Source organism: Corvus cornix, chromosome 1 (assembly GCF_000738735.6).
Source record: "Corvus cornix cornix isolate S_Up_H32 chromosome 1, ASM73873v5, whole genome shotgun sequence".
NCBI classification, from domain to species: Eukaryota; Metazoa; Chordata; class Aves; order Passeriformes; family Corvidae; genus Corvus; species Corvus cornix.
This window is the reverse complement of record NC_046332.1, coordinates 44675255-44819433: the sequence shown is the minus strand read 5'-3', so window position 1 is coordinate 44819433 and position 144179 is coordinate 44675255. Positions and strand designations below refer to the sequence as shown.

Genomic DNA, 144179 nt, shown 5'->3' with positions numbered 1-144179 from the left:
ATTAGTGCACCAAGTGTGTACCAGAAACTGAAAGAACAGGATGGTGAAGATTTTTCTGTGTGTGTACTGGAGTATGACAGAAGGTTTTCTGTGTATGGAGAAGAATTTATCTTCTATGATTACAATCGCCCTTTGGACTTACCTGAAAATCTCCTGCCACACAGTTTTGACATTGTAATAGCAGATCCACCCTATCTGTCTGAGGAATGTCTTCAAAAGACTGCAGAGACCATCAAATATCTAACAAAAGGAAAGATTCTGCTTTGCACAGGTATAACTAATAAAAATATTAGGTCCCCTTAAGTGCCTTTTTATCTCTTTCTAATGACAAACTTACATGAGAAAAATACTAACTCAATAATGCTGAATTATCATTAATTGAAGGAGGAATTTGTATCCTAAGCTTTTTATTTGAGTACTTGAGCTCAACCTTTATTTTAAACAGAAGGCACGTGGGTTTTAATAGTTCAAGTCAGTACTTTTTTCCTATGGCATTATGAATTCTACTAAATTTTTGAAGAATTATAAGATCATCCAGAAAAATTCCAGAAATGTATTTTTTCTTGTAAAAGGGCCACTCTCTATAATTGCAATGATTGAAGTTTGGGAATGGCAAACATAGGTGCAAGTTATTGTTTATGTCTTAGGCACTGAAATACAGCAGGAGGAACTAAAAAGCAGTGATAAAAGCAGTGAAAACATATAACTAGGTATCTGTACTTGTGGGTCCTTCTTTAGGAAGGTGCAGTTGCTGGTTTGAGAAGTGATGGGTGTCTACCCAGGTCATGGCTTTTCTTAAACTGTATTGTTATTACAAGACATCTGAAGACATCCAGGAAAGCTTTCCAAAAAAGCAAAGGACAAAACCCCTCTGTACGTACAGTCTGAGGGAAGGCAACCAAGCAGGCAAAACAAAGAAAAATTAAAATAATGTGGCCATTGAAAGCCTGCTCCTTGGTTTAAGTGCATGTGGTAGTCACACACAAGGGTGGTTCTCAGAAGTTTTTTCCCTAGAATGGATAGGTGGTTCTTCAGTTTACTGCTCAAGGCAGTAATTTCTCAGTGTGTAGCTGCAAATATCACACTGTGGTTTATTTAAGTGAAAGAGTGGATGTAATCTGTTTGCATTTCCCATGGCTCCCTACCATTTAACTTCCTTGGAATGCAGCAAGAAGACTGAATTCAAGTTTGTTTACCGTAAAAAGGGCACTGATACCCTCTACTTAGTTTTATGAAATTTCTTGGACATTCATTTCCTTGGGACGTCTTCTGTTCTTCTAGGTTTATTTTAAATTTCCCAACAGATTCTGTTGTTAAGGAAGGCTGAGAGTGTAGCTGCTTTAAGCCTTCCTTCCTTAAAAAAAACAGGCTCTCTATATATGCATTTAGGAGGAGCTATTGAAAAAGTTCAAACATTCTGTTACTGTTTTTTCTTATTGAATACCAGTTATTTTTGCTGCAGGTGCAGTCATGGAGGAACAGGCAGCAAAGCTTCTTGGTGTGAAGATGTGCAAGTTTATTCCAAAACACTCACGAAATTTAGCCAATGAATTTCGATGTTACGTGAACTATGCTTCTGGACTGGACTGATTCTCCTAAGATCATCTGCAAATCTACAACTTCTTCAGTCAAGCTTCCTTCTGTTTTTTATCAGTTACTCCACATTTTTCAGTGCTGAAATATTTGGCTCCAAGGACTGTTTTCTGGGATAACTGGAATCAACACAGTGTGATGGCCACTCTCTTTCAAAGGAGTAAGCATTTGCAGTTACTGTGTTTCCTATTAGGTAAATGCAGACCAAGCAGTGCAGGTGCTGGATAATGGGAACTTCTCTGTTAGAGTTTCTTTTTAACTGGTAGCTTTTACCATTTGAGGACACATCAGTGACCTCTTTGAAAGGATTTTAGCTTATAACAACACATAGGTGTTTGCCTTGCAGGCATCAGAATCATCATTGCCGAAGAACTTGATAGTTCTGCAGTAATGTAACCCATACATGTCCCTTAAATCTTGAATCATAATGGCTCTGATTAAATATAGTGCCTACTTTTTAATAATTTCAATATCAAACTAAAGATGATCTACAGATATGTCAAGTTTATAGTTACAAGAATGGTTATGATTTTTTTTCCAGTTGCCTGGTTTTATCTTTTTCTCCTGTTCCACATAGCAGTAGAATAGAAGCATCTTAAAAATCATTGAACCTTACAAGGCCACTGAGGAATAACATATTGATAAACTCCCACTGTTTCAAATAGAAAAATGTTAGATTTTATATTTAAGGTTTGGACTATATTTCAGTCAAAGTAGATGATGCACTGGAAAAACTTCACTTTGGGTAAGTAGAGATTTTTGATAACTGGTATTTTTAAAGCCAGTTTTGACTAACCTTTTGACTACACTAGTGAATTCTTGGGTGGAAGTTAGTTCATAAATTTCAAGGCACTCAACAGTTTTATAATCTCTAAATACACTCTACAAAACACAAGTACTTGTCTTTGTATGTCGTACTGTATAAAGGCTAATAGAAATGCTGCATCTACAAAATGAATCATGTAAAATGAAGTATTAAATTTATTTTGTGGTGGGAATAAGCCTAACAAGACTTTTTATAACACAGTGATAATACTCATATATCTGCTGTTTGAATGCAGATTTTCCCATCTGGTGGAGTAAACAGCTGAGCAGGAATAAAACAGATGGATTACTATCCTCTCTCAATGTTCAGAGAATGGTGCTGTCTGAGCTGGACACAACAGTGCTTCATAAATACCCACCCAAGCCACTATATCTCTCCTCCCCATTTTTCAAGAGATCTCTTTGTTTCCTAAGGCTTTTCCTTCCTCACATTTTACGCCTGCTGGTTCCTCCCTGCATGTAGTGTCTCTGGGTTCCATGGCAACAATTTTCTTCCTCTTCTACACGCCGGCCTCTCCTGACAAGCTCTGTGAGCCCAGGACCCATACAGTCTTGCCTTTCAAACCAGATGCCATCCTTGCTGCTGAGCCAGAATTCCCCTAAAAATGACTGTCCACAGGTGAAATACAGCTGGGTTTCGTTGTTTTCCAGGAGGCTACACCATCACTTTTATGTGGCCAGTGTAAAAATAAAGCAAACCAGAACGTTAACTGCATAGCTGTTGGCACAAACTTGTACTTCAAACTGGTTTATTACCTCAGTGTCTTGCACACCAAGCAGATGGAGACAATGAAGTAACTCATGAAACTTCGTTTTTAACTACATAGAGGCTTCAAGTGGGACAGGTATCATTGCCAGAAGGGATGATACTATTCCCCTGCCACCCACCTACATTAGAATGTGCTGTTCAAATTGAAGCCTCACCTGTGTTGCTGCTTTGCTTGCTTATTTTGGTAAATGTGTGTTATTGGTCTCTCCATAGTGGAATTAAAAGACAGCTTTGCTAACTTCATCAGAAATATTTCTTAAAAAGATAAAAATGCACCATTCAGTTGTACCAAGAAGTTCACTTCCAAGAAAGTCACTGCTGCTTCTCACATGTAGGTCAGAAAAGGGGCACTGTGAAGACATATAGTTATGAAACTGAGAGTACATGAAAATCTGCGCAGATGCACTCAACAGAGCAGCCCGTTGTCCACCAGCTTCCCTCTTAAAAGCCTGGGGAGTGCAGGCAGCTGCCCAAGCAGAGCTTGACTAGTGGCATTTACAGCCTTCATCAGTGATGGGAGGTAAACTATTTTTGTCATACTTGATTCCAAGGAAGTAGCTGTTTCAGAGAAGGGTACAAGTCACAAAAATTCGTAGTGAATTTGTGTTTTGTGCCAGCGTGGTAACTTTAAGAAATACTATGTGACAGCAAAATCCCTCTTTTCTTCTGTAACAGGATTATGAATAAAAATACCAGCGTCAAGTAATGATTGACTTTACTGGGCATGTCTGATGGGTGGACCTTCTGTTGGAACAGACTGTGGTAAAGTGTTAGCACCATGGTACTCTTCCATTGGCATTTATGACTGCACAGTCATATGTGCTACAGCCTCTTTAACTACCCTAGTCCAGGTAGTTATGGCTGATCCCTAGTCCCAGCAAGATTAATAGATGTTTATACCTTCTGAGCACATCCCAGCCTTTTTCCCTTTTCCTCCTGCTGCTTTCGTGTTCATGTTCCCCCATGCAATTCCATGTTTACTTGTAGCTGTAGATCTTCACCTAGTCAGACAGACACCTTCAGGTGACTGGCAAGTAAACCCAAACTAGCATCTCAGGCTTTCCTCAGCCTTCCTGGTTGATAGGAATTTTCCAACCTACCTTGAGCGATACTACAGACCAGAAAATAATCTCTTTACTGAGGATATTGTTCTGTGTTTTGTGGCTCCTAATGTATTCCAGGGACAACCTTGTTGAAGGAAGAGATTTTCCTGGCACAGAAAAAATTTTCTCAAGTCAACTGCAGCTGCCAGATAGTTTTAGCTTTGAATTGTTTGCACTTATTGGGCCTGGAGTTGGTTCAGTGAGGCATTTCATGTCTGCCTTCTATCAACAGTTTGTGAAGCCTTGAAGCAACTCCAATGAACACTCCCTCCCCCATTCAAATTAAAGGCAAGGCTGCGGCAGCTGTAACCAGAGGGCTGGAAGCTGGAAAATGTCACACCACATTTGAAGTGAAACTGATATAAATCCATGATGTGATGACCTTGTTAAAAAAAAACAATTCCAAACAAATGCAAACTACATTTAACACTCAACCTTTCCCACATGAGTAATGTGGAGAGAAAGGATGTATGGAAGGATATTTGGAAGGCCAGCAAGTGTTTGTGTAGCTAGTAGCTCTTGATGTTAACAAACAGATGCTAAAACATAAACAGCTTTTAAGAGACACCTAACTGGAAAGCTGGATCAGGAAGCAAACCGGCTCAGCTAAAAAGTCTGTCACAGAGGAAAAGGAGGATTAAAAAGGGAAAATGGGCTTCTGAACAGGGTAACATAAAGGTGCTTGAACCATGGGAAGCTTTCTGCACTTGTTGCAGTGTGAGAATGAGTTTGCCAACACACGCACTCTATTGATCTGTGGAGGTTTTGCAGTTCTCTAATACTTTCATTCAGTTTCTGAAGCTTTATATATGCTAAAACATCTGCTTTTCTGGATTGGAGAAACTGATTATGTTCCATTTACCTGATCTTAGCTTGCATTCTCGCACCTGCTAGGAATTCCTTGAACATGGTCTAGTTACTTGAAAATCTCAAAATGACTCCATAACTAATGCCTGCAGTACAGGGGAAGAGAGTTGCAACAAAAAGTGAGATTTTTTTTCTCTACATCACGCAAATATATCCATATGCTCTAACAACCGATCTGTTGCCAGCAGATTTGTGTAACAAAAGTGTGTGGGCAGACAAATGAGCCCTGCTGGAGGGCATCTAGGTATTTACTAAATGTTCAGTACTGCATGGTTGGACATTTTGCTGTTGTTGTTTTGGGTCATTTTACTGCCTTTTAGGGTGAAGACTTTGCTTTCTATGCTGTGGAGTTTGAAGGGTCAACTTCATGTTGCCTTAAGTGTACATGTGGAGAAAAACCCCACAATGTAATGGTGAAATGCCTTACAGTTGTAAGGCATCAAGCTACTGAAACATCACCTAGTGCAATGTTTCTCCAATTTTGTGGGTCAGCCTCCCTTTTGAGCCCCTTTGATTACCACTTCCCTGTGCCCTGAGGGTGAGAAGTTCCTCCACATTAGGAGGAAGGAAAAGAGCTGCAAGTATTTACATTCTCTGGGGAACAGGTAACTACCTATAATTGCTGGCAGCAGCCAGGCAATTAGCTGTTCTCTGAGTAGTATAAACATTTTATGACCGTCCTTGAACTCACTTTTGCAGATCCCCTTGAGACAGAAGCATCACAATCTGAGGAAACACAAATCTAAAGACAAGGAGAATTGAAGAAAAGCATCTGCACAAAAAACACAGCTACAAACTTCAATCTGACATTGTGATGAGAATCTTTTATTCGTTTCTGGAGTTCTTAAAGTTATTTTAGGCTTTGTAAGAAGTTACAGATTGCAGTGTAAAAATACTGTTATGCTAGACTGAGGCAGAGAGAGCAAAGTCAATAATTATGCACCAAGAGATGGAGTTGTCATACAACTTTCATTCTCTCTTTAACTTGTTGTGATTAGCTCACAGTCTTTCCATTCTTCATCCAACACTCCAAAGAAGAGTGTGTTTGTGTAGCATAGGGGCTTTCTCTGCTGTGAATTAAGGCCAATTTTGAGATTCATGATGCTGCATATGATGTTTATTCTGTAAAGATATTGCAGTCACAATCTTTCAGCTGTAAAAGAGATTCTCTGCTAGGCATTCAGATGTTTATCCATTTTGGCGAGTGTGGCCCTTTGAGGAATTATGCTTAGCAAGGCATGCCTGGTCATTCCTGATTCTCATTCACTAAGCTGAGTCAACTCTAGTCACGTGTTCTGGAAATGCAAGTTTTTGTGTATCCAGGGTTTCTGGTGAGGGCCTGCCATCAAGTTCCATCAGCAGTAGGCTGCACAGATGGAAGGCTGCACATCCACAGACCAGCAGCTTTTGCAGGTGATTGTCTGTTACATGTAGCATAAGGAGAAATGAGTAACAGTAATGGTAAAAATCAGTTGGATTTAACAAGTTTGGATTAGCTGGGACTCAATTCAATGACCTCTTGTAGCATGAGGAAGTTAAGACCTAGCCTGCTTACTCACCTGCAGCACACCTGAGGTGAAGCCTATCCTTGGTACTTACTTTTTAATGGGGAATCTCCTCTCCTAAAATGAAAAAGGTTTTTTTTCACCTTTCAGCTGCATGGAACACAGTTTTATCACAAGAAAGTTAAGCAGTCAGTGATGGATGAAATCAAATACAGAATTCTTGGGACCCAAACTGTATTTTTTTTCAAATTGATATTTTCTGTATAATTAGACTTAGTCCACATCAAGAAAGTCCACTGCATTTTTACAATATTCTAGCATGTTTTTTGTCAACACCTTTGTACCCTTAGCAATTTGGCGAGCTTAAAAATAGCAAGCAAGTAGAATATTGCTTCATGAATGACTAACTCAGCAAAAGTTTCCTTGCTATAGTGTATAAATTAGCAAAAGAGGTAACAGCTCAGAGGTAAAGCTTGGAGTTTATGCAGTATAAAGGGAAGCTCTCCCAGCCTGAGAAATTATCCTTTTAACTGCTCATATGTCACATGTACAGCAGCTATGTGTTTTTTATATAACTGTACTTAAAAGTAGAGTATAAGAGATTCCTTAAAAATACCTACAACCAGTAGCCTGCTATAGTAATAGCTACCATGTCTTACAGTTGCATCATCTTCTAAAATTTACTGTGAATAAGTAAAGATAAAATGTTCTGCTCTAAGGGGGAAAAAAAAGGAGTTTGGAGTAATGAACTAAACAAGTTTACATGAATGAACTAAAGAAGTTGAATGAACTGCCATCTCTAATGATCTAAGTGACTGGACTTTCCATCTTGTATCTGAAATAACTGTAAGCAGAAAAAGAGGGCAAGTGAGTGTGTTTGCTGCTGCAGTGCAGTTTCCTGAGGTGGTGAGATGATGATGTGAGGTCATCATCATCTCATTCTTCATTCTGATGAGGGCTTGTTCTGGCTCACCAGCAGCTTCACTTCTTGTTTATCTATGCTGGAATTTACGCTCTCTGCCTCCTTTTCCTGCTCAGGTACGCAGGTGCAGCCCACAGGGATGGTGATGTAATCCTCAGTGTAGACGTAGCGGCCCCCGGCACAGGTGGGCGTGCGGCGCAGGATGACCGTGGGCATGAACACCGGGGTGCTGCGGAAGTGGAAGCTCTCCTCGCCAAAGATCCCCATCAGGCAGCCTTTGCACAGGCAGTAGGCTTCAGGAATGTATTTAGGGTATCTCATGGGATCATAGGAAATTCTAGAGAGCAGCAAATAAAGATTCATTAGTACCTCTAAAAACAGGGTTATTCATCTGAAATTATATAATCTTATATATTATTATTATATCATTATAATAATTATATCATGTTTTTGTCATCTTTACCAGGAAAAATAGCTGTAGCTCTTGCTGTCTGGCTTCTAATTTGTAAAGTGTAAAGAAAAAAACATGAACTGCTTACAGAACTGATTAAGTCCTACAGTGCACATGGAAGTATGAAGTGTCTGGCTTTCTGAATTGTGAGATTCAAGGGTTTAAACAGAATGAGTTTTGTGTTTTGGACTGAATGGGTAAACAGAGCCTTAAAAAGGACACCTGGGCATTTCTAGACTTTTTATCTGCCTTGAGTTCTTCAAAAATTGGTACAAATCCTTGTTAACATTATTATTGTTAAAGCCATGACATGATGTTTTAAAATTTAGTAATTTAAGTAGAACTGAATTGTACTATTATTTCTGCAATAGGTTTTGCTCCCTAGTATACTTGGGGTCGTAAGAGCACCTTTCCCCTTGAAAGCAGAACTCTGCATTGCTTTTTCTAATTCATGTCTACTGTATCTTCCTCTAACCAGATAATAGCAACATTTTCATCCCCACACTGAGATAAACTCTAACTTCCTGGGATGGCATATCCACAGCTTCTCCAGGCAACCTGTGCCAGTGTCTCACCACCCTCACTTCCTAATACTTCCCAATATCTGCCCTCTTCTAGTTTAAAGCCATTATTCCTTGTCCTATCACTCCATGTCCTTTTGAAGAGTTCTTCTCCAGCTCTCTTGTAGGCCCCCTTTACTGATACTGCAAGGCTCAGCCTGTCTTCTTAGGAGAGGTACTCCATCCCTTTGAACATCTTCATGGCCTCCCCTGGACTCACTCCAGCTGGTCCGTATCCTTCTTGTGTTGGGGTCCCAGAGCTGGATGCAGTCCTCCAGGTGGGAGCTCTTAATAGATCTTAAAGTGATCTTAATAGATTTAAAACAATTTCTAAATTGTGTTTCCCAGGGTTGGCAGCACTTCCTTGGGTATCCAAGTGTTCACCTTTTATCTCTTCAGGCCATCTCTGAGATGAGAGGAGGTTTCAGGTTTGGAAGAGACAGAAGTCTGCCTCAAGCTGTGACTGCTAGTCAACAAAATCTGTCCTCGTGAGAGCAGGCAGCCTGGCTCTCCCTCTCACACCCACCCCTGGGTTGACACTGATGTTTTTCTGGTCACAGGATTGATCCAGGAATTCATTCAACTGAGGAGTAACTCCATCAAAAGCTGGGGTTTGGTGTGTCAGCTGTTTTGCCACACATGTACACAGAGCTCTACACCAGCAAGGCAGAGTGAACAAACAGCTGTAGGTGGGGACAGAAGGGAGCTGCCCTTTTCAGAAGTATCACCAGTTTATCCAGTTAAAGGAAATCTGGAATGACAGCTTTTGCCAAGCACAAACTTGATTATCCTGTCATCAAGGAAAATAGACTTCTTAATATATATATAATGACCATTATATAAAATTTAAAGAATTTGTTTTCCTCATGGGAAAATCTGACCAGTTCTCTTATGGCCAGACATCTGTGATGTTGCAGATATTTTTTTTGCAATGCTCCTCTGTCCCATTTATACTTGCTTACTTTCCCCAGGAAATACCTTCATGTTACAGGATCTCACACCAGTGTGAAATAAAATGTCTGGTAGGCAGCAGAAGGGAAGAAAGCGGAACACAGGCCTTTCTACATGATACATTGCCATTTCAAACTCAAGTGTGAGTAATTTCAGTGGTGGATTGTTAAACACACCATGTGTCAAGTCATTGGTATTTCCTCTACTGTATTATCTCTAGCACCTGGTTTATGATGTTACTAGAAAGCATGAACATGCTTCTGCATGCAAACATGAGAGGTTTCACTCATGACAGGGGAACACTGTTACTGGAATCATGGTCTACAACCATCTCTCCAAATTCCCACGTGGAAAAAGTCAGGTATTAGTGGTGTGGGTTTTTTGAAAGATGGTGTGGTTGTGGCATGGTTTTCTGCTTTCCAAAGGAAAAAATCTCTTATATTACTAAGTTCAATGTCAATACATTATGTGAGGACTGGAAGGAATCAGAGAATCCAGACTTAATGATGGATTCAAAATATAGATGTGGTTTTGCATCCAGACCAGAACTTCAAGGCTGAAGCCTCTAAGTAATACCTCCTGAAATTAATACCTTAACTCAAATGTCACTAAAATTTAGAGCCATATACAAGGATCTGCATCTTCAGCTCCAGCCTGTTCAGAAAAGCCATATAAATAAAACTTCATTTGTGTCTTTCTAGGCAATCCAGACCTGCTTGGGTCTGAACCACTAACAAACAAGAGTAACATCCAGCACTTAGCTGGATAAATGCAGTTGGACCTGCTTCCTTGTGTTCACCTGAACTGAGCATAATCACACTGCACAGAAAATGACCACTGCCTCAACTATATCAATCAAACTATAGTTTGATTCCTCTCCATTACTCCAACCACTACAAGCCACGTTTTAACATCTTCTCCTGGAAGAGAGTAAACATGTTTGATCAGGTTAACTAACCAGGTAAAGACACATGCTCCAAGTTCTCGCTATGTCTTTCCTACATGTAGTGAAAAACACACCCAAGAGTTGGATGGAGCTGGGAAGAGCAGTGGAGAACCAGAGAAGTGCAACTTTTCACTGGTACTCAAGTGTCCCCTGCAGCCTCGTGTCGTTTGCTGTAGCCACTGCTGCAGACCAGACAGCCCAGACACTTTCATGACGATTGCCCTTGTCCGGTGAACTCGGGTCACCACTGTGTAAAGCTAACTCTGCCTCTCCAGCACTCCTGGCTCCCAAGTGACAGGAGCAGTGAGCTGTGCTGGTCTGCTCTATTCCCATCTGCTGGAACAAGAAGCAGGTTTGTGCTGAACTGGAACTGCTAATGAAGTGTGACTCGGCTGCTTTTCCTTATGACCCTACGAGTGCTTAGAGAGCTCCCAGTGAAAAGCAAACTTCCTGCCATTTACGTACTGAGCCTGGAAACTCAAGAGAAAACTTTCTGTCAGAAGTAAAAGTCTTGCAGAGACTTAATTTGCCTTCTCCTGTACTGCTGCTTTTATATGTAGTATTTTTAATAATATTGTCACTTCATAATTTCCAAGCTTCTGATTCCACGGGGTCAGATGCTGTGCTAGGGCAGGCAGCCGACTCGTCAGAAAAATCACTGTTAGCACTGGGCTAACAGCTGGATGTTATCAGGAGTCTAATAAGCAGATCATCATCCCCTTCCTTTGCACTCTGAAATACTTACAGGATTAAGAGCTAACAGCTTTTTTTCTCCCTTGCCAAGACATTTCTTTCCCTATAGCAGGTGTTCTTTTGTTCACATTATGGTTAGTTTATTTTATATACAGGCAGCAACATAGGTATTAGTACTATAGGTAGCACAGTGCATGCACAAAAATAGCCCAGTGCTAACTGATTTTCTGAAGAGTTACACAAACGTGCTCAACTAAAAAGGATGGCAGCTCTGCATCCCCTTGTATTCTTTCTCTTGGCAGCATCTTTGGGACATGCACACCATGCCACATGGTAATGCTAAATCCTGGAAAATGTCTTGGATAAGCTTCTAGAAAATCACTGGAGTATTATTTGAAGGACAGTCCTCTTGTATGACTTCCTTCAAACACATTGCAGGCAGCTTGGCTTTTACCAGTGAAAAAATGACTTGCCTGTATTACCATTATTAAGATTTTATGTAAATGAGCACTAAACCAAGGATGCTTATAAACTGAAACAGATTTTTGAAAAACAGAAAAAACAAGCTGGGCAATGTTTAAGACAGGGACTGGCTAACATCATCAGAGAAACACTGACGATAAAAGTTAAATCTCTGTAAATTAACCCTTAGTAGATGCAGGATTAGGGCCCAGAGGTAGGAACAAATGCGATGGGATTTGGAAGTTCAGAAACATGAAAGACTTCCTGAACGCACACAAAGAAATTTTGCTAAACTGACACAGAAGTGTTTTCAAATTCTCTGATTGTTACTATAGCCTTAGACATCAGAAAATAAAAACAGAGCTGATATATACAGCTGGTTAATGAAAGTCATCTGTGCTCTGCAGCACCATGAATGGAATCATGAATCAGCACTACCTGTAAAAGTGCTGCTGACTTCAGTGGGTGCGGGAACTCACGCCTTCTGATCAACGAATCAACATGATTACGCAGAAGCTTCTTGTTGTTTAAAGTACACTCCACTCACACATCTCACAACTTTGACATCATACCCTACTTATACAGTTCACTTACTTACACATTCTATAACTTCCACATATCACACTACCTATACATCTTTCTTACACCTTTTACAACGTCTACCTAATGCAGTACTTACACATTTTACAACTTACACATTCTACCTACTTTTACATACTACTCTACTTATACATTTTACAACTTTTACATAATACAGTACACACACATTTTGCAACTGCTGTGCATGAGATCTCACATTGCTTGAGATTGGTTCCTCTATTTTGCTCAATGAGCTCTGCACATACTTTTCTGATAATATGATTGGTTTTAATCTAGTGCAGCACAGTCCTTTTTCATCTATTTCTTGGTATTTAGTTTTTCAGCTTCTTCTTTCCCAGTTCAGCACAGTTTACCTCTCAGTCCTTGATGAATTCCTGAGGGCTCTAACAGGTGAGGCTCCTGATCCAGACAAGCAGCATCAAGATGATGACAGCAAAAAAACCCATCCAGTGATCAGCAGCCAAGTTAATCCAGGAAATCCAAACAACAAGACAGCAAAGGACAGGAAACAGATATAAACCTATCCCACTTCTCCCCTCCAACCTTCAGATTGGAGCTTAAAAACCCTCTTGGGGCTGATGGGCTGCAGCTGAAGGTGGAAAGGCCAGGTGAATCCGGTGAGGGTAATTCCAGCCTGGTCCTACTCTGAGGGCTCTGGTAAAAATAACTAAAAATTGTTTGGCTAGGGCATACTATCAAGGTTCAAATACTTTACAACAAGGAGGATCAGATTTTTCCACCATTGCTCTGAGCTTTATGATCAGACCCCACAAATGTTTAGGAAGACATTTAAAATTAATCCTTTTTATAATGGCTCTTGTCCATGAGCAACTTGTCTGTGCCTCTCTGGAGCTGTGCTTGCACTGCTAATGATCACCATGATTGTGGCTTCTGTAAATGTTAACAAGAGCACCCATCCTGTGATGTCGGCAGCGTCTGCAGGTCCACCCATATCATTAATTCTTGCTAAGCAACTCTGAACCATAGCAGTAGCCAAGTGGCCCTTGCCAGAACCTCCTTGTACAAGCAGGCTCTCTGGATTTCATTGATTGCCATGTAATACTGCTAAAAGGATGAGCAACCCCTGGATAGATGTCACAAGCTGGCACACAGTCAGCCTGATGATTTCATGGAAGGACAATTTCACGGCAGAACTTCTGCTGCCAGCTCTATTTTTTAAAAAAGCTGGGTAATTTGTAGCCCAACTTCCTGAAGTGCTGAGCAAATCCAGCATGCTCAGCTGACTTCAGGGAACTCTGCTGTCTCTTTATAGCTCTGCAGAGCAAAGAGTGATTCACGTGATTAAACTCTGTGCCCTGAGTTATATACAGATCTCCTGTGGCCATCAGGATGGAATTTCAGTATCAGATCCACAAACTAGTATTTTTCCCCTAACTTCTGCCTTAAATACCACCTGTTGGTTGCTGCTAGCAGTAGGGTTGGGGACCAAATGGATCTGTGGTGCAATCCATGTACTACTCCTGTATCTCTGGGTTGTAGCAAGCCAAAAGTGATGTAAGTCATGATTTTTGTATAACCAAATTAAAATACCAAGTAATGGAAAATAAACAGTAAGCACAGAATAAAGACAAGCAAAGAAGCCACACAAGGATTATCTGAGCTTTGAGCCAGTCAAACCTAATTCTTCCACACTTAAACAGAATGACAGGTTTGGGATACAGGTGATGCAGTAGGGTCAACGTTATACACAGTTCTCTAAGTAATATATTTGATTCTTTCTCATAAATGCTGATATGAAAAAATTCCAGTTGACTTGCACTGAACAGTCATGTGAACAGAAGAATTACAAGCAGCAGCATTAAACAGCTGGGACCAGGTTCCTGGGGAGATATTCACGGGAAGGTAAGTAGAGCCAGACTTAATATCTTTATTATTAATGACCTGGAATAGGGAGTATAAACAGTATGTTAATGAAATCTGCAGATGGTAACAATGGGAACTGCTGTAACACCAATGAAGACAGAGAAACAGCATGAGGTATCTCAGGCATTAAAGTGTAGGTCAAAAAGAAAAAAGAGTCTTTATGCACAGAGCAGAAATGAATTGCACTGTAAGTCTTTAGGTGCAGAAAATAAGTCAGAGAGCAGGATGTCTGTGAGATGCTGGAACAGGACAGGCAACTTGATGCAAATTTCAAGTTGTCAAGTTCAGCCTTTGAGCAGCGTCCTATCAGCGCATACAAGAGGGGTCTGCCAACAGTAAATTTATTTATGAGCCTTCACCACTAGAACAACTTTGGTGATTCAGAAGGCAGTTCAGGAGACAGCAATGAATCTGTGTAGGGGAGCAATTTATGAGGGAAAAGGATTAAATGCAAGTAGGCTTGTCAAGAAAGTGCTGTAATACGGAAGAGATCCGTGTGCGGCTTTTCAGATTAACACTCCAGCGATGGAGAAGAAATTGGGATTGTATAAGTGAAATTGGTTAACCATTGACAAAGCATAATGGGACATTACTTGCAGTCTTTAAAGGAGAGCTGTGTGCTCTTCTCAAAGATATGGAGTAGATCTAATAGCATTAAGGAGCTTCCTGGGTACCCAGCTGAAGACCACAGAAACGAATCTTCACATCTGGCTTCAAAATCTATGAGATAGCAGGTGGTAATAACTAATGCACGTTAGCAATCTTATACTTTACACTTTAATTACACATTTTGAGATATCTGTTGCTGTCTCATTACACACTAATGATACAGTAAAAATGCAATCACAAAAAAATCTGTAAATGAGAGCTGTTAACTAGATGGTGTACTTAGGCCTCTTTACCCTACAGAAGACATTTTTCCCTCTGAATATAATTTTAGATTTTGCTTTTAATAGTGTAATACTTTTTTCCACTATCTTTTAAAATTCCTAGCTTGGAGATGTCATCAAGTTACTTGTATGTGAATCGTTAGTGGTCTGTCTTGAAAACATTTTGATGAAAAGTACAGTGGATTTACAGCTCCTTAATAAACCTTTTGTAATCCAGCCCCTAAAGAGCAGCTGGTTCTCTGTTAAGAAGTAAGCCTACACAGAGCTCCAACTGAAAATAAATACCTGCCCAACAAGATGTAAGGATGGAGGGCACTGTTTTTAAACCAGAGGAACAATTTTCTGATAGCACTAGTACTTTGCAAAACCACTGCAAAAAATACCTGAGCTGAATAGGAGGTGTTTCGTTCATGGTATTTATTTACTTTGTGCACTCTTAGGTAGCTTAAAAATCCTCAGTGTGCTTAGAGAAAATGTATTGCTAAAAATACTTTGCTTATGAAGGGCTTACTGAGCAAATAAACCGTCTTTCTCTCAGTAGGATTACTTCTTACACTAAAAGCAGGCAAAACCCATGCCATAAAATAAATATTTGTTGGAGAGCACTAACAAGGAGATAACTGTTTGCTGAATACACAGGAAATGCATCAAAGTATATACCAAGGATAATGTATAAAAAGTAGCAAGAAAGTTCCTTTTAAGTTTGCACATTTTAGCTTCCTGTTGTCTGCAGTCCTTTACAGAAAGCTGTCTTATTCAAACCACCAGAAGACTTCACAGTCTTCTGAGAATGTGATCACACACTGGGTTTAGTGTATTAGATCAGTGGTTTCCAAGCTTTTCCAGAGCTTCCTATAGAAATGCAGGCCCTTGTTTTGTGTATTAACCAGCCTCACAACAAATTTACTTTACTTAGTTGTTTTTATGCCCCCTTAAAAATAGTCTGTCAGCCCCTGCTCCCCCTTCCGCCTCAGGGGAAGAAGGTTTGCAAAGCACAGGTTGAAAACACAGGTGCAGAATATTGCTGTACTCATTCCTTGCCTACGCTCCTACAGCAAACTGGACACCAAGCCCTTTGGAGTGTTTGGTAGGTGAAGATACGGCTCGGTTGGTAGGTCACCTGAACACAGACTGTACCCTGATGTATTTTAGAAACCGCGGAGCACCTGGAGTCACATTTTGGCGAAAGCATCTGAGCCCTTCTGTGGCTGCTGCAGAGTCAGGAGGTGCTTCTTTGGTGGCGGTTCTTTGCTGAGGGTCCTCTGAGTGAACTTCACATATGACAATTTGCCCAAGTGACTTTTTGAGGGTGGTCTGTGCTCCCGGGTGGGTGTGGATGTGGGTGTGAGCTCCATCTCACGGCTTGCTCCACCTCATTCATTTCTCTTTTTGCCCATTAAACATATTCCTCACGTAAGCTGTTTTTACACAATTACCTTACATCGCCTACTTAGACGTGTGCTTTAGCACCTTTCCTGCAGGCTGCTGCCCGGTGCCGCGGCCACCCCTTGCCTCCCGAGCCGCCCCGGTCACTGCGCGGGAAAGCCGGCGGAGCCCGGCGCTGCCGGTCCCGCACCGGGACACCGCCTCGGCTCCCTTCAGCCTGCCGGGACCCCCTGAGACGGCCGCACCCCCCTTTCCCCGGCGCCGGAGTCACCTGTATGCCCAGGGCGATGCGCTGCGCAGATTGACGGGGAGCCGGACCTTCTTGTCCGCGGGCGGCCGTGCCCCGGCGGGGCAGCTGGCGTTGTGCTGGCGGCCCGGCGGCTCGGGCTGCAGGGTGTGGTGGAAGGCGCTGAGCATGCCCGCCGCCAGCCGCCCGTACAGCTGCTCCAGCAGCTCCTCGGGCCGCTCGCCGCAGCTCCGGGTCCGCGCCGGCCGCTGCTTGGGCGCCCTGGCGGCCTCCGGGCGGAGCGGGAGCAGCGCCGCGCAGAGCAGCGCCAGCAGCGCCGCCAGCGCCGCCCGCACCTGCAACGACGCCGCCGTCAGCGGGGATGGGGGACACCGGGGACACCGCTCCCGCCCGGCACCGCAGCCCCCGGCCCCCGGTCCGCAGCCTCTTACCCTGCCTCGCTGCATGGCGGCCGGGCTGATTCTCCTCGAGGGAACTGGGGAGAGCGGCGGGCTGCGGCGCCGCGCCGTGCCACTGGCTCTCCCGGCGGAGGAGCTGTTGGAAAAGTGCCCTGCGCCTCACTGCATCTCCCTTGGCCTCGCCTGCCAGGAACATGTTCGCCGGCGCTCACGGAGGCGGCGAGCGCTCGGCGCCGGGCGCGGGCCGGTCCCGCACCCAGCGCTGCCCGCAGCCCCAGGGACACCCCGCGGGCACAGGCGGGCTCCTGCCGCTAGCCCGCCCCGGGGCCCTGCCGCGGGCACCCCCCCGAGCCACCGGCCCAGTGCTCCCCGCAAGCCCGGGGGCCCCGTCGGGAGCCCCGCGCTCCCTCTCACCGAACCGGCGGCACCGGCAGGAGCCGGGCTGTCCTCAACCCCGCCGGGACGCTCGGCACCCTCTGGGCCAGGGCTCGAGATTGAGGCAGAGCCAGGGGGATTTGGCCCGGTCGTAGCCGAAGTGTCAAGGCTGATGTGAAAAAACGTGGGGATTTACAGCTGGGGAAGGGACTACTCTAGCCCGGACTCTCGCAGTCATTTTAGGGCCATTGGCACTGTCCCTCGTAGGGATTTGGGATTTCCCACTTGCCCGACTCCAGGCAGCACCTCTAGCGTGTTTCTCCATCCAGCTGTGTCGTTTCTCCAGCACGAACCGAGGTGGTTGATGTCCAGCATGAAGCCTGGGGCAGGCGACCGTGAGGCCGCTTGGAGCCTGATCCACCCGCTCCTCCGGCGGAGGGGGCCCGGGGTGGACACCCACGGCGGTGTCACTCTGCTGACTGCAAGAGAAGCCTCTTCAGAAGACGAGAAATTTGCATGGTACATACCTAAAGGACGTTGAGGTGAGTCTCACCTCTAATGGCTTCTCCATCTATCCTGTATCTGTATTCTGTATCTCCTAAAAACACATGATGTGTTTCATGGTCTCTGGCACAACCCACAGAAATAAGCATCTGTAGTACTCTGGGTCATAAAAGATGTGATCCACTGAAATGGTGTGCATTACAAACAGACCTCAGAATTCATCACTCGAATCAAGTATTTCATGTGTGCTGATGAAGTCCTGCACATCTCTTGAGGCATTTAGGATAAGGATAGTTAAATATGAAAATACTAATTAGGAATAAGGGAAAATGGGATCATGAATCATACAAGGACTGAGAAACCCCAGCTTGGTACCACAGAAGTACAAGACATCACCAAACAGGCTGGAATTGAAGCAGAGTGGTCTGGCATTCATAATGTGATGAAGGGACTTGACTTTGTGGTTTCTGAAAAGTCATAGAGTTAAGTCTAACTATGATTTTTAGTGATTTTGGTGCCATATGCATCACAGTTATCACTTATTAGCAGTATCCTGACCTTTAACTGTGTGGAATTTGAATCAGATTTCAGCTCTGAGGAAGGAAAGTTTTAAATTGAATTAAAAACCCCTTTGCAGTGGTATCCTCAGGCGACAGACTGGGACAAAGGTTGTCCATTTAGCCCAGTCTAACCCCTGACCATGCACCTGGCCTTGTGTTACTTCACCACCTTGGAGTGGTATATGTGGCAACATGGCAAATGTTTGTCACCATAAACAATTGCCATTTATATTACTGTTCCTAAGACAAAATATTGAGAAATTTCTGATTCCTGAGTAGCATGAGGATGACACACTTGGCTTTGCAAAATAGGAGTTTTATGCACTTCCTTTATATGCATCGATATTTCTGGGAGAGTTCTGCTTCAAAAAATCAAAGCAGATGAAGAAAAAACAATGGCACAGACATTAAACTGCCATTAAATTTAAGGCTTTGTGTCTTATCTAGGCAATATTCTAATTCTGTACATTAGTTGCATTGTATTTTCTTACAAAAAATCACATTGATTCAACTAATAAGAACCACAGAAGGGCAGCAAATGAGATTCCATTACACAGGAAGTAAGTGCTATGCGAGTTCTCGTGGCATAGTCTACCCTAGAGACATCTGAGTCAGAAAATGTTCACTAATACACTTTGGCAACTTAGGTTCTTCCATGACTTAAAGAAATACTAACCAGTATAATTGTCATTGGTATTAATTTATAGTTTTCTTAGAATTTGAGGCAGATTTAAAACATCTATACAAATGAAATATTGAAAAAATATTTAGTAATACGAAATCTGTCCTGAATTTGATGTAATATATGCTATTTCAGTCAATGAATTGAGAAGTATGTCTTTCACTTGTACATAATATTCTAAATGTTCTTTCTGGGGATTGTCATTCAATATTTATATATAACCTCTCTCCTGAGATTACCATCACAGTGTCAGCTAATAAGTTCAGTTCCACAAATCCCTGCTATGAGAAAGTCAGGATGTTCCAAAGAAAACTAAGATGTGCAAGAACAAGACAGACACTTCTAGTGAGTTCATATAAATATGAAACATTTTCTGCACCTGTTTCCACCAGAGAGCATTTCATGTGATGTTAAACACAAACGTGTTTAACGAAAACCACACCAGGTTTGTGTCTTCAACCTTGCGTTGTTACCAACAGCTGGAGAAAAATGTAGTCATAGCAGGAGAAAAAAATCCCATTCAAATACGTTATCATCAGACCATTATGATAATTTGGAAAATTGTTTCAGAACCATTTGAATGATGGTGAAAACCTGACAGTAAATGTACGAATGTTGCCCTTCCCAAACACATTAATCCCCAGTGAGCAGTGTTGTCAGGACATTTTCTGGTTGGGATTGTTCTCTTCCATAGCTGCTCTGGCATGACAGCTGGTTTCAGATACTATGGTTCACACACAAATAAATCACATTATTGTGACAAGCATTAGGAAAGATACCACAATAATGTGCTTGTCACAACAGTGGCAGAATTGCCCTACAGTGGCATATTCCAAATGCTTATTCCCATCCTGCTACAACATTAATGAGATCCTATCTCTATCTGAAATACCAATGTGAAAAAGGTTTTAAAAACCATCATACAGATCTTCAAGATGAACAACTCGTATTGTTGGGTGCAACAAACATTAGCTGGCATCCCCAGCAGGTATAAATCTTCAGAGAGAGAATTAAATTACTCCCTGAAGACGTCCTTCTCCCTCACATTCTGTTTGCAGATAACCTGTCACCCAAATGCTTCTGTTCCTGTTCATCGTCCCTGCAGTCATAAGCCTTGTAATATCACTTTGCAGCTTCCATGACATGGCATCTTCTACAGCAGGATCTCAGCATATTTTACAGTTGTTAGGCAATTTAGCTTTGCAAAAGTGAATTCTTGAGAAGTGGAGACTCTTCAAAGGACTTCATTTTGCAAAGGTGGAAACTGAGGAGCAAGCAGGTTAAAAATAACCTTTTTACCAAAAAGTTGAGCATCTGTGTCCTTGACATCAGGAATAACCAAAGTGTAGCAAATTAGATTAATTTCTTACGATCTCGTATTACTCTTGCAAAGGAACCAAGAGAAACAGCCCTTTATCATAAAACCGTTTATTGGCAATTCCAAGCACAAATACAGGCTGAGTAGAGAATAGATTGAGAGCAACCCTGAGGAGAAAGTCTTGGTGGTATTGCTTGAAATAAATGTAACATGACCCAGCCATGTGCCCTCACAGCCCAGAGAGCCAGAGGTGTCCTGGGCTGCATCCAAAGCAGCGTGGGCAGCAGGGCCAGAGAGGGGATTCTGCCCCTCTGCTCTGCTCTGGTGAGACCCCACCTGCAGTGCTGCATCCAGCTCTGGGGTCCCAGCACAGGGAGGACATGGAGCTGTTGGAGCAAGCCCAGAGATGGCCACAAAGGTGATCAGAGGGATGGTGCACCTCTCCAGTGAGGACAGGTGAGGCAGTTGGGGTTGCCCAGGGAGATTTTGGATGCCCCATCCCTGGAAGGGTTCAAGGTTAGGTTGGATGTGGCTTGAAGCAACCTGGTCTAGTGGAAGGTGTCCCTGCCCACAACAGGGGGCTTGGAACTGGATGATCTTTAAGGTCACTTCCAACCCAAACCATTCTGATTTATGAACTATATCTTTGTACAGTTTTCAATTCCTGTTTTACTCTAGAATACCTTTGTTTCAAAAGTAGTGTCATGTAATCTGTAGTGAAGGATGTTCAGAGAAAAAGATGAAATACATGATTAAGAATGCTTTGATGCTGTACAGCTAGGCTTGTTCAGAAATAAATAAAATACTACTCAAGTAGTCATTTATATTTGGCTACTGTACAAAGAGATGTTTTTCATACATGTAAAGAGAAAGGTAACTTTGTATATAACTAAATCCAGCACATCCTGAGGAAGATCTCAAGTCTAAGAGGTCAACTGAGGATTGTTTAATATTGTATAATACATCTTTTCATGACAATAGAAGCTAAAATACCTCATGAGTCAGTTTCTTGAGGGGATTAGCATTTTCCTAAGTTTAATACTGCTGCTCTTCTAACATTAAAAAAAAACCCAGCAGAAATCTTAAATGATTGATCTACTAATTTCAGAATGATAAACACAAGATCAGGGTTTAAATGCTGCTGGAAGCACATACCTGCAGTGTGTGGTTTCTGGAGATGGAGTCTGTTTTGTGCAACCAAGACTGACAAAAAATTTCTGCTTGAATTTCTTGGATGTAGATAGAATCATTTAGCTCTTTCAGTGTTTCCACTTTTGTGATTTCTAAGACCTATCGCAGGACCAAGGGCATCCTACATGGCAGTAGGGAACACAACTCACTGCACCTGAGCTAAATGCCAGCCAAGGACAGGGTTGGGGACATCACATCAACATAGCACAATAATCCCATATAACCCAGGTAATTATTTTAGACAAGCATTCCACTGGCCTGGCCACACTTCCTTGGAGACCTGAGCTGCCTGAATCGTGCAGGTTTGTTCACTGCCTGACAGCCTGAGGCCTTCCAACAACATGGTGACACAGCACTTTGGACATGCATGCAGCTTCTTTCTCAACAGATTCCAGTTGTATTAATCTCCATCAGGGATCACTCTCCAGTCTTGAGTCCAGTCCTTGAGTCTTGTGTTCCCTCACACGGAATATCTTGCACCAAAGATGGATGATGCCCTGAAGCCCCTTCCAAAGAATGGTTCCTGGCCCAGGCTTACCTTTGGATCCTGCAAGGCAATGGTCTGGGAGATGAATTGTCATGGTACAAAACTGTACTACTGTGCACTACTGTGCTACCGGTCCTACAGAACAGCTGGTTACACATCCCCTCCTCTGCTCTGGGCTTGCCCTGGCAACATTGCAGTTTGAGTAGAGATGCAGCCATAGTGAGTGGTTGTGAAGTGGATGAACCTGGGCTACATCATTTGACTGTAAGCAGGACTCATTACTCCAGTGTTGGAGCTGGATCACATGGCATTCTGTCAGTTCAGAACAAGCTCAACTGTGCTTGCGAAATAACATGCAAATACATCATAACCCAGAGCATTATATAATCAGATCCTCATGCTATAGGAATCAGCATGTTCCAGAAGTCCCTGGGAGTCTGTACATAGGAAACAACATGTTCCAGAAGTGCCTGTGAGTTTGTGCAGGGCTGGAACAAAAGTGCAATTGTTTGTAATTCACAGAATTCTACACAATGTACAGTTCTGCATCTGGGCAAACCAAACCAAGAAACTGCTGCTGATCACAATCTCTCTGATGTCCGCAGGAGTGCTTCTACAGACCAAGTTGTGGACTGTGTCCCAAGTTATTGGTACTTCATACCATTTTATCATGGACATGCCTATCTGGTTGCAGTGTTTGATTAGATGCTGTAATGGGTTTGCATAGCCAAGCTATGGTAGTGGGGGGCTACAGGGGTGGCTTCTGTGCAAAGCTCCCAGAAGCTTCCCCCATGTCCAGCAGAACCAATGCCAGGCGGCTCCATGACAGATGTGCTGATGATTAAGGCTGTGCTTACTAGAAATGATGGTAAAGCCTCTGAGATAACATGTTTAAGAAGAATTTTTAAAAAGTTACTGCACAGATGTAATTGCAACCAGAGAAGAGCAGGGTGAGAACATGTGAGAGGGACAGCCCTGCAGATCCCAAGGTTAATGGAGAAGGAGAGGGAGCAGCTGCCCCAGGCACCGGAGCTGAGATTCCTCTGCAGCCCCTGGTGCAGACTGTGATGAAGCAGCTGTGCCCCTGCAGCCCCAGGAGTTCCACAGGGGTGCAGAAATCTGCGCCAGAGCAGGTGGATGTCTGTGACCCTGTGGGAGGCCCCTGGGGAGAGGAGCCCAGGCTGGAGCAGCCTGTCCTTGAAGGACTGCACCCCATGGAAGAGTGGCCCACACTGCAGCAGTTTGAGGGGGACTGTTGCTAGTGAGATGGACTCACACTGGAGAAGTTCATGGAGAACTGTCTCCCATGGGAGGGACCCCACAGTGCAACAGGGGAACAACTCCTCTCCCTGAACAATGGTAGAAACCACAGGTGATGAATTGACAATAACCCCCATTCCCTGTCTTCCTGAGCTACTGGGGGAGGAAGAAGAGCCGGGCAGAAGGGAGGGGTGGTGGGAAGCTGTTTTGAAGGTTAATTTTACTCCTCATTATCCTGCTCTGATTTTATTAGCAATAAATTCAACTAATATCTCTAATTCGAACCTGCTTTGCCCATGCTGGAATTTGGTGAGTGATCTCTCTCTGTCCTTATCTCAACCCATGAACTCTTTGTTATATTTTCTTTCCCCTGCCCAGCTGCAGAGGGGAATGACAGAGAGGCTTCAGTGGGTGCCAGGCATCCAGTCAGGGTCAACCCACTGCAGTCTAGTCCAATGTCTGTCTTAGAAGACCATGACAGTATCTCGCCTGTCTTCTCTTCTGCACTGTTTCATAGGTTTATCTACACTCCCTGCCATGGTCCCAAATATTTTCTCTTACTGTGATTAACCCAGATACCTCATGCCACTGCAGTCTGTAGCTGAAAATGCTCCCTCCTGCCTGGCACATCACATCCTGGTGGTTTAGGTCTTCCAAGACTAAGCCTGACAGTAGGAACTACCATGACATCCAGGAATATGTCATTCTATGACCAGAGCAGGAGATACAGCAGGACTGAGGAGCAGGCAAGAGAAAGACTTGCAGAAATAAGGCATCTGCCATCCACTTCCTTCTCATGCTCTTTTCCCCACCCCTTAGAAGGATCAGGCCCCAGAGCTTACTGTGTCTTTGGTCCTTGATGAGTCCCTCGGGGTGCTCCATAAACCGCACTGAACGCGCTCTGCTTGTACCATGAGGTGGAAGCGGTGCAGTCCGAGAGGGAGCACTGCTCCAGTGCCATGGGAAGCATGCTACACACAAAGCAGCTCATTAGCCGTGCCATAAAACCCACAGGACGCTTCCAACCACTTGCAGAAGTCCTACGAAACGGGGCAGTGTTTTTAAAACCTAGAAAAACATTTCATGAAGATACGAAGAGACCTCTCCAGTGTCACTGGCTGGGAAACAGTCTGAGCACCACCACTGAGAAGGAGCACTGAAAATTTTAGAAGACTGAATCCTTGCATTTCAAAGTGCAATACCCAAAGTCTAACTATCAAACCAAACTCATGCCTGAGTTTCAAAAACAAGCCACCTCAGTGAATTAGTTTTGCAAGTATTTATTAGGAAATTCTGAACACCTGACTAATATTTTTCATCTCCCCAAAGTGATTCCTGCTACAGGAATTTAATGTCTCAGTAACTTCAGATCAAACTTGTTCAGTTCATAAGCAAAATGGTGATTTCTGTAACTAACTTCTTTGCCCATACTCAGCTTAGGCTGTAGAAAACTACCACTGTGTGGTTGGTGCCACAATCTCCAACATAAGACTCAAAAGCTGCAGCCTAATTAGCGATTCTGAACAAACCAGGCTGAAATCCTGAAAACTCTGACCACTCAAAATAAAAAAAACAAAAATAAGGACATTGCCAAGAGACTGCAAAATGGTCCTAGTTCATCTAAACTTAGACTAAAATTAAGATGCTTTTTTTGGTATCAGTGCGAAGTGATTTGCTGAATTAGGACCTTAAGGAAGACCAAGGTCATACCCAACATTTTCAGAAGGTCAGTTCACAGAACTTAAATAAATTCTGGCTTTGGATGAAGGATGTGGGATTTTCAACCTTACAAGCATTGCTTCAAGGTATTTTGCATTGCAAGATGAAATTTTAGAGGCTTCTCTGTTTCATATTATCATCGCATTTATCTCTGAAAGCAAAAGCTTTACACATTTGATACAGCTTGCAATGTGTTTGAGTAGTGTAGATCTTATGCATCAGTAAAATAACCTCACCATTATTTTTTTTGCAATTACAAATCCATGTTTGTAACATAAGGTACCACATGTTCAAAGTATTTCACAAAGAGTTTATAAAAATCCACTACAAAATTATCATGAATGAAAAGTTTTTCAGCTAAAACTTTTACAAGGATTAAAAAAGTGATGAGCGCCCCACATGCTATTCTGGAAGCAGATCCTCTCCTAGTTCTTCATCAGCAAAGTCATCCTCCTCTGTTCTTTTTCTTGCTGCTGTTTTTGGTCTTTCTGGTTGTGGGCCAAGTGGATCTGCATAGGAGGCATCTAGGGTTTAAATAAATACATGTGAAACAGTTACAAACTATTTTAGCTTTAACATTAGCTTGTTTTAAACATACAAAATCAAACACGAGATTAGGATTTAGCACTACACATCTGTGTCTTTGAAATGCAGACCAGAAAGAGCATATGAACGCTGAAGGAGAACAAAAACACTGCATTCAGGAACTGAGGCAGGGCACAGAAGCAAAGTTCTTGAGTTCTACTGATGGAAGACGTTTTTTTTTAAATAAATTTCTCTTATGATACTACAGTAAGAAAAAAACTTTGGAAAAGTGCAAGAAACAGCAAGACTGATGACTTGTTTAAGATATGGGTTTTTAGGAAGTACCACATTCCACATGGATTTGGGTTTTTAAACCCCTCTGAACATTCAGTCTTATTGAAGAACTTACGACTGCAGAACTGACTTAAAGGATGCAGCAGACAGACATCGAAAGGACTATTAACACGGGCCACATTCCTTAATATTTACAATTACTTTATAGTGAGCTCTGAACAATGAAGCTAAAGCCTCATTTTCATGAGGAAAATGTTTCCCCAATTATCTAATTTTATATACTCTTCCAATAACTTTTTTTTTCCTCTCTCCTTACTTCTCCTTTCTCTGAGGACCATGAAAGTAAAAAAGGGATAAGATGTCCACTTGCCTATTTCTTTACTGTTGCTACTTTCATAGGGTTCACTTGTTGCAGGCAGAGCTTTTAGTTTGGCACTCAGTCTTTCCCCTTTGGTACCACCACTATCTGGGGAACAGGAAAAAAAAAGAAGACAAATAACATAGTGTTATGTTCTGTGAAACCATGATACAAGAACAACATCAATTCAGCTACTACTATCTGTCAAACTAGACTTGGATGAAACCATCCTTTCATGACAGATACAGTACTCATTTGTAATAGTGGTCTTTAAAACACAGTGGACACTGTGTCCAAGCATGTGTGTGTTAATGTTTTTTAAAAAATGCACACAGCCGTGTTACTTTGGAGTAAACACATTAAAATATTTCTGCTTCGAATGCTGACATTTCAGTTGCTTATAAATTACAGTCACATTTTGGAGTTAAAATAAGCATGATAAATATAAACACTGTCACAATGTACACAGGACATTTCCTATGTTTGTGTGCTTACCAATACACGAGTGTGATCCACCTGCTCAATACTGTCAAGGTTAAATTCAACACTAGGTTTGCTTTTAATTAGAAGAGCATATTTGCCATGTGCTGTCTGCGTGGCAGGCAGGCACAGCTCATGTGTACAGACCATCCTGGTCCTGCACCTCGCTGTAAACACTGCGCTGGCAGCTCAGTTTGCAGCAGGGCCCCAAGGAATGTGTCAGCTCCAAGGGCTGCCTCCTGCACAGACAACATCAGATTAACATTCTCTTGCCACAGCAGTATTCCAGACACTTTAAATGTTCTGTTCACCTCTGAATCTCTTTTTCATGTTCATGGCAAGCTTTCAGTCTCATCTGCTACAACAAATTTTTATGCAATATTTCTTCTCCTAGGAGAAAACATTTTGAGTTTGACTTGGTCTATTTACAAGGTGGGACGTACAGCCAAATAGAGACATGTTCATTTACAACAACAAACAATGTGGGTATTAAAAGTCTTCCATCTGTAAGGAGGAAAGATGGGTTTCATTCAGCAAACATTATTTATAAAGTGTGGACTTGGCAACACATTTCCATTGTCTTATTTACTATAAGTGTTATTTTAACAGATATTGTTGTAATTAAAAGAAAAAAAAAACCCAAACAAAAAAAGCCCCCAAACTTCTACAAAGATGACAAACCTTTATTTCTCTATAAATACTACTGCAGACTTCTGTTTGCTCAGCCCTAAACTGGAAGACAATGTCTCTGCTCCAAGAAAGATCTAATACATACAGTCACATAACAAACAGTCACATAACAAACTTATTATTAAAATAATAACTTCACAAGACACAGATTACAGTTGAAATTTCAAAGCAAGGAAACTGTATTTTAATGTACATCCACTTCCCTAGGGAACTCCCACTTCTCACTGACAGGCTTCATGAAAGAAGTGAATACTTAACAGATTTGAAGAAATGGGGAAAAAACAATGGGTTTTCCTGGAGAGGAACTCAACCAAAGGGCTGTGAAACTACAGAAGGGCCTCCCCTTGATTTCAGTGGGCTCTGGAGAGGCCTGTGCAACAAGGAGGTGAGAGCTGGGCTTCAAAGATGGTGTGGATGAAAATGTTTTGAGGAAAATACAAAATAATCAACAAGAAAAAGAGCAGGATAGAAGTAGGCACAGTCTTGCATAATGGAAAACAAGTCATTTTTAAGATGATAAATAAAGTTGTAAGGAGCAGTAAAGAGATGCAAAGACAGGAACAATACAGCCAACTACACTAGGGGAAGACTGAACTAGTCAAAGAAACTCCACAGGTTTAATTGGTTGGTCCCAGAAAGGAAGAACTGGATGTAATGAAAATAAAAGAGGAGGAAGATGGCATACCAAATGTTTTCAGTTGTGAAGGAGGAAAATACATGGGTGTCAGCACTACTACCAAAGGAAGGTGAAAGACTTTATATTAACTGAAGGAAGGAAGAAAAGGATGTTAGACAAACCAAACTGAGTGGGATCAACATGATACCCACCAGTTACCTGCACCTCTTCCTGCCCTAAAAAAATACAGTTGAAAACAAAGGCTTCCTTGGACATTCTAGGACCCTGAAGTTTTATTAGGGCTACATCCAAGAAGGGAATGAGGCAGTAAGTCCAAAATGTGAAGCCCTTTCATTTACTCTGAACTTGTCAATCTAGACCCACCCTACCACAGGAAGGAGCACCCTGCCCTTTCTGCTCCGTGTCGTATCCCCCTCCACATGCTGTCCAGTTGTAGCAGGCTGTGCTGGAGCAGGTTCCTAGTACATTTAAAACTAACCTGATGAAACCCTTTTCTCAGGTAGATCAGCAAAGTAACACAGCTCACCTTACTTCTGTATGACCATTATATCTAGCAAGAGTGAAGGGAAGGTTAACAACTCTTCTGGTTAGTTCTTCACATTCAGTTTAAATTAGGCTAATGTGCAAAACCACATCAAGTCTCTATGGACTGCAGTATGCTCTAAGCATACCTAAAAATGTGGAAGAGGAGCACCTTTTATTTTAAAGTGCATCCAGAAGAAAGTAAGAGCTGCTCGACACCATCTGCATTACATGGAGTTGTCAGACAGCAGCTCAGGAAGTGAGAGGTCTGGCTTCAATGCCTTCCTTCACCTGAGGGAGTTCAAATCCACACTTCCAGCTTTTCAGAATGTCCTAGCTGTTGAGCCATTTGGGGTAAGCTGTTCTTGACACTCTGCCATGGGATACAGAACTTGGCTGCCAATATGGCAGCTATTACAAATTCTGTTGACCATATAACACGATCTGCCAGAAGTCTAAATCTCATCTCAAAATTACTTTTTGTAGTTCTGTTTGCAGACGAATCATTGGCATGTTTTTATTCAGTATACATTCACACATAATTTGGCAATGTTAAGGAATATAAGCCTTTTGGTATCCTACAGTGAAGAGAATTCTACAGTGGTAGAATTTTGGTATCCTACAGTGACGAGAACTTCAGGGAAGGAGTTGTTTTTAAAGCATTTTATCACAGACATGCATACTTTTGGGACGCAAGTTTTACTATTTCTGCTCACCGTTCCCTGCTGCTCTCACCCCATCTAGGAGAAAGATTTTATATACATTTATATACCTTTTGAATTATGGGAATGAAACTAACTTTCACTAAAATAATACACAGAAGAAAACAAAGCTAACATTGGGACAAAGGACAATAATAAAAACTCTGGATGAAAAGCTTTATTTGTAGTTTTTCTCTACTAAGAGCACAGCTTTGAGTATTAACATCTGATTGTACCTACAATCAGAGGACTACAGGTAGATATTTCTGAAACTGCAAATTAATTCTCTCTGTATTAAACTGTACACAAACACCTGCCCCTGATTCAAGGCAGCTTTTGAATAATGGAAGACCCCTGCTAAACTAAATTGCTCTCTGCATCTAAGGAAAGCTTCACTGCAACGAATAGTCAGTCACTCCTTATTTATTAATTTATTGGGCTTTTATTAAATAAGTTATTACTGTAGTTCATGTGGAGGCCAGCCCCACTGTACTCACTTTGGGGTGACAATAGGGACACATCCACATGAACTGACTGCAGGAACATGGCTCCAGATTTCAGTTGAAAAAGCAACAAGAACTGATTAAGAAGAGCTGGTCAATATATTTTTAAAATCTAATTTATAAATATATCTACTCTGTAAAATTATTATATTTGAGAGTTGGATTATCATGCTGACTTTACATTCCCCTCACAGTCTGTGTTCAACAGCCTTAACTAAGGACTATGCATGGAAAGACATAAATAATACAGTCTGCATGCTGATATCATTTACAGTGCATTCCTTCCTCTCATCTGTTTAAAAGTCATGGACATAGTATTATATTTAGGATATTTAAATTATTCTATTAGAATTGTTTCATTCATTTAGATTTGTTCAGTGTCTTACAAAAACTAATTTGAACTAATTCCTTCACATAGAACTTGGACAGGAATAAAAAAGAATCAAAATATAAAACCTAATTTTAAAAAATGGCTAATTTTATATGGCAGAACAATGACTAATGCAACATACTGCAAAAGTTAGCCTATTTGGTAATAGTCCTATTTTAAGTAGTGATTTCTAGCAAACAAGATTCTCAATCTTTTTATCTTTCTGTACTTCCTGTGTCACACGATAGCTGGGTGTACTTCAACACATAAAATCCATGGTATTTGTATGTATTTTTTAAAGGAATCTAACTAGTTGCAATTACAGTGATGAGACTACTGCACTGGAAATTCCTCCAGGAATCACAAGGGACATAAATTAGAATTTTTAGTACCGTTTCACTCATAAAGAAAAGACAACGAAGGGTAAGATTGTTTGGTAATCTGCCTCTTCGGTCAAATGTTTCTGTAACAAAGAGCACAGTTGGCTAATGCTCCACCAAATCCAGAATGTGTTTTAAGTGCACCTCTGCGTATCTTTCATATTTGGGATGAAGACACCATCTTTGGAGCAGAATGGGCATTGGTTTGACCAAAGAGAAGAGTAAGTTCAGTGTAGAAGGCAGAATGTTATATTAAAACTGTGAAAGAGCGTAAGAAGTAGATGCAATTTATAACTTCACTGCTGTTCATTTTGATTTGAAATTCTGTTAAATGAAAATTGTTTGTGGTGTGTCAGTTCAGCTAATTCCTTAGGTGGGTTCAGAGCAGAAAACAGATTAAGATATTCTCTTCATTTCAAAAGATTTTCCCTTCTCCATTAATTAAGAAAACTTTTTTCCTATTTTGCACACACAGACAATGGAACCATTCCACAATGACTTATAATTAATGAGGCATCAACAGGCACACAAAGCCTAGAAAATATAAATTATTGTCATGTCCTGGCTGCAGGGTAACAAGAAAATCTCTTATCTCTGTCACAGTCAGGATTATTTGGCATGCCCATGGCTCTAACATGTAAGACATACTTCCATAATATATGAGGATATCCCTATGGGATGGTAAAGGGTGTTTGAATATGGGAAATTTTTGGGGATGGACAAACTGACACAGTCACCAGTGAAATGAAAAAGGAAAAAGGCACCTAAATTATTCCCATGTGGTTTATTTTCCAAATTCATCCTGACAGGCTTAGGTAACAAGAAGAATGCAAAGTAGGCAGCCTTTCATCTTCTGAATTCAACACTGCTTCTTTGGGCTCCTGTCCGAGACTGCACGGCTCCTCTCATCCAGCACAAAACTCCCCATTCAGAGAGCTGGGCAAATGCAGAGACCAAGTAAACACTGCCATGGGAATGGAATCCTTAACGTCATACTTTGCCTTATCTACCTATATAAAGGCATTATGCTATTAAACAGGAAAAATCTCTTATGGTAGTAAAAACCACAGTGCACCAACTTCTAAATTCTGGATGTTACAATCATATATCTACAAAACACAGAAAAGTGAGTATGAAAACAAGAGAAGATTATTGGAAAGAAAATCTTTGACAACTGCCTAAACTCAAATGCACTGTTAGCTCCCTTCAAGGCTTTGTGGTTTTGGTTTTTTCTTTCTCCTTTCTTAAATTAAAAAGAGTAATTTTAATAGGACTGTATCAATGTAATTTGCTTCCAACATAAGTAAGATTGAAAACCATAAATCTGATAATTTTGGGGAGAAGAAAATTTCACTTTTTATAGTGAGTGACAAATGTGTTCAATTTTGGGTAGGCATTTTAGATTTAATGCTTATTTTTCTCACAAGACAAGAGCAGACTTTAACTGACATTGACATACACGTCAGTTTCCTTGGCCTCTCTGTTTCCATTCTGTCTACCATTCATGCACACACCAATCATATTGCTGAAACTGTGCTTTGGTGCATCTCATACACCTTCTGCTTTAATTTATATTGGCAAAGTACTGGATGCCCTATGAAGTACAAGCCTTGCTGGCTTAGTTCTCTTTCTTCTTAGCTTCCTCTTTAAAAGCAATTGCAGATCATATTTCCTAAAACAAGGAAACCTGAATTATTAATACTCTTAATATAAATAGCTATATAGGGACAAAATACTTGGGGGGAAAAATCTGTTAGGAATACTAGCAAGCATAGGGACAGCGAGCTGGTAGCAGAAAAAAAAATAAAACAGACATCATACCTAAAATATTTGGAATGCATACAGACTTCAGTTAGCTAGTGAGTACTTTAATTTACCTAGTAAGTACTAAACTAAGGAGGATTCCATGTTTCACTGGGTTTAGTAATGATGGCAAATCCTTCATACACTGTAGGAAAATGATGCCTTTTGGTCTTGGCAACACCACTGGAAAAGACTAACCTTAAAATGTATACAAATGTTTCTTTTTTTATTTTTCCTCCTTTTGAAGTCATTAGTTTATCAAAAGCATACTAATACTATGAAATAAAATAACCCATGTTTATATTTCGTATGTGTCTTCACACAGGCCATGTACAGAAATTTATTAACCTGCAAATTACAGCTCATAACCCAGGTGAATAACGCCAAGCACTGGACAAAATAAAATGTCTGGGTGTTCAGGTTTCTCTTAGCCATCCTCAGTACAATGTGGACAAACACAGTCCTTAACATCTGATGCTGTGAGTGTCCGGTTCCTTCACTGATAAGTCTCCCCAGAGTCAACATCACCAGTTAAAATGTACCCAGCGCCTTTGACTCATTCTAAAAATACTTCTAAGTAGTACAGCTCACCACAACTTTTAATTAAGAATCCCAGCAGGAAGTTAACTCTAGGCTCACTACAGGACCTTCTTTGTACCTCTGCTTGTTTGCCGAGTAATTTCCAGAAAGGCTGGATCTTTGGCACTGCACTTGTATAATGGAGACTTCTCAAACATGCTCTTACACACGCTTGTTCCCAAACTCTGGATTTTTCCACTCTTTCATACATTTGACATAGTATCTTGAGCAACAATCTAAGAATTACTGATAGGGTAAATTCTAGGTCAATTCTGATCCTGCTTAACCTCTCATCCTCTTTCTTATTTTTTTAAAATTAAAAAAAAAAAAAAAAAGAAGAAGAAAGAAGACAACTGTCCATAGATACTTCTGTCTTTAAAAGAAATACTGACAAACTGGTAGTTTGGGGGATTAATGTTGTTTTAGCATCTTTTCAGTATGAGCCTTATTATATCTTCTTTTGCTTAATTACTGAGTCACTTGCTACTGAAACATACCCCTTTTTCACTAATGAGGGTGGGGATAATTACAAAATAGAGCTGGAAGAGACCTTCTGTGCTATTTGCCTACCCACCTGATGCAAAGTTTTGCCCATCTGTAAACACCCTTGCCTGTTACCAATGCTGCTCTTCATTTCTATTTACTATATACCAAAGTGGTCTCTGCTTTATGACAGAGATCAGGGACCAATCCTGTCTCACACTGCTGTTTTGTTGGCTGCCTGATTGTAGGGGTTTATGTAACAAAGGAGAGCCCAGAAACATTTCTATCCCTCTCTGTTACTTAAATAAAGAATTACTTTGGCCTGAGGCCCAGAACAGGTAAAATTTAATCCTAGGTGAATGGTTGTTTCTTCCACACATCAAGAGATTATTTAAGAGCTTCTCTAGTGAAACTACTGAGCTGAAAAAGGAATGAGATCTCTCTCAAGCACCTAATACTCACTCTTAACCTTTAGAGAATCCAGGAAAGCAGTCTTCATAAATGTAACAGCATTCTAAGGTCATCTTCAGATTATGTTAGCAATTGCCATGACTTTTCGTGACCCTATAGAATTCGATAAGGGTAGGAAAATATCTGCTACGTAGGTGGAGAAATAAAATTACCAAATAAGAAAAAAATATCATAACATATTTCTCTGTAAAAGGAAGGGAAGAGAGGCAAGAATTTATAGGGGATATCTTCTGATGAGACCCATTGATACCAAGATAAACCAAACGCAGAATACAAATAAACCATTTCCTTTTTGGGTCAAAAGATGGATTTTTTTTTTCCAGGTGGCTGAAGTAGCCTGAAATCTGCTAGCTTCCTTAGACCAGCAGTGGGGGACTGTTAGGTTTACATTACTAATTTCATGGATTTAATAATGGGAGGGAAAAATCATTAGTTCTGCAATATGCAGGCTGCCTAGCACAGGAAAGATGAAACAGGACAGTTTCCTGACTTACACTGCAAGAGTTTTATATTTATGGAAATCAGCACTGTGAATCTGTAGAAGCAGAGAGACTGAGTAGTCAGAGAGAAAGCTTTCTTCTAGGGAAGACTCCAGAACTTCAGTTCTGCTATACAGAGAAAAGGGGAAGGATGAGCTCAAAGATAGTTAAGGATACGTTATCCTCATTAGAGAGCTGGCTGCACAGAACAATCTGCTGAACTTGTAACAAGCACCTAATATAGTAGATTACATGGCAGGCACAGAATTCCCTTTCCTTCATGTTAAATAAAGAAACAATGAATTCCTATTTTCCATGGCTTGTGTGTTCTGTTTTGTTATAATAAATGATTCCTTATAGTAAATATTCTGAAGTTAAAAATGTTCAAATACCAAGTTAATGGGATAAAAACATTCAAGTCCACAGTACTGAAAGCAATCATAAATTTAGCTTTAGGTATACACTAAGATCTGTATATAGAACACAAATGTTAGACCAAATCCATGCTACTGTACCACTTGCGATTTCATACAGCACTGAGAAAATCAAAACGTATGAAACAAAATTTGTGAAGTACTTACATATTACTCAGTGCATATTTGTGTGCTTATCAGAATGACAGGAGCCTTTACAAACACTTTCAGAAAATCTATTTTCTTCAGGATCCTGTCAAAACTGGTATTTATGCAGAGGCATTGACTACTTACCACCACTTCCTTCTTTGCGGCCACGTGCACTGCCATCTCTGCCAGATTTAATGCGCTGCAGAACAGTGGAAAAGGTTTGAAAAGAACAGAACAAAAAAACCCATTTAGTAATATATATTAGAGATAATTACTGAAAATTAAACTCAGCTTATTAATAAAACAGTAGGAGAATGTTAAACTAGACTTACTACACTGTAACTACTAAAGCTTGTTTTTCCACACACAAAATTGTCCTTAAAGTCAGGGTTAAATCCAATGTTTATATGAAACAAGAGTTCTGTGAAATTCAAATAGAATATCTCAATAAATTATTTTTCTTCAGATAAAATTTATACAAGGAATGTGCATAAAAATAGTTCAGATGTTCTTTTGTAAAGTACAGCTGAAAAAACAGGCAACAGAGCCCTCCTTGCATGAGTTCAAAGTAGCCTTTGCCTATTAACATCTTGTAAATCCCACAAGCATTTTATTATTGTAAAGACTCAAAAGGGAGAAGTTGGGGAATCTATAAAAAGAACTATTCACCCTATGGATCTTGGATTTTGAGTTTTTGGCACAGAACTGTATTTCACAGCAAAATTTAATTTGCTGTTGAGTGTTAAATGCAAGATAAAGGAGAAGGTAAATACTTTAAAAGCTATGTTTAAAAAGTCAGCTCTCTTGTGCAGGGGAAGGTATCATAAACATCTTCCAGCTGTGTTTTTTTGAGTGTTATTTGAAAACTTCAACAGTTTATCAAAGCAATACCTTTGTATGACATGGCAGACTTAGCTCTTCTGGCAAAACACCAAATTTCTTATACATACATCTTGTCAATTATAAGAAGGGACACCTCAGCGAGGGACTTTTTGACAGGTAGGTACAAAAACTTGATGTTTAAAGCACTCAGCTATTAATAAAGTATCTCTGCATCTTATTTCAAAATATGAATTCAGGATCTGATTAAAACACAGATCAATTCTTCAGGTCAATTACTGTAACTTCTTCACTCCATTTTTCACCCGAAAAATATCATGAAGTCTGGCAAAGTTGGAATGATACCAAAGAAGTGAAAGAACTTTCAAGATTAATGCCAACAGAAAAAGGAAGAACTCTTAAATCAAAACCCACAGGAGTCAGACAGGAAAGCATTGAGCCTAGTGTGAAACCAGGACTGGTCTTGGAGCAATTCAGTCTGGGACCAGAATTTCTCACACTTTTTTATTTATTTTGGGAAATCCTCAAGTCTAAAATATGTTCTCTGAATTTTGGATTAAACATCCTTTTCACAGCCCAGTGAAGTAGCATATATCAATCCTTCAGGAAGCCTGTCCAGACTCTCCAACTATTGAATGACTGACAGCAAGTCTGACAGCAGAAGCTCAGCTTCTGTCTGCCCAAGGGAAGCGGTCCCTATGTGACAGTGCCCTCTTGGCATTTACATCCTACGATTTTCCTCCCAAAATATTACGTAAGAACTACAGCTTAAACATATGATTAACTCCTGTAAAATTCCAAGTGAGTAGTTTGTAAGTAATCCCACACTAAAAGCAGACATTCAAAATAGGTTTCCACCCTAAAAATGCCTTTTCTCCCATGACTGCAAAAGACATTTAGGATGGTTAGCCCAGATGTGGATGCCTGAAGGTAAAGGCAGTAAGGCTCCTCCAGCATTTGCACCTCTCATCACTGCTTCTCACCACACCCCATCAGCCCCTCGTTCTCAGCCATTAAGCTCACTCAACAGAAATAAACAGTAATCTGTGCACACAGCAGTGCCAAGGAGGCTCTGTGAACTTTTACACTATTACCTGTCTTTTTTAGAGTGAAATATGAAAAAGGAAGACTAATGCAGTAAAAAACAAAACCAAACAAAGCCCCCAGCCCCCTTCCCCCCTCAAACGCTCCAACATATGAAGGTTGCAGTAAAAATTGAATGCTGTGAGAAGCAGGGCGAAAAATTTCTATAGGGAATGAACTCCACAGATGTTCCTACATTCTTGGCTGGAAGTATTTAACAACTTGTCCATATTTGAGAACTGAGGGAAATAAGTACTCCAGAATATTTATTTTGGTATAAAGTCCATGTGGATATACTTATTCTGAAAAAACAATGCCAAAATAGAAAATTTTGATAAATTTCTACAGGAAGACAAAGTCTGCGTGCAGACTGTGAAACGCAGGTATACTACACTAGCATTTTACCTATTTTGTCTTCACTGGGTGCAATTGAGAAGTCAAGGGTTAGTCTAAAACAGGGAGCAGGAATTGAACTGTATCTGGTACTGCTAACTGAAACCAGTATTCCTGTTGGAAACTTAGGTGGTGAAATATTAAAATTTGGTAATTTTAGAACTTGAAAGTATAGTTTATGACTGTATGGTCATGGATGACAGAAGGAACTTCTTAGGAAAAAAAAACCCCTAGTAATTTCCAAAGCCAGATGGTAGAGAGAAGACTAAGAAACCACACACACACATGTCCCCAACCAAGAACAAAACAAAAAAACCCTTCCCAAACACAAAACCAGAGGATGGGAACCCAGATGTAACATCAATAGCAAAAAAAGGAACTGCAGGGCTATTATTTGCAAGACAGCACTGATGTAGAGGTTGTCACAGAAAGATACTCCACTACTAATGCAGGGCAGCCGCATACTAAATCGCAGCATCCCCCATAACATCTTTTCTTAGAGTCTTTGCTCCTTTACCAACTACAACAGTGCTCATTTTAAAGAAAACTGTGTCAGTGGGTTCCTTGGGAGCAGAAGTTGTTCCTTTCCTTTGGGAGGAAGTTGGAAAGTTTTCAGTGTGTGGCGGAGGAGAAAGCCAGAAGAAGGAGATGGGAGCATGTCCCACCAAGACAAGGAGATGCAGGAAGGAGTAGAAAGCAACCCATCAGACTTCATTTGAAGAGAGCATACTAGGAACCACAGGGGCAGAGTTTTGCTGCTATTCAGAGCTTAGTCAGGATGGAAACACTGGTCTGTCTGCAGGAATGAAGTTAACAGAACGGACAAGAAACCTGTTTTATTTTATTATTGACGATTTTGAGGGGGCACAAAGGCAAGAGGAGTGTTTGTCTGGGGTTTGTTTGGGTTTTTTAAACCTACTGCATTTCATTTTTATCTGCTTAAATGAAAATTGCTTTAGTTTAAATTACAGTACAATCAGGCTTATTCAAAAGGCTGAATAAAAACTTTTTTTTCTTTTCTGGGTAACACACTAGAGGAAATATTTAAGCAGATCTACCGTAAAGCTTTAACTAATTAAAAGTGCCCTCACAGACACCTTATGTGGTCTAGACAGATCTGTTCTAAGACCCCTCTACTCTCTTCTCCTGAGACTCTACCTGGAATTGTGTGTCCAGTTTGGGGCATCCAATGTAAGGACATGGACATGTTGGAGAGGACCCAGAGGAGGGCCATGAAGATGAAAAGAGATCTGAAGCACTTCTCCAGTGAAGACAGGCTGAGAGAATTGAAGTTGTTCAGCCTGGAGAGGAGAAGAATCTGGGCAAATATTGTTGTGGCCTTTCAATACTTAAAGGGGTCTTACAAGAAATATGGGGACACACTTTTTACTAAGGCCTGTGGTGACATGACAAGGAATAATGAAAACTGAAACTTTAAACTGAAAAGGGGTAGAGAAGGAGAAAAAATATGACAAGGATGGTGGGACACTGGAACAGGTTACCTGGTGAAGCTGTGGATGCCCATTCCTGGAAAGGTTCAAAGTCAGGTTCGATGGGGCTTTGAGCAACATGATAGTGGCAGGTGACCCTGCCCACAGCAGGAGGGCTGAAACTACATGACCTTTAAATGTTCCTTCCAACCTAAACCATTCCGTGTTCCTGCTTTGCAAGGTCAGTGTTGTGACAGGATAGAGTTGAGAGGCTCTTAAACAGGAATACTGAAATGCAAGACACAGAGCGAGCTTTCTACGTCATGGCTGAATTATGATCACTATTGAAGTCTAGCAGTCTAAACCAACTATGCAATAATTTGGGCTACCACGAGTTTGTGTTGGATCCCACTGACACTTCTGTCATTCAGGTACGACTTAATGAATTCCCTTAATGCAATGAAGTCAGAATGAATAAAACCTGTTACTAAATTCTCTGTCACTAAAATCTGAAGTTACTTAGATGATTCAAATTTAAATACTCTATCAGTAGCTTTTTCCTCACCAGGAAGTACAGAAATCTGTTTGGAAAAGCTCCCACTTCCCATATGTAATAAACAGAAAGAGATATGACAATTTTTTTAAAATTGTATTCCAATACCAACTTTCTTAAAGAAAAAAAGCTATTTTCCTTAAAATCCTTGACATGTGCCCATCTATAATTAACACCTTCAGTGCAAAAAAAAAAAGGCCAGCATTACATGCAAGGAAATAGCCTTTCCATCTCCAGGGACCTCTCTCTCTCTTACTAGCTAAAAATAATTCCGTTTCAACTGGTTTTGTTGGTGAGCTTTCTCAAGTAAAGCACTGAGGTACTGAAAGTTACTGCAGTGGACTATGTATTATCACTGACATTGAACTGATTAGAAGCCAAGCAAAGCCTCTTTAACACATTTCAGTGAATCTCTTAATTATGAATTCTGCAGAATAGGAACATTATACCTGGTCATCTGTTTTGCTTACTGATACAATTATGGGGAGACATGGAGGAATATTAATCCCACTACAGCTGTGGACTGCTTTCTTTCGTCCATTTTCCCAAGCGCTTTAAATTTTACATTTACTGAAAAACCCAATCAGTACACTTCAGCTAGCCCCTCAAAGTGTGGTTGTAGCGTGAAGTTGGAATCCCTCAGTCAGTGTTTCCCCTTGTGAGCTTCATTTTTAAAATGTCCTAGTGTTCATGTGCATACTCAAACTCCCTGGAACTTAAGCATAAGTAGCTAAGGATGCATGTACACATCATCTGGCATCAAAAGGGACCAATAAGTGTTACTAAGAGCAGAGTAAATTAGTTAAGACTTAATGTATCCTAATGTGACTATGCAGCTTTGAGGCAATTCTCTGGATAGACAAAACAAGCTTGAATACTTTTCAGCTCAACAGGATGGATAATGCTTTTTCAAACAAGCAGCTGTTTTTAATTTTAAAATCTCACTTTATCACCAGAATAGCAAGAAAACAATGCACGAGTGCACACACACACACACAAACATGAGCTCACTCTTCTGAACAGAACACAAGTTATGATCTCATACCTTTCACAGCCTGTTACTTTTCCATGGAATTTTTTTCCAGTTTAAAAATTGGCAGTCACATGAATAGTTTACTTCTACCTATATAATATGTCAATGCTGCAGTTCAGTGTATAACAAAAAAGGAGTTCTTCTACATGGACAAATTCTCAGGCTTCCCATCTCTCCCTATAGTTGCATTATTACTTGGCTCATAAATACACTAAAGTATTAAATAAAATCTGGCAAGAAAGTAGGAAAGACGACATTCCAAAGACATTGAATTATGCGAGTGGCTCCGGCATTCCCACCATGTCCACATAGTCTGTCTTTCACTAGTATTTAAAAATCACAGAAAATCTGGTGCTCAGAAACTATTCAGACAGATGTAAGACTGATCTGTAACTTAAAACTAAACCCCCCAGAACCCCAAAACACAGGCCTCTGTAAACCAGGAAGTTAACAACACATTGTATCTTGAAGTATCATAAACACTATTTTAGCTTCATCTATGCCTGCAGCAATTCTGCATAATATACAGAGAAACAAACTTACCTGCTCTCTTATTTCTTTTAATTTTTCTGCTTTCTTAAGCTTTGTTATATATTCCTGGACTTCTTTCAGCCCCATGTCTGTGCAGAGACGAACTAAAAATCGGAGGCCTAATTGGAAAGCAAAGCATTGTTAAAAAAAGACTTACAAGGAGATCAAACTACAAGTGCACCCTGACAGAACTGGACATGCAGAATGCCAAACAGTGCAAATAACTGCAAACAAGGCAACTCCAGTCCAGCACCACTACACGAGTTGTGATATTTTGCAAGTAATTCAACATTTTCTCTGTGTCTGTATCCATGAACAGTACAAATACCACTGGTATATGTGGAAGGCACAAGGCATACTAAGTCATTTGGCCCAGAAGTCTTGGCATTCGCAAAATATTTTGGAAGCTGGAAAGCATAGAAATGATACTAAGATATTTCTGAGGAGCTGGTATCAAGAGAATTCGGTTGAAAACAATTTTGCAAATGCCAAGTGAATCAAAATGGGGTTTTTTTGCTCTGGCTGTGGCTGATTTTTTAAAGAGTAATATTTATAGAATTAAAAAACCCCAACAAAGCTGACATGAAAATCAACTGTAACTGTATGATTGAACCAAAAGAACCCCTAAAAACATTCTCCTGAGACACTCTACCAAACTCTGAAAACATTGTTGGTATTCCTGTGTGTTTGTCAACATTCCTTTCAAAGAATGGAAGCAGAAACAAGCAGGACATGATCCATTCTCTCCGGACTGCTTTCACAAACGTTATTCATTTTGTGCTAAGTTAGTTCTCTGCTGGTTTAGGAAGCCAATGGTCAGGGAGGGATGAGGGAAGAACCATTGTTTCAGCAGTAGAAAACTTAAACCAGTTAAATTGTCTTGCCTAACTCCTGCCTCCATTTGTGAAATTTGTAGAAACTACATTCAGAAACATATTTGCATTCTAAAAGGTTTACTAAATGCCCCTCTGAAATATGTGTGACCAACATGAACATGATATTTTGTTTATAACTTTGAGGAGTAATAGCAATGAATTTCACTTGTACAAGAGAGCTGTGTGATTCCTCTTTAAAAAAGCAATACATTTGTTAAAGGAGAACGATATGATTTTAAAATAAAATACAATGAATGTTCTTCCCACATTGCATCCGAAAGCACAGACTTGTTGGCGACAACCTTGTGTTTTGGAATTTGTGAGGCACAGTGTGGGATGGAAGAGAATGTTTAGACAACCACTGACAACCCTTATTTTCTACAGGGCTTTTTTATTTAGAATACAGGTGTGACTGATTTTGCAAAATGTCCTACTCTTCAAAGTTATGTTTCCCGCAGTTTAGTTTGAAATCCTTTATGGATTTTCCAGAGACTGTTTGACCAACTATAGTTAAAAACTCAGCAACAAAATCTCACCCTCTACATTTTTTTGGAAACCCTGACTTAGGTAAAACTCAGCAATAAGATGTTCTCTTATCTAGAAATTTACAGCAGGAGTTTCAACTAGCAGGAACTACAAGTACAAATAGTTGTATTTTTTCGTAAGATTAAATAAGTAACATAGTTATAACATTTAGGACATATGTACAAGAAAGAACTCATCCACCAATGCAACTCAGTTAGTTTATTTTAATCACTCTTCTTCAGCAGTAACCTCATATTTCTTAAATCACCCTTCAGTGCTGTCATAGAAAACATGCAGCATTAGCATGAATAAAAATGTTAGTTAATGGAAGTATTTTCATACGAAAAATACATCACATGATTACTAACACACCTATTCAATGTAACAAAGTTTCCTTTGATAGTTACACCGCTGAATGAAACAACTTACATTCAACATTCTCTGGGAATTTTCTGTGAATGACTTTGTATTTCTCCAGAGCTTTCTGGTAGTTACCTGCAAACAAAACAAACATCTCCTATCCACACATTCAAACATAAAAAAGAATATCAATTCATCTTTTTAGTTAGAGTAAATGATTTAATATTGTAGGTCCAAATTTGGTAAGACCAAACTGAACATTCTTTATTAAATGATAGTAAAAATTAAGAGCATCTGAAACAGTCCAAATCACTCTGTAAATAACAGAATCAATGAGGAGGAGTTTCCTGATTTTTGCTTTTTTTTGACCTTCCTCTATGACAGCATTGTTCTACAACACAACTACTAGAGGTGCTGTATCAGCCTAACAGGACTTATCAGAGACTGCAAATGTATGGATTGGTCAAACAGAAATATCTAAAAGCTGAGCTCAGCATGTCCTTCCTCCCATCAAAATACAAACTGTGTGGCTCTCCCATCCTGGATCTGGTAGTGAAGCAATTATTCCTGAAGACTTTTGCCCTCAATTTTGACTCAGACTGATTGAAAGGGCTGATTGACCCATGAATTTAAAACATCATATCCATAAAATACTTGACAAAAAAGTTTGTTGAGACATGTGAACATGATAAACTGGGAATTTTACCAATAAATTATAAACAATCTAAAATACAGTCAAACCCACTGTGTTTCTTTGATGGGAAAACAGTTTATGTGTCTGGTTTTGGGTGGTGTTGATTGTTCTTAATTCACTGACTCCCCTAGGTCCTGTTCCTTTTCTCACTGTTGTATTAAATAACTGAGCTGAGTGAGAAAATGCACTTATTTGTTTTGACAGACTGCACTGCAAAGTTCTAAAGAAGCATAAAGAAGAGTGACAAAATGGAACAGCAAGAAAGAAGAGTATCATTTACAGCATCAAGTATTTTGAATGTATTTTAGGTGGTGAAAAAAACCAAGATTAATCTCTTAATTTTGCTTATCAGTGTATTATATTCCCAGTAAGAAAATACAGCACATTAAGACTCTCTTATGTTTGTGTAACACAAATACTACTTCAATATCAAAGAATTATACCTGCTGTTGACAAAGAAAGGGACTTAAGCTACTTGAAAAACTAATTATTTATGTTAGATTAGTTGGTAGTATAATTACATTTCAAAGCCCTTCTATCAGATCATTTATGCTGTACTATTTATTTTATTGAACAGCATAAGGAATATTTCATGCATAAGTCAGTGCAGGGACACTTGCTGGACTTAAAAAGAAATTCCTGTTTTATATACAGAGAAAATTTGTAGCAAACTAACATGTAACTGAATGTTCACACAAACTTTAGAACCAATAGTCACATCAGTCAGAAAAGATCGAAAGAAAAAATCAAAACATCAATCAAAACAAAACAAATCACAGAATCATGGAATGATTTGAGTTGGAAGGGACTTTTGAAGACCAGGTTCCAACACCCCTGCCATGGGCAGGGACATCTTCCACTAGACCAGGCTGTTCCAAGTCCCATCCAACCTGGCCTTGAACACCTCCAGGGATGGGGCATCCACAACTACTCTGGGCAACCTGTTCCAGTGTCTCACCATGCTCACAATAAAGAATTTCTCCCTTATGCCCAGTGTAAATCTACCCTGTTTCAGTTTAAAACCATTTCTCCGTGACCTGGAACTGCAGACCCCAGTCTGTCTCCATCTTTCCTATAAACTGCTCTCATTATTCTCCAGGCTGAAGAACCCCAGTGAATTACAAAAAAATGTTACAAACCTGACAGCAATTACAAAGAAGTCACAGAACTCACCGCTTCTCCTGTAGCAACTGGCAACCATCAGCTGCCACTTCACTTGTGTTGGCCTGCATATAAATAAAAGAAAGTCATGCATGCTGCCAAACAACGAATGAGCAAAATAATCTGCATAGCACTGGTAAAGACCTACTATTTAACTACTAATAAATTTTTCACCTAGCATGTTGCCTTCCTAGAAAGAATACAGCCTGCTCAGCTCACACATAATTTACCACTGGATCATGCACCTGTTTCCAGGACTTGATGTCACTCATTTTCAGTCCCATGTTAGAGTTTTTCTCAGGCTCCTGATTCTGTGCCCAGACACAATTAGTAGACCTGACATGTGAACCATCTTTGTCAGAGATACAGAACCATGCAATGGGGGAGGAACAAAATGCTAAATTGTATTCTGAGGAGGTCCCACCACTAGGGTTCCACACAAACCCAAGGGATTCCTGCCAGAAAGCACGGTCCGTGCCCACTTACAGCTTTGAACTCTGGCTTCTCCTCTTTGCTATCACCTCTGTACCCCAGCTGCTCCCTGTCCTTCTCTTTTTACCACATAATGGTGACAGTATGGTCAGACAAAATACTGAGATCCTTGAGCATGTACAATAAAACTGTTGGACTCTTTCCTCATTTTTACCAAGATAATATGAAAATTAGGAAATTTTCATGTTAACAGTGTAAGGATCCTCTCTGACAGCCAAAGCACTTTCCACATGTGGCTTACAACTGAATAGTAGCATATCCAAAAGGTACTGTATAGTAATATTTTCAGAATAGTTTTGTTCTTATCCTCTTCAGTTTTTCTCTCTAATCACAGCACAGGCCATTTTAAACTCTAAGCAATCTGTTTGCCTGGTAGTTGCCAAGCAAGTTCATGAAATACAGATGTTGCACCTTTTCATTTTCAGCTGAATGTGCCTCCTGCAAACAAAGGCAGCCAAGCACACGCTGTAATAGAATTTATTACGCAGTTCAGTATGAAAATTCTAGAGAGAATAAATTGCCAGCAGCAAGTACTAATTGCACTAACTCCTTTAATTCATGATAGATTTGAGCATTCTAGTAAAAATAAAATAGTGAAAAAATGTTTCCCAATTCATTGTCTAACATGTTATCTTAGAATGCAATTTAAAAAGTAGTTATTGCGATTTAGACACTGAATGCACTAAACAAAAAATGTTAAACTAAAAAATGCTGTTCATAGTTAAAATAAAGATGTAATTTTAAAACGCAACTTTGATTGAAGTTAGTAGCAATTTAAATTTACATTCGTATTTACCAATTACCAGATCTAGTCTCTATTTTTAATACCAAATAAACAACCAAACACTTAATGCTTTGTTATCAACTATTAAAAATATCCTCCCACAGAGAAATAATTTTTCTGTATTACAGATAGATTACAATTACAAGTAATATTGAAGAATTTAATATGCCAATTCTTCGTAAGTACTTTACAATCCACATACTTCGTGCATGGAGTGAGCGCGACATGAAGCACAAAATATTTAAATCTTTGCCAAAACAAGATTATGAAAGAATTCTTTTTAGTCTCAGCTGTTTCTTTCCAAATTTTCTAAGGCCATGAATGCCAGCACATGCGATCTCATAGCTTGACTAAAATGTGATTTCTTATGGTGGCCAGTATTTGTAGGGAAAAGAATACTGGCAAACTAGTGAACTGTGATTTCTGTCAACTCTCTCCTGTGTATTTTTGTCTAATCTACTTCTCTATTTCTTTATAAATATACCACCATTTGGGTGAAGTCTATTTTTATCTTTTTTTTTCATTTTTAATCCTTAATTAAGCCTTAGATTTTCTCATCTGTAATTAATGTCTATTCTAACCCAAGCGTCTCAAAGCCAGAATTAGAATTTTTTACTGAACTTTTTACAATCTATTGGTAGTATTTTTCCTTGAATTATACTGTACAAATTTTTTGTTCACATGCTGTCTTGTACATACATGTCATTCAGATTCACAGAACAAAAAGAATGTCACATTTTAGATCATGACAAGACAAGCAATAACAGAGTTTTCCTAGTCTAATTTTTCATAGGTTTCCTAAAACACAAAATAAAGAAATTCCCACTTGTTGTGAGTGAATTTTAGTTGGTCTACTACGACAAAATTCTTCATGAACCTATAGGCAAATATTTGTTTCCACATAAAAAGATCGTATGCGTGTATTTTTAGAATTACCTTTGAACTCTGGATTACAAATTTAAATTTGACCCAATTTTTATTTATTAACCATTCTCTAGTAAGGTCCTTTTCTGAACTAAAATTAAGTATATGGCCTATATGCTTTCTTAAGTGCATCATATTCTGCTAAAGAAGAGTTTCAGCAATTAAGTTATTGAACTGAACTCAGGATATTTCAAACATCTTTATCAGGATCAGTTTAGCCTGCCTATTTATTTTCACTGACCACTGGTAGTACAGCACTGCACATTTTTGGTTACTTCTATGCTTTATTTGATGGAAGTAGAAGTTATGTGAAAAGATGAAACGCAGCAAGATCAGCTGAAACACACACTTATCTAAACCACCAAATCCTCACCACATAATAAAACAATAGAAAGGAAATATTTCACATAAAGCCATAGAGAAAGAGGTCTTGGTGGCTTTAGAGAACTGTTCCCCACTTCACAGCTGTGTTTAATGGCAGATAATAGAGAAGCATAGGTTCTAATACCTAACACTACCGTGGGCCCAGTGCAGGATCTTACTTAACACTGAAAATGCACAGTTAAGAGCAAAAGCACTCTGTAAATGAACAGAAAGTTGAGAAAATTAAATAATATCACAAATATTCTTAACCCTGTTGTTTGTTTATGGTATTAAAGTTATCCAACTGATTTGTCTCTAGGTATACTTATGGATGTCTAATGAGAAATGTGAGTAGGCATAAAATAATAACTACTTACAGGATAAGTGCTGCTCTTTCAAAGTACTCAATGGCTTTTTCACAGAACTGGGTGTCAATGTAATACGCTCCAAGCCATTCAATGACCTCAATGTTTGAAGGGAAATACCGGTATGACTGACAAAATAGGAAAGGTGAAAAAATGCACAATTTCAGTGATAAACAACATCTTTATGTTGCTTCTGGAATATCTTACTCAAGTGTTTAATTCTCCAGATGCCCAAAACATGCAATATAAATGAATGGAAGTAGTGTGCTACACTAAGTGATCCTGGTGGGGGAGTAAAAAAAAAAAAAAAAAGTATGCCAAGCTTTCTAATTGCAGAATGCTTTTTAGAAGTTACCCAAGATGAGTCTGTCACATTTTCCATCTAGCCTTATTTGAAATATTTTAAATAGCTTGCAACAGCAAAAACATTTACTTAAATCACGTCTATACATGAATAGCTTACCTAAAACGTTAAACAATGCTAACTAGTGAGTGTACAATTCCATGTTCACATCAGTCTGCTGGAAAACTCACCTGAAAGCATTCTTTTCTACAAGTAACTACATGAATAGCATTTTCAGCTTTTTAGAAATTCCCACTGAAATAGGCAGCAAAATTATCATCAAGCACAACTCAGCTGGTAATTCAGATTGCAACACAGCCTTTGGTCAGCCTCACTTTGCATAGAGAGAACTCTCAGACTGCACCAGCCACTTCCTGTCTTACTCTCATTTCTAACACAGAAGAATCTCTACAAGCTATGGACAGTAGTACAGCTGGTTTGAAATGAAAGAAGCTGCCTATCTAGGTAACTGCATACATAATGCATAGCTATAATGTTAAAATACATATATATATAACCTTCCAAACATAAACAAAACACATTAGATATGCATCTCCATGCCTATTATACAGACACGGCTTCCAATCGACTCCGTCACATTACATACCTCTAAAATTACATTTATTCCCCACTTTTATTCTGTCCCAGGCTATATTTTAAATTAAAATTATCACAGGTCAATGTAAACGATGACTATATTAAAATAAAAGAAAGTTTGAGGCCAACATCCACATGGAAACATGGGCTATGTGTTTCCTTAGGATTTGACTACAAAAATCAGATTTTATTAACTCTTCCACAATATCTCCTTTTTTACTTCTTTTGGAATGACATTTTTAAAAGTTTAAATTCATCAATTGTTAATTTGATATAGTAACCTATGGCAAAATTTTCTTTACTTATGACAAAGTGCATTGAGAAATGAATATAAGAGCAAGTACCTCACAGTAATAATGAAAAGCTTGAGATTTATCACCTTCAGTATCATATAAATTCCCTAGCTTTGAAAGTACATGTGGATCAGTTGGTACTACACTAATCAACTGCAGGAGCCACTCTATGGCTTGATTGGGATCTTCCATGATCTGGTATCTGAGTTTTCTTCAGTCAAGGACTGATACCGATGGTAGTTTGATTTACTCAGAATCCCTACTACTTTGCCTAATGCAATCCACATGCTGAACACTAAACCAGTCACTGTAGTGGGCAGATGCAATGACTTTTTTTTTCCACACTGTTTTCATAATTTCATTTGTATCAGAAGGTATTTTTGTTATGCCAGAAAAAGAAAAGTATTCAGAGACTTTGGCTGCTCTTTCACCTTACAACTATGCCGGGCTCAACAAAACTTTGGGCTCAGTTGTCCTCTCTCTCTCTCTCTCTGACACTAATCTTTGACTTCCTCATTTAAAAGAATGAAGTGTGAGAACCAGGCCATCTATTTGCAGCCTTTACAACTTGCCTAGATTTTGTACTAACAGCATTGTGTTCTAAAGTGATTAGATAAAACTGCCATTCCCAAGAACAGACTTTTGCCAGCAGGGGGTTTTCTACTCCATGTCTAAGAAGCACAGCCTAGACAATCCCGGTCCAGAGAACAGAGGCAGCTTTAGCTGTAGCTCACCCTGCAGTGGGCTCTTCCCTCCTCTGCAGCAGTGTCAGCTGGAGCTACTGCCCAACCTGTTTTTTCAGTTTCTGCTGCATCCTACCTGTCACGGCAGCAGCTTCTGAGAATTGGTGGAAAGCAGTTTTACATAGCAGTGGAGCAGAGAAGCTCTTTCCCAGATGGACACTCACAGTTGTTGGGCCATCTATGCTGTTGTAAAGGGGCTATACATGGAACAAAGATCAGAGTCCTTTTGTGTTTTTGGAGGTTACTTATTTTACTGACTAAAAAATATGTTTATTACCTACACTATTCTTAAAAGTGTAGTACATCAACTGGAATCTGTTCTGCCTTGGGGAGGATTTTATTACAGTTTGGACATCCTCAGGAGCATTGTTAAAGAAATTCATAGTTTAGAATATCACTGGTGATGTGCAAAGCTGATCCCTTCCCTCAGCTTTTTAATCTCTCGAGCTTTTGCAGAGCTGGGAGACAATTATTTTCTTACACATACACTAACTAATCTGAAAACAGCTTTCAGAACAGAACTTCCCATTTATTAGCTACAAAATTTTTTCTTAAATATTTTACTTAATTGTGCTTACATCTGCCACAATTACTTTCAATTATATTTTAGTAATAATAAAACCAGCAGCATTTTAAATATTCCATGACACAATTTCATACTGAGTGTAAATCTAATCCCTGCAATGCGAGCAGTCTTAATGTTCCTCACTTGCTTCACTGGAAATATTCAAGAAGGGTTAAGTTCTGGTCTCATTCTCACAAACATCAGATAATAAATCATTCTTACTACAATGGACATCGTAGTAAATTTCTAAATCACCCTGACATGATTGAAACACGTATTTCAGATTAAATGGGTTTACTAAAACCACCACTCCTTATCATAATCCAGAAAAAGATACATGCTTGCTAGCTGGTAAAGCACTTGGGCACTATTTGGAAGGATTGCATGGAGTTTCAGAAAACAATCCAAAGCTTCATCTATCCTGTTTAACTTCTTGTATGCTAAACCTAAAAAATAAAGGTTACAGTATTAATATAATGAGAAACAGAGTGCTTCAGCATATTAACTGAAAGAATAAGCAAGAAAAGCAAAATAGGAACACAATATTTGGAGGCAGCATTAACTGCCTTGACTTTAAAGGACTCTATTCGTGAGAGCCATGCACAGAATTCTTACCAGCCAGCATGATAAACTACCAAACTGATAAACACAAGGAACATGAACCCAGTCAAAGACCAAGAACTTACGCAATCTCACTTTTTGAACAATGAGAGAAAGGCAAGGCTTTTAGAGGAGAATGACTCCGATGGTTTAATAATGCTGAAACTGGTATCCTTTTAGTAGGTAGTATGAATTTCTTAATCTTCACAGTAACTTATTCATCTGCAATTACTAGTTGATGTTGTTAACACTGGGAATTTTTTTTTCCAGAACAGACAGGTAATACCAGTTAATATCTTGTTGTAACATAAATTCATCAATAAAGTAATAATAATTCACACATATTTCTGTAACAAAACTTTCAAAGACAGATTCTCAGAAACACGAGTGTTACCTTCAGTCAAAAGCTAAATCACAAAAGCACCTGTGACTTACCAAGATTATAAAGCGCTTCAGTGCATAAGGAATCATTCCTGAGAGCTTCCTTATAAAATTCAGCTGCTTTTTCACAGTCTCCATTTGCAAAAACAGTATTTCCTTTGTTAGTTAGAGCTGCTGGATTGTACCTATCAGAATTTACAGCTAAATCTGCATAGTTAGTTGCTTGTTCCAATTCATTCCCCTGCATGAACAAAACAAACATTGTATTAGTCATTTGTCAGTCAATATTCTTGCAGCTGTGCCTTCTTACAGGAATTTCAGAAGACTGAGGATGAAAAAAACCCCCATTATTCAGTCCTAAAACATTTCTTATATATTTGCAAAAGGTATATCATCTCTTTCAAGCTTCAGATAATACTTGAGACACATCTTGCCACTCTGCCCCATTCAGTCTGCAAGCTTGCTTTGTTGTAATAAAGTAGCATTTATTACAAAAAAAACCCCAACCCAAATCCATACCCTACAAACTTCATACAAAACCACACCTGCCTAAGCTACGCACTTCACGTGTTCCTGAAGTGCAGTCAGGGTCCCCAGGGCCAGTGTTCTAAATCCAGCCACTGAGCTTCTGCACAAACCCAACTGCAGGCATGCTTCTGTGGCCTGGGGCCCAGAGCCCAATCTCACTCTGCTTCCCACCAACAGGATAAAAAAGGACCCAATCCAAACTCCCACTGGTGTTCCAGAATAACTACTCTAAGGTGCAGCTTCTTCTTGTTTACAGAGATTATTTAGGCAGAGACAAAAATTGGTACAAAAATACACAGGTTGCTACATAAACTGCAGTTCTTAACTAGTTTTGTTGAAGCAAACACTTACCAAATAATAAAGGAATGAAAGGTTTGTTGCAGCTGCACTCTTTACTCTGCTATCTTTTTTTTCAAACATTTTCAAAGTCTCCAGCGCCTAGAAGTAATATGGAAACAACTTACTTCACACTGAAGCAAGCTTATTCCAAAATCCTTTCAGAAAGCATTGATAAACGTCGCAGTAACAAACAGCTGAAATTATCAACTCATATACTCGCACACATGGTAATAACCAGAGCTTGTAACACACACTTGTGAGCATGTACACACAAAACTGTATCTGTATTACATGCAATATTAATTTTCATCACAAAATTTCAATAATATTGGCTATTTATTACCTATCCAAAATTTATATTAGATAAGGCTACTGTGAACTACAGGTATCTGACAATTCCATACGTACAAAACACAATGTTAGATGATTGGCTTTTAATCTAGTCAACTAATTAAAATTCTCATACTTATTTTTCTAGTTCTTTAAGAGACCACAAATGAATTAACATAAAACCTCATATTAAAAAGTCAAAAAAGAACACACTATATAAAAAAATACACACCATAGTGTAGGACCGGATTTCAATGTCTTTGTTTTGTGTACTAAGATGACGACAATTGTCTAAGTTTAGGAAGTACTCAAATGTGAAGCTTGACGCCAGCAGAATTTTCTTAAAAACTTTAATATGAAAACTAAATTTTATAAACTTCAAAATAAAGATGTTTATAGACAAAAAATGACCATATTTACAGCAAATAAACCACAAAAAAACCCTCTGAAATAAAAGGCAGCTTTTTCTTTTCATTGACTGTGGGAAAACATTTGTAACTGCAGACTAAATTATTAAAGAAATCTGTCTTCCTTATTGTCATAGGTTAGCAAGCATAGTCCCGGAAGGGACGTCCTTGCTAAGGGGTGCTTACAGTTTCCTCTGGGAACTGATAGAACCTATCAGCTGGCCAGTTTGGATATGGACAATTCTCTGAGCCACTTAAAGTTGTGATCACCTCTGTGATCCACATTTAAGAATAGGCAAACTCCCCCTCCAAGCTCTCTCTCGTTTCCGGCGCTGGGACAGGTGGCTGCAGGGCCCGAGCGGGGCCCAGTGGGCCCGGCCAGGCCCTGCTTGGGCCAGGCCGGGCCGGGCCACGGCCATCCTGGAGCCGATGGACCTGTTTCCAGCCATGGAACCCCCCCCACTGCCTTGCCGTGGGCAGCTGGAGCGGCTCGGCTCTCCCCCCTCTCCACTGCGATAAGAAAAATTCAACATTCCAGCTGCAAAGCTGCAAGGCCGAGGTGAGATTAACCCTTTTTATTGCTGTGAAGAGCTGAAAACCTGACGAAGAGAGAGAGGAGATGCTTAAAGCTGAAATTCTGTTGTGAAGCTATGATATATCAGAGTATCCCGTTGTAATTTCATGAAGATATGGGGGTGGAGTGTTCAACTCGTGAGCAGAAGCACCTGCGCTGAGATAGGCAGATGCTGACGCAGCTGTAATTTCATGAGAAGTTTGGACAGGGAGAGATGGACCAGATGAGGACTTTTGCTCCAAATGGGAAAGGAGAAAACCTCAGTCCGTAGAGATGAACCAGATGAGGACTTTTGCTCCAAATGGGGAAAGGAGAAAACCTCAGTCCGTAGAGATGAACCAGATGAGGACTTTTGCTCCAAATGGGAAAGGAGAAAACCTCAGTTCCTAGAGATGCTCTCAGAGATAGTCCTAACGATGAAGATGATGAAGACCCTTTGCTCCCAGGGAAGGAGAAGGGCCTCTGTTTTGTTTCTGAACGGCTCAACCTTAAAATTGTACCCCAAAAAACTTCAAGAGTGGACCCTCGAAAGCAGTTGCGGGAAAAGCTGCAAGTCGGGGGAAAGGACCCACACGCAGGCAGAGAGACTCCTCTTCCTAAATGGACTGAACAATATTTGGAAGTGGGCGGCTGTCTCGTTGTGATAATGTTTTCATAGCATGAGCAAGAAGAGACTTCTCTTTCTAAATGGACTGAACAAGGTTATTATGGAAGTGGTAAACAGACTGAACATCTTAAGGGTTGTCTTTTCACATTGTCAGTGGGAGAAGGGGGGAAGGTGGGGGGAGGAGGAGAGTTCTGAAGGTGGTATAATTTTTTTTTCTTCTTTTAGGTCTGTTAATAAACTTCTTTATATTCTTTCAAGTTTGGTGCCTGCTTTGCATTTCTCCTAATTCTTATCTCACAGCAGATAAACAGTAATGAGTATTTTGGACCAAACCACTACACTTATGCTAAATATTTATATGAACACAAACTGTTAGAATATCACAGTGAGCGCAGTTCCACCATCTATTACAACACAGATGTGGCAACCACAATTTAGCCATCGACATTAGCAATTTGAAAGTTTCCTTCCTCCTTTACATGAAATCTTTAAGCTGCTGTTTACATAACAAAGCAAATGCATGATACTGTATGCCAAACACCAAAACAAACATAAAGAGAAGTTTCAACTGACTGTCATACAGAGTTTGCAGTTACTCTACGCAAAAAACCAAAACTGTATTAATGATGTGTAAAATGACAAAATACATACAGCTAAATGTAGTTCATTGATTTAGTCAACTACATTCCACCCAAGAACTATGAACTACTAATGATCCTAGTATTCTCCTAGTAATAGAAAATTCCTTAAAAACACACCAATTTCAATCAAGAAAAGCATTTCAAAAGTTATGCTCTAGATTTTGTGGTCTCAGAAATGTAAGAATTGTAACTATAATAATTTTATTTTATATATATATATATATATATATATTTGTGACTTTCTCCAAAAAGGGAATGATCCCAAACATTTCCAGATGTAACACTACTGTATCTGAGGTACTCTACTCTTATGCAAAGATTTGCTTCTTCATGGAATTAACTTCTAGTGAATTTAGAGCTTTACAGTTCAAAGTTACTTTCTGAAAAGCCATTTCCTATTGTATCTGATTTATTTACCTTTGCTTTTACTGCTAAATGGCACCTTTGATGATAAAGATTGGACAGAAATGCCCTTTTCATGTATAATGAAAGTTCACATGACTGAACTAAATTCATTTACTGGTAAATTATGTTGCAGGTCTCTTGCACTATTTCAGCAACTACAAGCCCTAGGATGAAAATCCATAGGCAATATTCCTTTTGTCCTTGTAAAGTAGCACTGCATCTTAAGTTGCATTTAAAGATTTCTAAAGAACTTCTAACTTTCTAATGCCAACAATAACAATTACTTAGGTTCAACAATCAAAACACAAACTATCCAAACTATTCTTTGTGACTTGCTTCCTGTGTATCTCAATTATTTGCTTACAGAAGTTAAACTTCAAACTTGCATGACTCTAGCAGGGTCTGCCAGAGATGTGAAGGAGATGCATGGTTAGCCTGCAGAACTCTGTTTTTAAATTAATTGTCAAAGTTTTTCTTTAAAAAATTTAAAATATGTAACACACAAATGTAACATGGTAATTTTCCCCTTTAGTTTTATATTTTATGTGCAAGGATTGTTTTAAAATAACATATTCATTATGATGAAGCCGTACTTAAGACCATTATAGTAACAGAAGCTGATTTTAGTTTGTTTTCTTTTGGTTTTTCTGCTTTTTGGTTTTTTTTTTAAACAAACATTTAAAAAAAAAATTAATAGAACTTCAGCCTTGCAACTGAGTATTTAAAAAAATTTCCATTCTTGTTCTTCAGCCAAAGGTGTGTTGAGCAGGTGGTGAGTTAGGAAGTATATGAACAACAGACAGGATGAATGCAAATGTCAGCTGCAGTTTTATTAGAACAAAACAAATATAAAGATGGTCTGTAACCACCATTCTGCAGTCCCACTCTACTAAGTAGTTCCAGTGCAGGTTAAAGGTCTTCTATCACATAATCCAAGTAAAAACTGGTTCTTCTCCCCTTACTCCTAACTTCCAACACACTTCCCTCTCCCTCCATTGCAGTACTCCATAAAACATCACCAACAATCTCTGTATCTCATTTTACCACCGAGAACTGATTTTAGTTTTTTTAATCTATACTGAACACTAACTGGATATCACAAAAAATTACCATTGAAACAATAAATTCTTGAGATCATAGGACTTTTTACCTACCTGTAACATTCTCACCCTTCAAATGCTTCAAATCATCAGTAAAGCTACCAGATTTGCTCAAAACTTTGCAAACTCTCAATTTGCTTCCTGATCTCAGAAAAGGTTTCAATGTGCTGGTTTTGGCTGGGATAGCTAATTCTTTTCATAAAAACTTGTATGGGGCTCTGTTTTGGGTTTGTGCTGGAAACTGTTGATAACACAGTTTTAGTTATGCAGGGCTCACAGTAAAGCCAAAGCCTTTCCTGCCTCTCACCCCACCCCACGACTGAGTAGACTGAGGGTGCACAAGGAATTGGGACAGGACACAGCCATGACAGCTGACCCCAGCTGACCAAAGGGATGTCCCAGACCATAAAGTGCCATGCTTAGCATACAAAACTGGAGGAAGAAGGAGGAAGAGGGGACGTTCGGAGTGATGGTGTTTGTCTCTCCAAGTCACCATTAGACATGGTAGGTCCCTGCTCTCCTGGGGATGGCTGAACACCTGCCTGCCCATGGGGAGTGGTGAATGAATTCCTTGGTTTGCTTTGCTTGCACGCACAGCTCTTTTTTTTTTACCTATTAAACTGCCTTTATCTTAGCCCATGAGTTTTCTCCCTTTTACTCTTCTGATTCCCCGATCCCAGCAGGACAAGGAGTGAGTGAGAGACTGTGTGGTGCTTAGTTGCCAGCTGGGGCAGTCAGATGTGCAGTATAATACAGGATAACTCTCTTGCTGTATCTACAGGGAAGGAGAAGAGGACAAGACAGACAGGAGGAGAAAGAGCTGCTCAGAAAACCAGAAAAGCTTAAATATGAGAAGTAAAAGCAGGCTGAAGTCAAGTATGTGGCCCTGTGTGCATCCCTCCAAGCTGTGGGTAGGTGAATGACCTTAGAAGATGACAGGTATTCACAGCTTAAGCTCTAATTTTGCTTTTGTATATGGTCTCTCATAATTCTTGCCACTCGTGCACAGCTGGGGATTGCTATATCCATTCTTACTTATCAAGCATTCCTATCACTGAATGTACTGGCCAGTGCATGTTAGAAGAAAACCAGTCAAATCCTTCAGATATCTGAGTTTGCTTTTGTTCAGATGAAGCTGTTTTCTAACTACTGACATTTCAAACCAAGCCTTGTATTCAACGGAACAACAGAAGAGCCAACTAAGTATAAGGAAAATTTACAGTATTTTAGGGAATGCTGCGGAACATGGGGAACAGCAAGAATACCAGAGCATAAACAGTAACTATACACAGCAGGTGCAGCTGCATATATTCTGGTACTATAGTCAGCCTAATTGAGAGAAAGATTCAGCTCATATAAATTGTAACACCCCCATGCTGATTAGCAACAGGCTTTCTAGGCTCTATGGACTGTACCGACCTCAGTTCCATTGACTGCAATGACAGCTTGGACACCAAGTGAAGACAACTAAATTTAAGTGTTTTGATTTTTCAAATGCACTGCATTCCCTCTAACTTCCATGGCAGAAATCTCATTTAGATAAAACTTGTCTCTTGCCAGTGTTTTTACGAAGTTACTTTACTGATCAGCACCAAAATAATTATTGTTTGCATAAATCATACTTTCCCTTGCCAAAAAATATGCTCTGGCTAACAAAGGTATCATTGCAAATAAAGTATTGAAAAGTAATAATGTGAAGAGTTACTATACCTGGTTAAAATTATGTTGCCTCAAGTAAGTAGTGGCTTTATTAATTTCTAGATCATTGGCTAACTCCACATAGTGGGAAGCTTTCACCACGTCAACACACCTGCAACAGAAAGCAAGCCATGAAGATAAACAAAATGCATCTGTGCAAATGCCTCCAAGTTACATATTTCTTTCAGCTAATTTGCTTTCTGAACTGAATCTTCTTAGCTAATCTTTCTTCACCGTGGCGAAGAGCACTCTGATTAAAAATACTTGTAAGAATACTTCAGTCCCATAACCTACCCTAATTATAGTATCTCTGCTCTCTTTTTTTTAAGTCAGATGCCTAAATATCACTTTACTTTCCACCACTGAGCAATACTTGATGTCAAAAACTGACTAAAATAATTTTTCAAGCCATTTTCTTTGGCTACATTCTGTAAGGTAATTTTTCAAATTTCATCTCCTGATGCATACCACCAAACCTATAAAAAAGATTAGTGAACAAAGCCAGAGACTACAGATAGTGTCCCTGAGCTACATCATAATAATAAAGTCATAAGTAAAGACATCAGTAAGTCTCTTTCTGGCCATCCCCCAGTCATTTGTGGCTTAGGGTCTTCTACAAAAAAAGTGCAGAAGGCAGCAGACAGTTCGGATGTTCATTCACAGCCACTGTCTTCCAGGGTTTGATGTGATGTACTTTAAGCTGCCTGATCATTTGAAGTAAGACCTTTATTTATTGTATGCATATCCTGTTCTCTCACTTGGAAAACGGGCACAGTAAAGGAACAACTTGTGGGACGCTTCCTTAACCCCCTTTCACTATTTTTTTAACTGGTGGAAAGCCACCTTCTTTCCTTCTAATTGTTGGCTGTTTTGCCAACAGAAGTTCCATTCAACAAACTGCCTGCAGCTATAATTGGTTTGGCATGTGGACAGTCTTTAGACAAATGTCTTTTACATTAGAGGAAAAGTTGTAATAAAAATTGGTAATTTCTTCTTTTATTACAGATGTCTTTGCAACATCAAAAAGCATTTTCAACTGTTACTTTTAACATCTTTTAACCATAAAATGCAATGAGATCTAGCTATCCAACTGTTCTTTATGAAATATGACAGAATAGTCCCAATATTATGTCACATTTTAAGTAAGAAGTTATGAACTCTGAAGACTATTGTCCCCACTTTATTTCTCTAAATAAAATGAATTTGATTAAAAGTACATTTAATACTCAGAGGACCCATAATAAAGTTTATAATTAGAAAAACTAAGGTCAAGCTGCTGGTTAAACTTCTTCACTGGGCTTGAATACCTCAGCGTAAAATAACAAAGACTAAATCTGTTCTGATACACAGAAAACAATCCCACACATCTCAGCAGAAGTTGTTCAATTAGCCAGAACAGATTTGAGAGTGTTACTCCATGACAAGTCTTCTGTGGGTAGCACTAAGGAAACTGAGTATCTGACAACCTTTTCCAGTTTTTCTGAACAAAAACCAAGACACAGCAAACAAATCTGACTTGCTCATGCTAACAAATTAGAAAACAACGACCGAATTTTTCACAAGACATACTGTTTAAGAATGGCAGAAGTAGGGAAATTATAAGATTAGAATGATTATTAAACCATCAAACACCACCTTGTGGACTTTAGCAGACAATACATGTCCGTCTAAGAGATTATTTCATATTAGTATAGACAGCTTTCTTAGTGAATTATAATTATAGGACCTGCAAAATTTGAGAATAATCCTAACAGGCCATAAACCCCAGGTAAAAGACAGGACTCTTTTCCCACCAAACATTCTTCACTACCCAAACACTAACACATATGTTAGTAATATTGTGCCTGCAATACACAAAATTCATTTGCATACATGTTGTTTTCCAGTGCTATCAAAATACAAACAATATCAAAGTAAGCCCTTGTAACAGAAAGCTAAAAATAAATTTTGGAAAAGTTATACTATTAATTTTTATACTGTCATTATAGGAAGTGTGTCTAACAGAATTTGTTTTAAAGAGAAGGGTATTCTGCTGTAGAAAATATCACAGAAAACAAAAGCTAAGCCGTAAATTGAAAAATAAAGTCCAAATGATGAACCGTGACAGCAGCCTATCACTGTGTACACTTGTGTAAATATTTTAATGGTAGATTAAGTTTATAAATATAAACATTAAGTTTATAAACGAAATTCAAAGAAACCTTTCTTAAAATTTAGATTCCAGTGTTTTATATAATGACTCTACGGAGTGATCAAAACTTCTTAAGCACCCCAAGTCTTCATTATGATATCTTCAACCTTACAGTAAATACTAGCAATCACTGCCTTCAGTATAGCATTTCTCTACTGAGACTTTTAAAAGCTTTTCAATTTTGAAGTTGAATCTTCAAATTAATTTGAACTTTTAGAAGCTCTTTTTGTGTGAATTCAGAACACTGCAAAATGTATAATTAAGAGTTGACTTTTGATGATAAATTACAGAGTACACTCTAATGCTTTGTTTTGTTTGGGGGGCAGACTGAAAATAGCCTGGATGCTGTGTCTGAGATGCACAGAGAATAGTGTTTCCCAGGTTGCTTCTGTGGATGAACTGGTTTCATAACCAGAACAAGAGACTGACATAGTTTAGACAAAAAGAAGCCTCACTTTACTCTTACCAGTCATAGCCTACTGCAAAAGATGTCTCGATTGCCGGTGCAATGAGTTTAGCAGCTGTCATGATGTATTCCTCTGCCAACAATTTCCTAAAGAAAAAAAACCCAAGACCACAACACAAAAACATGAAAGAAATTCTTCACTGTGTGGGTGGTGAGCCAATGGAACAGACTGGCCACAGAAGTTACGGATTCCCCATCCCTGGAGGTCTTCAAGGCCAGGTTGGAGGCCTGAGCAACCTGGTCTAGTGGGAGATGTCCCCGCCCATGACAGGGGTGCTAGAACCAGATGATCTTTAAAGTCCCTTCCAACCCAAACCATTCTATATTTGCATACGATTCTACATCACCATTTCAAAAACATATAGAAAAAAACCCAAAACAAAACATGTTCTTGCTTCCTCCTCCACTCAGGACAAATCTCAGAAGTCAATGTAACCAGCTCCCTGTTAACACTACTCCCCCGTATCTTGATTAGGGTCTTAGTTTTTTCTGTTTTCCTTTCCCTGCACACTAGCTGTATTTTTTAAAAAAACTCAAACACTGCAAGTTTTAAGCAGTGTAACCTGTAACATTTGGGGTAGATACTCTACTTTAGGGCAATACACTAAACTGAGTGATCCAACTGGTTCTTCTGAGCATGTCCGTTCCTAAGAATTGGGAGGACAGTTTTGTAACAAGAGCTGTGGACAGGTGACAAGACTGATAATCATCAGAAGCTAAAATTCAAGGCACCACAGCCAAGAAAGAATAGAGTCCATCATTACCTCTCACGTATTATTTGACTTAAACTGTCATTTTTAATGGCTTCAATCAGTAGATTCGTATGTAGATCATCCTGGAGGGAGACAAAACAACTGCAAATTATGCCAGTATACAAACATCTTAATTATTTTACAGACAATATGACTGCAAACATAAACTGATGCCAAATACATAGTTTATAATGTCACTTACTTTCCACGTTTGAAAACGCCAGCTTCAGTTTAAAGCAGTTTTCTAACCGTACACTCTGAAATTCGGCATTACAACTACTTCAATCCTGTTTTTCTGCTCATGTATGTTGTCACAGCTCACATTAAGGTTAACAGACATAGTTCATGTCGTGTATCACACCAGGAAGGCTTCAGATCACAGTGGGAATATTCTCAAGGTTAAAAATATACATTTGCTGAACTCTTGTGATATTCAGCAGACGAGGACTTGTGCTACCTCCTCCTTAAAATAACTTGCATGATCATCTTATGGTTTTTCCCAATCTCTGTTAGCTCTAAGTTATGCAGGGTATGCTAGGTAGCCACCCCTTTTCCTCATTTATTGAGGATAGGTCATAGATTTATACAAAATAAAGACCAGAAGGAAACTGTGATCTTCTCTCTGACATCTTCATAAAAAAGTAGAGAACTTGGAATGTCTGTTAAAACTATAGCTTGCCTACCCTTAGAAATAACATCTGCAGTCTCAAGGCTTTCTTTCAATGAATGATCTTACATAGTCCTCAATTAATTCAAGGGATTAATGATCCTTACTCTTACATAATTTCTAATTTAAGAAATTATATTAAATGTATTAAAATATGTACATATATATCAATAAATATATCTATATGCTTCATACATTAAATTTTATTTCCTTATGCTATGACAATAGGAAACAACAGCTACTCATAAGCTGCAAACAGTTTGAATATTAGTTATATATTTGATGTTTAGGACTGAAAAAGAAAGATTTGCATCACCAAAAAAAAGATTGCTAGGAGAAAATAAAAGGCTTGATCTTTCTATAGAGGATTCTTTTAAGAGGGACACTAAACCTATTAACTGTTTTTCCCTCTCTTTAGCATCCCAGAAAGTCAAAGGAAGTCCAGTTTCCAACAAAGTCTTAATAAACTAAAACAAGCATCGGTAAATGTCACTACAATTTTCTTCTGTAAAATAACACTACAGTATTACAAGTTTTATTAGCACTCACTTGAGGAAACTTGCATTAACCCACTCATTGTTCTGCTCCCTTTATTTTACCTTAAAAATATTTTATTAAAATTTTATATAAATGAAGATGGTAAAGCAATAAGTGAGCTATGTAAGTAAGCCCAAATGAATTTCAACAAAATTATTATGAAAACAATTATGTGGTGTGGGTTTTATGTACATCATATCCTTTGAGGAAAAAAAAGATTTAATGTTCTCTCATTATTTAAATGTTCTCTCATTTTTTCATCTGAGCAGTACTGCCACACTAAATTCATGCTGGTAAAAAAGTTCTTTTAGATACTTAAATACACATCAATTTCCATATTCAGTACAGTCCAAGCATTCAGTATCTCTTCCTCTTTCTCCTGACTTACTATATAAAGACACAGTTTATTTATTTCAAACTTACATTTAATAAAATGTATTTGTCTTCATAATCCACTTCCAAGGGAACTTCGATCAGGTTTTTGAAGGCTTTCTTCATTTGCTCACCATTTCCAATAGCAAAATAACATAGGATCAGGTTGAAGCCTGCCTTCAGGTTTGGAGATATGCTCATTATTTCTTCAAATGAAGAAATGGCATCAAAGTATTGGCCAGTTTTAATAAATGCAACTCCAATATTTTCCATGATTTTTATCCTAAGTAAGAAATCAGGTTTAGATTATATTTTTAACTAATAAATCATATTGTATGTAAAACTTGTATTTCATAACCATGCCTCCTAGAAGAAACTCACCTCATCTGTTTGTGGGAACTAGTAATTTGGTCTAGAGCCATACGGTAGAATTTGATAGCTTTGGAATAGTTCCGTTGTTTTAAATATATATTTCCCATATTTACCTTCAGTATACCTATCAAAAGGAGTCAGTGAGTTAAAACATTTTAAAATTGTTTCAAAGTGACAGAGTAGAACACCTTAATAAATTTATATTCATTATAGGATAGCAGTGTCCCTTTAAAGCAATACTGCACAGAACTGCCTTCTGTGAATTTAACTCAAGAGAAGATGAGAGAGAAGATGAAGTAGTGATGAAACCTAGACTAGAACTATCATGTAAGATGTATTCTGATGTTGATTGTGAATTGAGGGATGAAATAGAGATTATGTGCAGTGCTCTCCAGGAAGACAGCTGCAAATAAGCATCTCTGAGAAAATACACCATAGGAGTCTCAAAGATATGCAAAATACTAAAAGAAGCTTTCAGGAGAGAAAGATCAAGTCAAAAGAGAAAAAATTAGTACTAGAGAAGACCACAGGTGTGTGTGGTATGAGAAAATTATGTATTTGTCTTTATGTTCAACTTAGTCTATGGGAAAAAAAGACTTCATGAGCCAGTATAACAATGTGGTTTGGCTCTCCAAGTCAGAGACTCTGAGTATCTGTCACCCACTCTGACTGGCAGACATGAGGGCTGAGTTCTCTGTGTACCAACACCATGCAGATGTAGTCCTCATTTTGAATGCCTGACTACCAATTTTAATCCACTTTGGAGTATAACCTACCTCCACTGCTGAACATCTTGTTCTTCACTATAACTTGGTAAGTAGTCAGCGCTTCAGCATACATTTCATTAGCAACATACTGACTGGCCAGATTGAGAAGAACCTATAAAAAATTGGAATTATAGGTACAAGAAAATACATTGTCCTCTCAACAGTAATAAACTTGAATTCATAGTAGATAATTTCAAATTAATTTTACCTTGGAACTATTGTCTTTAGCACTTGTAAGCATCCCATCTTTATCAATTTGCATGAACAAAGAAACATTATAGAGGAAACAAGTTTAAAAGCTACTTATTCTAGGTAATTCTTTTATTTTGTACATAAATTACTAGCATTCAAAGTCATGTTACATGGGCCTTAGACCTAAGTAAACAATGCTATAATGCAAGGTTATTAAAAATATTCATACAAGATAATTCTCAGAAACTGTGTGTAATTTATGACTCCCAACATGTGGAAAATTGTCCTAATGCCTGTGGTCACTCAGTTTATAAAGTGAGAATTTTTCCAAACTGCTGTTTCACAACAGAAGTGCTGTTGGTGTCAGGTAAAATTCCTCTGCATTTTTTCCACAGCTTTACTCTGACCTTCATGGTAAAATAAATTACCAGGCCTGCCTAATTCAATATATTAATTGTTAATAATTGTCTCTACAGCACTACCTGGGGTATGAATTTAAAAACCCCTCAAGTATTTTTATGTATGTCGTACCCTTTTTTTTTTTTTAAAAAAGTTTACTATTTGAAAACCAGAATGTAAATCTAGATACCTGCTTTAAGATTCAGGAATATTACTATATCCTATTTCATGTAATAAATTCTCTGCCACTTCATGGGTAAATTTAAAGGCAGCATCTGATCTTTCCTGTTTTCTCCTCTTGGCATATTACACTCTCGAGACAATTTATTTCTGAAGTACAGGGTCTACATCTGCTATATTTTGATATGCAGGTTTTACATGTGAGTAAATATCTGAAATAGATATTCATGTGAATTCTTCTCCACTTAATGTGGACTACATGGTTTCTCTGGTACTTGAGATTGCATGGGAATGGACTCGATGACACAAATGGATCTCCTCTGGTACACTGCCAGAAGCATTACAACACAGACTCATAAACACACTTCAGGAAACACTGGCATTTCTGTTCAGGAGGTTTTTTTTAGCAGCATTTCAGTCACTGAAGATTTTTTAAGCACTTACTGTGTAAGTAAGGTCTAAGTTGATACTTTCTGGAGGAGCAATTTGTTCACGTTGTCTCAACAATTCTCTTTCCTGTCTTCCAGCCTCCTTTGCTTTCTCCAGAGCCTTAAATAAAATACTAGAATTTAACAGTGCCTTGAATCTTACTGACTCAAGATGACAAAAATACATTCAAAACAAGTATGAAGAGAATATATTCATGTCTATTTTCTTTAGATGCACAGACTGCACCAAATGCCTGAAAAAAACACTCTAACCCACTGAAAGGTTTTAATTAGCAATAAGCAGACATACGGTTATCTAAGTCTGCTTAGCTTACAATTATGTACCCAATCATAACCTTCTGCAGATTGGTGTCAATGCCCTTCGTACAAGTAATGCTCCGGGTCTAACAAGTGCCATTAGCAGTCCTGTGTGCCTCCACAAGGATGCAATGATTAAGAAAGTAATGGTTACTACTCAAGGTGGCTGTTTGGAAGCCAGTGGTGAAGGAAGTACTTCAAGATATAGTTTGATTCCTAGTCTGTATGATAGAAGGCAAATCCAACTTGGCTATTTTATAGATAATGAGTTAGCAACTTTGATGACTTTCACAGGAAAATGGATATTCTACTGGACTTGTCAGAAACAAACATCCTAGAGGACCCTTGCAATGGTCTGATACAAGCTACATAAGAAAAAACCCTTTGACATCAAGAGCATTCTTGACCAGACATGAAAGAGGCTCAAGAAAAACTAACAAAATAGATTGGTTAATTAGCCACTACTCAGTGGCACAACATTGCTCTAGTATCCTCTGTAACAGAACAAATACATTCAAACTGTCTATTGGAAATAGCTCCTTATCCATAGTAACCTTTGATCATATCTAGGAACTGTTAAATGCTAGCTAGCCTGGGCCACAACTGGGCCAGTACAACTAATTCATCAGACCCATCTGAAGAGGTCAATGGACATAGAGGGAAGGGAATTTTTGTAACTCTGAAATCTTAACAAATATATATGCCAGAAATACACCTCCTACCTCTTTTTTTCAGCAAAGCAAGGTATCACTAGACTAGAAGAGTCATAACAAAATTAGAATTAAAATTATTTTAATAATTTGAAACACTTGACCACAAGTTAGTTTGAAACATCTATCTATACAAATTGTTCTTCACATAATGGCAGAAATGAAGTGAAAGCCAGAAAAACTACCGATTTCAAGTCTCCACAGCTATTGGCAACACAGCTTTCTTCAACCAGTTCATTCACTTTTTTTTCCAACTGCCTCATCTTCTCTTCTGAACTAAAATAAAAATAACAACAAAAGGATTAACACTAGTAATGTAACTGCAAACACTAAGCTTCTACACATTATATTCTCAATAAAACAACACAATGACATACCACATGTCACAACTAACTGGTTTTCCCATCAAAGAAAATATTGTGTGAAACTATGCTTCGAGAAGATTGTCAGAAGCTACCACATTCACATTTTCAATTTGAAAACAAAGACCTAAGAAAACATAAATCCTCTGACAAGAACAATACAGACAGGCAAATTTCACAAACCAAATTTGTTCAAGAGAAGTAATGACACAACAAGATGAGCTTTCATATCAAACACTAGTGACATTAAATATCACATTAAAAACACTTAATTGAACCTTTATTTGCACAGACAACTTGAAAGCATTGCTTGCAAATGCAGATTATAACAAAAAATTGTGGTTCTTCCAGACTTTTTCCACTGCTAAATAACCAAACATTTCAGTAGGATTCCCTATTCCTATATAGCTACATTTGGGGAACACAACTTTGGTGTTGGAAAGCTCAAGGATTTTCTGAGTGAACTCCACAACGTAAGCACCAGCCTGCAAGTTCCAGCTCAAGTGCTAAGGTCAGAGGGAACAGGGAGAAAGAGCAGGCAAATTCTCCCAAGTTCTTCCCAAGGAGCTGCAAGAATCATGGTGTTCCTTGCCTGTCACACACACTTTCATGGTCCTGCACAATTCTACATAAGTATCACAGCATTTGTGTGGCAACAGCTACACCTGGGCTGCTGAGCTAGTCAGAACAAGAAATCACTGAAATCAGATATTCCTGAAAGTCAGTGCAACTGCTTCGACAAGTCAGCCAACCACATGCACAAATGTTTGTGACACTATTCCACCAAGTTCAGAGTTTGGGCCCTCACGGCTTTTGTAACTGCCTGGATGTCTGTAAACTCTGCGCATGGTTGGCTTTCTGTTGCTGCTAATGCTTTGAAAGAATGTCATGCAGAACTGAACAAACCTGTCTGAAGTTTTCTTCTCCAGAGGTGAAGCAGGACCTCTCGCTTGGCCAAGAGGATCAAATGAAGAACCTGCAAAATTAACAGAGTATTGAAAACTACAAAGTAACATCTCCCTGTGGCAGCTGGCAATTTCTACAAACCATACCTCTCACAGCTGCCTTAGTGTAACCTGCAGCTTGCACTGCTGTCATTGGTCGAGAAACCCCATCCTCAAATAAAGAAGATATATTAAGATAATCTCACAAAAAATGATGTTTTAGACAATACAGACATAATTATATCTTTTTATATGTAATTTTTATATATTCTATGTATATTATTTTAATGACAAATTACTCATTGCACATCACGAAGCGTTAGAAAGTACTACACTGTTATTGCTTCCAACTCTGTGCTCAAATAAAATACACATCACTACCCTCATGCTTTCTGACAGTACTACATTCAAAAAAGGACAAATTAAAAGTGTAGTAACTTGTATAACTCAACGAACTTCTAAATACTTACATCTAACACCTACCAGAAAAATTCATTGTTCCAAATGAACATAAAATGTAAATATTGGAACTTTTACCTGTATATTTCCTGTCATGGGTCTTCCCATAGATGAAGGTAAAGTTGCCTTTGACTACAAAAATAAGTAAATTGTTTGAAATTGTCATTCATAAAGCATAAGAAGCCTATGTTATGTCTTCTCAACACTAAATTTTAAAAGTTGAGCTAACTCTCACGAAAGTCCATAGCAAAGGTCCCATTTATTTTACTCATATGCAATATACCTCCAGTGCCTGGCAGACTAAAAGATGTTGAATACTTCAGTTTAGCACAAATTCACAATAAAGATTTTTTATGTATTTGGATATTCCTGTCAGCTCTTTTAAAAAGAAATACATAGGAAATTATCTGAGACAGCAGTACTTTCCATTATTAAATTATTGAAATTGCTACCTTTAAATTGAACAAATAATTTACACAAAATACTTCAGCAAAATTCTGTGTAGAGCTGATAAAATCTGTCACTGTATTAATCTTTCAAGTTATATTTTCATATAAATTTATTTTATCAATAAATACAGATACACTTTTTAACTGTCAACGGGTATCTCTTCCATTTCCTGAAGGTCACATACTGTCCTTCTGTGTAAGTGTTAAAAATGTAAAGAAATAAATGTGAAATATTTATTAGTAAGTACTTAAGTTTGCTACAAATATACAATACAAACAGACAAATATACAGAGTTCCAGGGCATGAAAAGGTATTCCCCTAATGCCCACTCAGAGGCCTGTTTTATTATTCACTATCCACACACATCATGATTGTTTTCCATTTTTATTGCTGAGGATGAACATACATTAGCAAGGATTTTCGTGTAGAAAAAGCAACTGTGGAGTGAAAGATAAAGAGCTGTAGAGTGGACAATGCTTTGGAAGTTTCTAGCTTTGCTATTCCAGATAAACATCTCAGTCTTTATTATCCTGAGGAAGTGCTTTTTTTATGCACTCATTTAACAAGACAACTTTTCCCCCTACAGCTTTGTACTACACTTAACATCTGCAAATATAACTGTCAAGAAAAAGCAGTGTCAAAAGTCTGAGCAACCTGATCTAGTTGAAGATGTCCCTGCTCATTGCAGGGAGGTTGGACTAGATGACCTTTACAGGTCCCTTCCAACCCAAACCATTCCATGGTTCTAATACATCCAAAGCAGGTAGCAGAAGGTTCAGAGTAAAGGTTGTATTTCAGTGACGTAACAGAATTCAGGTGTTCTTGAAATTGTTAGCCAGCAAACTTGCATGAGATCTACAGCCATTTGTTGTCCCTTTTTTGTCATAAAATTAAGGAACATTATATCCAAAAGCATTTGTTTTTCAAATTTTATTGAGTCAGGCTAACAGATATAAAAATTTATTTTAATAAAGGGGCATTTTAATCTGGATTGTTAAGAGTTACAATAGGCTAAGTATACCCAAAAACACAACCAAGTTCTTCTGATTCAACTAGAGGGGTTTCAGAGCCTGTATTCTTCAAGACTTGATTTCACCTTAATTTCCAGAAAACTTTCCCAAGCCCAGTTCCCCCTGCAAGGGAACCTGGTTAATACCTTGGACTCTAATGCCTTGTGCAGTACAGAAGATTTGCAGCATGGTTCAGGAGAAAAGAAAAACAACCAGTAACCATGCCTTGAGCAAGTGCAGAGTTGTGAATTAAAACTAATGAATAGATGCAGCTCACTGGAATTAAATCCTTAATTTAAAAGGGTTCACTTTGTGCATGGAATTAAATGGTACATATATTTTTTTGTAAATGACATTTTCATTAAGGATATAACAGAACAAAAACCTGCCCCAAATCCAGTTGCTAGAGGTCTTGGACTTGATGTGCCAGGAATTTTGGCTGTCACCTGGGTGGGAGAAAAAAAAGAACCAAACAAAAAAACCCCACAAATTAAAAACTGTATGTGTCAATTATTAGTGTTTCTACATAATATGATCTACATTAATGCAAAGTGTTTTAAAAGGTTCTCACAGGGGGTCTTCTTCCATGACTTGTTCTTGCTGCCTGTTGAAAAGCTACATCATTTTCTAAATCCTAGAAAAGATAAAGACATCAATGCTTTTAAAACCACAACACCCAAACTCACAGTTCCACAACCTTCAGACTACTGAAAGCAGATAGGTAAACAATCAAATATTCTTCACAAAATACTTGACTTGAAGATAACTGAACAACAGATTTTACAATTATATTATTTGTCTCTCTTTTTTGGTATTTTAGATTAGGAAATGTAAAAACTTGTTATTTTCTAAAAACACACAGAGGAAACAGAGCTGAAGTAATAAAATACAACAGGATTTTTTTTTCCATCCAAATGCTTATTACTTATGGTATTTCTGAATTTTGACATTAACAACTGCAATGCGAGACACTAAAACAGCTCATGTCTCTCAGGTCCTGCAGCAACTCCCATGAACTGGGCACTGGGATTTCACAAAAGATGTCAAGTCTTGCTACTGGGTTTCAACCAAATGATATCACTGTTGTCCCAACTCCACCACACCAGCAGTTACCCTAAAGTGGTCTGCAGGGCTACTTTAAGAAATCCCAGATGCTCTACCCAATCGCACAGAGACCTGCAGGATTCCATCCTACTGTGAGCTCCTCCAGCAGCAGCACAGTAGGAAATCAATGACCTACTGATCACGCAGTAGCCTCTTTTGTCAGAAAACTTTCTGCTGCACACAACCTGGGAAACACCCCATTGAATGTGCCTACATATAATTCTGATTTTATACTTCATAAATTCTAACCACTACAGCATCTTAGATTAGTTGAGATCTGCACAAGTATTTCACTGGAATAGAAAGCTACCAAAGAATTAACTATTCAAGAAGATCTCTGAGAAACTTCACATGTTTCTTGCTAAATAAATTTCACTTCAAAGCAGTTGTAAACTTGTACATTACTGTACCCATAAGTTTTCATACTTCTAAGTTAAAATTCTATGTATGGGAAAGAGCAAATATTTTACCTTTGTGTCAAACATGGGATTATAATCATTGTAGCCAGAATAGAGATCATCTTCATTATTCTCAGGAGCCAGATGCACATTTTGCATCATTTTTCTGTGAAACATTTAACATGCCAAATGTTATCTCGGTGGTTTTATATAAATATTTAAAAATGCAAAATATAAACAGTAGTAGTTTGATTAGTCATAAAAACTAGGACTCACCTATAAAGAATGGCACCATTTCATGGATTTATATTTTTGTTTGTACTTATACCAGTTATGAAAATTGTTTTGAAGGTATTTATCATTAAAACTAAATGACAATAACAAGTTACCCCATTACTACTTACAGAATGGTATCTTTCCACTGTTAGCTAACTCGTGTTTAAGATAACTCATATTCCAAAGTTAGTCTTTATAGGCCAAACCACAGTAGTAAGTCTAATGAAAGATATTTCATCTCGCTTCATATTTTCCTTTCCTTTCCCTTTCCTTTCCCTTTCCTCCTTTCCTGCATACTAATATCAACATAGCTACAGCCATGAAGCCATTTTAATTAAAATGGTTTTAAAAAGCTAGTATTAAAGAAGCCCGAGTTCCAAAGTCTTTCTGCACCAGTATTTCCCTGCCTAATACGGTGCGTTCACCTGGTGGGCTTTCCCTCACGGAGGGCAGACACTAAGGTGTCTCACTTTGCCTTGCTACCCGTTTTCATAAAAACCTCAAGAAGGCAACGTTTGATTTCATCGATAACATGAAGTACATGCCCTTTAGCTAGCAAGCCTCAGCCAGGACGAAGCGCACGGTTCCTCTGCAGCAGCAGCGGGATGAGGAGGAGGATGTTCCCCGCCGCTTCCCACCGTGAGCGGTGCCCCCGCGACCGAGCCGCTCCCGGCGCGGGTTCCTCCAGCGAGGACCCAGCGATGTGCCCCGGAGCGGGGGCGGCTCAGGGCACAGGAGAGACAGCCGCCCTCGGCCCGGCCGCAGCCACGGCCCGCTCGGCGCTGCGGGGCCGGCGGCGTTGCCGGGACACGGCGGCGGTCCCCGCATGCACCGCGGCCGGGCGGGGCGAGCTGCGGGCGGGGCGGGCGCTGCCGGAGCTGCTGCCCCGGGCGGGCGGTGCCTCCCGGGAGGGCGGGCTGGGCCTGGGGCTCGGGGAAATGGAGAGCTTGTGCTGGCCTCGCTTCTTTAAAGTACGCGGCAGGAAAGCTCTGTGAAGCGCCTGAGAGGGTCAATTAAAAAAAAAAGAAAAGGAAGTTGTTAAAGCTTCCCACATACCATAGTCTCTGAAACTAAATAAAAAATTAAAATCCCTAATGTCTTATAAAAAGATGATTCTTCCTGCCATCTTTACTACTTACTCTTGGTATTTTTGAAACCCTGACAAGTGTCAGCTGGTTTGCCCACAGCAAATCATTATACTCTGGGGAAAGTTTCCTATGCCTAAATGGGAAACAGAATAGAGGAGGGATCTCTGAACACGCCTACAGTATTTTTGAGAAAAAAGACATTTTATGAGACCAGTTGTAACTTACCTCTACTGCCTTTTGCCAATAGCATAAGCAAGCTGCAAAGGCAATATACAGCACAGTCAGAACACCCTTTTTTATGGTCAGAATCTGTGCGCACTATGCAATGTCAGGGCCTTCTGTTGCTCACCTTTCCGCCTCAAAGTCCTTTCTGAGGAGATAAGTGCAGAGGATATGAGTGGAAGGTCTTTCTACTCTGGCTCCCAACAAGGGAAACAAAGATAACATACAGAATTATTAAGACATTATCACTTCCTGCATTAACCTATTCACGTTCCATGCATGAACCACTTTCACACAGAAACTTCAGACTTCAGACCTTTGGATATGAGAATCTTAATTCTCCTGAATTTTCTGGAGTACAACTAGTTTACACAATAACAGACTTAGGGTGGAAACGTTTTCAGCTGTGTTACTTGCCACAAATTATGTACTTCAGCATAAGAAATATATATACATTTATAGCCCCTCTTTTTCTTCCTGTGACTCCTCATGTATAACCAAACCTACGGTTTTTATATTTTTCTTGTTGTCCCCAGATGCATTAATATGTACCTGAGCAATAGGTAGACTGTGTGGTACAAGACCTGGCTCTGCTATCCAGCATGTCCATATCGGGCACCTGGGCATACTGGTGCCCAGCACTCTTCTGATGTTTCAGCCCAAATATCTAAGGCAGTGAAAAGAAGGCACTGTGATAAGGAGGCAGTGCATCTAATTTGTAAATGCAGTGGTGCGTAGGCAATCCTGGAATCTGACCATGTTTGTATTGTCAAACTTCCTTACCCCCCAAAATTGGGTATATACACTCAGACTTGAGTGGTCCCTGGCCTGTATGGACTCTGACCATACTGGGAACATGCCCTGGCCCAGGTCCTGAGGCCTTGCATTCCAGCTGCTGCTTTTGACATCCTCACAAGAATATGAGAGTCTCAACAGACTTTATTCATGTTTCTAAAGGCTGTGTCAATTGACAGGGGTTTCTTTTTTTCTGGTGCTATGAAGTATAAATATACTTTAATGCATGAAGATTTCATACAAACCCTCAAAATCTCAGGATCCCATGGCAATACGGGACCTTACTCTTGGGTTGTGATCATAAGACATCATCTAACAAGGGGATGCTACAGGGAGAAACCCTGTAATGGTGTAAGATGATGTAATTGTCTTTACTGGCTAAATCCAGAGGGCAACCTAGACCGTGAAATTGCCAAAAAAAAAGTAAAGTAAATTTAGTATACAGTCCAAGTAGCATTGTATGCTGTGAATTCCTGATCATTTTAGGTTGGATTAAGCCAGGACTGTCACTAAATGCACCACATCAGTCCTCTGACTGGCATCAAGTTACATACTTGTGCAGTTGAAGCAAACTGCTAATCTGATGAGTTTTTCTCTCAGTTACCATTCAAGACATCAAGTACCTGATCCAGTGAAGTCAGTGAAAACTTTGGACAGATTAAGGAGACTATGAAGCTATACTCCTAAATAAGAATATCTTTGCCTTTCAGTACATGGCGTATCTGTCTTTTGCAGCAGTAACTTTGCAAATAAGGACTCAGACAAACTCCAGGACCTACTAATTTGGGTTCAGGGGTTACTGGCAACTGTCTGCCTGTTATAATTGCTGTTAGTGTGTACCTTCTATAATCACTGTTAGTGTGTACCTTACCCTTGCTCTGCCAGTCGAACTGCTCATCTGATCAAGCATTGCTTGGTGTTTTTCTGAATTGAAAATGTAATTCTCCCATTATAATCTTCAAAAAAGTAATTTTCAAATACTGAATTCTGGATTCACCAGGTGTTCAGTATTTCCTGCTGTCATGCAGAAACCATTCAAGTAGCTCAACTGCCACAAACAGTGAAGCGGCATTTAACTGCTCCTCAGGGAACTAATGCATCTTGTCAGCATACGATTTGAAAACAAAATGAATGGAAGAACCTCATTATGAATGATACATATGTTACAAATAGTGTATATAAAATCATAGAATATCTGAATGGGAAGGGATCCACAAGGATTATCAAAGTTCAGCTCCTGGCCCTGCATAGGACACCCCAAGAATCACACCATGTGCCTTTCAATGTTGTACCATATGTTGTAGTTTGGGTTGAAAATGCATTTGCAACAGGAAATTTATCTTCTTAACAGGTATTTTTACTATTGAAATATATAATTTACCTAGTTTTGCTTTTGTAGTATCTATTTTACTGCTATTTACTTTCTGACTCCTTCAGATTGCTTCTTTAAGAGTCAGCATTTTAGCAATATTGGTAGTATTTGCATCAAGCCATCTGCATTTTGAAAGATCACCCAAATTAACAGCACAAACTACTAACAATAATTAAAATTATAATCTTAATTGTAACATAATTTCAATACAACCACCACGTATAACCATTAGTTAGAACTCTACAGAACAGCGATACAGTTATTAATTAAAGCTATCATTTTAAAGCATTATACTTCCTAAACCATTAGGAACGTAGTAGCAACAGATCATAGTCCATTACCAAATAAATGTACTTTCTGGTTGCTGTGGTGAACAAGTAATGTATTAAACAGATCTAATACCTAACAAATGTGAACTATGCCTCTGGTTTTATTCCACACTAAAAGCTCAGGCTAGAACTCTCTGTATTTTAAAAGCATACCATTCCTTTATTTTCTCCAAGGGGGAATTCACATCTCCTTTATATACCACCTCCCCGTGGCTCAGAGTTAGTGAGTTATTTCCCCTTGCTTATTACATGACCATTTTATGCTTCTCCCTTGCAGTAAATCCACACCAGTAGCAGATTTCAGCTCTGCCCGTGGGGCAGCAGAGGAGCATGCTCCATAGAGACTAAAAACATAGAGGGATCAACTGTGCAGCTCCCAACAGAAGTCAATCTGCCTCTATGCCTATTTGGCTTTGAAGAAAGAATATATGCATTGGTGCGTGCATATTTGCTCCACTTGGGCCTCTCCTGCTGCCGGGACAAGTCCTACTTTTCATTCCCTAATGGTGCCCAGGTCCTTTCACCATGTAATTGGTTGGTTATAGTTTTTGATGTTTCTGGGCTTACAGCACCTTCTGTCCTTCCCATGTGAATTGCAGAAGAGGGAGGAGAATCACTATCCCTAACTTGTGGAGGCTGCAAGAACTGGGCCTAAAACTCTTATGCTATTACACAAAAATTAAACTTGTACTTTGTTTTAAAATCATATTTTCTTCCCTTGACTTACACTTCTGAGAATTTAATTATCTATATTTTCCTTTCTTCTCACAAACTTCTCTCTCTTCTTTTGATCTAGTTTGGACTTATCAGTGTGTCTGGTCACTGCAGATGCTGGGGAATATGGCTGTGGTCATACCCTAATTTTGATTAAGTAATGCAGAGCTCTGGGGCTTTGTCACTAATATATGGATAATAATAACATCAACAACAACAACAACAATAATAATATAGTTCAGATTTCATTGTCATAGACTTGCTTTGTTCACGCCCAGAACGAAAAAGCCCTGTAATTGCTTTTATCACAACTGTGATTAGCTCTCAAACCCTTGCAGTAACACTCCTGAGCTGAGATTTTAATTCTCTGAATCCATTTGTAGATCTGCAATGGTTCTTGTCACTTAGTCTATTGCTGATGACAAGTAAGGTATAAATACACATCTCAGGAGGTCAAAGAGTATTGAAATAACTGATAAGTACTTCTAAATGGAAGTGATGGGAAAGATGTTGTTGAGAAAAAACATTTTTCTCAAGCCCAGGTGACATTAATTTTATGTTCTAGGAACTTATCATTTTTTCCTTTGAAGTAAAAACCTGAGTTTACAAAGTAAGCATACATTGTTTGCTTCAGTTATGCTCTGGCTATACAAAGGTCTTTGTGTTTAAAACATGTGTCACGTCATGCCATTTTGAATTAGTCTTCAAAGGAGCAAAACTGGTACTTGCTAAAACCTTAAAATGCTGCTTTCTACGCCAGCCTACACAAGCCCTGAGCAGCAGAACTGGCACAGCATCCTGCACTTTTCTGTCCCACTGCCTTAAATCTTCCAATGGCCCAGTTTACTGCCACTTTGCTCCACTAACACTTCCCAGCTACTGGCATATCTCAGCTTACATGGGTGGTGTTAAGGTCAGGAAGCCAAGGAGATACTAGTTTGGTTTTCCACCTGCTATCCGTTGAGCAGTCTTTGTGAAGCCTTTAGGAATTTATAGTTTTGAATTCTCCATCTCATTGTTGAATGTGATTGGAATTAGCAAAGTGTCAGTGAACAGGACAGATGTACCAAATTATTATGTTGGCCTTATTTTTTTTTTTTTCTTGGAAACTAGAAGAAATTATAAGCTGAACAGAGGTTCAAATGATAGCCAAACAAAGGTTCACTGAACTTCATCAGTAACTATCAAACCTTTATTCTGGAATCAAATGTATTGCTTTTCAGCTGTTTTGTTGGGTTTTTTTTCCAAAAAGACAAGAAAACTTAAAAGTATTTTCCGGCTATATTAAGAGTACAGTAATATAATCTTTGATAATAATTAAGCATTTAAAATATTAAGTTTTGTTTCTTTTCAGGAATATCTGGCATGATTGCAGAGCAATATGCAGACGAGTAAGAACTACACCAAACTGGAAAAAGTGTGTAATGCAGCATGACAATAGGAACAGTATATGTTACGGAGCGGCTTAAAGTATTACGTTAACATTGTAACATCACATTTTGGCACAACTTTAAACAGATTTTGTACGAAAGCCAAGAACAGGAAAAAAAAATTCAGAATTCAAGAAGAGAGTAATTTTAATAATAATAAGGCCTTACTTAACATGAAAGACAGAATTGCTTTCAAATTTGGACTTTACTTTGAAATCCCTTTGTGCCCGTGTCAGAAGCAATGGGGTTTGATGTATTCTAGCACTGCCTTTGGCAGGGGAGGAGATGAGCTGGTCTCGGCCCAGGTGAGAGCGGGCGGTGAGTGCTGTGGCGGAGACATCTCTCCGTGCCCGGGGAGCAGCGCCGGACGGGACCCAGGAGCTCCGGCCGGCGGAGCCGCTCCGCTCCGCCCCGGCCCTTCCCCAGCTCCGCCCCGGCCCGTCCGCGGGCCCGCCCCGGCCCGGCCCTTCCCCAGCTCCGCCCCGGCCCCGAGCAGGCTCGGCCCTCCGGGAAGGTGGCGGCCGCGGAGCCAATGGGCGGCCGTGACATGGCGGGAGCCGCGGGAGCTGCGGGAGGGGCGGGCCCGCCCAGGGCAGAGGTGGCTCATCCCGCTGCCCATCCCGCATCTCCCGGTCGCGGCCCCCGCAGCCATGGAGCCCTCGCAGGTTGCCATCATCGGCAGGTAAAGCCTCTCGTCGCCCGCGGGCGGGTGCAGCGCCCCGGGAAGGAGGTGCCAGCCCGGCCCGGCCCGGCGCCTGTGGGATGGATGCCCGCGGCGTGCGAAGGGGCTTGGGGGCCGTCTCCCGGCTCGGCCCGGCCTGCGGGGAGGGGGTTTGGGGACTCCGTGGCGGGTACGGCCCTGCCTCAGCTGTCCCCACTGCTGCAGCCGTCGGGTGTGTCAGCGAGGTGGTGGGTTTTGCCCAGCTGCGGGGGCTTGCTGCTGCTGGATGTCGGGAACGGAGGGGGATGCACCTGCTTGGCTCCTTAGAGTGCCTCTGCTTAAGCCCTTGATAGCTCAGTGCTACTTTAAAACAAACAGCAGACAAACATCTTCACCGAAGTAAGTCACCCTTTAGGTCTGAAAGACTGCCGCCCCTCTGCATTGCAATGCCTTGTGTGTGTGTAAGTGCGAGAGGAGTGGAGAAATCCAAGCACAGCTTTAACATCCTCTTTGTCAACTATGTCAAGAAGCTCCTAAATTAGTCTTAGACATTCCTGAAGTAATTTTTACTTGCCACAAAGGTCAGCAGTATTTCTGGCTTGTGTTTTCATTCTGGCATTGTTTCATCCTCTCATTGAGCTGAACCTAAAGTTGTTTACTTGAACAAGAGTGTGGAGGGGAGAGAAAATACGTGCCACACAGTAACAGTCCCCTCTGCACCACTGTACCTTGGTGCTACAAGTGTGTGCTGCAGCAAACTTTATTAGTGAGACTACTTGCAGCTTCAGAATGGGAATTTCGGTGCTGCTCGGTGACACTGACCAAGCTGGCTCCTACTGTTGGCACTCACGGAAGTTTTATTCACCATAGGTGTGTGTGAAGGGTTGGGAGAGTTGGGCTCTTGTCTGCTGTGGCTCCTATGGCACTAAACCTAGTTTTGGTAGGACCTGCAGAAGTTGTGTGAGCAGATAGATACTTTATCTATACTGGGCCCAAAAGGACAGTGCTTAAAGTGTCAAAAAGCACTGTCTTGGGATCACATCTGCTAACATCAGGTGGTAATGATGCTGTTGTATACAATGGAGTAACAGTGCAGATCTGATACCTATCACTGACTTACTTTGTGTGCTCTGTGGTTCAAAAGAAAAAAACCCACAATCCTAAAAACCTGTATTAAAGTGAAAGAAATTTTTTTTTGTGTTTTAAGAAAATTTAATTTTAAAGTGCAATTTAGAGAGATAATGCCAGTTTATAAAGATACTGGTAACTCAGATATGCTTGTGTCAGGTTAAGGTTTAAGCATTATTCAAATGCTTTCATTTTTTAAATACTTGTTAGTTGGGAGGCTACAATAGCTAACAAACCTTGGCCATGCCTATTTTGCAAGTTTGTTCTGTTCCTTGCCTCAGAATTGATGAAGTCTGGGCTTACTACAGAGAAGCTGTGTATTTTTACTTTTAAATGGTAGGTTTTGAGACCTTACTGTCTGCTTAACAGCACTAAATACAAAGCTTCACTTCTTTTTTTTGTCCCAGTTATTTCCACTGATTCCTGCTATTTCCTGAAACTTCCTGTTTTGATCCTTTAAAAAAACATATAGTTAAACCAAAGGCGGAACATGTTCCGGTTTTTTCTTCCTTCTTTTCTCATCTGCCCTATTACTTTATCTCTGACTTTTGCTCTCCTTTTAATCTTTTATTGATGCCCTAATGGCCTTGAATTTTTCAATTGCCAGAGATCACTAAAGTTTAATGCTGCAAATACAGTGATCTTGGAAGTGATAGGAAATGCATGTGATTATCAAAATCCCAGCTGTAACAGTCATGGATATGGATGTCTCTGTTACAGATTTTTTTTTTTTCCTAATTTTTTTGTGATTTCAAGTTATGTAAGCTTGTGACACTGTGCCTTGGTGCTTCCATTTGAAAAGGCTGCTGCCTGCTACACATATAACAAAATTAAAACCTGCATAGCTTTAAAAGATGTAGTAAGATTGTCGGTTACTACAGATTTCTTCTATGTATTGCTCAGTAATATGATTTCACCAAACGATGTAGGCAGGCTGTTCCTGTGTGTATCCAGCATGATAAAGTGCTTCATCTAAAAATAAAAGTAGTGCTAGAGGTGGCTAGATGGAAAAATAATATCAAACCCATGTTCAGTTGAGAGTTTTTTCCCTGTTCATGTGCTTGTGGTACTTTCTGAATTGCTGAGGACGCTGTGACTTCAGTAGCTGGGCCTTGGGTTTTCTGATCATCTCTGAAGCAGGATCCTGCACCCTTGGACCAGTGGACTGCTGCCTGTCTTCAGACTATGAACTGAACAAATAATTTTTTTTTTTTTTTAATCTCTTTAGTATGAATCCATTAACCAACTCCAGGTTAAGATTGTGGCTGACAAAACTGTTGGTGATTGAGTGCAGTGTCCCAAAGTAGTGGTTCCTCCTATCCTATCCTATCCTATCCTGCTTCCTATCCTATCCTATCCTATCCTATCCTATCCTATCCTATCCTGCTCTCCTTTTCCTGTTTTGTTTTGGGTTTTTTCTTCCCCATTTTTTTCCTTCCAGCTTTCAGAGAAGTTGCTATACACAGCCAGCAAAAGGTATTTCTGCTAGAGAGATTTGCTTCTCATCAATTTGTAAATGATCTTTTTTATCAAATATCAAAGAGTCCAAGCTCTGTTTTCATTTTTGTGATGCTTTCAAGACCTCCTTCCCCCTATTAAATGCTGGTTTATTAGTTGGCTGATATTTATTTCTTTTTCTTTTCAGTGGACTCATTGGTTGCAGCTGGGCCATGGTGTTTGCTGCTGGAGGCTTCAAAGTGAAACTTTATGATATTGCACAACAGCAGCTAACAAGTGCACTGGAAAATATTCGGTAGGTCACCTGACTTGAAATAACTGGGGTTGGAATGAAACTGTGGGTTTTTTGTAATTATGAACGAATAGCCATATCTTGTTATTTCAGGGAGCACAGATTTTAGGCTCTGAAGAAGGCTTTAAATTAGAAGTACAGGTCCTGTTAAGGTCAGAAGGACTGTGCTTCCAAGTGTCACTGACACTTCTGAAGGGAAATTTAATTTTTAAGTTATTCAAGAGCTTAAGTTTAAATTCAATTTTTTAAAATAATACTTACCACCATTAGGTTATTTATAGGCTAGCTTTAAAATACATGAACATAAGACTTTTTATGCAGAGAGGCAACAAAGATTCTTTCAAAGTGGAGGTGGGTTAAGGTGGATTGCTGAGAAGGCCTGCTACAATGATTAGTATTTTATAACTAGTTTTTAAACTTTAAAACTGATATTTTTGAGTCCTAGAACAGGTTGCTAGTGTCATTTGATCAGCTATAGTTAAAGTGGAGAGCATCTTTAGGAGTGCCGGTTTGAGGGTGTGAACGTAAGATCACTCTCACTGGTTGAGGCCAGCAGGCCTCCAGCCCTCTTCTGTTGCCGTGCTGTGGCTAAAGCCTCGTGCTTTTCACACTACAAGAGTTACAAGTTCAAGTCCTGGCTGCTCTCCTCCCCCAGCCTTCAATGCCAACAAGTTAATTATCTATTCAGTCACTCTTAATTACATTTGTTCCGAGTATTTCTCTAACGTTCCCTTGAGCTGATACAAATCCTTTTGTGGCCTCCTTGCCAAAGGACTTTGTGTTCTGCAGGTTTACTGCTTGCTGCGTGAAGAGGCATTCCCTTGTGTTTGTTTAGAACCTGGCTCCTAAGTTGCTTTGATTGACCCCTGGTTCTTCTGTTAGAAGGAAGATGTCTAACTGGTCCTATGCACCCTCTTCTTACTGGGCCTGGAAATACAGCTTTTATCTGCCTGTGAGAGAGGGTGAAAGTGCATTTATAAAGTGGTTCTGTACACAACCTTATGTTGCTGTATCGGCATTTAATGCTGAACTTCAGATGACTTCACAATTAGCATCAACCTAAATGCATCAGCTCTTCCTTCATGATGCCTTGGAGTGACATATGTCAGCTTGTGTGTCAGCTGTGTGGGGTGTAAGGTTGTGGTTGTTTCAGGTTGCACCTGAAAAAAGGTTGTGGTGTGTTGCATCCTAATTGCTTTCTGTAACAAGGCTTAAAGCAAATAGGAATGACTTCAGGAAGCCCTTGTAGGTCATGTCAGTTGTCAGAGTTCAGAAGTTAAACAGTATGTGATGTCTAGTGAGATTTGCTGAAAAAGCCTTGATAGCAAAAGAATGGGAAAATCTGTTTTTTGGGGTTTTTTTTGTTTTTTTAAATTTTTTTTCCCCTTTCCAGGTGGGTGTTAGACCAAACATCTGAATTGCATCACCTAGATGACACAAACTTTTGGTTTTTTTCAGAGTTGCTGTCATAGTGGTAGCCACGATGAGATTCTGGATTATTAGGTGGCAGTTTTGTAGTGTTCATTACTAAAGCCAGCACTTGCCCCACATTTTTTCTTTTTCTGATAGCAAGATGAGGATTTTAGCCTTCCAAGGTTTTCAGCTTGAAAACATGAAGCATAGAATGTCATTTGTAATAGGATAGAGTGCCATTTGATTGGGTCTGTACTGTCCTATGCCTGCATGTGTTCTCCTATAGGAGTGCACAGAATCACCGAATGGGTAATGTTGGAAGGGAACACTGGAGGTCATCTAGTCCAACCTCCCTGCTCAAGCAGGGTTTCCTACAGCTCATTATATCCAGACAGCTTTTGAATAGCTCCAGGAAAGAGACCTTACAACCTTTCTGGGCAAGCTGTTCCAGTGTTTAGTTAACTTCACAGTAAAGAAGTTCTTCCTCGTGTTCAGGTGGAACTTTCTGTGTTCCAGTTTCTGCCTGTTGCCTCTTGTCCTATTGCTTGGGACCACTGAGAAGAGCCTGGATCCATTTCTTGACGCTTTCAGATACTTACAGACATTATTGAGGTCCCCTGTGTTGTCTCTTTTGAGGCTGAACAGGCCCAATTCCATCAGCCTTTCCTTGTAAGAGAGATGCTCCAGTACATTAATCATCTTCGTAGCCCTCTGCTGGACCCCCTCCAGGAACTCTGTGTCTTTCTTGTGCTGAGGAGCCCAGCACTGGACACAGCATTCCAGATGTGCCTCACCCACCGGGGCAGAGTAGAGGAGCAGGATCTCCTCCCTCGACCTGCTGGCAATGCTCTTCCTAATGCATCCCACTGGCCTTCTTGGCCACAAGGACACACTGCTGGCTCATGGACAGCTTGTTGTCCGCCAGGACCCCCAGGTCTTTCTCCACAGAGCTGCTTTCCAGCAGGTCAGCCCCCAGCCTGTGCTGGTGCCTGGGGTTATTCCTCCCCAGGTGCAGGACACTGCAGCGGCCCTTGTTGAATTTCAGAGAGTTCCTCTCTGCCCATCTCTCCAACCTGTCAAGGTCATTCTGAAGGGCTGCACAGGCCTCTGGGGTACCAGCCACTCCTCCCAGCTTTGTGTCATCGGTGAACTTGCTGAGGAGGCATCTGCCCCTTCATCCAAGTCATTGATAAGTTCAAGGCAAGTTCAGTTGAGTTCAAGGCAGGTTTTGCCTTTTACATAAGATGTTCTTAACTTGTAATTAACTTGTGTATTTTGGCTGTTGTAGCACTCTAGTTAAAAAGCCTAGTTCCAGGAAAACATCGTTTTTGTGACAAGAACATGAGCTATGCAGTTTCTTCAACCACTGTTGATAAATTTTGAAATAATAAGAATTAGAAAAACAGGTAGTATCCTATTCCTGAAAGTAGTCCTGAAACATGGGATGCAGAAATGTTTTAGTGCATGCTGCTTTGCCAAAAATAAATTTGTAATTCTTGTAGTATGTAAACTTTTTCAAGTAGTTACTGTGCTATTGTTCTAAACATAATTATGCTGCTGATAAAGATTGATTAATTAGTAGGCTTGCTGGCTTAGTCTTCCAGTCTGTCTTATATATTGCTGTGTTGTGTTGGTACTGTATATATATCAAGGGCAAAATGCAGCTTGGCTTAGGTCTTCCTTGATAGTTTTATATATCTCCTTTGAGGGGAGAACTTCTAACTAGATGATTCTTTCCAGAACATAGTTTGATACTGAGTGCCTGATGCTGGCACATCAAGCTTGTGCTAAATCATACGTTTGATTCTACCTTTTGATTTTATGTCTGCCCACCCACCACCCCCAAAAGTGCAATTAACTAGCTCGGCAAAACTGTTTCATTTGCAGAACTAACTAGAGAAAGTATTGATAGGCTTTGGAAGGGGGTAGATTCTGTCTTTACAAAGGTTCTGTCTGACTGTTCCGGAGTTGAAAACACCTCCAAAAGGAAATGTTGTCTTTTCACCTCATTCCTGCATGGTAGCGAGTCCCCTGGGCGGCTAGGGGGATTTCAGTAAGAGTGATTTGTGTAATTACTAAAGCTGTGTTTTGAGAACAGGTATGGTGCTCACATTTGCCTGGTACGCAGAGTAACAGGTTGTCCAAGGAGTCAGTGTTATTTCCTTTCCTGAAAGCTTTCAAGCTTGGCAAAAACCTACTTGGTCTGTTCTGTCTCAGGCTAAATATGTGGGACTGGTGTTGTTTTGGTTTGTTGCTTTCCCCATGCTGACTACCCTCTCATTTATCAGACAGCATTAGTGGTAGTGCTATGACTGGTGAATGGTTCTCGTCTTTGGGTAACAGTGGCTGGCTGAACCTGTGAAGAACAGGATTGGTGTTTTCTTCCTTCCCTTTTTGTTAGTGTGGGCAATATGGTTGTGATTAAGTGGTCTTAATTCTAGTAAGTATTTTCTTGTTGCAACAGTGTGTGCTGAATACGACAACTGCCCAGTAGTAGCTGTGGATAAAGGTGAGGCAAGTGGGGTGTGAACAAGGTGAGTTTTTAGCATTGCCTTCAGGGTCCTTCTGTAAAGACTCTTAGAGTAGAATTTGTAACCACAAGCATTCCAGGCATTTTATGTGATTGGGAGTGTTCCCATAGATTGGATGCCTTATCCTGAAGCAAATACTAGCCCAATTCCCAGAATAGCATTGACATGGGCAGACATGTACAACAGTAAAACTCTGGAGGTAGATGAAGCTCAAAAAGGAAGTAGTATTTCCTTAAGGATGTGAATTCTTCATTCTTCAAAGACCTTACAGGTATTGAGTGAAGCTCTCTGAGCTGCACAAACAATACAGCTGCAGAGTGAAGCCCTGTGTGCTATGAACATGGCTGCAATGACCCCCTCAGACTGGGGTCATCGGAGGGATGATCCCCCAAAAATTTAGGCTGCCTTCATTAAAAAATCATCCAGTAGAGGTCAGTGGTTCACTGCTGTGTGTACAAACCTTTGTGCCTTAATATGTGATAAGTATCAGGGAACATTGGTTTCCCATAGTTCTGTAGCAATGTAATACCCCAGGGGAACATAAGGATGGTTTAGTGTGTGAAAGACTTAAAATTTATTTGTGGAACAAAACAATCAGAATGTCAATAAGTAGATTGGCAAAGGGTGTGAAAGATGAAAATTTTCCAGGAGGGAATGCCAAAATTGAAGTAATGCACATAATTCCTACTCCATGCTTCAACTGATTTAAATACATGGCTAACATGAAGATTGGTTATGATAACAGGAACATTTTTTGTTAGGAGTAAAAAAAATCAATCCAGCCTCAAGTTCCAAAGATGAAGATGATAGTTTTGAAGGTTAACTAAGAAATGGTATTCTCAGTGCACAGTGTATTCTTAATGGTTTATGACAGAAAAGCAGAAATGCAGAATGGTTATCACTGACAGAGGAGGAAAGATATGAAACAGGAGATGGGTGCTGCAAGCTTCTGTGAGAGCTTGGGGAAGAAAAATAGAAGCTAGATCTCTTAGTCTGACTCTAGCTCTTTTGAATCCCTCAGTCACCAATCATGTACTGTCATTTTGGGGAACCTGGGAGGATGAGACAAATGTAGTATTGCAATGAGAGTGAACAAAGAATGAAGGAAGTAATTCTGATATGATCTCTTCAAATGTAACTTTTTTTGTGTGTGTTTTTAGTTTGGTTTGGGGTTTTTTTAAGCAATATATGTAGCATGCGAGCAGGAGTATGCTGGATTTGGGCAAGAGCACCTGGGAAATGAACTTCTAATAAATGGACTGTTAAGACCTTTTGAATTACTTATCTTGCCTCACAGGGTGTGAGGGAGCCAGAAGTTTGGATATGCTATCTTAGGGCACCTGTTTCTTTACAGATGAAACACTGGCACCTTTAGTGCTAGAAACCTTAAGTGTTGAATGAAGTTTCTGCCCAGCATGCTGTGGTATATATTCCCTCTGAGCTTGGGAAAGGGAGCTGAAGATTTCTGTTTCCTATTGATTGCCATAGATTGCTTAAGAAGTAGAAATCTGTGCTTTTCACCCATCCATTTGCTGTGTCATTAAGTTGATAGGAAGAATAAAGGATTTTTTTTTTCCTGCTGCTACTCATTAGCTCAATTTCCTCATGTCTTCATGAGGATGAACAGCTTTTGCTGACTAATAACCAAAGGCTCGGAGGAGTTCTGGCTTGATGAAACTGATGAAAACTGAACAGATTTAACCATGATAAGGACTACATCAAAGAGCTTCAGGTTGATTGTGATCAGACAGTTTAATCCCACCTAATTTCTGTGGCCATTGTTCCTCTAAGTCGCTTATAATGGTTTTGAAAAATGGCTTGCTTATTCTGGATGTTCGAGGGCTTCAACCTATAGAGACCTTTTCTGAGAAAATGGCATGTCCAGTCCCAGCCGTGGTGTGTACTTGAGCATTCATTTCAAGTTTAGTAACTACTTGAATTTTTTGACACTTGGTCTGTAGGCATTAAAAAAGCCCCAAAATGTAGTGGCATGGGGTTTTTAGGAAGGAGTCTTGGCTATATCACATGTGTTTATTTATCTCTATACTGGTAAAAATCTGTTTCTACAGCGAGGCTGTGTAACAAAAGAGCTGTTCGTAAAATTAGATGAAGTATATTAAAGGCACCTTGCTTCCCATTAAATATGAGCAGGAAAAAACTCTTGCTGATTGTGCACCAGTTAAAACAAGTTTGAAGTGGTGACAGTCTTGCATCTAGGAGTAGATCTTAGATGTCTGCTTGAAGAGAAGAAAAACCTCTAATAAGATGGGGGAGGAAGGAGAAATGACTGAAATTAACCTTTGTGTTTTTGAATATAGATGTGTGCAGTGGCATGGCAAATATTATAGTACATGGTTTGTAAATAGGGTTTTTCAAATAATTGATAGTGGCTTAACAGTGATAAAGTGTTTAAATGTGTCTATGTTGTTTCTGTCAGCAAACAAATGAAAGAGACGGAGAAGTCGGGATTCCTGAAAGGAGCTTTGAGTGCGGAGCAGCAGTTGGCTCTCATTAGCGTTTGTACAGACCTGAAGGCAGCAGTAGAGGGTGCTACTTTCATTCAGGTAAGCAAAGATTTGCCAGCTCCAACTCCTAGCAAACAGTTTAGAAAGATGATCAAAAGCTGAGCCATGCAATAGGTGGGCACTGCAGAGTTCAACATCCTGACCTCATAAAGATACAGTCGTGCTTGTTAAAGTTCTTTCTAGCCTGGTATCCTGATGTGGGAGGTCATGCTTCTGTGTAGAATTTCCTACACTAGATTCCTTGCAAGTTTATTCTGAGTTATGGGGGGAGAGGCTGGCAGCTACGCTGAGAGGGAATTGCTGACCTCCATGTATAGTAACAACTGTACCTGTTAGAAAGATGAATGTGAGGTGAAGGTGGGCAGGAGATTCTTTGGGGACAGATTATCTCTTAGGGAGCACCACACATTCTAGAGCTGGGTCTAAAATGTGTTTTTTCCTTTCCAGGTACCCAGTGAAGGCAGGGAGTATGACATATGGGTTGGCTATTCTGACTGTGAGGGAGTGCTGTAGCGAAACACAGCTATCCTGGAGTATTAGAGTATTAAAACCAGGGTTGATACATAGGTTTGGAATCTGTGCTGCTAAGTAAAATTTGAATGGGGAACAAGCTAAACTGCTAGATAGTTTGTGGGTGCTTAATTATTAATATGCTCACTGGATTGGATGTAGTGCAGAGAATAGGCTAATCTGGGACCATTTCTGGGATAAAGTATGGATGAATTTTCATTAGGATTGGCATCTTCTACCCTACGTGGCTCCCCAGTATTATTCCAGTGTTGTACCATTAGCTGTCTCTACATGTATTTGTGTTGCACTCAAGAGTTTACAACTTACACTGCATCAGGCTGTAAATTCCCACAGTCTGATTAGCTGCAGCACAACCCTAATGACAAATCAAACTGAAAGAGGACAGACTTTCAGACCTTTTATTCCTCCCAATTTGGTGAAGTGAGGAGGAGAGAATGGGAGGCAGGGCAAAGCCTCACACAGAAGTCAAGGTGTGAATGTACTCTAGATTTTTACAGTGGTACACTCTTTTGTGTTCACTTCCTTTTCTTCATGGCATGAAACTATACATTGTCACCCTCAGTATCTTACTCTTTCATCGCTAATGAGCTCAGAACTTGTTAGTTCACAGTATTGTGTTCATGCATGTATTGCCTCCTTCTGCTGAGTTTAATTTGCAAATTTATTGTCTAGTCACTCAGTCTTGTAAAGTCCTTCTGCAAATGTTTGTGGTTATAATAATGATGGCCAACTTAAATTTCATGAGCTAACTTTCAGGTCATTTATGAATGGATGTAACAAAGGGCACAGCTATCTGTGAAACAGCACTGGCCAGCCTATTCCAGTGAGTAAGAACTGACCGTTCTTCCTACCTTCTTCTTCTGAAAGCTGCTGCCTTGTTTCCAATATTCTCATAGTTCTGCTTGTTTCCTTTGCTCTTTCAAGCATTTCTTACTACCTGGTATGTCTATATAGCGTCTCTACTTTCTCCGTATGCTACCGGTAAGGATCTGATCATTCTTAGTGCCAGCTTTGTATCTCTTTAGCATTCTGACTTCTATTTTACCATCTTCTTTTGAACATAGCTGTGATGGAATTCTTGGGTCTTGTTGCTCTGGCAGGCATTTCAAGTTTTGGTATGCTATTGGTCCTGTTAGAGAGGGTCTTTGGCAAAATCTTAAGATTTTTGAGCAAGGTCTTGCATGCCATGTCAGATTAAATTGAGGGCTGCATTCTTCCCCACCACTATCAGTTCATCTACGAAATGGGCATTGGGCAAATGTTGCAAAATCAAAGTAATTTTATGTTGGAAGGAACCTGTGGAAGTCATCTGGCCCAACCCATTGCAGAGCCAACTTGCATCAACTTGCGCAGAATTCTTGCAGCTGAGTTTTGGATAAACACTTCTGGTCTCTTTGGGTAACTTGTTACAATGTTTGATTACTGTAATTGTGCAACTTTTCCCTAATATCTAGTTGAAGTCTCTTCTTGCAACTTCAGTCTCTTGCCTTCTGTTCTATCGGCCTGCACCTCAGAGAATCAGTGTGTTCCTTTCAGGTAGCTGAAGGCAGCAGTGTTGTGTTGATAGTCTCCAAACAGCAACAATGTACCTGGGATAACTCCAGCTTTCTGCTGCTATTTTATGTTCCCTTAGCCCTTCTGATGTCTCTAAACATGTAGTTGTTTAGTATATAAATAAAAATAAATGAAATGGCTGCAGTATGCCCATGGATAACAAGTCAAATGTGTGAAACATGGTTGGCACTATTTGTATCAACTCTCCAAACTATACCATTAAAGTTTGGTTTGATTCAAACTGTTAACAAATGCATAGTGGAAGTGGGCAGGCAACTTATTTGAAATAGACTTTAATTTTCTCTTGAAAGAAGGGTGGTGGAATAGAATGGAACAATCTTAATTCTAGGCTCACAGCCTTATTTCAGCACTGAGCAGACTACATTATGGCTGAACCATATTAAATTTAAGAAACGCTGCTTTAGGACAGCTTTGAACCTGGAAGGACAAAATGTACTAATTGTAACTTGTGAGTACAAGTGTTCTGACTTTTAGTTACTTAAAAAATAAAATACTAGTTGCATTTATGTTAGTTGAATATAGAGAATTCAATTTTCATGCTTAATTATATAACCTACTGATTATCTTATTTGAAAATTTTCATGAGAATTGCATTTCTTTACCCTGGATTTCAGTTGGTTAAATCTTAACTTCTTTTCAAATTCGGCCTTTATAGAATAAGTCCACTTAAAGCTTTAAAAAACTTCTTGATGTTTGCCGTCCGTGAGTAAATTCTTCAGACGGTTGCCTTCTATGTAATTTTCATAGGATGTAACTTAAAACAGGTGGGATAAAGTAGTAAAAAGTGGAACTTCCTAAGTTATATCAGTGAAGATATAAAAGGGAAAAAGATGCAAGAAATAATTAGGAGGACTGAGAAGAAAATTCATAAAAGTAATGTCATGAACCTTTTAAAAGGTTATATATTTTCTCTCCTGAGCATTTTCATGAAGTAACTTGTCTTGAGTAGTGTGCTTTGCATCAACTTCAGAAGGAAAGCAGTCCATGTTTTGCTCTCAACCTGAGTATTCATGCAGGTTCACTTCTCAGAACTTTCCTGTGCTAGTTGGAGTCGTAACCTGTAGCATGTAGGTGAATGTACACTGCAAGTTTTTATATCACTAGAAGCTTTAATTCTGAAATAACTTTTCCATTAGCTGAAAACTCCATGGAGATAAATTAATGGATATGTTTGTACTATTATGTCCCTGTCATGGGCTATCATGGATGAGTTAAATGTTTCTTACTGTTGTGCTCTTAGCTTTCCTGCATAAATAGATGATGACTTTTGTCTTCTATCCTTGTGTGACTATTAGGTATTGAACATCTTAGTACTCCTTTGAATATTAAAACCAGGTTTGAGTGGAAATGTGTCTAGTTCATAAATAATATATTGAATAGTGATGCCTTAAGAGACCTCCTAGAAACAGAGACTTGACAGGAGTAAGGGAATAAAGGTAGTAGGTATTTATTTGAAAGGCCTCCAAAGGTATCCCCTGGGGAGCCAGAGGCTACTGCCAAAATGGACCCCAAGATGGATAACCGGTCACAAGTTCTTCACTCTTTTATAGGTTTGGTTCATTTGCATAGCAGGGTTAATTCTCCTGTTAAAGCTTCAGTTTTCCCCTCAGCTTACTCACCCTTAGCGGCTCTTTGGTTTATATTTTTGGGCCTAGGACAGCCTAAGTGTCCTTGAAGAGCAGGCCCAGAGAGGCTTTGTTATGTCTACCTAGCACAAGAGCAGAAATTAACAGGCTACAAGAAACTTTCAGAGTTACACACTAAACAGTACAGAATTTGAAAAATATAAAAGTTAAAACCTAAGGCATCAACAGAAGTCAGTGCAGCACCTGTATGATCTCTTACCACAACACTAGTAAAATAAAGCCAGAGCTTTTTAAATTAAACGATTTACTAACTGAACAAGAGAGTTTACTAGCTGTCAGAGGAAGATAAGATGGCTAACTATTGCTAAGATCTTACTCTTGACACCTGGGCTGCTGTGTATTCTGGTGAGTTGTGAGGACTGGCTGGGCTGGTTGAAGATGGGCAGAAAAGGTGACTGAGAGGTGATCTCTGAACCCATCTGTTGTGCTGTGGCATTGAACAGAGCAGACTGGGCAAAGGGATGAAGTTAAAGCTTTTAACTTTCACCTTGTGTTCTTGAAGTATTTATCCTTTTTACTTTTAAAAGAACACTGCCTAAAAGCCTTAGAACAGTATCTTCATTCCTGCCCACCCCTTTAAAAAGAGAGGGTGTTCTGCCCCCTCTCCTCCTTCCCCCCTTACACCTGCAGACAGACTGTGAAGCTTGTGATAACGACACTGATAGATCTTCAACCCGGTATCTTTTAGATCTTGCTGGCTCCTTTATCTTTTCCAGTTAGACATATTTTTTAAAAACAGTGTTAACAGCTTTCAAAAAGTCTGGTTGTGCCTCAGGGTGCAAAACCAGCATTGACTCCGGAGCTTTGACAACAGGTGTCTTGTGTCTCTGGTCATAAAAATTAGTCTTTGACTGTCTGTTACCGGTTTCTACTCATAGCTTTTGTTTGTCTTTCCTGACGGCTTTCAAGAACCCTTTTGCTTCTGGGGATGAGGGAATGTCTGCAGGCAGTGGGTGAAGATGTCTTCAGCTGCCCTGTGCTCACAGGCTAGAAGACCATACTGGTTTGGAGGCTCTGTTAGTCGCATACCTCTGTAAAAACAAAACTGCTGGCAGGCAGAGTGTACAAGCATTGCAGTAACATGGCTTCTTCTGAATTGAGCCCTGGACAGACAAACATGGGTCTGTTTGCTCTCAGCTGGGCAAATATAACCTTAGGCCTGGTTTTACCCTACTGAGCTTAAACACTGGCCTGAGGCACCAGGAATTTTCTTTTGGCTTTTGAGGGAACAGGTTTTAAGCATGTGACCTGACTTGCTGTCTTTGTAGTTGTTTTGAGAAAATTCCTTCTAATTTTAAAGATTGAAATGGTCGGATCTTAAAGACTTGCTGTAAAATGTTTCATGAAGTCGTGTCTGAGTTGAACTGAAAGATGATGTTTAGGTAAACAGCTTGCCAGTGTCACTGCAGTGGAGCTGCTGCTGAATGGACTTACATCCTTCCAAATTTTCTGACATTCATTTCCCATCTATTCTGTGCATATAACAGCTGGTGTCATCTGCCATTACAGTCTTGAATAAGGTTTTGGTCCCTGTTTCAGGAGGTTGTCATTGCCAAGACTGTCATCCTGCCCAACAACAAATCTTGCTCTTCAGGTTCTCTTCCACTGCTCCCTGGTGCCTTTTCTGGGGCGGTATTGTGTCTCCATTGCCTTTCCTATATCACTCCCTGTTTTTCAGGGTGGATGGGGTCAGGGTAGAAGAAAACAGAGAAAATCTAGTTCTTTGGGAGAAGATATGGGGAGGAGGATGTCACTCAACCTGTTTGAGATCTTACTGCCCTTTCCTGAGGGAACAAAAAGGATCTTCATCTGTAGCAGCCTGATCGACTTGTCTGTCTGTCTTTTGAAAGTTTTGTAGGATATGTGAACATCATGGAAAAAGGTGGATCTTTTCATGCCATGATACTAACAGGAGATGAAGCAAAACTTGTCTTCATTTGCTGTATTTGTTTTAAATAAAAAACCAGCCAAAAAGCCCTTCACAGAACCCCCCAAACCCTCCCAAATCTGCAAGTTTGATTTTAGAAAATGTAGTTCTGAAAACTAGTACCTCCGCAAATCCTGCTTTTTTCTACTAAAGGTTGAATAGACACTTGTAATTCAGTCACTTACCCTGAACAGTATAAAATGACAGTAACTTGATATTTTTATTGCTCAGATTCTTTAACAGAGTATGTTTATGAAACGTAGGAAAGTACAAAATGTTTCCATCCAAGTGCTGGATTTCACCTCAGTGTTGTTTACTTGCACAGTATCATGTGGTCAGCAGTCTTTCATGTCACTCAAGAGGTACTGATTTATGAAGCATCAGATTTCACACTTGTATGAGCTCATTTGTTTAAGACAAATAAGAAGTTATCACTCTAGATCTAAAGTGATTTATTGTCCTAAATTATTATTTTTTAAAATTAGATTACCTGAAAATGCTGGTGCTTTAACTGATGCTTTTACAGTGAGCTTCCTCATCTACTGATGAGACCAAAGGCAGGCAGGCTCAGTCATACCTAGACAGCTGTCTGTCAAAAATGTGTTAACCTGTTCTTAAAATTCTCTTGTGGTGTGATTCTTCTCCTCCCACGTTTAGCATTTTGCTCCAGTCCATACATAACCCACAGAAAGTCTGTAACTGAAGCCCTGGGATGTGAAGCTCACATGCCTGTATTTTATTCATCTTTTTTATAAATGTGTCACATGGTGATAATGTGTCCCTGCCATTCCTAATGGCCAGTCTGCTTTTCAATTAAGGGAGCTGCTGTCCTTATTATGCTTTCTTACCCTTGGCTTCCAGGATAGCAGTAGTTAGCAAGATAGTTCAGGTTCAAAATAAAAGTCTTGCTTGCCAAGGTTGTGTGGCTTGTTTTGGGCTAACTAGAGGCGGTTTACACCTAAGGAGGCTTTTGTTGCTGAAGATATTTTTGTTAATGATTTGGTTTTTGTTCATGGGCTTGAAACCATCTTGGAGGAAGTTGTGTACCCGCATAGTGGAATGAGTATCTGCTGTGGGAAAGGAGCAGACAGCCTGATGAGCTCCTGTTCCCCTCTGTGTATCCCACTGGGTTGGTTTTCTGCATCACATCCAAGTGTTTCAGGGGTTTTGTGGTGGTTTGTTTTGGTTTGTTTTTTTCCTTCTTCTTCCTCATTTTGACTGATCAAAATCCTGACACTGCACTGAAAGGTCTGCAACAGCCTGGGGCCTCCTTCAATAACAGCTCTGTGTGTGTCTCATCCCAAAGCCATGCAAATCTGTGTGTGCCTCCTACTCAGCTGCTGGCCCTGCTTTTATCCTCAAGGATAAAAAAGGAAAGCAACACTTTACGAAAAGAGACTGAAGTAAATATGTGTTCCCTTCACCATCTTTGAAGTTTGAAATAATGAATTTTTGTTTGTCACCTTGTCTTAATTAATGTCTTGGTATACTGTTAGATCCACATACTATCCATTCCTAAAGAGCCTCAAAATATGCATCTAAAACTATTTTTGAGGGGAGCATGATGGAAAAGTCGAAAATACTTGATTTCAAGTATTTGCATTTAAAATATGTAATGATTCTGAATTTTGTGAAATTACCAGCCCTATTCAATGTATGAAAAAAAAAAAAATTGAGGTAAGTTCTAATGGTTAACAATAATATCAGAAGCAAAATTGATACAGTGATATAATAATTTGTTCTGATCTTATAAATACAGTTTTATGTCTCTGCTTGTTTCACTAGGTGAACTCCCAGTCTCTGCTGTCAAAATGTCACATTTTTTAATTGCAGGTGGTGTAGTTTCCCAGGTTCACGTGTGTGACTCTTGTTTACTGACTATAGTGCACTTTAGTGTCTGACATGGAATACAATAGAAAAATGCTCAAGTTTCCTTAATAGAAGGTGCACCTTCACTGTTCCAGAATGGAAATACAGACCTAAACTGTGCAGGAACAGAACAAGCTACTATGTCAACATAAAAACCTAAAGAGAAATAATAATAATTAGGACTGAAATACTAATGATAGTAGTGAGCATTTTAAATGCTCTTTTTCTTAAAATATAATTTGATGTGGATTCAATAAAATGGTGACTGAAACACAGCGGTCTGTATGCAAGATGGAACAAATAGATGGAATCTTGCTTTGGTAACTTCAGTAACCTCAACTTTGCCAGTGATATTGGGGGAAACAGAACTGGTTCTCAAATTGTAGAGTTTAATTTGCAGAGACCTTATTTTAGCATATATACTTCTTCCAAAGAGGCTTTTACAAGAATCCTTTATTATATTATTTAGATGCAGTAAAATTCTACGGAATAGTTGTATTTGACTGTACAGTTGCTATCTATAGATAGTGATTTGAAATCTCCATTTCATTAAATTTGCAGGTCTCCTTTTCAGGGATTTTTAATGTCTGTCTTAAACAGCATTCAGGTTATATGTATAAAAATCCACAGGCCAAAGCTTTTTGTAGGTTTATGTTTATCAGGCTTTGTTTTAGAAATAAAACATTCTCAAGTGGCTTGTTAGATTGAAAATAAAACAATTATGCCTCTCTTCTCTGTGAAGTTCTTTTCCTAGTGGATTATAACTATAGAAGATAATGGAAGTGTTTGTAGAAATGTATTAGGCACCAAGCTTTCAGAAAAGCTCCTTTTCTGAGATGCAGAACTCTGTCTCTTAATGCTGTGAAGTTCTTTTTATTCCCACAAAAAGCTGGACATAATGTGGTTCCTGTTGCAGGAGTACTGACAGTCTGGGTCCAGCTTGTAGGATAGTTCTGTGCTTTGAAAGCTGCTGCTACAGCCTCATTCTGTGAGAGGAGAGAATTGCTGTCACTTGACTCTGGAAGCTGTTCTACAGGAGGCCTTAAAAATTTCAGCTGAATCACAGCACTGACAAGCTGAGGCTCCTTAAAATGCTCTAAGTTTTATATGTGTGTAAACAGAGCAGGGGCTTGTGGCATGTTTGGACATCCTCACTTATCTGCACAAGATGAGGAGCATTCTTGTTGCAGTCAAAGTAGTTACGGCTCCTAAACAGTTTACCTGCTCCTTAAAACCTTGTTGAATTTACTGGGAAAAGGGAAGTCTCAGAACTCTAGAAAATAATTTTCTACCTCAGTTATGGTTGGGCAAGGGCACAGGGTGCCCTTGCTGTAGCAGCTGCAGCATGGCAGTGAAATGGAACTCTTGGGGTTAGGTGGTACAAGATGAGGGTAGGAGGGGAATAGCTGTGGGAGGGGAATACAGTATTTCTTGCTCTCCCCTGGTGTGATTGAGGAGCCAATTGAGAGCTTATGGGTCAAGATTATCAGGACCACCAGTATGGGAGACTTTGTGGTAGACATCTGCTACAGACCACTTGACCAGGAAGAAAAGGCCTTCTTCAGAAGCCTCACATTCACAGGCCCATGTCTTCATGGTGGGGCTTCAGCAAGATCAGTATCTACTGGAGGGACAGTACAGGAGAGCACAAAGAATTCAGAAGGATTCTGGAATGCATTAATGGTAACTTCAACACAGGTGGTTGAGGAGTAAAAGAGGGGACATGTTGTGCTGGACCTCACAAACAGTGAAGAGCTGGTTGGAGATGTGAAGATCAGGGGGAAGTCTTGACTATAGTGGCCATGAGATGGTGAAGTTGAGGATCCTGGGAGGAGAAGCAAGACAAAAACTGGGGTTACAGCTCTAGACTTCACGAGAGACAACTTTGGCTTGTTGGGCCAGAATCTACTTGGAAGAATCCCATGGTATGGGATACACTCCTGGAATGAAGAGGGGTCTAGGAGAGCTCAAGACAGATTTATCTTTGCTTGCAGGAATGTATATTATCATAAATCTTCATATTAAGATTGCCAGGGAAGAAGCACTTGATTATGTTTTGAATTTGCAGCAGACAGCATCTAGTCAGGAGGTAGGAATTCATTATTGTGCAACTGTAGCTTTCAGACTTCTTTATTCAGCAATTCCTTATGCTGGTGACTACCATCAGACTCCATACTCGTTATTGGGAAAGCTTGATGCTGCTCTGTGTGACAGCGTCTCCAGATGATGTTACGGAAAGTGGCTTGCTTGTTGCTGACTGGTTGCTAATCTTTGACCTTCTGCATGCTAGTCTAAGTATCTGGCTTTCATCTTATACTGCCATCTTATGCTGCTTGTGTAGGATGTTTACTTATTTTAGGACCGTACCACTGTGTTGCAGGACTTTGCTTCAGGCCATATTCTGTTCCTTTTGCCTCCCAGTACTAATAAGTTGCTCAGCAGCAATTCTCATTGATAGTATAAGGAAAAGGTATTTTGCAAAGTAGTGTTTTGGGGAGTGTTTTCCTAGAAGGTACAGAGGATTTGCTACCTTGGCATGTTTGAGAATGGATGGGAAGAATCTGGGTAGATGCCAGCATTTAAATATAGGAAAATGAAGTTGTGCATTTAGATGAGCATGGATGCATGTGGGAGCACAGATGGTGGATAGCATGGTGAGAAAGGCCTATGCAAAAACACAGAGACACTGGATTTAAACAGATAAAACTCACTGACTCTCCATGTGAGACTTGATTTAAACAGATAAAACTCACTGGCTTTCCTGGCATTTCAGGGGTTGTGTCATGTGAGTGCAGCTTCTTGATTAGGGGCAACTAGACCTCAATCACCATGTGGTATATCAGTTAGCTAGGGAGGGAGTCTAGCATATATTTATCTTGCGGAGCTCTTTAAGAGTTCATAAAGTGGTTCAAGTAGCTGCTGTATGTTCTCTGAACATATATTTGGATAGTGTAATTCCTATTACCTTTAAGCCTTTAATTCAATACAACACTTCCAGGAGATGGGTTTTAAAAATTAACAGCTGTCGTGTTTTGATCGGGCTGTTAAGAGATGTCTAATAAAGTTTAAATTGGAAGTCAGATTTATAGCAACCTTGTTTAGGTGACCAGGCCTTGGAATAAAGGTGTACTGTTCACTGCAAATGAGAAGTATGATCTTCCCTAAGAAAAGGGCACAGAAATATACAGTGTCACTTAAAATGCGTAGTGGTGCATGCTAACCTTTTTGCACTGATTCTTTGAGAGAAGCTGTGGTAGCTTTAAACCTGTATCTTATCTGCTCTCTGTTTGATCTTCTCTTTCTCAGGGTAAACAGAATAGCTTCAGACCTTCAGGCTCCATAACTGACAGCAAGTGAGGTTCCTGTTTAATGGATTGTTTAGATCTTAATTTTCCCCCTGTTCTTCAGGGAATTGGTGTCTCTGAGAATATAATTGCATGCTTGAGAACAGAAACTTTATTGCAGTGGTCCAACAACCTGAATAAAATTGTGACACTATACAAGAAACTCCAAGCAAATGGCCCATTCAGAAACCTTATGTAACCGTGGCAGGTTTGAGTTTCCAGCAGATTTGAGTTTGCCTTTTTGATTATCATCTGATGTGAGAGCAGGCTTAGAGTTTCAAGTTCACAAACCTATTCAGAGCAGCTCTTTTATTAGCTTGAACAGTATCTGCAGAGTTCTCGTCATCTTTGGCTTCACTAAAAGAAACTATTTAAACCTAACCAACAAGCAGGGATTCTGGAACTATGAGCGGAGTATCATTTTGTTTTGATAAGGCCGTCTAATACTTTGGGCTCTATCTGGAGTTCTTAAATGACCCTGTTTGTCTCTTCTGCATCATGGAACCTTTAGTACTGTTCCATGCAACTTATTTTTTAAGTCTTCAAATTACTTTTAACCCATTTATTGGTTTAAAAACTCTGGCCCTGGGCATTCCTGCCACAGAGTCTGTCTGAAGCTGCAGATACTAAATGTAAATTTTGGATTATGTTAAATGGGTAGCCTTTTTTCCTAACCTTGCCATGTATTGTTCAGCATAACAGGAGGGACAGAACAAAGTACTGACAAGTGCGAGAAAGTTAGAGTTAGAAAAGTGCAGATATTTTCAGTGTGTTTTAAGGGAAAAGCTGAGGTTTTGCAGCGTTGGGATCCTGTTTGGATTTTTTTTAACTCTTCCAAAAACCCTAGAAAACAAGCTGGCCTTGTTCCTCCATTTTCTTCTTGAAGACCAAAGACTTTTCTGTTGCTTGTGGGATCCACTGTAGTTATTATCCCATGTCTTTCTCCTCCCAGACTGGTGGATCTTTGCATGCTCTCCTTCAGGCAGAAGGATATAACTTTGGAAATCTAATGACTGTAGATTGTGGCTCTTGGCTCATACATATGAAATTCCACACTGTAATGTAGAGCTGAACATACTCAGTAGCTTTGAGAAAAGTTTTGATAGCGTCCATTCTACTTCAGAAATCTTTCTCAGTGACCCTCACACTTAAAAATGCTTAAGTATCGTCATTAATTGCAACTCTAGGAATTGCTTAAGTACAGGTTGCAGAGCTGTACCTTGGAATCTCCTGCCATAGTTCTGGAGATTGTAAGTTTGTCTTCTTTTGAGATACACCTGTTCATTTCCATCTTGTCTGAGAGAGAATATTGACTTCTATCATGTGAGATTCTCTTAAAAAAAAAAAAAAGTGGAGACCAGGTCTTAATCCTCTGTATTGTGTTATTTCCCTGTGTGAGTCTGTATTTTAGATAAAGCAGAATCTTTTCTTTTGTGTTAAATCTCCTGTGGGGTGTGGTGGTTCATCTTCTGCTGTACATAAACTCCTGGGCTTTCCATTTCTTAAACTGTGGGAAGATATTTTTGTGTCGATGGTATATTGCTCACTGGTATATCTAGGTTGATTAAAATAGGTGGTTTGTGCTGAATTCCTAGGTGTCAGCATGGGATCAATGAAGTCTGAAATGTACGGCTAGATACTATTGAACTACATGACTTCTAATACTGTTTTTTGTTTTTATTCCAGGAATGTACTCCAGAGAACCTGGAACTGAAAAAGAAGATTTTTGGTCAGTTGGATCTTATTGTGGGTGACAGTGTTATCTTGAGCAGCTCGACCTCTTGTCTCTTACCCAGCAAATTGTTCACTGGCCTTAAACACGTTAAGCAGTGCATCGTATCGCATCCTGTAAGTATGATGGCATGTTTCTTTTTTGTGTAAACTGCATCCCAAACTCTTTCCTGCAGACTGAAAGGCACAGAAGGGTATTTGGGGCTCTTGTGTGCCATTGTTGGTGTGCATGGGGCCAACTTTTCAAAAAAGCTGTAGTTTGGTTATTCTGTGAGAAGCAGCACTAATCTACTAAATTGAGAGGATGTAGCATGTTGCATATTGTTGGCTCAAGATATGTTCTGTGTGTGCTCATATTGTTGTGTGTTTCTGAAACTACTGGCTTTCAGAATGTAGGAATTCTATGTTTTGGGTACAACTCATAACATTGCTACTTTCTTCTTGTGTCATTGTTAGTCTTTTCTAGTATCCTTTTTCAGCTTCTGCTGGGTAACAGTAAGAATCCAAACACTGAGCTGCATGTGCTTGTCAGGCAGTATTGATAAAAGATGGGAAATTTAGACTCCAGTTTCTTCACACTTGTGATGCAGAAGCAGTATACCTGAAAAAGGAATTAAGGAATGATGAAATGGAACAAATTGGACTTGGAGCTGAACTTGCATTCTTTATGACCAACTGGAACAGGGCAGTGATGCAAAAATGGAATGACTAGAGGTTGCAGCAGTACCTCAAAGTGGTCAAAGGCACTTGTGAGTTTCTGTAGAGATCTGTTTGGAACTGCCAGACATCAGTTTGTCACATCTCTCCTCAGCATGGAAGAGCATTTTGTCTTGATCACTGGGGTTCTTACCGCTTCTGTTTTCCACTACTCAATAAGCTAATGAATTTGTTAACCCAATGTTAGTCTGGTGGTCAGCTGATCAGTTAAGAGGACTGTTGTCATGAAGAAAGGTACTGCTCTGGTCTCTGCAATTTGGTAACTGTATGATGTCTCTCCAGAGCACTCCTCAGAGTGTAAAGTAAATGTCAATTCCCTGGGCATGCTCAAGAATACAAAAATACAGCATTACTTTGTCTCTACAGCTACCTGTAGCCTAACACTGTAGTGTCAAAGCATTTGGTCAGTCCCTTTCTGACACTTCACCACCACCACCACTGTGCCTTGCGGTGACTGGGTGGCAAGGGGAACAAAAGGCTTGGTTTTGTTTGTTTCTATATAATTAGTTTTCAATCCCTTTTGACTAGAAAAAAAAAAAATCAAATGTCAAAGTATGTATCTGTGCCTAGATCTAGCCTTTCTCCAGTCTAAAATTCAGTAGTTCCTTGTCTCTTATTTCCAGGGTTGTAGTTTTCTCTAGTGCAAGAGAAGAGATAATATCTCTTTAACGTTTCTATATTAAGTAACTATACGATTTCTTTTATTTAACCAGTTCCTGGCTGCCTGACTATTTGTCAGTCTTTGATTTTACTGTTCTCTGTCTTACTGTTTTCCCAAGTTGGTCTGTACCAGTTAACTTTGTTTAGTCTGAACTGCAGTCTTATAGGAGTCACTCCTGAAACCAAGTTTTATCAGACCTTGAAAGGTAGTTAGTCTCTGCGTAAACATTTTCTGTGTTGCTGTTGTAAGGATATATGTCTTTTTACAAAGCAAACGCTCCGGAGTACCTTAAAATGTCGAATTGTTCCAAAATGGCTTTGCAGTCCAACTCAGACTATTTTCTTAGTAATCTCAGCTTTACTCAGCTGTACTGAGTGCACTGAAGAAGCTGTAAACCAGTGTACTTCCAGGGGCCTTTCTGTCTCTGCATCAGGAAACATGCTTGCTTGTAGTAGTTGTGGGCTTTGGGTGGGGTTTTTTTTGTTTTGTGTTGTTTTTTACTAAGATCTTGAACACAATAGTAGGATTTGGTGGCTGCAGGAAGCAAGCAGCTCTGCCAGACACTGAAAACAAGTGTGCAATTTGATATACCAGAAAAATTAAAAGCTAAAGTTGCAGAGCCTCTGGCACGGGTGAGGGTGTTGAGGTTAAATGAAATGAAGTGCCCAAAGGGCAGAAGCAGCTCATCCCTTTGCTTAACATGGTTCAGTAGTTAGAAAAAAAAAAAATCCCATAGCACAGCTGTATGATAGAAATGCACACAATACTTAACGTTACAATAGAAAACAGGTACAGCTGTTCTCTGATAGCAGTTTCAGGCAGTGGATCAGGAGAGGTCTGCTGCAGAGTGGTTCTCTTCTCATGGGATGCATATGCCTGCTAGGTCACACAACTAGAAATATGGAGCTAGAGGAGAGTGTGCCATTGAGTGAAGTCCCCTGTTGTACAGGAAGCCCTGTAATCAAATAACTTTAAAACTGTATTAAATTCTCAGATTATTTTTTTAATTCCACTACTCCTGTTAGAAATTGTGTCTTCTAATTTTTGTTCCAATCTGATTACTGGTCCATTAAAATTAATATTTATGTTTGTTGGCAGCTTTTGTATAACTTAATTATTTTCAGTGTTTTCTTTGTCATCTCCTTTCTTAGCTGTCACTTTGTTAGACTAAGGTGACCTTCTGTTCCCTGAAATGCTTCGCATTTTTAGAAACTTTCCCCCATTCCCTATTTCATCTATGTTCTACCACTTTCTGTTTTTATCAATATCTATTATCTCACTCCTAAAACATTGTCTTCCTATGTCTCCTCAGTGTGCTCACGAACACACCCATATACTCCCAGTGCCAAATTCATGAAATGGAATATTTCAATAGGATCACTGTCAGCACTAATCTTTGAAGAAATTTTTCATAGCCTCGGTCTCTCTCAACAGCTAACTTCTCTTTCTGATTGGAACCTGTGATATACTTAAGGGTTAGAAAAGCCTCAGAGAATGTCTTGGTGCTTGCAGTGTTTTGGGTCTTGCTCAATTGCCTGGCACTGCTGAATGGTGTCCATCCACCACACTGTTCTCAGTGTTGGTGGTGGCACTGCCAGAGGGAATGATGTGAGACAGGCTGTGTTGGGACACGAGGCCCTCCAAAGGGAATGAAGTGTGTTACATCAGTAGTTACAGCAGATGTACCATACATCAGATTATGTGTTGGTCAGACCCTGCAGGAAAGGGAACCATGTAAATACTGAAAGGAGAGAACATGCAGAGAGGAAAGGTTGCTTGCACATTGTTGTGATTAAATCCCGTACTTGCATTTACAGGAGCACAGTTAAGAGTAGTTGACTATAAGGGAGTATGATGAAAGAATCAGTACTTAATTACCATCCTTTGAATGTCAGTGTTATTCCTGGTAGTAATTTATTATATGTTAGCTCCTTCTATTGCCTGGAACTAGATGGAAGGCTGAATTTAATACCTTTAAGAGTACAGCTGAAGGACAGTTAGGCTCTTTGGGAAGAGCATGCATGCAGCATTACCATCTGTAACACTATGACCTGAAGAACTTTTAGCTGTTTCCAGGATGTTCTTTAGGACTTTTTGGTTTTTACTTCAAAAATACATTACACAAAGGTCTTGACTTGATGAGAAATTACATTTGGGACGAGTCAGGGAGAGGTAATTTATTTTTTTCTAAGTACAGTGTTTGAAGGTAACCTGTTCTGCAACATTCTTAAAGTATGTTTTATGTGATATCTTTTACTGTGTTTAGCATATATTTACAGGCTTGGGCCAGTAGCAGCTTATCTGTTAAGTGTTGCATCTTACAGGTGGTGTTTAGCAATGCTTTTGTTATAAAGTTCCTGACTGTCTAAAAGGAAATGCCTTGCTTAATTTGGAAAGACAGGTGGTGACCATATGTCTTAGAACAACAAGCAGTCTGAGTATTGAGCAAACAGTTCCTCAATAAAGTCCTCGGAATAGAGTCTTCTAGTACTGTTTGAGTGCCATCATCTCCGGTGGAGCTCCATGAATTTTGCTGGGATTAAACAGAGTTTGATTTAGTACAAGTTTAATTATTTCTTTTAATTTGAATTAATGCACCAGCTTTTATTTGATTGGTGAAGTCTTTCAAGGTCTGAATATCAGGCTTACTGTGTTCACTGGAAATTATGCAAGCTAGTGCTGGGTATAAAGATGCTTTATATTAACTTGTTCTGTTGATGGCTGATGTTCTTCTTTTGTGTTTCTTCTTGAGGTAAATCCACCTTACTTTGTGCCATTGGTTGAAATTGTTCCTCATCCAGAAACAGATCCTTCTACTACAGAGAGAACATACGCCCTGATGAAGAAGATTGGTCAGTCTCCTGTCAAACTAAACAGAGAAATTGAGGGGTTTGTTCTGAATCGACTGCAGTATGCAGTGATAAGTGAAGCTTGGAGACTTGTGGGTGTATGTATATCTTTTTTTTTCCAGTACTTGGTCAGTTCTGTAGATGTGATAAGTGAGATTGTATATTTAAATGTCCTTTAGGTTTGTGTCATCTTTGTTCAACTGTCCCTTATGAACATAAAATGTGTATTTAAATGTAAATTAAACCCAGTAAGAAGTGATGCCAGTTATAAAAACCAAAGTGACAAAAACAAGGTCATAGATGATCATAACAATTATTCTTTATCCTGCTTTCTTTTTTCAGAATACTGTTATTTTCAGGGCAATCAAAAGAATAATCTTAAAAGCACAGGAATCAAAATACTGATTTTTCTTTTTTGTAGGCTTCTCATCATTTCCTGTTTGGTTTTTTTTCTAGTGTTGTTGGCCTGCTGTACAGCGGTCATGAAAATACTTTAAATGGTTTTCTCTTTGGCCTTTCAGGAACTGTACTCATAGATTTAACTGTTACTTGAGACAGATTTCTCCTCCTCCTGCCCATTCAGACTTCTAACTGAGAATCATTTGTTTGTGTCCCTTCAGCTTTTCCCACAGTTACCTGTTCTGTGCTGAAAAGTCTGATCTTTCATCAGCAGGAGCTGAGTTATGTCTGTTGCTATTCTGTTGAGAAGAGTTTCAACTGGGCTTTAATAGGACTTATTTTTGTTTTGATTTTTCAAGCTGATTAAAACAACCATGCACACAAATACAAGTAAAGATCTTAAAGCCAGGGTCATATTATTGTAAACAAAGCAACCCTTTTTCCAAAGAAGTATTTAAACATAATTGCTGATTTTGCTTACCTGTAGTTGGTTTTCACTAGCAACATAATACAACAATATAAAGGAGGTGGTGAATAACAATAAGTAAAACAGTGTTGTGAGGAAGGAACTGATCTCCTACTGGAGAATTTATTTAAATTTCAAAAATGGCTTCTATTGTTAAACTTTTAATACAAAGTCTCAGGTTTATGATAAGAAAAACCCCTTCAGAAAGCTGTAGCCATGTTGGAAAACATAGGATAGAAAAGACAGTAACATAGAATCACAGAATAGTTGTGGTTGGGAGGGACCTCTGGAGGTCATCTAGTTCCACCCCCGTACTACAGCACGTTGCACAGGATCATGTCTAGGTGGGTTTTGAATAACTTCAGAGGAGAATACTCCATGGCCTCATTGGGCAGCCTGCTCCAGTGCTCTGTCACCCTCTAAGTAAAGAGTTTTTTCCTTCCTATTCAGATGTAACTTTCTGAGTTTATAGTTTGTGCCTGTTGCCCCTTGTCCTGTTGCTGGGCACCACTGATGAGTCTGGCCCTATCTGAATTAGCCTCTAAATTATTTTTGAAACCATAAAAACACTGGTGAAAAAATATCTTTGAGAATAAAAATGTAAAAACAACTACAAAAAATTGTGAGCAAGGAAGGTTAAGTTCATGAGGAAAAAGCTAGCTCAACTGCAACATTCACTGTTAGAGAGGTTCCCACAGTGTAACCTTTCCTTGAAAGGAAGAGATCTGATATAAAATAAGTCATGCTGGGAACAAGATTTTTGAAGGAGGAAAGAGTGAGTAATGACAGACTGTGGAGGAGAAACTGAACTTATCTGAAGATCACAAAACTGAAATATGAAGTTGATTAAACACTAATTTAAGCACCTTTTTATACACTATCTAGCACAATATTGCAAAAATGGAAGTTAATCTTTACTTCTTTTATAAGAATTCAAAGAGTTGATGGGAAACTGTGGACCAATAAAGCTGGTAATGTGTAGGCACATTGATACAATACCCTTGGTCAGCACAGGCATTCAGGTAATGCCTCAAAAATCTAACAGGATTCTTTCACATCTCTGAGGGCATAAACTCGGTTGTGGAAGCCAGTGCCGTAGTAACCTAGGATGGTAAAAAATTGAATGGGTCCAGGGATCATTTAGACACATTCATGTTGTACTGTGCAGAAGCAAACTCCAGCATCAAAGTCTCAAAGACTGGACTGTTGGGAGCTGAGGCAATACAGTACATGGCAGTGAAAGTATCATTCTCTGTTTGGTCTTGCTGTGGAAGGAGTGTAAGAACACTTCATGGGCTGCTGTTGGAAAGGAGGTACTGAGCTGAGGCAAACCTTTAGTATGAACCTGCATGGATGCTTTTCTGGGAGTGGTGGTTATGTGAATAGTAATAAAGTAGTGCTTGAAGGACTGCCAGATAAAGAAAGTTGCTTTTGTTGTAAATCAAAGTTTCCAAGTTGTTTTGTTCTTGTATAATTTTACTGTGTTTCAGGCATATAGACATTTAAACAGTAACAACTTTGGTGGCTGTATTTCCATGCCAGAAGCCTGAACAATAGCAGCTGTCAAAGGTGTATAGTTTCAGCTGTGTGACTTCAGGCTGCACAGTGCCTTTGATGAGAGGAGAATCACTGCAGATAGGTGAGAGCTGCAGGCCTGGAGCAGTTCGTGTGTTTCTACTGTTGTGCTGCCAACTTAGTAATTTTCATTGCAAGTCATTTTCTTTTGGTGAATTCCACTTTCCAAATGGGGAAACGTACTTCTGATTGTGAAGTCACTTTTCAGTTCTTACTGTTGAAAATGTCAATCTCCCCAACTCTCAGTCTTTGAGAGACTCCTAAAAATCAAGTTTTACTCCCAGTGGTAACATCTCAAACAAATGTTTTCATTACTCTAAGAAGCACTGGGGTTTGTTTGTTTGTGGGATTTTTTTTGGTTTGTGGTTTTTTTTGGTTGGTTGGGGGTTTTTTGGTTTGGTTTTTTTTTCAGTCAGTTGAGCTTGTTTCATTAAAGAAACTAATGGAAGTTTCTCTGGTTGAACTACTAATGTACTATTAAAGTCATTGGTGGTAGGACAGACATGCAGTACAGCTGTACTTACAACATTTATCTTGAAAATTTTATCATAAATAGGCTGAGTAGCTTGCAGAATATGTTTTAGTTCCCAAATCTATCTGGGAAGCTGACAACCTGCCAGTCTTTCTGTTTTCTTTAGCAGTGCTGTGTTGGGATGGATGAGGTGAGGAATCATGTGATGGAAGAAAGGCTGTGATACAGAGCATGGAAGTGAAGGTGGAGCTGTATAGAAAGAAATGTGGTAAATATATCTGCTTGCTGAATGTTGTGTGGGGCTCACTGACTTCTGCCATGTGGGTCCAAGAGTAGGAGATGCTCTTAACATAGCCAGAAATCTGAGGTAAGGCTCTGCTAGCACATTGGGTGCAGGGTCAAGACTCCACACGGTGCTCAAATTGCACGTGGCATGGATGCTGAAGCACAGAGAGAAGCATAATTCAGGGCAAAGTGATTAAAGTAGCAATGAGAAACCTGAGGATTGAGATACAGTTTGTCTTTGCCAAAGGTGCTGGGCTTCTCAGCTGCACACACTGGGAGGCTGGGATTTTACAGCTGGGCACAAAATGAGTGCTGTGAATGGAGGACTGGACTGAATGTGGGAGTGGGAAGTGTGGTGTTAAAGTGGTAAAAAATGAATAGGCTTGGAAGTTTAGATCTGATTTGTAGGAAAGTAGGAGAAAGACTTATTTGGAGCAGTTGAATGCTGCGAACTTTGCTCATGTGATAATTAGGAACGTAGACTACAGGATGCCGAAGTTTGACTTCACAAGAACTTAGAAGCAAAGACCATGGATTCATTTATGGGTCTAAAAGATGTAATTCAAGCAAGTGCTTCCTTTTGAGGCAAGAGTGCTGCAAAGAGATGTTTCATTTTGGATCTGAGTTAGTCTTTTTGTAACAAGATGTCTTTTCAAAGATTGCTTTGACTTGCAAGTCACAAGCATTTGGGCAGTGCAGGTGTTCGTGGCGGGAAATTTTTGTACAGTTATCTCTGTCTCCTCATGCCCCTCATTTATTCCATGATAAAGCAGATACTGGGAGCACTCCCGTCTGTTTAAGGTCATGTATCTGAGAACTTTCTGTAGGACCTCATAGCCTATCTGAGACTGGCATTCATGTAGGTTTCTTATTTATGTATTTAATTGTTAGCGCTTTGCTAGAAGTGTTGCAAAGCTGATAATGATGAAAGTAAAAGGTGTACTGTGAGATGTTGAAGATCTTTATTCCTCTCTTATCAACCCTACATTTTTATATTACCGATTTGGAATGATTAGAATAACCTTTAGCCAGTAACAGGAAAAATACCTCAAACTGCTTTGTCTCCTATTATCTGTTACCATTTATTTACTTTCTCACATCTCCATTGACAGTGGTCACTGGTGTGTCTGATTTTGTTCCTAACTCTTGGAGTAGAAGCTTACTTCCTTTATTTGCCTGGGAAGCACACTGTGCACTGTAGACATTATTACTTTTGTATTTTTACCAGTACATTCTAGAGTAGTTTAGGATTATGTTGCAACGGGTATTAATTAAATAGATTGGCTTTGTCTTGTTCTGAAGGTAAAATTTTGGTTGACATAATCCAGAAAATAACAACCAGTTTCACCAACACTTCAGTTCAGAAGTCTCAAGCCCTACTCTGAATATCTATGAATTGCCCTTTAACTGTAGATCACTGAGTGAATCTTACCTTTTTGAAATATTTTTCTAAGCATTACCTGGAATTTGCAAGGAGGTCATAAAATACAGTGGCAGAGATAGCAAGTGGAGCATGACAGTTTTTTAACCTTGATATAATACAGGAGTTTCAGCTGCTTTTAAGAACATACTAAAACTGTTTTACAGGATGGATTGTGTAAGTGCTCTATTTATCTCTGTATAAGATTTTAATACTGTCTTAATGTGTTTTTTTCTTTAAAAGTGGGTTTTCTTTTATGTTGTAGTCATTGTAAAACATGAAAAGAATGGGCAACTTTTCCATTTTTGTTAATCTTTTGGAGAATAAAATCATGGTTTGGCTATGTGTCCATTTTAGTTTGTTTTTGCAGCAATCAGGTGCATTGGCTTCAATCATTCATTTATGTACCTCTCCTTTCTCAAGTGATGTGCTTGGCAGTCCTTAAATGCTGGCAAGACTTTTTAAAGTCCAAATTCCTTACTGTTAATTATATTACAGTGTTATTCAGAGGACTTTTCCAAAAGATTGAAGATAAGGTGTAGGGATTAAACATTTAGTTACAGTGCCCCATAAAATGAGGAATATCATAAAAAGGAAGTTTAAAGGGACCGAAATAAAAATAGTGTCGATACTAAGTGTTTCTTACAGGGCGAGGTGAGTTGAGGGTGCCATGGAAGAAGGAAGATAAAGGCCAGCAAAGCAAGGAGGTGTGAAGTGTGTAGGACAACAAGTTTCTTAAACATTATGAAATGGAAAGATGGGGTAGAGGGATATAGGAGAAAAGTCATATGCTCCAAATGACAGGACTGGAAAAAGATCTCATCGGGGTGTGGATGGAAGGGACTTGATTGACGTGATAGTGAAGAGAAGGGTGTAACAAGTACTGCTGAGACAGAATGCATATATTAGTGGCAATCAGAAAAAAAAAAAGAATACTGGATTTGGGAGATACAGAGAAGGAAGTGGCAGATTTGGAGACAGAAAGTATGTGGTCCAGGAGGCAGTGAAGTCCAAAATAACTCTATGACAGACTGGAGTGAGTAGGAGAACATGATGAATTGGTGGAATGAGGAAAAAGTAAGATTGTGGGGGTTTTTGGCCATTACATTTGATATGATTGCAAACCAAGTCCGTGACAGAAGTTGCAATGTGGGTGGGACTCAGAGATTGAAAGAAAGACTTCTGGTTAAAACCAAGCAGGTTGGGTCAGACCCTAAAGGCGGAGACTGCAGAACCACCACGGGTTTCTGGAAAAGTGAAAAGGGCCCCTGCATAGGGAGAAGCACCAATAAAGTACCAAAGACTCATTAGGATAATCCTGTCGTATCACTAAAGGTAAAAATCTCTAGGAAAATGAGATTGTGGTATATGAATGGTGTCGTAAGAAGTGTGGAGGATTCTGAGATAGTCTAGATCTTGAAATTTGACTGGCCATTGGGATCACTGAGGATTTTGGTGGATTTTATTTTAAATCTTAATTCTGTAGCTGTCAGAGCTTCTAGTGAACTCTTAACATACTTCCTCTTCCCTCTGACAAGTGCTGGAGGCAAAGGCTTACCAGAAGGGTAATCCAGGATGAAAAGTCCCCTTGGGAAGATTATTTCACACCTACACTTAGTGAAACTGGATAGGAACTCTTTCTTGTTTAGTTCTTAGCATAAACACCAATCCTTGTGGAAGACACTTTGCTGACCTTGCACCCTGGTGAATCATTCCACCAACTTATGATATCCTTATTATAAATGGGAGTAGGGTTATTCCCTAGGAGAGGATGGTCTAACCTGTTTATCATTTATGTATTTTTAATTTATGAAGAGAAGTAGTAAAAAGCTTTTCTTTAGGAGGGTCTTTTTTTGATAGGAAGAAGCTGAGCTCATTTGTATAGAATACTATATCCCTCAGCTGAAGGGATCTGTTGTGGTTTCCTTCTGGTAGCAACAACTTTTGCCTTTTAGCAGCTGTAAACATCAAATTGCAGCTATAGTCAAAAGGCCAAGAGCAAAGCACTCATCTCATGATTCTGAGGGCACCTGGTCTTCAAATGTCAGTGTAATAGCTGAGGACTATGGTATCGAAAGAAAGTAAGTTATTAATTTGGAAATTCATTTGCAATGATTCTGAAGTGCTTCAAGAGCCTGTTAACTCTTTTAACATTGTTTACAGTTTTTAGCTGCTGCTGTGGTTCAAATGCTTGTCTGGAATTTGTAGTTAGTCTTTTGTCCACAAATCCATGTCAACCAGGGGGGCAGGGGGGAACCACTCATCAAGCACAGCTTTACCAGCACAACTCATTGTTTGGATGAAGCACTCCCAACAGAAGAACACTTTTGTTGACTTTGCTGATGTTGTTCAGAGAAGTTGTGCTGCCATGTCAGGGGAAAAAGCTTTCACAGAACATATGGTGCCTGTGTTAGTTACCCTGATGCTGGTCTGTAATCTGAATTCTGTCTGAGGTTTTTGTTTAGTCCTGTCTTTATGCAGACCTTTCTATCTGCCTCTAGATGAGTTACTTTACCATGTATGTGCTTTACCTTTAATTTGAAGAAAATAATGCTTTCTTATCCCTGCCATTTTATGTCTAATGAAATTGTTAGGAAAATTGTGTGTTCCATATATGGTGCATAGGTCTTAATAATTATGTCAGTGTTTCCTTTTCAAGGTAGAGTTCTGCAACAGGGTTTCAGACAGGCTTGATTTTGATAGGAGCAATGCCTACTAACAGGTTGAGGCTTGAGGTTGTCTTATAAAAGTCTCAGTTTAAGCCTGAGATGATGAAACTCGATGTCTGTGGCCAGCTGTAGAAGTTACGTTGGTTCGTGGCTTATAAGTTTCTTTTAAAGTAGAAGTGGATGATGTAAATGCTGGATGCAGGAAGACACTGTGGGTGAGATTCAGCTCCTTTAAGATGGGATATCTACAGTGTAGACAGTGACATCTAAGCTCTTTACTCATCTTTCAGTCTGTGAGGAGGATTAGGCCCTTTAGGACACAACTCATTTTACCTATTCTAGATGCCTGCTTTAGGATGCTGATTTCCTTTTTCTCCCTGGTGATTATAAAGAGAGTCTAGATGTCTAGCTCAGATGTCAATGTCTGCTGCAGATCAGAAGAGCTGCCCTGCATGCCTGTAACTCTAGCCCATGCCTGCGTGATACAAAGGGGCATTCAGACAGAGAGAAATTTAACAGAAAACAGTATGTTTTTGGCCAAGCAGATGAATAGAATATATGTACTTGTATTCTGAAGCTCAAAGGGGCTTGTTAAGGAAGAGTCACTGAGAAGGCTGAGCACCTCAGAGTAGGGTGAAAAGACAAATTAGGAGCAGTTCAGCATCTCTTCCACCTTCCTACCCAGAAGGAAATGTTTTTATGTCTCTGGGAATAAAGAGGACAAGTTCTTGAAACCAAGCTTTATCTGATGAAAGTGGTTAGAACAAGTCTTCATTAATTCATATCTTTCTAGTAGGTGGAAAACAACCTCATATAATAAATAATATTCTCAAGTAAATCTATTAAGGCAAAGAACTGTAAGTCATTTTTTACAAGCCTTTCTGTGCTTGCCCCAACCTGATGGAGACATTGGCTTTCTTGTAAGTGCTATGTGTGGGTGGAATAGCAGTGCTCAACTTTTAACACAAGAAATGCTTCATTTTGCTTGCTCCTTATCCTGCCAGCTCTTGAGATACCAGGCTGGCAATGAACTCAAGAACCCTGGGCAGGTTGGGGCTGGGTAGGTTTAATGTTTGGTGAGTTTTGTGGGAGGGAGTGGCAACTGCATTGCCTGCATGTTTGGACCCAGCCTTTTTTGCAGGTGGCTTCAGGAGCACTATCCACTGTTGCACCGCCATTCTGCTAGTTGGGACTCTGCCCAAAAATCCAAAACTAAGAGGATATGAAGGGAGATGTAACACTGAGCCAAAACTCCTGTATTTAAAAGGATTGGTGTAGTACTTGGATTTCATATAAACTCTTTTGGCCATGTGCCATTAAGAGTGTCATGCTTGCTTTCTTTTCCAATTCTCAGTTTCTGGGACTATGAAGTACAATAGTCCTAGAGATATCAATGACTGCCTATGCTGAACCATAGGAAGGCTTGCATAATAGATGGACATTTCTGGCAAACAGTTGTGTTTCTCTTTGCAATCTAACTGATATTTCTAGCCTTACTTTTTATGACTTCTCTAATTTTTAATTATATACAAAAAATGGGAAATTTTGCATTAAAAGCAAACATTCACCAGTCTTCCTTCCTGTTGTCCTTTTGCTGCTTAGGAGGGAGTAATATCTCCTACTGATCTAGACCTTGTGATGTCTGATGGATTGGGAATGCGATACGCATTTATTGGACCTCTGGAAACCATGCATCTTAATGCAGAAGGTAGGTAGTGCAAAATGTTATGAATATGAAGGGAAGGCTTGCATTGCACAAGACTCTGGAAGTGTTATGTAACAAACCGGATTAGGATTGCTGCAACTATGACTTGTCTTTTTTTTTACTGTAATGATAAGGAAAACTTATTTAAAACGTGAGGTCAATGGAAGGAAGTGGATATTGATTATCCTATTACAAATGATCAGATGAAAGACAACAAGTTATTAAAACACTAGCTGTGTAATAAATTTTTTCCAAGATTCATCCCATCATACTTTGATAAGATTGCTGTACCCATAGTTCAGGGCTGTCTGAGTGTCAGGTAAAAAAAGTTTAGCTTATAATCCAGTGTCAACAGAAAATTGCTTTTCATAGATGAGTACCCTTCTGCTGCTGAATTTGTAGCAAAGCTTCAGTATAAATATCCCTGGAGCTGCTGTACTTTAAGCTTAGATCCTGAGTGAAATAAAATTACTTTTGTCAGCAAAATCCTGTGCATACAAAGCTGACTTGACAAAGCAGTCAAGTAAGTTTGGCGTCTGTCTTGCATAATTAATACAGATTTTTAGATGTTTTTGGAATAATATATGTGAATCCCAGGTAAATAAAAAATGAATTGTGTAAAATGAAATAAAAATTATGGATCAGCATCACAAAGATTTGAGCAAACACTTTTAACAAAACACAAAAACTTCAAAAAGTTAAGATCAGCTAATACTAGCTCTTTATATTATGGGCTGTGTCTTTATTCTGCTTTTTTATGGTCCCTGAAATGGTAGGCTCCTGCTCTGCTGCTGGATCTTTTAGGCAATGTTGCAATACACTTGTGCACTGAACCACTTCCACAACAGCACCTTGTTGGCTGGTACAGTAACATGGATCATGAGAAGTGTTGCTTCACTCTTGCACTTGCAGATGTGTTGTCTCCGAATCTAGGGCTGCTCCTGTTTATGTGCTCACAGAGTGACTCAGGCTCTTGCTCTCATCAGAGACAGTTTAAATCAAAATTGCTGATGTCAGGACATGTGATGGCTTATGGCTTCATAGTTCCATGCCAGTGCCAACTTCTTGGTTGCCCAGCATAGCTTCACATAATGTGGAATAATATGGACCTCCTCTTGATTGCCAAGTCTTGCCTCTTGACTAACCTGATCTTCTAAAGCAAGATGATCTGCTTAGTGGATGAGGGAAAGGATATTGTCTACCTGGACTTTAGTAAAGCCTTTGACAGCATTTTCCACAGCATTCTCCAGGAGAAACTGGCTGCTTACTGGGTAAAGACTGTCTGGATGGCCAGGCCCAGAGAGTGGTGGGGAATGTAATTACATTTGGCTGGGGGCCGGTCACTAGTGGTGTCCCCCAGGGTTCAGTGTTGGGCCCAGTCCTGTTTAATATCTTCATTGATGATCTGGATGAAGAGATCAAGTGCACCCTTAGTAAATTGGCAGATGACACCAGGTTGGGTGGGAGTGTTGATCTGCTGGAGGGCAGGAAGGCTCTGCAGAGGGATCTGGACAGGCTGGATCGATGGGTCAAGCCCAGTTGTGTGAGGTTCAACAAGGCCAAGTGCCAGGTCCTGCACTGGGGTCACAACAACCCCAGGCAGTGCTACAGGCTGGGGGGCAGTGGCTGGAAAGCTGCCTGGTGGAAAAAGACCTGGGAGTGCTGGTCAACAGCAGCTGAACATGATCCAGCTGTGCCCAGGTGGGCAAGAAGGCCAATGGCATCCTGGCCTGGATCAGCAGTGGTGTGGCCAGCAGGACCAGGGCAGTGACCGTCCCCCTGTACTGGGCACTGCTGAGGCCACACCTCCAATCCTGTGTTCAGTTCTGGGCCCCTCACTGCCAGAAAGACATTGAGGGGCTGGAGCGTGTCCAGAGAAGGGCACTGGAGCTGGGGAAGGGTCTGGAGCACAAGTCCTGTGAGGAGCAGCTGAGGGAGCTGGGGGTGTTTAGCCTGGAGAAAAGGAGGCTTAGGGGGGACTTTATTGCTCTCTACAGCTGCCTGAAAGGAGGTTGTAGCCAGGTGGGGGTTGGCCTCTTCTCTCAGGTTACAAGTGACAGGACAAGAGGAAATGGCTTCAAGTTGACCAGGGAAGGTTTAGATTGGGTATTAAGGGAAAATTCTTCATAGAAGGGGTTGTCAAGCATTGGAACAGGCTGCCCAGGGTAGTGGTTGTGTCACTATCCCTGGAGGTACTGAAAAGACTTGTAGATGTGGCAGTTAGGGAGATGGTTTGCTGGTGAACTTGGCTTGGCTGCGCTGGGTTAATGGTTGGACTTGATCTTCGAAGTCTTTTCCAATCTAAATGACTCTATGATTCTACGACAGCCTGCTCTGATGCATTGTACTAATACTGTCTTTCTTTTATCAGTGGAAAGAAATGGAGGTAGATACAAGAAACTGCCTCTATCCTGTTTGTTAGCCTATCAGCTTCACCAGCTTCACAGCAGCTGCCTTTTTTTACAGCTATAAGATATTATTACTTAAATTCTTTGTCAGTCGGTGAGGAAGGATGGTAAGGATGAAGGAAGCATGTGAGAGAAAGTAGTGTTATTTGTGGGAGAGTCTCTTGTTTTGTTTTGTTTGGGTGATGCGACATTGTTGTTTGGATTTGAATAAATTTATTCAAATTCTTTTTTCTGACCTCAGTGTTTCTTCTTTCCCTGTGGGATGCATACATCAAGATCCTCCCATGAACTTCTTACGGGCTAATGTCACTTTTTGCCTGTGTTAGTTCTTATATCCTTTCCTCCATATTTGTAAATGATCCTATCAAACCTATTATCTAGGCCACTTTAGGTTACCATTTAATCAATGCATGAATATTAGGAATGCTGGCTATATGGCAGTGAGCCAACAGCCTTGAACATGGAATAAAATGACAGCGTCAAGCCATTAAAAGGAGCAGAAACAGCAACAACAATTTTGAGAACTGCATTGCAACAGACAGGGAGGACACTGCTCTGGGGAGGAAAAAAGCATATGCAAATTACATAACGTTATAAAGTTGATTGTTGATTTCATCAGATAAAATTAATGTTGATATCTGTTTCAGATTTTGAGTTTGTCCTCTTACGATTTCACATGGCCGCATCACAACAAATGCTGTTACGTGTTTTACAAGGAAGATCAGTAGACTTCACTACAGTCAGTTTCCGTGTTTACTATTGCGGGATTATGTTAGCAGACACAACATCCCACCTGTACACGTACCAGGCAGTCTGTGAATATAGTGGGGATGGTCCAGCCTCAGTAAGATTGTATCTCCTGAGTCTCTTGTTTCTTGAGAAATCTCGTTTCTTCTTTCTTTTTTTTTAAGCCCTTGCAAGCAATCATCTGTAGAAGCAGAGGCTAGGCTGTCATATCCTGTGTTTTACAGGTTTGCAGCAAAAGTTCTTTGTATATATTTCACAATATTAGATCAGTTATTTTATTAGTAGTTATTTAGTGAGCTATAATTGGGACTTGATCTAAACTGCCAATGTTAGCAGAAAAGCTGGATGGGGGGAGGTTGAAGGATCTTTGTTGCTGTTTTCTCTCCTGCATTTATATAAACACCATTCCAGGATTATATACTACCTGTCACTTACTGAGGTGTTCGTAGAGGTGTCTACAGGAGTTCTGTGGAAATTGGGGCTGATGCATGATCCCCATAAAGTAAGTAAAAATATCCAGTAAGCTAGGAATGAGTCTTCATTATCAAAATTGTGTTTCTCTTACAGAAAGTGGGAATAGTTGCTCATCTTAGAAGCACCTGTCAGGTGAATTGGTTTTGGATGATAGGAGCAGACTGATTGTGCTGTGTGAAAAGCACAAAATGTGACAAGGAGAGAGTGGAGAATCGTAAGTCATAGTTCAAAGGGAGGAAATTTTACTTATTTGGTTGGGCAAGACATAGCCAAGTGTGGTTTCTAAGAATTACTCTAAACAGGTATGCTGGCTGATTCAAGAGCAGAGATTATTTCCATTGCTGTGGCCATGCTTCAGTGCTGCTGTACAGGGAGCAAGCCAAGCTTTAACCCAGTTCAAGAGCTTTTGTACCGCAAGCTGGTCAGCAAGTGTGAGAACCTCTAAGGCAGTAACATCTAAGAAAAGGAAGATTGCCTCCTTTTCTGTCCAACCTGTGTGTTATGTTTTAGGATAATAAAATATCTCAACCCAATTCAGGGTACTTGTAAGAGGGTACTACTGAGATGAAGTATCACAGTGGTACACAAACCCTTTTAATTTTCATAACCCCACCATATATTTAACATGTGTTTACATGCATTCAATTCCCTTCCCAATAGGCTGAAGAAAGCAGTTTATAGCCCTTCTAGAACTGCTGTTTGCCTCTGTGGAGCTGCAAGGTTTTTCTGTATGAAAGTTTATACACAGTAAGTCAAGATGTGAATTTTTCAGGATACTGGCTGCTGTGCACCAGTTTCCTTCTATGGGCTCTTAGGTGTAAAGTAGTTCCCTCTGCTTTCTGAAAGGAACACCTGGCTTTGCACAGGAATTCTTTATGCTTTGTTCCTCAAGTCATTATAGATGGGTCCCAAAGAACACATCTTGGCGCATTAATGAAAGAGTATGTATGATCACCAAGTGGCTCAGACTGAGGAATTCATCCCAAGTTTGAAACTGATCTAACAAAACAAGCAGTTCGTAATGACTCAGTTTAATTCCTTGATCCAGCTCACAGCAGGCCTGCAGAAATACTTGTGCATTGCTGTTGAGATGGTAACACTGTTACAATGAGAATAAAACTTTTTCTGGTGCTACCACTGTTTTAGTGTAGTTCCAAGTATTTGTGCAACTAGAGCCTTAAGTGAATTCATATGGGAGTTAAGGTAGTGTACAAGATGTCCTAACCCTAACTCAGAGCATGCATCTGTGTTCAGACACACCCTTGATGAAGATAGGATTACATTTAGAAAGTTGCCCTTGGAGCTGTAATGTCTAGAAATGTAATCTCTCTTTCATTAAAATAATTTTTAAAATTTTGAGACTTTTGTTTCTCTGAACATAATCTAACCACGTCAGATTCATCCCTGATGTTCCCAAAATACACCATTTTTTATGTTGTCATCCATACTCATATTTCACTGCAGCCTCTTCTTAGATTTTATGTGCTAAAGTCTACCCCACCCCAGTCTTTTCAAATTGTTGATGATATTGCATCAGTGGCTTTACCATTGTGCCTCCTCTCTTTGAGTCATTACAGTATCTTAAGATGCTGCTCGTCAGGTTAAAAGTCATCAAGTTAATACTCAGTATGGTGGAGCACCCTCTCTTTGGCATGTTCCCTGTCCATGTCAGTAACGCTTGCTCCTGACTCTAGTTCTCTCTCACAGGTGTCTCAGTGCCTTGCCAGGCTGGTTTACCAAGTTTGCTTGCTTGCATCCTTCAGGCCTCATGCCTGTTGTCTTTCTTATGATGAGACAGCACACAAGAAGCTGAGATACTTTAAGATGCTTGCAAACTGTAATGCATGAATATACTACATTTTTATAATGTTGTGTTTTCACTTCTCTTTTCCTACTACTACATTCATTGTCCTCTTTATGAACTTCATTTGTGTCTTCTGTCAGGGCAATGAAGCATTTTATGCATGTTTCTAAGCTAAATATCTGTCCTGAGTTCCTTTTCCTTCATCAGTACTGTGTTCATCTTGAAGATGCAACTAGCATTGCAGCAGTAACCATGTTTGCACCACACCAGTGCAAGTCCTCAGGTAAGGATCTGCAAACCTAAAGTGTGGTTATTAGAATAAATTCCTGTGGGACAGTTCATTAGTCATTTTGGAGACTGCCTGGACTCTCATTGAAACTGAATAAGCAGCAGCTTATTCCCTTTTTGGAGCCTTGTGTGTCCTGGATACATATGGGCAGCTGAAGAGCCTTGAATCAATGTCTTTGTGGTAACATGTTCTTGTAACTATACTGTAGAAGCCAGAAATGCTTTGAAGGAAGATAGAGTATTTCCCTTTTCATCTCTATAATCCTGCATATACTGCCCCCTTAGAACTTTCTGTAACTCATTCCTCTTCTTTCACTCCCTGCCATAGCTGTGACTAAGTGCTGGAAGGAAGATTCAGGGAAGTCCTACCTTCCCTGAAGGTGTTTCTGTTTTGTGTTCATAGTTCTCAGTTGCCTGCTGTAACATGTGCCTCCTTCCATGGCCTCTTTCCTCCAACATTTACGAGGTGAGTGTGTGCAAGGAAGGTGAAGGTTTACACAGGGAGCCAGCAAACCACATACACAAGAGGAAGCTATCATCCTCTTCCTCTGTCACAGATGCATCTTGTGTCATTCTTGTTTTCCACTTGGAGATAGCAAGGCACAGCATGGGCACAGCAGTGGCACTCAAAGAGAGATGGTTATTTTTATCAACCCCATTTACCATCTCACTGTTTTTCCATCTCCGGGGTGCTCCTGTCTGTTTCACACTGTTTGGCAATGCTAATTCTTCCAGCTTAAGGTGCTCCCTGGGTAGCATCAACAAGGATTAAAGTTAAAGGGATTCTGTCATATTTGTTTTCCTCCTTCTTGTCCCTATGCTCCAACCAAGGGCTCTTCTCATCCACCTTTGCAATAGCCCTGACCCTTGAACCAAAGGACTCCTACGTCTAAAGGCCTGGAGTCAAATATTTGCTGAGTTTGCAGTTGAAAAGCAAAGTGATTTTTTCAGCGATATTCCCCACTGTTCAAGTGCCAGCTTCAAGAAGGCATTCAATCAGCTGATCCTGATTACTGGAATAAAATCAAAATTGCATTTCACACTGGGAGAATTATCTTGAGTTATTCAGTTTGAACTATTGATTTTTTGAATCCTTGAGCGAGACTGTGCGTATATTCTAACTTTTGGTCTATTTCCTTCACTTGAGACTTGAAAGATTTTGCAGTGCCCCCCCCCCGCTTGGCATGCAGCATATGTGCCATGTCAGCCACAATGCTGGGATCAGCTGTACTAATGCTGCTGCTCTTCTCTAGACCCCTACCTTTTTTTTCACCTTGCCCTTTTCTGCTGACGTTGCGTAAGGGTTTTCATTCATACATTACATGGAGTGGGTGAATTGTGTTACCCAGCCTGCATTTGGTAGGACTCTGCTGCATTGTATACCTGTTGCTGCCTGCTCCGAGCTTCCCCTCCCCTTCCCCAAGCTGAACCCCTTTGTTCCAAGCGCGGGCAAAACCAAATGTAACTCAAACTCTTTAGCAGTGTATGACTGGCCGCTCACCCCGGGTCTCCCCCCAGTCCTCCCCTTTCCCCTTCTCCGAATAAAAGAGAGGACCAAGGCGGGGCCCGCGCTCTTTTGGCTTTGCAACTCTTTCTGCGAACATCTGTGTGCTTCTGTTTCTTTGAAAGCTTCTAATTGTGGGAAATTAAGCAAGCTAAGAGCTGTATTTCTCCCTCTTTGCTTCTGCTGGTGGTATTGGATTTGCAGCTACCATTTTGCCGCTTTTAGAGCTACTGAAATGCTGGATTGCCCGTGCTGGCCCTCTAGGCTGCTCGAGGCTTTCTAAGGCATTAAACTACTAGCCTAGCCGGTAAAAGCTGTAAGTATACCCCCTCATTTGGTGCCCGAATTTTAGGGTGTTCCAGCAGCTGCATGTCTGCTGGAGTTAGCTCTGCACCTCCTGCTGTGCTGGCTCTGTGTAGCGAGCTGTTACTTTTTGTGTAGCAGCGAGCCCAGAGCCTCAGCCTGTACCCTCCCCTACACCGTGTGGCGAGGGAACAGGTGGAAAGTGGAAGACCCATTTCGCTTATTTTTCTTCTCTGGACCTCCTTTCCTGTGATAAATCCAGAATTCTGGTGAGTATTGCCCTGCTGGTTTAGGGGCTCTTGTCTTAAGCTGGTGCCGGTGCAAACTTTCTCTTTTTTTTTTTTCCTCCTTTTTGGTGATTTGGGGCTGAGGTTTGTGGTGTTGCTTTCATAATGGGATCTGAGGTTTCTGCACACCGCAGAGAAATATACTACCAAGTTCAAAGCTACCTTTCTTGTACTGGGCATAAGTACCCTAAAAATCTAGTTCAATCTTTTGTGCGCTGGCTTTTTCAGTACTTTCCTCATCTTACCTGCGAGCACATGAGATCTTCTGAATTTTGGGATAAGGTGGGGAGAAAACTCTCCTCTCTTAGGGTGCAGGAGATGAAACAGTTTCAAAATTTTTTCCTCTCCTGTTACTAAGTTATACTTTGCCAGAGAAAAAAGCAGTACATGAAAAGCCACTGCAAAACCCCTCTTTTAATTCCCTTACACCCTCTTCCAAACCCTGTGTCCCTGACCCCTCTTCCCCTACGCTGGAAAACACGGCTAAAGCAGACTACTTCTCCTCTCAGGAGGGCCATCATCCTTCTGGCTCACCTGTGTTTCTTCAGCACCCTGCCTTGGATGGAAATCCAGACCCAGTCCAAGGACCTTTCCAAAACCTTTTCTCCACTCCTTTGTCCCCCATTTCTAGCCCTCATGTTTTAAGCGCGCGTGAAAACCCCTTCTCCCCTGATCTCTTTGTTCCCAGGGACAGCCCCGCCCCTGCCCCTCCACTCCCCACCCCTGCTTCCTGTTGTCCCGCCCCAGGTTCCCACAGTCATCCGGGAACCCATGGCTACCTGGACGTAACCCCAACTGCTTCTACTACACTCTCCCGTACAGGAGCTAGCCCTGGCTGGACACCCTTTCCTTATTCTAATATTAAGGATTTGTGCAAAGCAATTAAGGAGTTTGATATGCATAGTAATTATTTTAAGAGCCTGTTAAGTGCTACTTTTGCAACTCACGTACTTGTACCTCATGATTTAATTACAATAATGCAAACTCTTCTCACACCTGGTGATTTTGTGTTGTGGAAACAACAGTGGAAAATAATTTTATCTGATTTATTGCAAGTTTTGTGGCAAACTCCAGATAATTACCTAGACTTTGATAACAGTTATATCACATTAGACCTTTTATCTGGTGACAATAATATGGCAAATCCTCAAAAACAAGCAATGCTTATCCCTCGTCCAGTTCTTACTGAAATCACACGTGCTGCTGAAAAAGCCTTAACATTACTACCATCTCAGACTCCTACATCTCATTATACCAACATTAAACAATTGCCAAATGAAAATATTATTCACTTTTATAACCGTTTGCACGAAGCTATCTTTTCCCAGGTCCCTAATCCTGACCTCCAACAAGCGCTCCTACTGGAACTGCTCCAAGTGAATACGAATGATGCTTGCAAACAAGTCATCCTCACTCTCCCTTTGCACCCAGCTCTGACTGTTGAATCCATCCTCGAAGTCTGTACAAAGAAGGTGCAGCTGAACACAGCTGTTCCCTTTTTGAAAAAAGTGGGGATGGTTGGGGAAGTGGTGGAGAATGCTATGGGTACAGGGGAAACTCAATCTCGAGGTAACTTTATATGCTACCGTTGTCAGAAAAAGGGACATGTAGCTCGCAATTGCAGAGAGATTATAACTGCTGATAAAAACTCTCCAAAGACTGTTTCCCCAGGTCAGCAGCAGGGAAACTAACGGCCCAGTGCGTCACAGTTCTGCATTCCGACAAAAACAGAGCTGCAGACAAAGCAACTTGGACTCCTGGACTCAGGTTTAAGGTGACCTGTGATGAAACACACCATTTCAACAACAACAAACAGACTGTAATACCCATCTCATTCCAGAATGTGGACCACATGCCAGACTTTACATACCTTTTTGTTACTGGGGACACTCGGGAAACACCTGCTGGGATAGAGGTTACACCCACACTCATGAAAGTGGATCAGAATGGGGGTTCTAGCCTAATTGTACAATGTATATATCCACCGTACTTTATGCCAAAGGGTCAAGTTGTTGCACAGGCCATTCCACTGCCCAAATACCTGCCCACAGATGGTCACATCCCAGCCATCTGTTGGACTGAGGTTCTGGGAAACGATAAACCTATAGTAGAATGTAAGCTCCATCACAGATCCCATAAAATCAGTATAATGGGAATGATAGACACAGGTGCTGATGTGTCGGTCATTCCATTTGATAAGTAGTCTGTGCAATGGGAATTGCAGTCTCAGGGCATCATACAAGGGATTGGAGGTACCCAAATTGCGAAGCAATCCAAAAACACCATTTGAATTGAAGGTCTTGAAGGACAAATAGCAACACTTCGTCCATATGTCCTAGACACCAAATTCACCCTGTGGGGAAGGGATGCCATGTCTCAGTGGGGAACAAAAATTGATATCACCCCTAGACATCAAAATTTTCCCTTGCGGCTGCTGAAGCTGAGTGCCATCCACAAAAATTAACTTGGAAAACAGATGAACCAGTGTGGGTTAACCAGTGGTCGCTAAAAGAAGAAAACTTAAAGGCACTCAAAACATTAGTAGCTGAACAATTGGCTAAAGGGAATATAGTTCCAACTAAAAGTCCTTGGAATGCACCCGTGTTTGTAATACAGAAACCGGGAAAGAACAAATATAGGCTCCTCCAAGATCTTAGAGAAATCAATAAGGTTATTGAAGACATGGGATGCCTTCAACCAGGTATGCCATCACCTTCAATGCTCCCACAACATTGGCATTTAGCTGTTCTTGATATTAAAGATTGCTTCTTTCATATTCCACTCCATCCTGCAGATGCCCCTTGATTTGCATTTTCCGTGCCCTCTATTAATCGTGAGGCCCCCATGGAGCGTTATCATTGGCTTGTGCTTCCCCAAGGTATGAAAAATTCCCCAACTCTCTGTCAAGAGTATATTGCTAAAATTCTATCTCCCATCCGTGCCAAAGCAGAGAAAGCCATCATCCTACATTACATGGATGATGTGCTGGTGTGTGCTCCCAATAATCAGTATCTCGAGCAGACACTTAACATGGTGGTTGAGGCCCTAGAGGCCAAGGGCTTTGAATTACAACCTGAAAAAATGCAGAGAACAAGCCCTTGGAAATACCTCGGACTCAAAATCACAGAGACTTCGATCACCCCAACACCCGTCACCATTAATAATAACCCAAAAACATTAGAGGAAGTGCAACAGATCTGTGGGACACTGAAGTATTTAAAGTCCTGGTTAGGACTCACCACAGAGGATGTAGCTCCTATTGCAAACCTGTTAAAAGGGGAAGGCAGTCCAGCATCCCCTAGATCCCTGACAGAAGAGGCAAGGCAGTCTCTCAAAAAGATACAAGAGATCATTTCCACCAGACAAGCACACAGGTATCAGCCCTCCCTACCCTTTAAGCTTGTCATTCTGGGGGAGGTACCACGCTTTCATGGCCTCATATTTCAGTGGGACAAAGAGCAGAAGGAACCCCTCATCATAATTGAATGGGTGTTCCTCCCAGTCCCACCTCCTAAAATCATCACACAGCCACAAGAACTGATGGCAAAAATCATTATGAAGGGTAGAGCAAGGCTCCGCACCCTGGCAGGATGTGACTTCACATGCATCTACTTACCTGTAAGAACAGACACATTAGATCACCTACTTCAAAATAATATGAATTTACAATTTGCATTAGATAGTTACTCAGGCCAAATCTCCAGTCATTACCCAAAACATACATTGTTTAATCTGGTATTCTCTTTCATCCCTCAAGAGATTCAAAGTAGAAAACCCCTCGATGCAATTACCATTTTTACCGATGCTTCAGGAAAAAGTAAATAGTCCGTGATCACATGGAAAAACCCAAAGATGCAAAAGTGGGAATCTGACATCAAGGTAATCCAGGGATCACCACAAGTAGCTGAATTAGCAGCTGTTGTTAGAGCATTTGAGAGGTTCAAAGAACCCTTTAATTTGGTCACTGACTCAGCATATGTAGCTGGAGTAACTGTTAGAGCTGAGCATGCTCTCCTAAAAGAAATCTCAAACAAAAAAATTTATGATTTGCTCTCAAAGCTAATTTATCTGGTTTCCCACAGAGAACATCCCTATTTTGTCAGCATGTGAGGTCACATACAAACCTGCTAGGATTTATTGCAGAGGGGAATCGTAGAGCTGATGCTCTGGCTATGCCAGCAGACATAGTTTTATCAGCTGACTTACCAAAGCTCCCCCAAGTTTTTGGACAAGCAAAATTGAGCCATGCCATGTACCATCAAGATATTCCTGCTCTTATCCGCATGTTCCATCTGTCGCGGACACAGGCAAAAGCAATAGTGGCAACATGTCCCAACTGCCAGAAGCTACAGCTTCCATCACTGGGCATGGGGGTCAATCCCAGAGGCATTAATAGCGGTGAAGTGTGGCTGATGGATGTCACACATTTCCCTGAATTTGGGAGATTAAAATACATTCACGTTTCTATTGATACCTTCTCTGGTGCTATGTATGCCTCTGCACATGCAGGTGAAAAGGCTAAGGATGTTGAAAAGCATCTTGTCCAAGCTTTTGCTGTGCTCGGTATACCTGAGGAGACAAAAACTGATAATGGCCCTGCCTACACCTCTCAGGAGTTCAAAAACTTTCGTCAGCAGTGGGGATTTTGATATTGGGGATGTTACAGGTATTCCTCACTCCCCAGCTGGACAAGGCATTGTTGAACGTGCCCATCAAACTCTTAAACGAATGTTGCTACAACAATCAGGGACCACTAAACTCAACTCACCCATCCTCAGACTCAGCAAAGCGTTGTTTACCATAAACTTCCTGAACGGCACCTTTGAGGATCCGAACCCTCCGATCTATCATCATTTCCAGAACACCGGGAGACAGAAACTGAAGGGAAATCCAGAAGTCCTGATCTGGGACCCAGAGACTCAAAAAATCCAAGGACCATACAAACTTGTAACTTGGGGATGTGGGTATGCCAGTGTATCTACCCCTCAAGGATTGAGGTGGATCCCAGGGAAATGGGTAAAACCTTATGTCACTTCCTCAAAAGTTAAGGAGGTTAAAACTGCCTCCTGGAAGAGACGCTGTAAAAAGGATCCCGATTTTGTACCCTCATGTAAACCCCCTACTGCAAGTTTTGATGTTAATCCCATAAATTAAGTTGCACTGTTTTGCACTCACATTTTGCACTGTATTTTGTAAATCTTCATCCTGATACCGCATACCATAGATGTCCTGACTAACCCCCTGAATTTTAACTGGGGAACTAGTCTAAAGACATCCTAGGTACTGTCGAGTTGTAGGGCCGATAGATTCCAATTATGTTTTGCACTGTTGTTACTGTTCTATGCACTTTAAGTTACTAAGAGTTACAACCCAGCTTTAAAGAAAAAAAAATAGGGAATTGTTGCTGCCTGCTCCGAGCTTCCCCTCCCCTTCCCCAAGCTGAACCCCTTTGTTCCAAGCGCGGGCAAAACCAAATGTAACTCAAACTCTTTAGCAGTGTCTGACTGGCCGGTCACCCCGGGTCTGCCCAGTCCTCCCCTTTCCCCTTCTCCGAATAAAAGAGAGGACCAAGGCGGGGCCCGCGCTCTTTTGGCTTTGCAACTCTTTCTGCGAACGTCTGTGTGCTTCTGTTTCTTTGAAAGCTTCTAATTGTGGGAAATTAAGCAAGCTAAGAGCTGTATTTCTCCCTCTTTGCTTCTGCTGGTGGTATTGGATTTGCAGCTACCATTTTGCCGCTTTTAGAGCTACTGAAATGCTGGATTGCCCGTGCTGGCCCTCTAGGCTGCTCGAGGCTTTCTAAGGCATTAAACTACTAGCCTAGCCGGTAAAAGCTGTAAGTGTACCCCCACATACACCCACCCCAAAATTGTTCTGATTCATTCAAGCAGTAGGTGAACTGCCAGTAAGAGCTTGATTTCCAGATCTGGCTGGCTGAGTGAGCTTTAAAGGTCCTGTCCAGCTTGAGAGTTCATATTCAGTAGGTAAATGGTTCAACCATATCTAAGCATTCAGCTTTCCCAAGATACTAATGCTATCTCTTCAGCTTGGGGCTTGTGAAAAAGATTTCTGGTGTACAGTCTTCTCTTCTACCTTCTCCTGACTACCACAATCAAAACTACTCAGATTTATGCTATTATTGCATAAGCTTGCCAGATGTTTCAAAGGTTCCCGTTGACTTTTGGAAAAGTACCAAATCCAAACTATTCAGTTTAAGTGTCATAGACCTGTGTCAGCTGGGTAAACACCAGACTGATAACTGACACTACTCAGTTCACCATTCCTTCTGTTGCCAGTTGCTCATGGGGATTTGCTTGAATTGCCATATTCTACTAAGTTGCCATTTTTTTTGTCATTGTCCAGCTGGCAACAGCTGCTGCTAGAAGCTGTGGGTTAGCAAGCTGTACCCAACAGAGATCTGCACTCTTCAGCCTCAGTCATTTCTACTTCTGCATCTGGGAACGTTCTATGATATTGCATGATGTGGGAACATTTTTGCTCAGACTCCTCACTGTTAGAAGACAACGCTCACATGAGGAAGTTGAAACGTAACTATCTTTGTCTTGTGGCTGGTGCATGAGTCTTGTCCAGCATTGTCTTGGGTTCCCACGATTGCTCACGTGGATCACACATCTCCTGTGGGTCAGTCTGGGTTGGCTTCAGGTGCCAAAGTCTTTGAGCCCAGCTGTTAAAATGTAATAGGCAAGCACTTATGCTAATGGAAGGGTATGGTCAGAAAACCCTTATAACCAGTGCTCCTTTCCAGAGTGCTTATGGAAGTGGATGGTGGTCTCTGCTTCTTCCCCCAGTGAAGAGATAGGATGATATCACAGCCACATCCCACAGGAATGCTTCCCTTCCTGAATCTCACTTCCTGCCAGGGATGTTTTGAAGCCCACTAGGCAATCTGGAGGTTTCTGGCTGGGTATCAGTCAAGAAAATTGAGCAAAATACTAATTTTCTGTATAATTAAGAACCAATATGCCTGTATGACTAGCTGGCATTCCTTCTTGTGTTGGGGAAGGCTGGAACATGCCAAGTTGTATTCTAGGAGCACATATGCTCCATGGGTAGATAACACAAGGAAACAGACTAACTGAATGCTGATTGTCACACTCTTGGCACCAAATACAGGTTCAAGCTACTTAACAAGACTGCTGTTTTTCTCGGAGCCTTCTCCTTCCTTCAGATGCTGGAGAATGTTTCTAGTCCATTTTTAAGAGAGTTGAATACTCTCAAATCTCCCCACGTTGCTCTTACGCAATGGACATGTTCTCCTGTTCTGTCCTTTCAGATGTTTATCTGATGGTCATCATGACTTCAGAATGCTGAAGGAAATTTAATACTTCCTTGAGGCTTTGTCCTTTGAAAGTTCTTCTTTGGCCCAGAAACTAGAGTGTTCTCCATCCTCCTACTGACCTGAGAGGCCTTTCAGAAACGCTGTACTTCAGCGATTTCAGGCATCTTGAGCAGTCTTAAGTGTTGTAGTTTATGACACATAGTTGGCAGTAGTCAGAGGTTTCCATTAATTCATTCCAACATCAACCCTTTTAGGGTTAGACAGGTGTGATTTCTAAGATACTGATTTCATACAGTATTGCATTCCAGGAAACTGTTGAGGAAAGAGATCACTTAATGACTCTTGACCTGATTGCATTCTTTTGTGTGATAGTCAGGCCTACCCACTTATATTTCCTGCATTTTGTGGTTTGATAGGACCATGAGCAGTTCCTGTTCATATTTCTCAGTCTGTCCAATGTCCTGAGTCTTCATGAAAGAGTTGGTGACCGGAACTGCTTGCCTTTGTGTTTTGCATGTTTCTCCTCTTTGCTTTGATAACTAGCTAATAAAACTAGAACTAAGGATGCAAATTCTTCAGTCTCTATGGTTCTCAGAAGCCTTTAGTGGATATCCAGAACTTCTCAGATCTGGGGTGGTCATCAGGATACTCACGTAGGTGTGATAGGTTGGACTTGATGATCTCAAAGTCTTTTCCAACCTGGCTGATCTGTGATTCTGTGATTCTCATCAGTGTCAGCTTGCTTACTGCCACACAAGCATTGCTCATTTACTGTTGTGGTGCAGTTCCTGACGTCCTGATTGGGAAAGGCTGCCTTATTCTTTCTTGATTATGTGGTAGTTGATAGCACTAAAAAGTCTACTAGATGTATATGTCTGGCTAAGTGACTAATTTCTCTTTTTGGTTCATGTATGATTTCAGTTCCTCTCTAGTGCCTCAACAATAATTTTTTTTGAGATTCCTATTGGAGCTGATGGAAACTGGGTCTTTCTCTAATTCAGCCAAGGTCTACTTGATTGCCATTTTACCGTTACTACCAGTTAGCAGGTTCTCTGGCCATCTGTTTAACATCTTCACAGCAGGTCCTGAGGTCAGAGCAAGCTCTCAGGGTTTCATCCAGTTTTGAAAAACCCAGGAGATGAAGACTGCACAACCTCTGTGGGCAACCTGTGCCAGTGCTTGGAGGAGTGTCCAGTCTGAACCCCTAATTTTAAATTGTGCCTGTCTATTACTGTATCCTGCAGCCATAGGGAGGAGAGGAGAGAGGATCCAGCAGGCAGTAATTGTGCAGCAAGATTGATTTATTTAATTATTTTACAAACTCTTTTATAGACTTTTTTCTTCATAGTCTAACTGGACAAAGGATCAGCCACCCCCTGGATGGATTGGCTAAAGTCCTAAACATCCATTGTCAAAATATTTTTCTACTGTACTATAAACATAGTTCTACAAGGTCGCAGGTGTTCATAGTTTATAGAACTTCTGCTAATCTCTTTGTGAGAGAGAAAACTATCCCACGGGCTTAGAAAGAAGCAAGAAAATTCTTGCTAGCAGCAATATTGTATCCACACCTGTCATCCTTTGTCCTTACGCTGTGCAACAACCATAAAGAGCCTGTCTCTGTGTGCTGCTCACTGACCTCCTCACAGGCACTGCAGCAGCACTGAGGAGCTGCTGGTAGGTTTCCCCAAAGTCATCTCTCCTCCAGGCTGAACAAACCCAGCTCCCCCAACCTTTCCCCACAGGACAAGTGCTCTAGGCCCCATGGTTTTGGTGGCCTCTGCTGAAGTTGCTCTGTTTTGTCAGTGGTTTCTTGTACTGGGGAGTCTCAAACTGAATGCAGTATTCTGGACGCAGTCTCATGAGTGCTGAGTAAAGCATATTAATTACTTCCTTCAGTCTACTGTTAATTAACTTTCAATCTGTTAACACAGCCCACGCTGTTGTTGGCCCTCTTTGCTGTCAGGGCACACTGCTGGTTCATGTGCAGCTTTCTGCCTGCCACTACCAGGAGTTCTTGGAGTTCGCAAGGCTGTGTTGTTGCAAGGAGCTCTTCCTTCTGAGGTGCAAGATCTTGCATATGTCCTTGTTAAAGTTTTATATTGGCTCATTCCTCCAGCCTTTCTAAGGGCAGTCTTGCCCTTCAGTGTTATTAGCTGGTCCATAGAACTCTAGCTCCCACTCTTACCCAATTTGATACCATTCACAAACTTCATGAGCATGTTTTGCTAAGCTGTACATATCTCAGGACAGATTCCTGCAATACTCCATTTTTACTGGCCTCCAGGTGGAGTGCAGTCCATTAACCACTGCCTCTGAGCCTACTTGTCCAACACATTTTTTTGTCCATCTGGTTGTCCAGACAGACAGACCCTAATGTCCTAGCTTTGATACAAGAATATAATGAAAGACCACGTCAAATGCCTTTCTAAAGTTGAGGTAAATGATATCCACTACTTTCCTATTTTTCACAAACAATTATTTAATCACAGAAGGCAACGAGATCAGTTAGACATGATTTACACCATGATGTACCCATCGGAGACCACATGCTGATTGTCACAATCACTTCCTTATTCCTGTGTCCAGGAATTTCTTTCAAGAGGACTTGCTCCTTAATTTTCTCAGGGACAGAAAAGAAATTGGTTGGCCTGTAGTATCCCAGATTTTTTTTTTTTACCTTTTTTGAAGTTGGGTGCAATATTTGCCTTCAGTCATCTGAAGCTCTTGTAATGACATTGGTGCATTGACTGACCTGATGTTTAAAATGCAGTAGAAAGCAGACTTGCAAGGGCATGCTAGTTAGAAGTCCTTCCTGTTGCCCGTGACATCCTTGGAAGTTTCAACTGGAGCTGATCTTTGGCTTTCCTGACACCATTCCTACATGCCTAGGTGGTGTTTTGTAATTTCTTCTTTACAGCCTAAGCACCAGGAGCCTTGCTGACCTTAACCAGGAATTTCTATTGAAATGTAACTTTTCACTCTTATTTTCAGGTGTTTCAAATTATTGTGAAAGATATGCTGAAGGAATGAGACTTGTTCTGAACACCTTTGGGCCAGTTCCAGAATTTTCAGGTGAAACTGTGCAGAAAGTCAATCAGGTAAATACCAAGTTGATAAAAACAGTGACATTCAGAACAAAGAACATTCGTTTTTATTTTAACATTTGTACTATTTCAGTTTACTGCTGGGGATATCTGTAGCCTGTATTTATTATGTGAATGTGTACTTTGAGGAAAAAGGTCAGTACAGCATGCATGTGAGTCCTTTTTGAAAGCACTTGGACATACATCATGGGAAAGTGACCTAGCAGTCACATTATTACCAGTAATATTATTACTAGTCAGAGGAGTCAGCTGCTAACAGCTGTGGGTTGTTGGCTTTAAATCCTTCATGCTATTCCTTACCACTTCTCTCCTGTGTCCTCTTATAGTATTATGCTCAGCCTCCTTCCCTGCATGAATATTCATCCTGTGTCTTCCTCCTACTCCATCTTCCTGCACAAACCCGTAGCTTTTTTCCTTCTGGGTGTTCTTTTTATACTTTACAAACCAGAGTTCCAGTTTGTAATGTGTACAAATACATGTTTAAGATAAGCATGTGAGCAGTCTGGTAAGGTTCCTTGCACATTTAAAGATAAAACGTGTTTAAGTGCTGTTCTGGATTGGGATCTAGTTTGTTTATTAACATTTCTAAGCCCACAGTTTCTTTACACTCACTATGTAGTAATTTTGAAGGACCATAGGAATCAACTGAAGTGTTGTAATTTCCTAACTCTTCCTTTTCAAAGCTGCCTTTTTAAATGATTCACTAAAGAACGTTAGGGGTTGAATAATTTCTGATCAGCTGTCAGAGATTAATTCCAAATATGGAGGCAGTCTGTGTGGAAGATAGCATTTTGTGTTCCTATTTATGTTAATGCAATTTGAGGAAAGAGATTCTTTTATGCTTAAACAACACAGACTGCTTATAATAACAATCAGTAATAATTTTGGAGTCATTCACAATCAGAAGCTTTTAATTGGTATGAAACAGTTTGACTTTCTTTATAGAAGGCTGGATTCCACTTTACCATCTGTTTCTCTGTCTCTTTATTACCTTCAGTGCCAAAGATAGGCTTGCAGGGATCCTCTGTTAATCACTAAACATTTCTTATCTTTCTCCTCCATCCCTCCCTCTGATTTTTTTCTGGAGTGACTGCAGCTTGCCAGTCATTGGTAGCAGGTCCAGGTTTTACCCACTTTCTCAACACTTGCCTTTTAAGCCTAAGACCTCAGCTACTATTTTGGCAAAGATGACCTTGTGGTCTGTATCTGCACTCTCAAAACAACTTCTTTGTCTTTGGCACTTCTAAGACAACTTTGACTGTGCACTCAGAAATGCTTTTTTCCCCTGAGTTTGCTGTGTGTCTTCCCCTGTAATTTTTATTATAACTGGTATTCTTAAAACAAAATGTTTTTAATAAACATGATATCCTTCACTGCATTTGTGGTGAACTACACACAGGAATCTGGTTCAGAACACATTTTCAGCAACATAAATTGCCAGGTTGCCTCTTTTCTACTTAATAAAAGATTATCATTAAAGAGACTAGACAGTGGCTGTTTGGAGCAAAATGAGGGAAGAAGCTGATGCTTTGTTGTTTCTGTAGTCATCATCATTGCCACGTTCGGGATACAATTATCCAAGTGGGAGCGTTTTTCTTGCCATACAGGTTGGCTCCTTTCCAGTCACTCATGTAAATAATTAGTGACCTCTTTCTTGTGATAGTCTGCATTATAGTTTGTGTGGATGGTGACGGTCTGACACAGGGAAAGCAGAAAAACAATGCTGGTGAAAAACTTTTCATTCAGAAAGTGAAATTTAATCATCTTAAATTTTCTCTTCCAGGCACTGTCTGAAAAAATTCCAGTTGTTCCAAAAGTCCTGGATGCCAGGAGAAAATGGAGAGATGAATGTCTCACTGGTCTTGCCAAACTGAAAACACAAATGAAATCTGACTGAGGTGCATGTTGTCTAACAGGAGAGACCAAATGAAGAGCAGATCTTCATCAAAAAGCAGGAATTTTGGTCATGCAGAAGAGGAGACTGGATGGGCAATTAATGATACATGGAGACCAATGAAACATTTGGTCCAGATTTGCCAAATTCATGAATGACTAGAAACAGTTATTAAAAAGTTCAGTTAAAATTTACCAAATTACTGTCTAAATGCATTAAATGTGTAAGCATTAAGTAGCTTTAGCAGCGTTAATATTGTGCAATGCCAGAACACAATCATGTTTTAAATAATGCATTTTTCAGCTTGCTTAGGAATTCAGCACTTGAACAATATTTGCTAATGCAGGGATCTGAAACAGGCAAACATCAGCTGTTTGTCACTGGAGAAAATAAGCCCTCCCCCGCCAGTCACTGTGACAGTGAGGTTAATTTGTAAAGCAGTGACTGCAGATAGGAGAAGGTTGTATTGAGCAAAGCGTGAATTCACTGGCCAGCGAGCTGAGACCTCAGCAGCAGTTAAGGGTCACTTCAGTTCGTTTCTGTTACTGTTTCACAATGTATGGGAAAGAACTGCTCCTCCTTTCCCTCCCCGTGGCACTTCTGTACCTGTATGGTGATCTAAATGTGAGTAAATAGAGAAGAATTCCCCCTTCGTCCCCTCTCCCTGGTTCTGTAAGACTTACCAGAGACCTACTTGGTCTTCAAGACCGTGCACTTGATAGCTGATGGATTTGCTCACTGATGTTTGATGCTGGTTGTTGGCATTGCTGCATAAGTACATGCCTGATTTTATGACTTGTCTGTGAGAAATAAGAGATCTTGATTCAGTTGCTGGTTTGGGAGACAGTATGGTGTAGTGCATCTGTCTGGGCTTTCTCCACAACCTTCTGAATGATCTTGGGAAACCAGTTCACCTCTCTGGTGCTGTGTCTGTTTTATACATCAGCTGAAGCAAGATCTGCTTCTTTAAGACTCAGCTGCAGTGATTGTAACAGCTGTAGCTGAAGGAACCCAGATATCTGAGTTGGAACTAGATGATTTTTAAGGTCCCTTCCAACCCAAGCCATTCGATGATTCCATGATCTGCTCTTTTGGTCCCCTACAGAGGGAAAGATGCAGTGGCTTAGATGTAGCATTTATGCTTAACTGCTGCCCTTTCCTCGGGAGATACAACATCTCCACATAGAAGAACGCAGGATACACCTGGAAGTAGGATCAACCTCAGGTGCTGCAGTGGCATGTTTTGGTCCACTGCAAAGTGTTACGAACATCTGTATTCTGTAATATAGTTGGACTTTGATCTTACTGGAACCTTGGGGCATTATTGTTAATGCAGATAGTAGGAATAACTTGAACAGTGCAACATACCCACCGTGCTTGAGTTATGCAGTTCTGAATTGACCAGTGCTAGCTGGTCATGTAACTTCACAGTACAGATGCAGAAGTTTTAAGCTGTCATTCTGCTAATTCTCATGGGTTTTTTTATAGAGGATGCAGTACACAAACAAGCTGTTGTTTAGTAAAGCTGTAACTTTACTAGTTACCATTTTGAGCTTAGCAGAAATGTCTGCATGAACATACCAAAGCCTCTTATTTGTGCTTAGGTCACAGTAAAAGACACATATGATAATTTGTATTGTTTGACACAAGTGGTGGGCCAAGAACACATCTCTGGATGTTAACATAGGATGGGAGGCACAGTGCAGAGGTTGTCCTGTGCTTCTTTAAAATCAGTGGAGAGAACAGAAAATTTGTAAGCTCAAATTATTTTATCCCAATATAGACTTAAAATTGTCAGGTTTCTTCTCTTGTTTTTTTATTGCCACAGTGACTGGCTCAACCTGCATTTAGATATCTGGAGAGGTCAGTCCTCACTCCTGAGGCCTTACTAAGCAATAGTAAATTAATTATGAGGTTGATTTCCTCATTTTGTGTGTAGTTTTGCATTTCAGACAAGGCTGAAGAAAGTTCTGATTATTTTCAAGATTTGACCTGTTTTTCTTGAGGGCATATGACATTGTCATAACTAATTAGCTGGCAGTGCTTCTGTTTACTCTGAGATTTTTTAAAACTTGATCATGTCATGAAATATTTGCTGCCATCTTTATTATTTACTTATTAATAAAGTGTTTTAATGAGGAAGGTATTAACTTGTGTGCTCCAGTGTGATTGATGCTTTAGAGACAGCACTTTGTACAGTGAGCAGCTGCTCCACAGGGTTACAGCAGATCTCACCTTGGAACATCAGGTCCCACACAGGTTTACAGCTACAAGTTGAGGAGGGAGGGAGGTTCTTGACAAAAAAGTGTATTTTAGCTGACATTTGCATAGGAGTTCCAGCCTCCAGGAGACACATTTTGCCCCATGAGGATTAGTCAGGCAGAGGCACAGCTTGTCCACAGAGGTGGTGTAGTCTCCAAACCTGGAGGTTTTCACTGACTGGATAAACCCCTGAGCAGCCTGGTCTGACCTCAGAGTTGACTTCCTGTGAGCAGGAGGTTACAGCAGAGACCTCCTAAGCTCCCTCCTGGCTTGCTTTTCCTGATTCCAAGTTTTATTTGATTCTGGATAATTTTGTATCAGAAATGTTGCTCCAGACACAGTCAAATATTTATTTTGTTTGATTGTCAACAGAATGAGCAGTAGTTAAATGTTCAAGCAACTATTTTATGGTAAACTATGAGATATTTTGAAATAATTTGTCTTGTGGTTTCTTTCTTACACAATTGCATATTTTAAAATACTGTATTTTTTTATTCAGGTTACACCTATAGAATTTTCTAAGGCCCTGTCTTTGTTGCACTGTGTTTTTCTTTGTTTCACCGATTTGGTATTTATTGTTTTCCTTATTGCATGTATTTTACTGTAAGTTACTGCTGCGTATTGGAAGCAGTGTCCAATGTGTTCATACCAAAGTGTTTGATTTCATGCCATTAAAAATAAAACATCTATTATGTGTGAGATAGGAAGAAGGAGAGATGCAGGGAAATACTCACCTGCTTCACTGAGGGAAGTCCAGTACCTCTGTTTCTGAAATCTCTGAGTGTAATGGAGTAGTTTGCAGCTTGCAAAGCAGCTGTATTAATTTACTTTCCCTATTCTGCAGTTTCCCTGTTCTTCTGTTAAATCATGCTAAGTTTGAAAGTTAAAATGTGAGCGTTTTTCTGATTGCTCTATTATCTAATTGGAATGGTATTAAACTGTTATCCTATCTATACCATGTTTTAGGCAGAGTGAACTGCGCTTCATTAGGGAAGCAGGAAAAGTGCTTGTGGTGCTTGTATAAAAACAGAAAAACATCATTTTGGGACAAACTGATGTCGCTGTCAGTCTGTTTCTTGAAAGGTGAAATCTGCTGCCAGTGCCATGTCAGGATTGCTTTGCCATAGCATGGAGTTACAAAAAGGTGTTTGAGAACCTGTAACTGAGGTGCCCTTGCAGGGATGGAGATACAGAAGACAGGAGCTCTCCATGAGAAGAGGAGCCCAGCAGATGGGAACCTACAATTACTGGAACTATCAGGAGGAAAACCAAATGATCTGCTTTCAACAGCCTACCAGGCCCAAAGGGAGTATTCCGCAAGTTAATTTGGATCTAGTTAGAGTAAACAAGTGTAAATGAATATGTTTGCTCTAGCTGCCTGCTCATCTGCTCTCTTCCCTCAAGCTTCAGTGTGAGAGTGTGTGTGCAAGCACATGTGGGTGCTATTGCAGAGTGGAAAGACAAAAACTGACCCCAGGGGAAAACCCACATTTGGTTTGGTAAGGCTGTGTATGTACCAAGCCAACAGCCAAGGATTTATTCTTTTCTGTGATTTCAGAAACAGAACGGAGTTCCTCCCTTCAGCATGTTATTCAGAGTTAAGCGGGGGTGCAGCTTCGAGCACATCACTTACAGGGACTTTCCCATGGACTGGTATCTGTTACAGTTCATTTTTCAGGTCAAACCTTCTTCTCTAGAAAGGCTACACAAACCTCTTCTTCTATTATAAATGGGAGGTCATAAGAAACTAGTAGTGTTCTAGTTTTCTACAGAACAGTATAACTTATTTTCTTAACGTATTCAAAGAAATGCTCCATGGGGTTGCACATCCCTCAGCATTTTCCCTTCTCTCTCTGTGATGATCTTTGTCCCTTTAGCAAGGATGGATTGCTCTTCACCAAACTTTTAAATGGAGACATGCTTGGAATAAAATAGCATTTACTGTGCATGAGATTTCTTCTTGAACATGGGTGTGAAATGGAGATCTTAACACATGGCTTGGTAGACTTCTTCCAGGTACTTGGATTTCACGTCTGTTTTCACAAGAAGCAGAGATGTGTAAGATGCAGAATCATCCAGAAACTTGTTTCCTTTTATCTGTGAGTAGAATATAGTCTAACATGGAAAAGTTAAGAGTCCATAGTTCCATGTGGATACAGGGAAGCTTTGTGCTGAACTTAGTTTTTTTAAAAGATTCTATACAATAAGAGCTGTAAGTTGGATGTTTGATCTGTTTAGCATAAGCCTAGATGATGACACTGGTGTAGTTTTAAGAGACTGCCCAAGGCCTCCATAAGGGTCCAACACCTCTGTGTCATCACAATGGAGATGTTTTCTGATAGAAACATTAAAAAGGCTCTGTAATTTGAAACATTGGGAAAACTTTCCATTCGCAATGTGTTTAAACTTTAACATCAGGTCTTGCACTAATTTTTCCAATACTGTAATGGTACCTGCTTTCCACATCAAGCCATGGTTGCTTATTCTTGGTCTGCTTAAACAGGTAATGCTCCTAAGGAATACAATGGAGGCATCTTCTGGCAGCCCAAGGAGAAAGTGATGAGGCTGGAAAATCCTCACTGTGACTCTGATATTACTGAAAAAATGAAGTTGTTGTTTATGAGTCAGTTTTACTCCAAGCTGTGTTGATGTGGAGCTTGTTTTTTTCTTTTAAGCCCTACTTAATGGGGTGAAATCTGCATACTAAGTCCTTAGGAGTAATATAGAAAGTATTTCTGTGCAGTTAAAAACACATTTCTGGAATTGCCAATAAAACACAAAGGCAGCAGTCACAGAAGTGTGTGGTTTTGCACATTCCAGAGCACCTTGCAACCACAAAACCAGATTTCCTGATACTACTCAGCAATGACATTTCAAAGCCATGCAGTAATGGAAAGATGTAATTTTGCCATTCCAAACACACAGGCGAGTGGGGACAGCAAGTTGCATAGCTAGGTGATTTCATGGAATGAGCAGTGCCTGTTGTCCATGTTGTACTGAAGTTTATGGAGTAGCATGAAGTCACATTTTGTACTTCTACAAACCAGAAATGTTTCTGTTTGCTTTTGATTTTCCTTCTTTAGAAAGAAAAGTTAACTACAAACATCATCTCCCCTCTATGAATATCTGTTTCAGTGCATAGTAAAGGGTGATTACAGAAGTCTGAATATAGCTTCAATTGCTGAAAGAGACATCTCCTATTACTCCAGTGTGTTGTTTACAAAGCAAAAGCTACTAAAACTAAGGATATGACAGCAGAGAAAAATAGAAAATACAATTTTTCTTATCAATAGGAAGGTATTATTTATATTACTGCAATTAAAATCAGATTTAATTAAGTAGTAAACAGATACTATGCTTTAATCTGATCTGAGTGTCCTAATAGTTTATTATTAGGAAAACCAGTAGATAGGGATTGATGCAAACATATTTAATCATCAGTAAAAGTGAGGTAGGTGCATGTTGGTTGCACTGTGTGAACAGTGCTTACTGCACCTGAAAATAGCTTTTGGTTTCAAGGTCCTTCTTATAAAAATTACAGTCCAGACTCCTCTGGAGTGTGCTGCCATAAAACTTGCCATGACAAGTGTTCAGACAGTGGCCACTGACTGTAGCCTCAGGTAGTTACTGCTATGTCCACCCTGTTGGCAGTCCTGTCCCCATGACTATGAAGAGCAAAAGAAAGTGTAATTTCCAGCCGCCTCTCCTGTAAGCTGCCAGTGAGTTTCTTGAATGTTGCCAAAAGGACTTTGCTCCGACACCCTGCTGCTGGCTGTGCTGGTGCAGGTCAGTAAACAGGCAATGTGGGCAGCCTTGCCCACAGTCCTGGGTTTTGTTCAATTTCTTAGGCCAGATCAGTCTGTGCTGGCCTCCAGTGTGGCTTGCTGCCCTGTTTCTGTAGCAAAAGGGTTTTGGCTGTACTGCCTGTATAGGTCAGTCTGCCCAGCTCATGGGAAGCCAGCCACAGCCCGCTGCAGAGCTGGAAATGGATGTTAACAGCTCATCCTCATTCACCCATTTTCCAGGCTAACAAACTTGAACTATTCACCTGTAAAATAATTTTTTTTCCTTCCAAGAGAGTTTACCTGTAATAGCTGATACTCATATGCCCTGGTGCTGTGTTGGTCCAAGCTCTTTTCCATGATCCCTGCTGCAGCTCTTCCGATTTTCCCTAATGTGGGTTACCACCAGCTGCCATCCACCTGATGGCATTACTTCAGTCTGAGGAAAGATGGAGAACTTTCCATGAGGTAAATATTCACCTGTCAGCAGCATGGGGCTCTTTTGCAGGACCTTCCTCTGGTGGTCGTGTCAAAGGTTCTGAAATTCGTGTTAAAAAGGTAGAGGTGATGGATGCTAGAGCCTACAAGAAGGGCTTGAACATGGCCAAGCTCATGATTTATGAGTAGTACAAAAACCAGATAATTTGGAAGCTGCCTAATTAAGGCAATGTTGAGAGACTTCTAGAAAAACACTATTGCCTTGTTTATAGCAGGAAAGCACCAAGACCAGAATAAATCTCAGCTACCATGGGAATACTGGTTTGTTTAGCTTTAAGATCACAGCTGTTCCTTACTTTTGGCAATGCTCAGTGAGCTTATTTTCAATAGTAGCACTGGAACAGTGTTATTCTGGTGGCTTCTCATCCTTTTAGTGTGCATTTCCTCAAGAAGTTTCTCTGAGGGAAGCAAAACCTCATATTTTCCAGCTCTTATTTTTAAATATATGATCCTTTGCATGATTTCCAAGCTCATGTAGCCATATGGTTATATTCTGCACTTTGTTCTTTTTCCTTTTTTTTAGCTTTTCTTTGAAATGTCCATTCACCATCCACCTCTCTTTCCACATTAGTTTCTTCTGATGACCCTTTATTACTGATGTTTCTCAGGTGCTCAGAGGATCATCTTTAATTTCAAAGTTACAAATGAATAATTAATTAATTAATTAATTGCTATCCAGATGTTGTACCATCCTCCCACTCCAGCCTCTACAAGCAAACTCTTTGTGGTGACTACTGATTATTTTCACTCAATAGATGGGATCCAAACTCTGGATCTGGCCATCTGGACCCTGCTTCATCGTGGCTGGTGTCTTAAGCGCCTGTTTTGATTGTTCCCCTGCAGCACATTGCAGATCCCCAGGCACAACTCAGCTGCCCATTGGCAGCATCTCCTCTGACTCATATTCCTCCCAGGACAGTGCTGTGTGCTGCAGGTGCAGGAGTGCAAACCAAAGCCTTTTCCTAATCCTCTCTGTTGACAGCGATGTTTAACTTCTCCGATTTAATCTCATGATAGGTTCCAAGATGAAGCTGCTCCCTATTTTATGTCTGACTCAGTATTTATCTGTCAACTCAGTGCCTGCTCAGATCATTGGTGATCAACTGCTCTGTGAGCCTTAAATCAAAGTTACTGGCAGAAGGCCTTTTTAGACCACAGGGATTTTGTTTGGATCTGAAAGGCACAGGGCAGTAGAAGCAGGACCCTTGTGGTCAACACAGTCCCTGTAATGTGGGTCATTGTATTCCTTTTTTAGCATCACAGGGCAGCTCTTCCAACCCCTGGCTCCTGCCTGTTGCCTTTTCAACTCCTTGCATCCTCCCTGAGAAGCAGAAACCCCACACAAGTGATGTGTGTTGGATGTACCAGTGCTCACTGGTGTAGCTTTTCTGAGCCCTCACTCCCTTCAGCTCTCACTTCATATTCTTTCTTTATATTCCCCAGCAGTGGGATACATTTTTGCTGGTTTCCAGGCCTGTTTTGCAAATATTGTCCTTCCAGTCATGGTTTTCTCAAGGAGCCCTTACTATTATTGTTACTTGAACTATTATTTTCACGAGTTTTTTAGTGGTATATCCAACAATTTTACCTGGAGAAAGCTCTTATGGCAAATCTGTGACAGCTCTTCCTCTTCTTTTATTCCTTTTGTGAGTAATTATGAAATGCCTAATACATGCTTCTACTTCTGTTAATCTTTTCTTGGTTTGGAATGGAACCAGGTACAGTTCACACAATTCCACCCTTGGCTAAAATCCCCAGTTTACATACCTGAGAAAACCTCAGTAACTGGGTGGAGAAAGTATAGTCTCCACAATTAAAACATAAGCTGACTTAATGAAGGCAAATTTATTAGGGAAAATTTTATGACAGTAAATTTTCACCTTTGGCAATAATCTAATACACAGCACAACAGATAGCACAGGGCTGAACAACACCCTCAGCACATCCCAGACAGAGGGAGGCTGCACTGGGGGATCCTCAGATCTGTGTCAGCATCTCCCTTCACTGCCCAGGAAGATGGGCAATGCTCCTGGCCCTCTCTGTTTCTTTCTGCTTTGTGCCTTGTCCTAGCAGCCCTCTTTTTTTGCATTTGTACCTTTTTACAGTTCCTGCCCTACTACCCTGTATTTTTATTTTTGTTAATCCATGCATGTTTGGAGGTCCCGTATGGTCTCCCTCATTTTCCAGTTGCCCACTTAATGCTCAATTGCATCTTTGCATTCCCATTTTTTCCTCGGTGGAGGCCAGCAGTGCTCTGCGTCATGCACTCTCGCAGGGGAAGAGGATTGGAGGTGGCAGAGGGAACAGCTGCAAAAGCTACACAGGAGCCTGATCTGAGGGTGGCACCTTGGCAGAGGTCACTTACTCAAGCCATGTTCTCAGCCCCGAGCATGGCAAGTAAAAAATCTTGACTGGGATCTGATCCCCTGTCAGCCTGAGACAGCAATAGGCCAAGCAGATTTATCACCTGCTGCTCACACTTCCACATCTCCTCCTTCTGATGCCCATGATTTGGGCTGACAGTTATTTTAACTGTTTGCTTGGTCTTCAGCTTTGTTCCTTTTTGTGGGCATGGAGACTGTCTTCACATACTTATCTACCCTCTTGGACTCACTGCTTATGAAATAGATTAAAAAATATTTTTCAAGCTTTTACAAGGTTGTACGAAGCTCACTGTAGCTGAAAATACAAGTATCAAGAGAGTTTGATCCACAGCTTAGATTTTTTAAAGTCTTCCTAAGTGTAAGTTAAGCAACTAAACAAGTTATTTAGTTGCAGAGGTCTTTGAGTTCTTGAGATCTCTTGGAGATGATGCAGATATAGTTAGTACAAATCAGAGATCCTTGATCCCTATAAACATGCAAATTAGAAACAATTAAAATATACAACAGGGCCTAATGCTTAATATAAGCATACACCCAATGCTCATGCAGCCACAAATTAGTTTATCTAAAGAGACCAAGAGGAAGATGAAGAAAAGGGTGGGGTGACACTTGATCACAGTAAGTAGAGTCTAGCTCTGAGAAGGTGGTTTCCAAAGGGCTATTTTGGGAGCATTTTAGGTCATTGGACAAAGAAAAAAAAACCCAAACCCACAAAAAAATCCAGCCCCAAACTTACTGTAAACAGCAAGACAAATACTCAAGGAAGCAATCCAAGATAAAGTGGTGGTGGGCATTGCAGAAACATGGTAAAGCTACACAAACAATACATAACCCGATAATTTCCGGCGGCGTATGAGCAAGCCAGGGCTGCTGAGACATCCCCATTGCACAAAGTGATGAAGAAATCACAAGAGCAGATACCCATAACTTTTAGAAAGGGGAAGTTGTGAAGGAAATAGGAAATAAAGTCAAGACAAAGGGGTGTTGAAATAACCAGGGGAGGAGGAATCACTGTCAACACTGAGGCTGTGACAGATGAGAGAACAGGAGACGGAAACAGGACATGGATGTGAAACTAGTGGGGAAAGGCCACTGGAACATCAGAAAAAATCTGCAAAACCAGGAGAGTGCAAATAGCTACCGACTGGCAGGTTTTACTGCTCTTCCCTGATTTTGTGGAAGGTCACCTCAGTGCTTCCTTAGAGATATGATGGGAGTCAGTATTGGAGGCAGCCTTGGTGAAAGTTGCCTTCAGTGGATTCACATCACTTTAAAGGCAGCAGTGAGCAAGGAGGAGCCAGTCAACCCCAACAGCTGGGCAAGGAGCTGGGGATGCCATGGGCTGCTCATTCCCTGCAAGAGGCATCTGCTTCAGGAGGTAACACTTTACAGGGTAAACCATGTCATACAGATACTCAAATGACAGCACTGTCCTAAAACAAAATGAAGGTTTCAACAAGATTGCAGTTTTTTCAAGAATTAGCAAACATTCAGGCCATCGTCTGAGGTAAGTGCTAAGGGCAGCCAAAGAGTTGAGGAGCTCCTGTGCTTCTCATTTCCATGAGCAGCAATTTGGCATTTAGGTACTGGGAGAGATAGTCCCATTGAAGATGTGAATGCTGTTCCTTGGTCACTGCATGTAAGACAGTATAAATAGCAGACATATTTAAATTAGTGACAACACTCTCCATTATTCTGCAAACATCAGTTCTTCCACCTTAGATTTACAGCCTCTCATCTCCTGTCTTCATCTAAGGCAAAGGGCAAAATGCTGTTAAGCAGGAATTAATAAATAACAGACAGATGCCATGTTTGCAGGAGATGGACTCTGCACCACTGACTCCTCCATGGATGATAACCAACGGAGATGTGGACAGACACTGGTACATGGAACCATTCTTTGAACCTCTCTTTGGTGTCCAAGTGCAAATGTCTCCAATCCTTTGTGTAATGGGTCCATGGGTGTCATTCCATGGAGTGAGGATGGCTACAGCTGGCAAAAGGCTAGGTAAATTAAAGATGTAAATTTGAAAAAAACGGGCAGATTAAAAGGATTGGTTGTAAAACAAAGTGAGTATGCTGTGAGATAAAGGTACATAATGGGCTGCAGCTGAAAAGATTATAATGGTGATATATAAAGAATGTCCTGAATTAATCACTTCCTTTGTGTAAGTATTTATGTTTTGCAAATCATTATCACTTAGCAACCTACACTGCCATTTTTACTTTTTACAGACTCAAACTGTTTCCTGGGGGTATTATCTCTGTCTGGCTCAGCAAAATTAAAACAGTATCTCACTTAACACTGTTTATAAGTAAATGGAAATAGTTGGCTCCAGATGTGTTATGAATTGTGCTTAGAGAATTAACATGGTTTAGACCATAGAAAGTGGGGCATATTTGCCCTTCAACACTTTCTTATAGAGCAGTAATCTGTGTTTAGC

At 40.2% G+C, this 144179-nt stretch overlaps 4 protein-coding genes across 11 annotated transcripts in view; 2 read left to right on the top strand and 2 right to left on the bottom strand.

The window, feature by feature from the left end:
• Positions 1–3908, top strand: part of EEF1AKMT1 (EEF1A lysine methyltransferase 1) — an 11088-nt gene extending 7180 nt beyond the window's left edge. For 4 of the 5 annotated variants that reach the window (XM_039565035.1, XM_039565026.1, XM_019286463.3 and 1 more), the window contains 2 exons: positions 1–271; positions 1463–3905. The exon at positions 1–271 is cut by the window's left edge and continues 10 nt beyond it. In XM_039565035.1, coding sequence (XP_039420969.1) covers positions 1–271; positions 1463–1590 — 399 coding nt within the window. In that variant the 3' untranslated portion in view covers positions 1591–3905. Of the gene's footprint in view, positions 272–1462 lie in introns of all 5 variants that reach the window. The other variant, XR_751919.4, reaches the window with a different exon arrangement.
• Positions 3909–5959: 2051 nt separating this feature from the next.
• IL17D (interleukin 17D) lies at positions 5960–17327 on the bottom strand. The gene is made up of 3 exons (XM_039565051.1): positions 17086–17327; positions 16679–16989; positions 5960–7921 (listed from the first exon to the last, which is right to left on the bottom strand). The coding sequence occupies exons 1-3, from the start codon at positions 17098–17100 to the stop codon at positions 7606–7608; spliced, it is 642 nt and encodes a 213-aa protein (XP_039420985.1). The 5' UTR covers positions 17101–17327; the 3' UTR covers positions 5960–7605.
• Positions 17328–24693: 7366 nt separating this feature from the next.
• On the bottom strand, positions 24694–71709 carry IFT88 (intraflagellar transport 88). Of its 4 annotated transcripts, none has more exons than XM_010400530.3 (26): positions 71443–71709; positions 70694–70787; positions 69691–69753; positions 69509–69565; positions 67738–67791; positions 67309–67372; positions 67163–67232; positions 66080–66170; positions 64883–64987; positions 63677–63779; positions 62910–63024; positions 62580–62811; positions 60965–61035; positions 60201–60287; positions 57556–57655; positions 51794–51880; positions 50969–51155; positions 50271–50379; positions 48677–48827; positions 47405–47520; positions 44477–44529; positions 42679–42744; positions 40862–40968; positions 35131–35185; positions 26338–26433; positions 24694–25672 (listed from the first exon to the last, which is right to left on the bottom strand). In XM_010400530.3, exons 2-26 carry the CDS (start codon positions 70781–70783, stop codon positions 25551–25553), a joined length of 2451 nt encoding a protein of 816 aa, XP_010398832.1. In that variant the 5' UTR covers positions 70784–70787; positions 71443–71709; the 3' UTR covers positions 24694–25550. The 4 variants fall into 4 exon arrangements, with proteins under 4 accessions (XP_010398832.1, XP_019141993.1, XP_019141994.1 ...); XM_019286448.3 differs by lacking the exon at positions 71443–71709 and adding an exon at positions 70898–71436; XM_019286449.3 differs by lacking the exon at positions 69509–69565.
• Positions 71710–77405: 5696 nt separating this feature from the next.
• Positions 77406–136024, top strand: CRYL1 (crystallin lambda 1). The gene is made up of 8 exons (XM_039564982.1): positions 77406–77529; positions 80282–80389; positions 86768–86894; positions 99434–99595; positions 103609–103803; positions 112594–112699; positions 130803–130909; positions 132699–136024. The coding sequence occupies exons 1-8, from the start codon at positions 77498–77500 to the stop codon at positions 132810–132812; spliced, it is 951 nt and encodes a 316-aa protein (XP_039420916.1). The 5' UTR covers positions 77406–77497; the 3' UTR covers positions 132813–136024.
• Positions 136025–144179: the final 8155 nt, after the last annotated feature.

Bases quoted from the DNA above. Each gene is read 5' to 3' on its own strand.
- CRYL1 (XM_039564982.1), top strand. From the start codon at position 77,498: ATGGAGCCCTCGCAGGTTGCCATCATCGGCAG. The intron at 103,804-112,593 runs GTATGTATATCT...TTTGCTGCTTAG, and splicing joins AAGCTTGGAGACTTGTGGGT to GAGGGAGTAATATCTCCTAC. The intron at 112,700-130,802 runs GTAGGTAGTGCA...TCTTATTTTCAG, and splicing joins CATGCATCTTAATGCAGAAG to GTGTTTCAAATTATTGTGAA.
- IFT88 (XM_010400530.3), bottom strand. From the start codon at position 70,783: ATGATGCAAAATGTGCATCTGGCTCCTGAGAATAATGAAGATGATCTC. The intron at 61,036-62,579 runs GTAAGTTTGAAA...GTCTCCCTCCAG, and splicing joins ACAAATACATTTTATTAAAT to GATGATCTACATACGAATCT. The intron at 48,828-50,270 runs GTATCTTTTTCT...AAGAAAACTCAG, and splicing joins CTTTACCAGCTAGCAAGCAT to ATACCAGATCATGGAAGATC.
- IL17D (XM_039565051.1), bottom strand. The intron at 7,922-16,678 runs GTGACTCCGGCG...GCTGCTCTCTAG, and splicing joins GCATCGCCCTGGGCATACAG to AATTTCCTATGATCCCATGA.